Source organism: Podarcis pityusensis (assembly GCF_964106645.2).
Source record: "Podarcis pityusensis genome assembly, chromosome: 18".
NCBI lineage: Eukaryota > Metazoa > Chordata > Lepidosauria > Squamata > Lacertidae > Podarcis > Podarcis pityusensis.
The window spans coordinates 1276455-1415820 of NC_138043.1; the positions used below are offsets into that span (position 1 = coordinate 1276455).

At 48.6% G+C, this 139366-nt stretch overlaps 6 protein-coding genes and 1 long non-coding RNA gene across 9 annotated transcripts in view; 4 read left to right on the forward strand and 3 right to left on the reverse strand.

The window, feature by feature from the left end:
- Positions 1–2366: 2366 nt before the first annotated feature.
- Positions 2367–16582, forward strand: MISP (mitotic spindle positioning). 2 transcript variants are annotated; one of them, XM_080988895.1, is made up of 5 exons: positions 2367–2471; positions 8704–10714; positions 11701–11888; positions 14061–14099; positions 14743–16582. In XM_080988895.1, the coding sequence occupies exons 2-5, from the start codon at positions 8839–8841 to the stop codon at positions 14836–14838; spliced, it is 2199 nt and encodes a 732-aa protein (XP_080845021.1). In that variant the 5' UTR covers positions 2367–2471; positions 8704–8838; the 3' UTR covers positions 14839–16582. The 2 variants fall into 2 exon arrangements, with proteins under 2 accessions (XP_080845021.1, XP_080845020.1); XM_080988894.1 differs by lacking the exon at positions 2367–2471 and adding an exon at positions 3556–4210.
- Positions 16583–23822: 7240 nt separating this feature from the next.
- Positions 23823–25930, reverse strand: LOC308467573. Its single transcript, XR_013981229.1, has 2 exons — positions 25885–25930; positions 23823–24888 (listed from the first exon to the last, which is right to left on the reverse strand). It is a non-coding gene; the product is annotated as an uncharacterized lncRNA (long non-coding RNA).
- A 371-nt stretch (positions 25931–26301) lies between these two features.
- On the forward strand, positions 26302–66597 carry PTBP1 (polypyrimidine tract binding protein 1). 2 transcript variants are annotated; one of them, XM_080988975.1, is made up of 16 exons: positions 26302–26437; positions 33696–33726; positions 42949–43024; positions 43430–43501; positions 45032–45204; positions 46564–46710; positions 48113–48283; positions 49714–49824; positions 51499–51673; positions 52787–52864; positions 54728–54876; positions 59656–59689; positions 60242–60334; positions 61634–61850; positions 62426–62503; positions 63212–66597. In XM_080988975.1, the coding sequence occupies exons 1-16, from the start codon at positions 26430–26432 to the stop codon at positions 63342–63344; spliced, it is 1746 nt and encodes a 581-aa protein (XP_080845101.1). In that variant the 5' UTR covers positions 26302–26429; the 3' UTR covers positions 63345–66597. The 2 variants fall into 2 exon arrangements, with proteins under 2 accessions (XP_080845101.1, XP_080845102.1); XM_080988976.1 differs by lacking the exon at positions 43430–43501 and having other exon boundaries at positions 26303–26437.
- Positions 66598–76376: 9779 nt separating this feature from the next.
- Positions 76377–92477, reverse strand: PLPPR3 (phospholipid phosphatase related 3). The gene is made up of 8 exons (XM_080988916.1): positions 91863–92477; positions 87632–87771; positions 86547–86732; positions 85517–85646; positions 82556–82751; positions 81668–81725; positions 79468–79641; positions 76377–78394 (listed from the first exon to the last, which is right to left on the reverse strand). Exons 2-8 carry the CDS (start codon positions 87704–87706, stop codon positions 77102–77104), a joined length of 2112 nt encoding a protein of 703 aa, XP_080845042.1. The 5' UTR covers positions 87707–87771; positions 91863–92477; the 3' UTR covers positions 76377–77101.
- Positions 92478–94848: 2371 nt separating this feature from the next.
- CFD (complement factor D) lies at positions 94849–101868 on the forward strand. The gene is made up of 5 exons (XM_080989206.1): positions 94849–95040; positions 96827–96977; positions 97872–98016; positions 99894–100151; positions 101569–101868. Exons 1-5 carry the CDS (start codon positions 94986–94988, stop codon positions 101743–101745), a joined length of 786 nt encoding a protein of 261 aa, XP_080845332.1. The 5' UTR covers positions 94849–94985; the 3' UTR covers positions 101746–101868.
- Positions 101869–102377: 509 nt separating this feature from the next.
- Positions 102378–119457, reverse strand: MED16 (mediator complex subunit 16). Its single transcript, XM_080988841.1, has 15 exons — positions 119335–119457; positions 117742–117918; positions 117514–117621; positions 116403–116572; positions 115173–115604; positions 114231–114336; positions 113713–113868; positions 111568–111779; positions 109630–109836; positions 107655–107865; positions 107211–107344; positions 105736–105931; positions 103925–104144; positions 102857–102940; positions 102378–102603 (listed from the first exon to the last, which is right to left on the reverse strand). Exons 2-15 carry the CDS (start codon positions 117875–117877, stop codon positions 102477–102479), a joined length of 2499 nt encoding a protein of 832 aa, XP_080844967.1. The 5' UTR covers positions 117878–117918; positions 119335–119457; the 3' UTR covers positions 102378–102476.
- Positions 119458–124397: 4940 nt separating this feature from the next.
- Positions 124398–139366, forward strand: part of R3HDM4 (R3H domain containing 4) — a 15304-nt gene continuing 335 nt past the window's right edge. Inside the window, exons 1-8 of the mRNA XM_080989198.1 lie at positions 124398–124629; positions 128690–128844; positions 129925–130043; positions 132335–132458; positions 133437–133522; positions 133657–133742; positions 135014–135069; positions 136173–139366. The exon at positions 136173–139366 is cut by the window's right edge and continues 335 nt beyond it. Coding sequence (XP_080845324.1) covers positions 124541–124629; positions 128690–128844; positions 129925–130043; positions 132335–132458; positions 133437–133522; positions 133657–133742; positions 135014–135069; positions 136173–136276 — 819 coding nt within the window. The 5' untranslated portion in view covers positions 124398–124540 and the 3' untranslated portion in view covers positions 136277–139366. The remainder of the gene's footprint in view (positions 124630–128689; positions 128845–129924; positions 130044–132334; positions 132459–133436; positions 133523–133656; positions 133743–135013; positions 135070–136172) is intronic.

Consider the following 139366-nt stretch of genomic DNA (forward strand, 5'->3'; position numbering starts at 1 on the left):
TAAATTACTGGGGGTGTGGGTGTTTATAAAAAAAATAATAATAATTTATTATTTATACCCCGCCCATCTGGCTGGGCTTCTCCAGCCACTCTGGGCGGCTTCCCAAAAAAATATTAAAATACTCTAATACATCAAACATTAAAAGCTTCCCTGAACAGGGCTGCCTTCAGATGTCTTCTAAAAGTCTGGTAGTTGTTGTTCTCTTTGACATCTGGTGGGAGGGCATTCCACAGGGAGGGCGCCACCACCGAGAAGGCCCTCTGCTTGGTTCCCTGTAACTTGACTTCTCGCAGTGAGGGAACCGCCAGAAGACCCTCGGGAGATGGACCCCGGTGTCCAGGGTGGACTATGGTGGTGGAGATGCTCCTTCAGGGATACAGGGCCGTTTAGGGCTTTCAAGGTCAGCACCAACACTTTGAATTGTGCTCGGAAACGTCCTGGGAGCCAATGTAGGTCTTTCAGGACTGGTGTTATGTGGTCTCAGCGGCCACTCCCAGTTCCCAGTCTGGCTGCCGCGTTCTGGATTAGTTGTAGTTTCCAGGTCACCTTCAAAGGTAGCCCCACGGAGAGAGCATGGCAGTAGTCCCAAGCGGGAGATGATCAGAGCGTGCACCACTCTGGAGAGACAGTCTGCGGACAGGGAGGGTCTCAGCCTGCGTACTAGATGGAGCTGGTAAACAGCTGCCGTGGACACAGATTTGACCTGTGCCTCCATGGACAGCTGTGAGTCCAAAATGACTCCCAGGCTGCACACCTGGTCCTTTGGGGGCACAGTTACCCCATTCAGGACCAGCGAGTCCCCCACACCTGCCTGCCTCCTGTCCCCCAAGAACAGTACTTCTGTCTTGTCAGGATTCAACATCAATCTGTTTTTGTTTATTACGTGTGTGTGTGTGTGTGTGTAGCTAGCTAGAGGTGATAGGAGTTGTAGTTCAACAACATCTGGGGACCCACAGGTTGAGAGAGGCCGATTCTGGACACTAGACTCAAAAGTGTTGGCTGATAAAGTCAAAAATGTGTTGGGATGCAATTTGCGAGATTTCGACTGCCCAAGGGCCTCCGCAGGCGTTTAATCCAACAGAAGAACGGCTGGTTTGCTGCCGAACCAGCAAAGACAAGGAGATTGCAGGGCCGATTCTGCCCCCTCTCCCCAGCCTCCTTGAAAAATTTGTTTCCTCCACCTGAACCAACCTGTCTGACCAGCGACAAGCAGGTAACGAATACCGCCAGTGCTGGGAGAGAGCATCCTACTTTCCAAAAACTCTGCCCAGTATCCCTGAAGGAGCGTCTCCACTCTGGACACCGGGGTCCATCTCCCGAGGGCCTTCTGGCGGTTCCCTCCCTGCGAGAAGCCAAGTTACAGGGAACCAGGCAGAGGGCCTTCTCGGTGGTGGCACCCTCCCATCAGATGTCGAGGAAATAAACAAACTATCTGACTTTTAGAAGACATCTGAAGGCAGCCCTGTTTTGGGAAGTTTTTAATGACTGATTTTTTAAATGTATTTTTAATCTTTTGTTGGAAGCCACCCAGAGTGCCTGGGGAGACCCAGCCAGATGGGCGGGGTATAAATAATTAAATTAGAAATGTTGGAGGGGACGGAATAGGACATCCCTATTTTCAGGGGAGAAACGTTGGAGGGGATGGAGTAGGACGTCCCTCTTTTCACGGGAGAAACATTGGAGGCGATGGAGTAGGACGTCCCTATTTTCACGGGAAAAACGTTGGAGGGGATGGAATAGGACGTCCCTATTTTCAGGGGAGAAACGTTGGAGGCGATGGAATAGGACGTCCCTATTTTCACGGGAAAAACGTTGGAGGGGATGGAATAGGACGTCCCTATTTTCACGGGAGAAACGTTGGAGGCGATGGAATAGGACGTCCCTATTTTCACGGGAAAAACGTTGGAGGGGATGGAATAGGACGTCCCTATTTTCAGGGGAGAAACATTGGAGGGGATGGAATAGGACGTCCCTATTTTCAGGGGAGAAACGTTGGAGGGGATGGAATAGGACGTCCCTATTTTCAGGGGAGAAACGTTGGAGGGGATGACATTACCCCATCATCTTTCTCCATCATCCCATGGGCAAGATCAGGGAACGCTCCATGCCAGCTTCCCCAACACCCAGCTGCCATTGGAAGAGAAGAAGGGCAGGGAAACCAACTGGCAATAAACTGTCCTTGGGAAGGCTGGAGTTTGGCGCCCGTCCCGTGAGAATCCCCTTTCTTAATAGCCCATAATTGCTGGGATGCAAAGGGGAAAAACTCCAGTTTCTATTGCCCTGTGGGAATGTGGCCACGTCGAGGGTGTGGCTCTGGCGTCAGAAGCCATGGACTTTGTTATTTGGACCTGCTTTTAAGAGCGGTTTTTCGGGTCCCAACAGTCCTAGCTGAGTTGCCTCCGTCCTTGAGAGATCCTGTAGCCAGAGACCTTCCTGGATCGAGAACGAGGAGTCGGAACCGCACAGGAGTGGTAAGAAGACGCAAATTCTCCTTGCGGATCTATGATTCCCAGAGATCTTTGGGAAGAGGGATTAAATCGTTATTATTTAATGGAAATTGTGGCCATCGTGGCATACCTTCCGATGAAAATAGGGACACTGTATTCAATAATAATAATAATTTTATTTTTTATACCTGGCCCATCTGACTGGTGTGCCCCGGCCACTCTGGGGGGCTTCCAACACATATAAAAACAGAATAAAACATGAAACTTAAAAAAAAAAAATTCCTTCAGGGCTGCCTCCAGTTGTCTTCTAAAGGTTGTATAGTTACTTATCTCCTTGGCTGCATGGGCCACATAACTCCATCCTCTCCAACATTTCAATAAGGATGTTCAATTCCATCCCCTCCAACGTTTTTCTCCTGAAAATAGGGACGTCCTATTCCATCCCCTCCAACATTTCTCCCTATTAAAATAAGGACGTCCTATTTCGTATCTTCCAATGTTTCTCCGATGAAAATAGGGACGTCCTATTCCATAGAAGCCGATGGGGCCACTTTAATTTATCGTACAACTGGAGGAAATTAAACTGGTTGTATTATTATATTGTATCGTATCGCATTGTAGCATGGAGTGGGTGTGATATATAAACACGTGCTCACATGCAACGCAGGTAATCTAAGAACTTAGAATCTGGCTCAGTATGTAGCAGCTTCCTATGTTCCTGCGTATTCTCCTAAAATCTTGTGGCCGTGAGTTCCGCAGGCTAGCGGTGTGCGGTGCAAAGAACCCCTTTTTCTTTCGTCTGGTGGTACTGTGGTCTAAACCACTGAGCCTCTTGGGCTTGCTGATCGGAAGGTCAGCGGTTCGAATCCCCGCGACGGAGTGAGCTCCCGTTGCTCTGTCCCAGCTCCTGCCAACCTAGCAGTTCCAAAGCACGCCTGCGCAAGTAGATAAAGAGGTACCGCTGCGGTGGGAAGGTAAACGGTGTTTCCGTGCGCTCTGGTTTCCGCCATGCGCCAGAAGCGGTTAAGACCTGCCAGCCACACAACCTGGATCTACGGGCAAACGCCGGCTCCCTCGGCCTGAAAGCGAGATGAGTGCCGCAACCCCATAGTCGCCTTTGCCTGGACTTAACCTTTCAAGGGGCCCTTTTCCTTTCACCCTTTACCTAAAACCTTGTGGCCATGAGTTCCGCAGGCTAGCGTTGCGCAAAGAAAGCCCCTTTCTTTTGTCTGGTCCCAGATCTCCTCCTGATCGGTTCCGTTGGAGGTGACCTCCCCATATCTCCTGTCTCTGCCCCCAAACTTTAAAAGAAAAACACCAACTTTGCTCGCATGGTGCGCTAAGCCAGAGACCCTTGACTTCCAGGCCATTGATCCCAGATCTGTGGCTTTCTCTGAAGCTGGCAGGGGCAGAACCACCCGGAAAGGGCATTGAGCCATGAAACCGTTTTGAAAATTGACGTTTATTTTGCCCTCCGCTCGTTCCTAGAATTCCTCTGGGGAGGAGGTGAGTTTTGAGGTTCTTATCAGGCTGGCGCAGCCTGCACACTCCCAGTGTGTCTGCGCCTCGTTCGAAACCAGGCATTTGGGTGCCCCCTAACAGGCCTCTCTGTGGGGTGAGACGAGGGGAGAGACAGAGAGAGAGAGAAAAGGCCCCGTGTGGTTTCTGCCTGCTGCGGAAAACGCTCTTTGCTCCGGGTTCAGGAACAGAGGAACGTACTTTGCTCAGCCTGCAGCGGGAGGAATGGATTTCGGTTTCGGCAGGTTGGTTTCGGCGGTGGGCACTCGGATGGCGCAGGGTCCGTCCGTCCGCGGGACGGAGAGCTTTGGGTGGGATTTGACGGGAAGGCAGAGCTGCCTCTGGGAGGGTCAAGAGGGCAGCTGGCCTGACGAAAGCTCAATTAAAAATGCATTAATTAAAAAAGGGGTCTTGCAAGCAGGTTGTGCCCAGCCCTCTTGGAGAGAGCGTTGGGTGTGGGACTCAGAGAGGCCAAGGCCCACTTGCGAACACCTCCCCAGGCATGTTAGAGGATGGAAAGCACCCAAGGTTGCAGGTTTGATCCCCGTATGAGGGAGAGTGGACCGGCCGTGGCTGAAAAAGCTCGGTGACCCCTGCTTTAGGTAAAGGTAAAGGGACCCCTGACCATTAGGTCCAGTCGTGACCGACTCTGGGGTTGCGGCGCTCATCTCGCTTTACTGGCCGAGGGAGCCGGCGTACAGCTTTTGGGTCATGTGGCCAGCAGGACTAAGCCGCTTCTGGCGAACCAGAGCAGCGCACGGAAACGCCGTTTACCTTCCTGCCAGAACGGGATCTATTTATCTACTTGCACTGGTGTGCTTTTGAACTGCTAGGTTGGCAGGAGCAGGGACCGAGCAGATTCGAACCGCCGACCTTCTGATCAGCAAGTCCTAGGCTCTGTGGTTTAACCCACAGCGCCACCCGCGTCCCCGACCCCTGCTTTAAAGGTTTCCAATTCACCATTTCAGTCCCTCCTGCCAATCAGAGAGGTGCCATGCCAACTCAGGAATTCCTGACCTCACCCCGAACCTGTCCGTCTCTTTCCACTTCAGCCAAATTCTTTTAAGGTGTGCTCATTCCATCAGCGGTTTGCCCCTCCCCGAACTTTGCCCACCCCACAGATCTTATCTCAAGCCGAGAAGTCAAAAGTCCTTCTCGGGGCGGCAGCAGCAGGGCGTTGTGAGGCTGTGGAATGCCAGCCTCGCAGGTGACACCACTGTCAAAATCCACCCTGCCGAACTGACCGCGGTCCGGGATTTGGAGAGCTCTGTCAGGGCCAGGAATAAGGATTTGGAGCACGTGCGCGAGAGGCTTGGGATACAGAATGGTAGAGTTGCGAGGGACCCCCAGAGGTCATCCATCCCAACCCTCTTGCAGTGCAGAAACGGCCACCCGACCTCTGCTTAAAAACCTCCAAGGAAGGAGAGCCCGCTACCTTCCGTCCGTCGCACGGTCAAGCGGCTCTCAGTGCCAGAAGGTTTTTCCTGATGTTGAGCCGGGATCTCCTGTCTTGGAACTTGAAGCCAATAATTAATAATAATAATAATAATAATAATAATAATAATAATAATAATATATTATTTATACCCCGCCCATCTGGCTGGGCTTCCCCAGCCATCCTGGGCGGCTTTAAACAAAATATTAAAATACATTTTAGGGTTGGAATGCAGCCTAGAATAGCATTCGCCGCTGGTGGTGCTGTGGGTTAAACCACAGAGCCCAGGACTTGCCGTTCAGAAGGTCGGAGGTTCGAATCCCCGCAATGACGGGGTGAGCTCCCTTTGCTCGGTCCCTGCTCCTGCCAACCTAGCAGTTCAAAAGCATGTCAAAGTGCAAGTAGATAAATAGGTACCGCTCCGGCGGGAAGGTAAACGGCGTTTCCGTGCGCTGCTCTGGTTCGCCAGAAGCGGCTTCGTCCTGCTGGCCACATGACCTGGAAGCTGTACGCCGGCTCCCTCGGCCAGTAAAGCGAGATGAGCGCCGCAACCTCAGAGTCGGCCACGACTGGGCCTAATGGTCAGGGGTCCCTTTACCTTTAAATACCAGCAAGTTGGCATTCTCTACCATCAGACAGAGAAACCCTGGAAGTGCAAATTAATTCAGACACACAGTGAGAGGAGAAGGAAACAAGGGCTGCCTTGTTCTCCCCGGTGGGGGAAAACAGTGTTTCGCAGTAGGTAACTCTACCGTGTGGTTTAATTCTCAGATCTCCCTTCCTGGGCATGTTTCAGGCCCTGCTGGGCCCAGGTGGATGAAAGGAGCGAAGATGTCCTCCCTGGCAGGTGCCTCTGCCACCGAAATACCACCCTCCCCAATTGCCAAGTGACGCTTTAAGCTCCTGAATCTTCTCCCCTTCCACTGCCTGAATGTTTTGCGTTGTCCGCGAGCTGGGCTCCGGTTTCCTCGGCCCCTGGGGTCAATGTCTGCGGCCCTTTACAGCTTGCGAAACTCCCATTTATGACCTGCGGCTTTTTGTTAATTCTCTCTTCTGCAAAACAAGATAGGCAGGGAGTGAGTCCACTAAGGAGGTGGTTTATGGCTCTGCGAACAAAACTATGAGCGACCCAACCACCTTTGTCTCGTCTCCCTGGCATTGTTGTTGTTGTTTAGTGTCCGCCTCTTCTTGACCCCCTGGACCAGAGCACGCCAGGCCCTCCTGTCTTCCACTGCCTCCCCCAGTTTGGTCAAACTCATGCTGGTCGCTTCGAGAACACTGTCCCACCATCTCGTCCTCTGTCGTCCCCTTCTCCTTGTGCCCTCCATCTTTCCCAACATCAGGGTCTTTGAGTCTATTATTTCTGCCCTGCCCATCTGGCTGGGTTTCCCCAGCCACTCTGGGAGGCTTCCAGCAGGATATTAAAAACACAACAAAACATCAAATATTAAAAACTTCCCTAAACAGGGCTGCCTTCAGATGTCTTCTAAACATCAGAGAGTTGTTTATCTCCTTGACATCTGATGAGGGGCGTTCCACAGGGCGGGTGCCACCACCGAGAAGGCCCTCTGCCTGGTTCCCTGTAACCTCGCTTCCTGCACGGAGGGAACCACCAGAAGGCCCTTGGGAGAGGGACCCCGGTGTCCGGGGTGGATGATGGGGGTGGAGATGCTCCTTCAGGGATACTGAATGACAAACAATGACAAATACTGGGTGACAAACAGCAATGCAGAACCCGGTTGTTGTTGTTTAGTCGTTTCCGACTCTTCGTGACCCCATGGACCAGAGCACGCCAACATCAGGGTCTTTTCCAGGGAGTCTTCTCCTGAGGTGGCCAAAATCCTGGAGCCTCAGCTTCAGGATCTGTCCTTCCAGTGAGCACTCAGGGCTGATTTCCTTCAGAATGGAGAGGTTTGTTCTTCTTGCAGTCCATGGGACTCTCAAGAGTCTCCTCCAGCACCAGAATTCAAAAACATCCATTCTTCGGCGTCCTGAGTGATAAATTCTCCTTTCTCCCAGCAGAGGGCAATCGGTGCTTTGCTATTCTATTAGGGTGGCCTCTAATATAAGGCAGGTCTGCCTTAGAATAATAGAAGCAGAGAACTGCAGAGTCTGAAGGGACCGTGGGCGTAGACAGGGTTTTTTTCTTGTGGGGAGGGGCTCCAAACAGTTGTTGTGACTCCCCCCCCCAAAAAAAAAAACTTGCGAAGCATCGTTCGTTAAGGGTTCCTAGAGTTAGGAAATCCTGGTTTCCCTTGCAGAACAACAAGAGTTGATTTGATTGCTAAACCACTCTGGAAATCATATCTCTGCCTGGAACCCTGGAATAATAATCATATTTTAATATTTATACCCTGCCCATCCGGCTGGGTCTCCCCAGCCACTCTGGGCGGCTCCCAACAGAATATTAAAAACGTGATCAAACATTAAAAGCTTCCCTAAACAGGGCTGCTTTCAGATATCTTCTAAAAATCAGGTAGTTGTTTATTTCCCTGACATCTGATGGGAGAGCGTGCCACAGGGCGGGCGCCACCACCGAGAAGGCCCTCTGCCTGGTTCCCTGTAGCTTTACTTCTCGCAATGAGGGAACCGCCAGAAGGCCCTCGGGAGAGGGACCCCGGTGTCCAGGGTGGAGACGCTCCTTCAGGGATACTGGGCCATTTAGGGCTTTCAAGGTCAGCACCAACCCTTTGAATTGTGCTCGGAAACGTCCTGGGAGCCAATGTAGGTCTTTCAGGACGGGTGTTATGTGGTCTCAGTAGCCACTCCCAGTCCCCAGTCTGGCTGCCGCATTCTGGATTAGTTGTAGTTTCCGGGTCACCTTCCAAGGTAGCAGCCAGCCAGAGTGGACAATAATGGGCTATATCAGCAGCCAGTCTAACCCAGCAGAAGGCAGCTTACTATGTACTGAATGTATGAATAAAGGTAAAGGTAAAGGGACCCCTGACTATTAGATCCAGTCGTGGCCGACTCTGGGGTTGAAGCGCTCATCTCTCTTTACTGGCCGAGGGAGCCGGCGTACAGCTTCCGGGTCATGTGGCCAGCAGGACTAAGCCGCTTCTGGCGAACCAGAGCAGCGCACGGAAACGCCGTTTACCTTCCCGCCAGAGCGGTACCTACTTATCTACTTGCACTGGTGTGCTTTCGAACTGCTAGGTTGGCAAGAGCAGGGACCGAGCAACGGGAGCTCACCCCGTGGTGGGGATTCAAACCGCCGACCTTCTGATCGGCAAGTCCTAGGCTCTGTGGTTTAGCCCACAGCGCCACCCGCATCATATAATTTCTCCCCCTCTTGCTTCCCAGGGACCGCAAAGCCCTGTTCCTGATGTGAAGGCTGCGCAACACCACTGGAACACCCAACCTGTGAATAACATCTACAGAACATCTTCCCACCTCCTAAAAGAAAGTCTCTGAGGAACCCACTTTCAAAAACGAGAAATGTACATCCGTAGGCTTGTCTTCACCTCATCTCCAAGCACAGACCCCGAAGACGAAAAACCGAGCAGCCCCCGGTCCGGTTCACGAGGGGAGCTGAAGTTTGAAGAGGCGACGGGCGATGAGTATTTTGACTTGGGTCACCACCGCGAGGAGAGGGCTGGGAATGGGTGGGGAGTGGCCGAGCCCCCCGAAAACGGGTCAAAGTCCATCAATGGGAGGAAGGACCTTTGGACTTCACCGCCGGACAGAGAGTCCAAGCTGGAGGTGGTCAAATCCGGCTCGCTCTACGACATCCGGGCCTACAAAGGTGAGACGAAGCCTTCGAGGCTTTACGACGAGGACGAAGAGGAGCTGAGGTACAGGATCCGTCCCGAGGAGGCCTCGCCGGAGAAAGCCGAGGAGCTGGAGGAGGAACGGCGGGAGATCATCCGCAGCCAAGTGGTTAGGAAGAGCACCACCATGGCTGAAAAGTGGAGCTCCACGGAGGAGCTGGAGGCCATCAACGCTGGCCGAGAAGCCGCCCCGGGGACGAGGAGCTATTCCACCGGCTTCGCGGTCTGTTTCGACAACCCCTCTTCGCGCTGGGAGAGCAGCCCCGTCGACCCTCAAAACATAGACACGGAGAAGATCAACTTTGCCATGGCTAGGCAACAGTTTTTGGAATTGGAGAAGACCAACCCCAAGATGCTTCTGGGGCCGAGGAAACCGGCGCCGAGCTCGCGGACAGCGCAAAACGTTCAGGGGATGGAAGGGGAGAAGATTCCTGATGTCTACGGCCAGAGAAGAATTGGTTGGTCTACTGAGCGGGCAGATAGCCACGTTCTCCAAAGAACAGAACCCACATCTCCCAAGCAAGCCCCTATTTGTCAAAACTCGACTGGAGGCGGCTGGGATTACGGTCTGGAAGAAATGACCCAGAACTCAAGCGTCGTGGCACCTGATGGAAGAAGGGTCTACATCAAAGAGGAGGCGGGAGGACCCGTGGACTGGGAGACCGGTGGCCAAGGCCTTTCCGAAGGAGATCTGGGGTCCTCGGACGAGACACCCATCGAGCGGGAAATCCGTCTGTCGATGGAAAGGGAGGACGCCCACCGCAAAGAGAGAGGGATCCAGCGGGTCAACAGCCGGGACGAGCTGGTGGAAATCCAAACCAAGCCTCTGTTGCTGTCGGCCGACACGCCGCCGGTTTCCTCCCGGAAAGGAAAAGAGAAACACACGGTTTCCTTCTTCGTGCAGAGGGAAATTGAGCAGGAAACCAGGCGCGAGGAGGACCTGCAGAAGGAAGGCAGGCTGCTGTCCGGGACGTACGACAAGGGGGTCTGCCGGGAGTTATCGGAACGCCGGAAAGTGTTCGAAAGGGACGAGGCGGCCCCCATGACGGCAAGGATGCCGGGGGAGCCAGAGGAGGCCCAGAACGGCGAACCCAGGGAAAGGACGGCTGGCCAGGACGTGAAGTGGAGCTCAGAGGCCTACCAGCCTTCTTTGGCCAGCGGAAGTAAGCAAAGGGGTGACTTGCACCCTTTCGACCGGAACGACACCGGCCAGCGGGTGGATTCCTCTGTCTCTCGGGTACCGGAAGACTTGGGAGAGGAGCCTGCGGTTTTGCGGGAAGGACATTTCGCCATCCCGGTGAGGAAACTCAAGTTCTCGTCTGCCGGCGACCGGGAACCCCCGACCTCCCGGGGGAAAGAGGGCAGGCTGGAGGGGTCTGCTCCCCGGGAGGAGCTGTACACCGTGAAGACGCGGAGACCACGGATGTCGGCCCTGATTGACCAGGAGATCCAGGACGCTTTGCAAAGGGAAGTGGAGCTTCAGGAGCAGCGGAGGAGAACTGGGACGGCGGTGGGACCCTCTCGGACGTCGTCGCAGAGCTCGGGTGAGAGGGGCAGGGCGGGGGGGGGTCGATGACAGCTGGTTCACGTGCCATGGCGAATCGCATCATCGCAGCCGTCATTGCATTCACACAATGCCTTTCCGTAGCTAGAACCCCGCTCCAGGCGGCTGGCAGCATGGAAAGGTTTGCAGAATTGCAACCGTAAGGAAAGGCGGTCACAAGTTACTTATCTAGTTACTTATCTCCTTGACTTGGGGGTTCCATAATTCCACCCCCTCCAACGTTTCTCCCCTGAAAATAGGGACGTCCTATTCCATCCCCTCCAACGTGTCTCCCCTGAAAATAGGGACGTCCTATTCCATCACCTCCAACGTTTCTCCCATGAAAATAGGGACGTCCTATTCCATCCCCTCCAACATTTCTCAGATGAAAATAGGGACGTCTTATTCAGTAATAATAATAACCCATCTGACTGAGTTGTCAACTAATTAATAATAATAATAATTTATTATACCCCACCCATCTGGGCAGGTCTCCCAAGCGCCTCCCAACAGAATATTAAAAACACGACAAAACATCAAACATTAAAAGCTTCCCTAAACAGGGCTGCCTTCAGATGTCTTCTAAAAATCAGGTAGTTGTTTATTTCCCTGACATCTGATGGGAGAGCGTTCCACAGGGTGGGAGCTACCACCGAGAAGGCCCTCTGCCTGGTTCCCTGTAACCTCGCTTCTCGCAGGGAGGGAACCCTCAGAAGGCCCTCAGGAGATGGACCCCGGTGTCTAGGATGGATGATGGGGGTGGAGAGGCTTCTTCAGGTACACAATAGAACATTAAACATTACAAACTTCCCTATACAGGGCTGCTTTCAGATGTCTTCTAAAGGTTACATAGCTACTCATCTCCTTGACATCTGATGGGCAGGCATTGCATAGGGCGGGCGCCACCACCGAGAAGGCCCTGAGATATCCCTGCGCTTGGTTTCTTTCTTTTTAAATTTAACTCTCTCTTCTGATTCCCTCCACCAGCTGCTTCAGGAATTGCCGACAGCTACTGCGTATCGGCCGTGGCTGCTCCCGATTCCCCTGCGAGGTTGTCTCCCTTGCTGTCCCCGCGTCAAGCCTATGTCGGGAAACCATCCTCGGAACCAGACTGGAGAGCGCAGCGTCCGTCGGCGGAAGAGGAGAAGACAAAGAGGCACAGGGAGGGAGGAACGGTAGGGACTTGCCAGCAACCGCTGCAACAGGGTGTTGGGGGCGGAGGTTGCTGCCTTAGGTAGGAGAATCATAGAGTTGGAAGGGACCCTGTATTGTAATATTTAGTATTTTGATGTTTTGTTGGAAGCTGTCCAGAGTGGCTGGGGAAACCCAGCCAGAAGGGCGGGGTACATAGCTGTCAACCGTCCCTTATTTGGCGGGAAAATCCCTTATCCCAGCGCCGTGTCCCACTGCTGTCCCTTATGGATGATGTCCCTTAAACTTCCCGGGTTTCAAAGGAAGCAGCTCCTCTCCCTCCCTCCCAGCAGGAGTCTAAGAACGACTGGGGGGGTGGAGCTTGCATGTCTTGTGCCAATCAAATCGGCCGCGTTGCCTGGGGACTCGCCTTTGCTCAGCGCTTCCCAGCAGAGAGGTGACGGTGGTTTCCCTTGCTGCATCCCCTTTGCCGGGTTGCTGTGCTGTGGGAACCACCGCTTGAGGCTTCGTTTGGCTGCTGGCTGGGCTTTGGCTCGGAGGGGCTCAGAAGTTGAACATAACTGTGCTCTGAAAAACCCTTATTTTGGCTGCTGATCCCCTATTTCTGAGGCTGCTGGTCCCTTATTTTCAAATCTGTAAGTTGACAGCTATGGTGGGGTATAAATATATCATCACCATCATCATCATCATCTTTATTATTATTTAGTCCAACCCCTCTGCAACACAGGAATGAATAAGCAGCTGTCCCTTACGGGGATCAAACCTGCAACCTTGCTGTTATCAGCACCACGCTCTAACCAACGGAAGGGAAAGTGTCCACTTTGCATGCAGAAATTCCCCGGTTTTGATCGCTGGCATCTCCAGGGGGAAGCAACCCCAGTTTAATAATAATAATAATAATAATAATAATAATAATAATAATAATTTATTTATATCCCGCCCTCCCCAGCCGAAGCCGGGCTGAGAGCAGACATCCCCAAACACAGCCCTCCAGATGTTTTGGGACTACAATTCCCATCATCCCTGACCACTGGTCCTGCTAGCTGATGGGAGTCGTAGTCCCAAAACATCTGGAGGGCCGATTTAGGGGATGCCTAGAGTGCCACTTCTGCCCGTCAGTGCAGGCGGCGCTGAACTAGATGGAGCCCTGGCCCAGGCAGCTTCCGATTAAAATCCGGCCTTTGTTTAGAATCAAGAGGGCTAGAATCTTGCATTATCCTTTGGGGAAATGAATAGCAGAACAGCTGCGCAGGTGGCCGCCTGGTTCGATCCGCCCGGTGTCTCCAGTCGGAGATGGAAAAGTCTGAATTGGGGCGGACACCAAACTGAGAGCTGTGACTCAGCACGAGACACTTTTCCTGTGTTCCTAATTTGCAAAAGACTGGAGGGCGTACAGTCAGCCGTTCCTACTGTAGCAGGAACCCCCCCCCCCCATCATTCAGTTTGTACAAACTTCACACATACTCACACTACATAGGCTACGCTTCTGCTATAAATTCATAGAAAATCAACCATACATCGGATCTGCACCGTTCCACTTTTATTTTACTCCATGAAGGAAGGACTACAAAATGGGGAAGGTTTGATACAGGGCAGCTATAATCCCTTGAGCATACCAGCACATCCACAGGAGCCCTGCCCAGTTGCTACGCCAACCCTGATGGTCCCAGACAGAAGACCATCAAGGTCACAAAGGACTTGCATATGGGAGTGGATTCAGCACAGACTGGAACAAAGGACAATAATCAGTTCTTCCCTCTGGGGGCAGGAAACTGCAAACTCCCCTCTGTCACCTGGAAAGTACTCATGGGGAGGGGGAAAGGGGGAACCAGCCAGGTGACAGGACACTCAGGTTACCACCACAACTCCTCCCTCAACCCCTCCTTTCTGTGATGTATGTATGATGTTTCTGGGGGTGGGCTTGATCTACAGGGTGGCAATTTCAAAAGTCTTTATAAGACCTGGCACACCATTTTTTCTGGGTCCTTCCTCTCTCCTGCAAGTGAGGGGAGCACCCTGTTGCAACAGTTCAATAAAGGCCAAGCCTACAGGCTGCTGTTTTGCTCCAAGTTATCCTGGTTGGTGTCTTTGTTTTTGTCCAAGGGAGCCCTCGGATTTTTCCGTTAACACTACGGAATATCCCCTCCCTGCCAGATTTCCTGTTCTCTTATTTTCCTCCTCTTTCCCTCCCCCAGTATGCTGGCATCGATCTGCACGACGAAATCGACTCCGAGGTAAGACCGCGCCCTTGCCCTGTGGGGAGAAAGCCTTACGCTGTCTTACTCAGAAGTAAGCTCCTCTGCATTCAATGGTCCAGACTGTGCAGCCTTGCACTCCGATCCTAGGTGGTTCTTTTTTACTCAGAAGGAAGTCCCGCTGAGTTCAATAGGATTTACGCTCTGGTGCTCTCCCGATCATTCTCACAGTCCCTATTACACTGGGGCCTTGGTTGTCGAACGTAATCCATTCCAGAAGACCGTTTGACTTCTGAAACGCCGGAGCGGTAGCTATTGATCTACTTGCACTTTGACGTGCTTTCCAACTGCTAGGTTGGCAGGAGCAGGGACCGAGCCATGGGAGCTCACCCTGTCATTGCGGGGATTTGAACCGCCGACCTTCTGATCGGCAAGTCCTAGGCTTTGTGGTTTAACCCACAGCGCCACCCGCATCCCGTATTATTATTATTATTATTATTATTATTATTATTATTATTATATCCCGCCTTTTCCCCTGGCAGGGACTCAAGGTAGCCTACACCTAAATTTTATTTCAACACGGTCACATGGCCCCCGGGAGCTCATCTGCCAGGCAAGGCGGCCCCTGCTGGCTGCAAAAGAACCCTTGTTCTCTTAACTGAGCCGCTGATTCCTTTTGCAGGTTGTGAAATCCACCAAAGTCGTCTGCCAGAGGGGACTCCTGGCTCAGCTTTGGGAGACGGGCCAGATCCGCGGGGCCGTCGACGACAGCGACTGAACCTTGGAGAGGAACTGGAATTCCCAAAGCCGGCATCGGCGCCTGCCTGCGGGGCTTTTCTTTGGTGTTTAATTCTCTGGTCTCCCAAGTGTTTTTCCATTCGATCTCTTGCCGGATTCGGCCAGCGGTCGGATCCCGCCGACCCATCTATGTCCGATTAAAATTCTGCATCGCTTTGATTGCGAGAGAGACGGCCCAGAATTGATCCTGGCGATTTCGCGGGCTCTGGGCTGCCATGGTGAGGACTAGCTTCTTAACTTTCCTTTTAGGGGGAGGTCAGTGGCAGTGCCAAAGACCCCCGAAGTTCAGTCCCTGGCGCTGCCAGCCAGTATTCAGGCATATGGTCTCAGTGATGGGCAGCTTCCCACTTTCCCCTTCATATCAGTTGAAGAGGAATGGAATCTTCCTTTCCCCTTTTTAAAGGAAAGGAAAGCACTAGGGATTGGGGCAGAGGCACAGCTCTTGGACGCAGAAGGTCCCAGATTTTAAACCTTGACAGCTCAATGCAGGCCTGGGGGAGAGGCGCGCTGTCTGACAGAGCTGTTGCCAGCCCGTGTCGAGAAATGGTGAGCTGGGTGGAATCTTAATATAGTGTAGTTTCCTTCCTTCTCGGGCAGAGGCAGTGGGGCTGAGTGGTGGCAGCACCTTCTGCCGTTTTGTTGCCGGTGGGTCCCAATAATAATAATTTATTATTTATATCCGGCTGGGTTTCCCCAGCCACTCTGGGCGGCTCCCAACAGAATTAAAAGCGCAATAAAACATCAAACATTAAACAGCTTCCCTAAACAGGGCTGCCTTCAGATGTCTTCTAAAAGTCAGATAGTTGTTTATTTCCTTGACATTTGATGGGAGGGCGTTCCACAGGGATGGCGCCACCACCGAGAAGGCCTCTGCCTGGTTCCCTGTAAGCTCCCTTCTCGCAGGGAGGGAACCGCCAGAAGGCCCTCGAGAGATGGACCCCGGTGTCCGGGCTGAACGACAGGGGTGGAGACGCTCCTTCAGGGATACTGGGCCATTTAGGGCTTTCAAGGTCAGCACCAACACTTTGAATTGTGCTCGGAAACGTCCTGGGAGCCGATGCAGGTCTTTCAGGACTATATGGTCTCGGCGGCTGCTCCCAGTCCCCAGTCTGGCTGCCACATTCTGCATTAGTTGCCGTTTCCGGGTCACCTTCCAAGGTAGCCCCATGTAGAGCGCATGGCAGTAGTCCAAGCGGCAGATAACCAGAGCATGCACCACTCTGGCCAGACAGGGTACCCTTGATAGGGTAGGAACCCTCGCTGCCTCACCGGGACTTGAACCCAGAGCTCCAGCGTCCAAATCTTAACTTCCTTTCTGCTACATTTCCAGCGTCTTTGTACAGGGCGGGTTCTGTTGTTTCCCGGCTAAGGAGGTGGCCCTGATCCATGCGTGTAGCATCAGTCGGGGTGCCTCACCCTCACATCTCGAGAGACCCCTGGGACCCAGCGATCTCTCTCTCTCGTTTGGTTCCTGCATGGTCACAACGGGCTCATATATGTATATGTGTATAATTTATATACGATCCAGAAAGAGGAATAAATCGTTTCGTCTCCGTCCTTTTGCGAATGTTAAGTCCAGTGCTGGATTTACGTATAAGCTAAGCAATTCATAGCTTAGGGCCCCACTCTCTTGGGGGCCCCAAAAAAAATTTAAAGGGGGGGGGAACTGGATGTACATTTCCAAAATATAAGATAAAAAGCAAATAAAATAAAACCTACATAGAGCAAGAGTGTTTCGTGTTGTGTAGGCTCCTATGATGTAAGTCATGGGCCCCACCTGCTCCCTAAAATATCATTTCTGGTTTGCTCATTTCTATATACTAGAGTTCCCAGGATCCTTTGTGCTGGGCAGCCGTGCGTTTGAAATATATAGCGTGGATGTGAGCTCTGTCGTGCCAAGCAAAAAACCCACACAGGCTCAGATTATATTGTTGTTTAGTCGTTTAGTCGTGTCCGCCTCTTCGTGACCCCCTGGACCAGAGCACGCCAGGCCCTCCTGTCTTCCACTGCCTCCCGCAGTTTGGTCAAACTCATGCTGGCAGCTTCGAGAACACTGTCCCACCATCTCGTCCTCTGTCGTCCCCTTCTCCTTGTGCCCTCCATCTTTCCCAACATCAGGGTCTTTTCCAGGGAGTCTTCTCTTCTCATGAGGTGGCCAAAGTCTTGGAGCCTCAGCTTCAGGATCTGTCCTTCCAGTGAGCACTCAGGGCTGATTTCCTTCAGAATGGAGAGGTTGGATCTTCTTGCAGTCCATGGGACTCTCAAGAGTCTCCTCCAGCACCAGAATTCAAAAGCATCCATTCTTTGGCGATCATCCTTCTTTATGGTCCAGCTCTCACTTCCATACATCACTACTGGGAAAACCATGGCTTTAACTATACGGACCTTTGTTGGCAAGGTGATGTCTCTGCTTTTTAAGATGCTCAGATTATATATTTAAAAGTAAACTATAGTCCTTATGTGCTTGGAAACTCTCTTTTAAAGTAGATTGCCCTCTGTACCCCAACATGACCTTGAACTCCGTTAATTTTATCCCCCCCACTTTTCGGGGGTCCTCACTTTGTTGTTGTTGTTGTTGTCATTTTTAAAGAACGAATGCTAACTTGACTGGAAGCTGAACTAAGCTGCAACACCTCTCAGCTTCCACCAGAGGGCGGGAAGACACCGTTACAGATGTTACAGATGTCGCTTCAAATGCTGCTTGTTTCATTATAGCGTCTGTAAATCCGGGACTGGAAAATAGGGGAACTTGGAGGGTCTGCACTACTGAGCTTAATTTATTCATCCTGTAAGGTTATATGCAAGGTTATACAGTGGTAAAGGTAAAGGGACCCCTGACCATTAGGTCCAGTCATGGCCGACTCTGGGGTTTCGGCGCTCATCTCGCTTTACTGGCCAAGAGAGCCAGCGTCCAGCTTCCGGGTCGTGTGGCCAGCAGGACGGAGCCACTTCTGGCGAACCAGAGCAGCGCACGGAAACACCGTTTACCTTCCCGCCGGAGTGGTACCTATTTATCTACTTGCACTTGGACGTGCTTTCAAACTGCTAGGTGGGCAGGAGCAGGGACCGAGCAACGGGAGCTCACCCCGTCATTGCGGGGATTCGAACCACCGACCTTCTGATTGGCAAGTCCTAGGCTCTGTGGTTTAACCCACAGCGCCACCTGCGTCCCTATACGGTGGTACCTCGGGTTAAGTACTTAATTCATTCCGGAGGTCCGTTCTTAACGTGAAACTGTTCTTAACCTGAAGCACCACTTTAGCTAATGGGGCCTCCTGCTGCCACCGCACCGCCATTGCACGATTTCTGTTCTGATCCTGAAGCAAAGTTCTTAACTTGAAGTACTATTTCTGGGTTAGCAGAGTCTGTAACCTGAATCGTATGTAACCCGAGGTACCACTGTATATCATTCCGGCAAGGCTCTTGACCACCGAACAGAAGCAAGGGACATCTTAGACAGGAAGAATGGACTCTGAAGAGGCAGAGCAAGGTCAAGTCGCTCTTCCCAGATGCAACATGTTGTTTTCCTGCATGGCGTCATTTCTCATTGTTATTTCTGCAAGCCTTAAAGGAATGTGAACCGCTTATCTGGCTGCCTCCGCTCTGCTTCTGCAATATTTCCGCTGGACACGGCTTCCAGTTTTGCTCCTGCAAAAAACCCAGCTCCTTCCACCCAGCAAAGCTTTGTGCAAAAGCTCTTAGGTTCAGAGATATCACAGAAGGCCGATACAGTGGTACCTTGGTTCTGAAACTTAATCCGTTCTAAAACCAAAGTGTTCCAAAACCAAGGTGCGCTGCTTTCCCATAGAAAGTCATGCAAAACGGATGGATCCATTCCAGGCTTTTAAAAACACCCCCCAAAACAACAATTTAACATGAATTTTACCATCTAATGAGACCATTGATCCATAAAATGAAAGCAATAACCAATGTACTGCAGTCACACAATCAATCAATCAATCAGTCAGTAGCTGAGCTGGGTTCCACACAGTCACAAAAACTTTAAAAAAACCCCAACGCAAAATAAATAGCAAAAACACGACAGACCTCAGTGTAACACTCAAAACGGAAGTGTGGCACTCAAAACGGAACACGTTTGGCTTCTGAAAAACGTTCGCAAACTGGAACACTTACTTCTGGGTTTGCAGTGTTTGGGTTCCAAGTTGTTTGAGTACCAAGGCGTTTGAGAACCAAGGTACCACTGTAGTAGTAGTAGTAATAATAATTATTATAATAATTTATTATTTATACCCCGCCCATCTGCCTGGGTTTCCCCAGCCACTCTGGGCGGCTTCCAGCAAAATATTAAAATACAATAATTCATCAAATATTAAAAGCTTCCCTAAACAGGGCTGCCTTCATATGTCTTCTAAAAGTCAGAGAGTCATTTATCTCCTTGACATCTGATAGGAAGGCGTTCCACAGGGCGGGCGCCACCACCGAGAAGGCCCTCTGCCTGGTTCCCTGTAACCTCGCGTCTCGCAGGGAGGGAACGGCCAGAAGGCCCTCGGAGCTGGACCTCAGCGTCCAGGGTGAATGATGGGGGTGGAGGTGCTCCTTCAGGTCTGTGAGTATGGAGGCATCCGCTCCAAGTGCCCCGGTTGTCCAGGGACAATCCCAGAAGGACGCGGGAAGAGGGGAAATCCTGGGACAGCGTGTCAGAACTCAGGAGTGTGGGCGATCGATCGGGCAGATAAATTTCGGCCGCCGCAAAGAGATGGGCGCGTGTGTTTGTGCGATGCACAGAAAAGCAACAACAAGTTTGCATTTCTTGGAGAGGAGTCTTTCCTTTTGCACGAAGCAAAGGGGGCTGTTTGTCTAAATAAGACACGCAATTTCTCGACGGAGTGGAAGAATGCAAAGAATCCGTAGCTGTTCAGAGGAAAAACCAGTTAGAGGAGAAGAAACAGAGGCCAGAGAAAGGGGCCGTTGTTTTTTTTAACAGGGGGAAAGATACTTGCACCCGTTTCTAGCTATTAAAGGGGAGTTTTCTCAGGCGCGATCGTTTCCAAATCTTCGTGACCCCATGGACCAGAGCACGCCAACATCAGGGTCTTTTCCAGGGAGTCTTCTCTTCTCCTGAGGTGGCCAAAGTCTTGGAGCCTCAGCTTCAGGATCTGTCCTTCCAGTGAGCACTCAGGGCTGATTTCCTTCAGAATGGAGAGGTTGGATCTTCTTGCAGTCCATGGGACTCTCAAGAGTCTCCTCCAGCACCATAATTCAAAAGCATCCGTTCTTTGGCGATCAGCCTTCTTGATGGTCCAGCTCCCACTTCCATACATCACAACTGGGAAAACCAGAGCTTTAACTATATGCACCTTTGATGGCAAGGTGATGTCTCTGCTTTTTAAGATGCTGTCTAGGACTGTCATTGCTTTTCTCCCAAGAAGCAGGCGTCTCTTAATTTCGTGACTGCTGTCACCACGAAATGCCAAGTTCAAACAACGTGTTTCGTTCCGCACATCGTTTTGGGAATTAAGCAGGCCCGCGTTTAGATGCGAAATGGAGCCGATTTCCGCCCCTTCCCTGCTCCAGAGTAGGCCCACTAAAATTAACAGCCATCTCCATTAATTTCTACTTGTTTAAGGACCAACGACGGGTGCAAATTTGTGTGTGATTTTTCACGTTTGTTTGTTTAAAGTGTTGTTCAGATGCTGTGGACAAGTTGGAATTTAAGGATGCTTTCTGAAACCACTCTGGGTGGTTTCCATCTCTGTTTGCTCCGCCGTGAAGTTTCCATGACACTCAGATGAGATGAAAGGAGCTGGCGGGCATGAATAAACCATCGCTGCCCTGAATTATTTAGCGATGGACCTTGCGGCGTGCGAAGGGGGGGAAATGATCCCTTCGTCCCTCATTGATGTTTCTGCCACCTCTGTATATAATATATAAGCCAGCCAACGCTGAACTTTATAATGCAGGCACCAGAAGGAACCTCTTTTTAAAAACTAAAGGAAGGGAATCTTGGGCGTTTGATCGTTTCCAAACAACCTGCTCGCTCGTACACCGTTATTTCTTGAATTTACGCCTTGCCCGCCCTCCCCAAGGGGCCCAGGGCAGCAAGCAGAGGCATGGTTTCAAAGCAAAAAAAGCCATTTCTACAACAGTTGAAAACACCCTTAAAAACATCTCAGGAGGAACGGTTGAAGGAGCTGGGTATGTTTAGCCTGGAAAATATGAGACGTGAGAACCACCTGGATAGCCATGCGTATAGATGATACGCAGCCTTGGTACAAGCATGCAGAAAGCGAGCTGCTGGAATTCCTACCTTCTGCAAAAAAGCTTCATTACAGAGCCAAAGATAGCAGGTCCTTTTTGGTGGTGGCACCCCAGCTTTAGAATACCCTCCCAAAAGAAGGAAGGTGGTCTTCTACAAGGCATTATTTTCAGCCCTAGGTGTATTTACCTTTTTATACACACATATATAAAGCTAGGGGACGCGGGTGGCGCTGTGGGTTAAACCACATAGCCTAGGGTTTGCCGATCAGAAGGTCGGCGGTTCGAATCCCCGTAATGATGGGGTGAGCTCCCATTGCTCGGTCCCTGCTCCTGCCAACCTAGCAGTTCAAAAGCACGTCAAAGTGCAAGTAGATAAATAGGTACTGCTCCGGCAGGAAGGTAAACGGCGTTTCTGTGCGCTGCTCTGGTTCGCCAGAAGGGCTTAGTCCTGCTGGCCACATGACCCGGAAGCTGTACGCCGGATCCCTCGGCCAATAAAGCGAGATGAGCGCCGCAACCCCAGAGTCGGCCACAACTGGAATTAATGGTCAGGGGTCCCTTCATTTTACCTATATAAAGCTGGTGGAAAAGTTTCTGGTTTATTAACGTCGCATTGATATTTTGTTCTTACGATCGCAGCCCTGGAATGCATTTATATTTTATTTTTTTAGATTGAAGGAGTGGTGTGGAAACTGCCGAAATAAACTGACCGGTAACGGGGAGGATGCCCAGAACGTTGCCCTTTCTGCAAAAAAAAAAAAAAAAAAAAAAAAATGCTGTTCGAAACCATTTGCCGTGCTGGGGAGTCGGGGTTCTGGCATTTTGTACTATTGTAGCTTGTGGTTTCAACAAAATTCCGCACCACAATAGGCAGGAAATGGCGGGCGCAGTCCCCCCCCTCTCTTTTCATAGTGTATACGAGGAAATGAGTAATCAGAAAGGAGCAGCCCAAAGCAGGAAAGTGTCGAAATTATGTGAACAGCAAATGCCAAAACAAGACGCAGCCCCGTCCATTTGCAAAATTTTCAGATTTGGCAGGGTGCAGAATCTGCTGAAAATTGTTCCTTGCCTGTGGGGGTTTTTGATTTAGTTCTCGTTGCTTATTCAGAAGCACAGACATCAGAAAGGTTAGGAAAATCATATGCCCGGCCGACACACCATACCTTTAAAGGAATGTGGCTTCTTGGGAATTGTAGTTCGCCCCCCTCACAGAGCTACACTTCCCGGCACCCTTAAACTACAGTTCCCAGGATTTTATTTTATTTTTGAGGGAAGGGAGTCTTAAATGTGCTTCAAGTCCACGCTGTGTGTGCAGTCTTGTTGTTTAGTCATGTCCGACTCTTCGTGACCCCCTGGACCAGAGCACGCCAGGCCCTCCTGTCTTCCACTGCCTCCCGCAGTTTGGCCAAACTCATTCTGGTAGCTTCGAGAACACTGCCCCACCATCTCGTCCTCTGCCGTCCCCTTCTCCTTGCGCCCTCCATCTTTCCCAACATCAGGGTCTTCTCCAGGGAGTCTTCTTTTCTCATGAGGTGGCCAAAGTCTTGGAGCCTCAGCTTCAGGATCTGTCCTTCCAGTGAGCACTCAGGGCTGATTTACTTCAGAATGGAGAGGTTTGATCTTCTTGCAGTCCATGGGACTCTCAAGAGTCTCCTCCAGCACCAGAATTCAAAAGCATCCATTCTTCGGCGATCAGCCTTCTTTATGGTCCAGCTCTCACTTCCATACATCACTACTGGGAAATCCATAGCTTGAACTATACGGACCTTTGTTGGCAAGGTGATGTCTTTGCTTTTGAAGATGCTGTCTAGGTTTGTCATCGCTTTTCTCCCAAGAAGCAGGCGTCTTTTAATTTCGTGACTGCTGTCACCATCTGCAGTGATCATGGAGCCCAAGAATCTCTCACTGCCTCCATTTCTTCCCCTTCTATTTGCCAGGAGGTGATGGGCCCAGTGGCCATGATCTTCGTTTTTTTGTTGAGCTTCAGACCATATTTTGCACTCTCCTCTTTCACCCTCATTAAAAGGTTTTTTAATTCCTCCTCATTTTCTGCCATCAAGGTTGTGTCATCTGCATATCTGAAGTTGTTGATATTTCTTCCAGCAAATATAAACAAGAGTCTTGTGTGTGTGCAGTCTTAGATTATTTTAAAAGGGACAAATGCAAGGGAGAGAGGTGTACGAAAGCCACACAGCCATGCTTGCTAAATAGAAATAAACTCCCCGTTCCAAGGCAGTCTATCCCCGAATATCAACCGCAGGCGGTGGGACACAAGGAAGGGTTCATTCCTCACCATACATTTAAAGCACATTACATCGCCCATAAATCCTGGGAACTATGGTTTGTGAAGAATGCCGTGAATTGTGGCGCCCTGTAAGGGGGCAAACTATAGTTCCCAGGATCCTTTGAGGGGAGCCATGTGCTTTGAAGGTACGGCGTGGACTTTGTGGGTCTTCGTGGACTTTCTGGAGGGCATTTTTCTGGCAACAGAGGGATCAAATTGATCTTTGGGGCTACGGCAGAGGAATTCACCTACGTTTTACAAAGGAGACCTTTTAGGACAACTTATGATGGCTAACTCGGTTCCATTAAAATCACTGGGTCTGCTCTGAGGAAAAACTTGGTTGGCTATGTTGTAAACAAAAATTGCCCCTTTTCCCTTATGGGGTATCCAAGAGCCCATATAGAGTCCTTACATAGGTTCCCTATTGGTAGGAGAAAATAACAGAGGCCAAGCAGAGAATATTGAGAAGCAAAGCAGCTAGTAAGCCTGATCTTTATTGATCTGTTGCAACAAGGTGCTCCCCTCACACGCAGGAGAGACCCAGAAAAATGACGCACAAGGCCTTATAAAGACTTTTGAAATTGCCACCCTGTAGATCAAGACCACCCCCAGAAACATCATACATACATCACAGAAGGGGTGTAACCTAAGACCACCCCTCAGATACATCACACCTACATCACAGAAAAGGCAGTCTACAACAGAAATTTGAATGTTGTTTTTCTCCTGTCTGGTAGGTTCCTTGATTGGATTTCCTGGGGAGCCTGGCCAGTTTTTTTGTAATGATAAATACTTAGTTCCTGGGCCATGTCACAGGCTCACACCCTATTCATATCTTAAATGTGCCCTTAAGACAGGATTTGTGAGGAAAGAGACAATGGGGAGGTTTCCCACTTTGACCTTGCAGAGAAAACATTTGGTCAGTTTAGGAATCAAAATGGTTTCAGGTTGGTCTTCCTGTGCTGATCTATGTACGTGCTTGGTTGGTACACTTATGAACATTACAATATATCTAAGACCTCAAAATTCCTATCACAGCTACAACCCCTGATGTTCGCAACGAGATCCGAGTGAGAAACACATTTGGTTTTCCAGGATTCCTTTCGGTCACAGAACCCAGATTTCTGCCTCTTGCGGGCCCGTAAGTTCACAAGTCTCTCGGCTAAATGGGGGGTGGAGGGGAGGGCAAAGAAAGGCAACCTGGAATTGAAATTACATCCCTCCCGGCCGAAACCCAATACAGCCGTGTAACAGAATAAGCATTCGGCGCTGTTGCTGCCAAACAGCTGGTGAACTGGAGACGGGAGCCTGAAATGAAAGCAAAGAGAACTGAATTTAAAATGCCTTTCTTGCACTCCCATTCTTCATTCCCCACCCCCAGGTCTCCTTCCCCAACTACCATGTAGTCATTTCTCCCGGTTTCTGCGCCTTAAGTTCCCCTTCCACAGTTGACAAGAGCTATAGTTGCCATCGAAATTATTCAACCCCCATTGCAAACCGGGTTTGTTTTCGAAATTGACAGGCTTTCTGCTGTCTGCAATGAGCAAATCGAACAAAAGCAATTGAAATAGCTGAACGCAACGGTAGTCCCCCCAAATTCGGCTGGAAATTTCTCCAGGGCCCACCCGAGATGGGAGAAAATTACTGAGTCTCACTGGCCCCCAAAATGGTGGTGCAGGAGCAGTGCCAGCGCCAAAGAGGCAGCGCTTGGCATGTTGTTGTTGAGTCGTGTAGTCGTGTCCGCCTCTTGGTGACCCCCTGGACCAGAGCATGCCAGGCCCTCCTGTCTTCCACTGCCTCCTGCAGTTTGGTCAAACTCATGCTGGTAGCTTCGAGAACACTGTCCCACCATCTCGTCCTCTGTCGTCCCCTTCTCCTTGTGCCCTCCATCTTTCTCAGCATCAGGGTCTTTTCCAGGGAGTCTTCTCTTCTCATGAGGTGGCCAAAGTCTTGGAGCCTCAGCTTCAGGATCTGTCCTTCCAGTGAGCACTCAGGGCTGATTCCTTCAGAATGGAGAGGTTGGATCTTCTTGCAGTCCATGGGACTCTCCAGAGTCTCCTCCAGCACCAGAATTCAAAAGCATCCATTCTTCGGCGATCAGCCTTCTTTATGGTCCAGCTCTCACTTCCATACATCACTACTGGGAAAACCTATTATTATTATCATTAATATTATTATTATTATTATTATTATTATTATTATTATTATCACCCTATACCTTGCAGTTCTCACAGGATACAATATAAAAACACCAAATACATAATCAAAATAAAAACAACCCCCACACATTTTATGGAGCACATTTTCTATGGATATCTAGCCCCTCTTTGGGAATTGCTAAATCCTTTTACCACAACGACTTCCTTGTGGCAGGGAGTTCCATAGTTCTCCAAACCAAAGAATCCTTAACTGAATTTTTCCTACCCCCTTTTTAGGGGGACTCAAAAGAGACTATGCAATCCAGGTTCTAAAATTATCTAACCCCAGGACCGTGTGCTTGTTTTGTTGTTGAATTGTCAGCACCTGAACTCGGGATCCAGCTACAAAAATATTACAGCAGTGGAAACATGTATACTTCGATCTGCCCGTTCTCAAAATGGCCGCGGCATCCTCACGTGCCAGGCTTCCGCCGCCGGCCGCGTTCGCTTCCAAGACCCATCCACGCGCTCGCATTCCTTTGCCCATACTTAAGATGGCCGCCGACGGGCCGCCCACCCTGGAAGACCGAGCGGGCCGCGAGGGGAGCCCGCCCCCAAAATGGCCTCCCGCCCGACGCTCGAGGCGGCGTCGTCATCGCGCCAATCGCAACGCGCGCCGGAGCCGGAGCCCGCCCCCGTCGCCTAGTCGCATCCAATGGGAGCCACGGAGCGGGAGGAGCCCCGCCGCCCGCCTCGTCAAGGTGACAGCGCCGCCTAGCCAATGGGGCCCCGGCGCCTCAAAAGGCTCCGAGGGCGGGTCCCGCCCCGCGCCGCCATTTTGTGAGTCTATATAACACGTAGCCGTTGAGCCCGCTCCTGCTATTCCAGCGCGTCCAGCTCCGCTTCCCTTTCGGGTCGCCTTCGTGTGCCATGGACGGGTGAGCGGAAGGGAAGGGGGCGGTTTGTGAGGGAAAATCACCTCAGGGAAAGAGAGAAGGGGGAGGGGCGGTTGAAAAGGGGGCGAAAGCCAAGCGCGGAGCTCGCCTGAGGGGAATTCGAACCCGGTTCCGTGAGGGGGCGAAAACTAGGCCTCGCTTCCCCAGCCCTAAAAGTTGAGGCGAATGCCTTTTCTGAGGTAGAAAGTGAAATATATGAGGGGGAGAGAAGGGGAGCGGGCACGCGCGCGCGCGCCACCGTCCCCCCTCCTCTTTTGAAAGTTCCGTATGCGCGCGCATATGCACTCCCCCCCCGCCCCCCGCGAAAGTTCTAACCGGCGCGCGCCCGCAACCGCGTTCCCGATCTGTGAACGTTCTGAAGCGGCGAGGGGGGCGAGCGCGCTCCCGCGGCAACGTTCGGTGCGCGCGCGCGCGGCCCGCAACTCAAACGTTCTAAAGTTCTTCTCTGCTCCTCCGAATAAAGTGGGGGGGGGGGGCGGCCGGCGGAAGAAGGCGCATGCGCTTCAGCGCCCACCTAACCAGCTCCGTGGATGCTCGATCCGTCTGTGTTTCAAACCCACCCGTGAAACTTTGTTCCCAAGTGTCTTGTCTCTGCTGCCTCGAGCTAAGTCGCCTCTTAGCCACGCCCTCTTTTTTTCTTTCTCTTTCCTTCCTCTTTCTTACTCTGCCCCCCCCCCAGACTTCTTTTGGGGGGGGTTATATGTGCATCCCCTCCAACGTTTCTCCCCTGAAAATAGGGACGTCCTATTCCATCCCCTCCAACGTTTCTCCCCTGAAAATAGGGACGTCCTATTCCATCCCCTCCAACGTTTCTCCCCTGAAAAGAGGGACGTCCTATTCCATCCCCTCCAACATTTCTCCCCTGAAAAGAGGGACATCCTATTCCATCCCCTCCAATGTTTCTCCCCTGAAAATAGGGACGTCCTATTCCATCCCCTCCAACATTTCTCCCGTGAAAAGAGGTACGTCCTATTCCATCCCCTCCAACGTTTCTCCCCTGAAAAGAGGGACGTCCTATTCCATCCCCTCCAATGTTTCTCCCCTGAAAATAGGGACGTCCTATTCCATCCCCTCCAACGTTTCTCCCCTGAAAATAGGGACGTCCTATTCCATCCCCTCCAACGTTTCTCCCCTGAAAAGAGGGACGTCCTATTCCATCCCCTCCAACATTTCTCCCCTGAAAAGAGGGACATCCTATTCCATCCCCTCCAATGTTTCTCCCCTGAAAATAGGGACGTCCTATTCCATCCCCTCCAACGTTTCTCCCGTGAAAAGAGGTACGTCCTATTCCATCCCCTCCAACATTTCTCCCCTGAAAAGAGGGACATCCTATTCCATCCCCTCCAATGTTTCTCCCCTGAAAATAGGGACGTCCTATTCCATCCCCTCCAACATTTCTCCCCTGAAAATAGGGACGTCCTATTCCATCCCCTCCAACATTTCTCCCCTGAAAAGAGGGACATCCTATTCCATCCCCTCCAATGTTTCTCCCCTGAAAATAGGGACGTCCTATTCCATCCCCTCCAATGTTTCTCCCCTGAAAATAGGGACGTCCTATTCCATCCCCTCCAACGTTTCTCCCCTGAAAATAGGGACGTCCTATTCCATCCCCTCCAATGTTTCTCCCCTGAAAATAGGGACGTCCTATTCCATCCCCTCCAACGTTTCTCCCCTGAAAATAGGGACGTTCTATTCCATCCCCTCCAATGTTTCTCCCCTGAAAATAGGGACGTCCTGTTCCATCCCCTCCAACGTTTCTCTCTTGAAAATAGGGACGTCCTATTCCATCCCCTCCAACGTTTCTCCCTTGAAAATAGGGACGTCCTATTCCATCCCCTCCAACGTTTCTCCCCTGAAAATAGGGGCGTCCTAAGGAACAGCGGTACATTCCATAATTTCATCAGAAACCGGGAGGGCTTCTATGAATACAGTAGTGTCCCTGGAAAATAGGGGTACTTGTAGGGTCTGCTTATGCCTCTTAAAGATGCAAGGACCCTTAACTAGGGGGTATGTCCCACTGAACTTTGATGCACTCTGGGTTGGCCTTCTGTTGCAAGAATATGTGCCCTATCTCATGAATGAACCCAAAATCACATGAGACGGTTGTGAAAGGCCTTTGAGCGATCTGAAAGAAAAAGGGAAGTCCGTGTGTGCAGTGTTGCACGTGGGTTAAAAAGAGAAGTTGGGGAGTGTGGAGAAGCCACAAGTCTAGCAAAGGGCAGTGGGCGCTTGGGCAACAGATTTGAGCACTGTAGAGGGTTGGGCTGGATGACCCTCGTGGGATATTTTCAGCAACTACACGGAGATGTTTGGGATTGATCCTGGCACCTTCTGCATGTGAAGCAGCCGCTCTACTGTTGAGCAATGGCCTTTCCCAAAACCGGGAAGCAATGGCGGCTGGGAATAAAGCTGTGTGAACTGAGCGATGGGTGTGGAAGAAGAAACAAGGGTTTGCAAAACTGTGAAAGGATGAAGAGGGGAAATCTAGGGGGGTTGTCTCTTCAGACACCCTTTAATGTACTTAAGGAACAATTAGTGGTTTGGATTATCCTCATTAGCCTGATACAGAGTATACCTTTCACTCCCCATGCCCCCATGGTTCCCATATTCTCTGTACTCTCCCTTCTCTGAATTACAGCTTTGCAGGCTGCTGCCTTCCTTCGGTCGACTTGCTTCAAGCACCCCATTCTATGGGTCAGGGTAGCTGCCTCCTTCTTCCCACAACTTACATTTATGAAGCCTGTGTTGTGCTTCTCCCCCACTTCCTATCCTTATCTGAAAGCACATTTTCTCTCGCTTCTGAACCGCCCCTTCTCCAACGCCTTCTCCCTGGGTACCTGAAGTGTTTGGTTGTGACCCTCTTGCCTCAGTCTCTTAAGTGCGCCCTGGTGAAAGAATGTACTAAAAACACTGTTCACCTCTCCCTTACTGCCAGGATAGATGAGAACTTTAAACTCATTCCCTCGCAAAGGAGTTCCATTATCAGCATACTTTTCTGGAGATCATTGATTGACCTTGGGTCAACTTTGTAGATAGTTTTTCTCATTGCCTTGCTGGCAAGCACGTAACTGTCTAGGCAACCTGGATGCAGTACTTTGCAACACAGGCAGGCCAGCTTGCAAGATATCTCCCCCGCCCCCCGACTAGAACCCTGAAGTCTATCAAACAGGAGTAATATACTTCCAAAACATTCATCAATGGAGGCGCAGAGGGCGATTGGCAAAGTCAATGGAGAAAATTGAAAAAAGCGCAGTGGAAGCCATTCGACTTCCGAGGCGCATTCGAAAACTGAAACATTTACTTCCGGGTTTTTGGCATTCAAAAACCAAAATGTTCGGCTTCCAAGGTTCTCATAAACCGAGGTACCACTGTACTAATAATTAAGGAACAGGCCGTGTTCGAAATTCCCCAGGCATGTTTTGCTACTGACACGCGTCCAGTTGCAACAGCATGGAGATTTCTGGGTGTCACGTTGGTGACTGACATCTCCATTGAGCCACCTGACTCACGCACAGTCCTCCATCCACACATCAAGGAAAATTAAATGCAGGGCTGAGTACAGATAATTTGACTATGTTGCAGCCTTTCCACAAGCTACCCAAATGGAACTCCGACCACAGTTCAAAAACCTCTGCCTTAGTCATAAGTTAATGCCATTTCCATTTCCACTGTGTGAGTTACTCCTCCTTGCATACTGAGACACCCTTATGTACTCCTTTGCTTAGCTTTTGGGGGGAAAAGGATACTCCATTTTAACCCTTGCTTGTTTGCAAATGAAAGTTTTTGTGCAGTTTCATTGCTTCCCTGTCTGCTACTTAATTCTAGTTTTCTAGTTTATTCTTCATGTGGCTTTACCTTCTGTTGTGTGAGTGCCCATTCGATGTCCCAAAGGCTGTTCCCTCCAGCTTCCTCCCACTTTGAGAGTGTCAGGAAGTTTCCCCCTTGTTTTTCTCTGCATTGCAAAAAAAAGGCTTGCTGGGAAGGTCCTATTTCTGCCACACCCTTCCATTTACCTAGAAAATGCTTCCTTCTATAATTTGCATGCGAATCTAAGTTTCCCCTGCAGGCGTAGTTGGGTGGGGATGTGTTGCCTAGGTGTGGAGAGCAATGTATGCCTGGGACTTCTGCTTTTCTTTTGAGTCACCTTTTAAAGGTGACCTTGAGAACCACAATAAACTAGTCAGTATATTGTCCTGGCAGTTCCTGTCCTCCGAAACTGTTCTGTTATTCCGTTTTGGTTCAGAGGTTGAACAAGGGTAAGTTATAATTCTGAGCCAGAAATCAGACTTCTTGGGCGCCAGCCCTGTATAGAGCTGGAAGGAAGAAAATATCACATCCGAGTGCCACTTTAAAATTCCAGTGTGACTGGGTGCACGAAAGTATTTCAGCCCTGGTGCCATGTCGCAAAAAAAAATTCTGTCTCAGTTGTCAATCAGTTGATTTCAACTTCTGTTTCCTATTGATGGGGTGAATGTTTTTCCCCCACACACAGTCCTTGGTGAATGTGGAAGGAATATCCAATAAAAACAAGGAATATTTTCAGGTAAATGGGAATAGGTTCCTTAAACCCTTCTCTATCTTGAGCTCCTGTGACCAGTTCTGGTGGTCCCTTACTCAGCGGGAGAGCAACACCATTCAGCTGTACTCCCAAGCCTGGATCACATTGTCTGCTCTCCAATAGAGTCTCTTATCTTGTCAGGAATGAACCTCAACTTATTAGACCAAATCAAATACATGAGTGTATCTAGGCAAATCATTGAGGATTTCCACGGCTTCACTGTAGCACCACAAATAGAGCTGAGTATTGGCATAGTGATGGCATCCAGACACTCAGATGACCCAAAACTTGCATTCTGTTTGATGCAGTTCTCTGTCTTTAAGAAGTGATAAAGACCGGAAGAGCTGACTACCACTGATAGATGTAGTTTTGCAAAAAAATAGTTTCCTGGTGGGAGGCAAAATGTGGACTTCCTTTGCTAGGAAATCTGTCGGTTAAAATGTTGAGCTTCAGGAATTGGTCCTGATAACAAAGTTCTTTGGCTGGCAAAGTCCATATATTAAGTTTCCTGTAAGTATCTCCCACCATCCCACTCCCAGCCTTGACTCTTCCATGGGAAATAACTCCTTCAGTATGTTCTGATGGAGCTTGTCGATTTGCCTCGAAGATCACGCAAAAAGCTACATAAAATATTTTCTAAGTAGCTAATAACAATTTCTCATTAGGTATTACTGAACCTAATAGTTGCTCGGTTGTGATCAGTTTAAAACCATTGTCTCAACTTGCTGTGTAAAAAAAAAAATCATTGAATGAGCCTTTCCCCAGAGAAGCAGGAAATAAGAGTCATTGCTCTCAGAATAACTTTTGGGAGTTAGTCTTGTCTTGGGAATTTCCTCCTATAGATGAACAGAAGCAAAATGGCTTTTCAATAACCCTGTATTATTATTTTTTTGGCCTTATACAATTTGCATGATGACGAAGCAGTGAAAAGCATCTCTTTGGCTGGGCTTCTCTGCTGATTTCACAGATGGGTTTAATTAGTCCACTTGAACTAAGCATTCAAGATCTCAACAAAACCCATCTGTCTCCGCTGGCAATTCTAAACACCAGTGGGATTGTAAAAATTCTGTGTTCCCTCACTTGAGCTTTTTCTTTTCTTAAAAAAAAAAGTCATTGGTTCGCAGTGGCAATTGCTGCTAGCTTGTAGTACTCCTGGCAGCTAGTCCTGAATCAGACTTAACGCCAGCTGTGAACTGCTGGGGGTGAGGAGTCAAAAGTTGGCTTTTGAAGAAGAAATGCGCAGGCGGTTCGGGCAAGGGAGCCCAGTGGTTTGCTGGGATTAAACAGCCTGGCCTGGTTTCTTCGAAATTGCCAAATGAGATCAATTGAAGTGAGCAAGGGGAGTGGTGAAGTAAACCTTTTGTCTTAAAACTCTAGGTGTATGGCAATACGGCTGTCTGTCTGGCCCCCTTCACACATAAACGCTAAGCTAAACCATGGCTTGGTTTGAGCAAGCAGCCACTTGCTGCTGCGTTGAGCTAAGCCATGGTTTGGCTACTGCGTTGTCCGAACCCAGGCTTCTGGTTGAGCACTCTCCAGATGAACCCATGCACTGCAACCAAGATTTGTCCTGTGGTTTCCAGCTTGTGGTTTGGGTGGACTCGGCCAGGAGCCTGGATTTCTCTGGCATCCTGAGCCAGACGGTGGCCTAGTGCAACGGCAAAACAACCAGGGGATAGACCCATTTAAATTCATAGACTCATAGAGTTAGAAGGGATTCTGAGGATCACCTGGTCGAATCTGAATATGCAGCTGCCCCACATGGGAATCGAACCCACAACCTTGGCCTTGTCAGCACCACGCTCTTAACCAATGCAACCATGATTGCCATTCTGAGAGAACTAGCGGTTTGGGGTTGCCACCATGTACTCTCATTTTGTGATCATTCGTCTCGGAGGGACCTTACAACCTGCAGTGCGGCCCTGCTCATTTTCCTTCTGTCTCTTGTGACTAACACTAGGGCTACCAGCAGCACTGCAGTCTTGATATGCTGGGCTGGGGGGAAGGGGTGAGGGAACAGAAATAATCCGTTGGGACAAGTACGGACCCCATTGCTTAGGGAGCCCAAGCTCTATAGTCAGGGCTGGAACGTTTCTTGAGTTCAGTAGTTTTCCCCCTTTGATACAGTGGAAAAAGATGGACTCAATGAGATTAGAGGACCTGATTCTAGACAGGTATTTATATCAAGGGTGTCTGCAGAAAGGGATAAGATCTCAATGTCCCTTAAAGAGCAACTTACTATCGTATGCATCATTAAGTGCAAAAAACCTTGCTCCTCTAAGCTGGACAGAGCTGGGTGGAAGTACAATTTGAAACAGTTCTTGTTTTCTTCACAGTAATTAACGTAAACTAGCAATTCTCCTTTTTGGGGGTGAATTGCCACTATGACTTACAGACTGAGATGTGACTGCATGTAACACATCTGCCCTTTGACCTGGAAGTTGTGTTGTATTTTTAGAAACAGCAATCGCTTACCTTGTTACCCATGCGCTTTGCTGTTGGAAGAAATACAGTTTGCTGTCTCGTAAATTTCTGAATACCTTTGGCGCTTGGTTCCTCATCACTATTTTAAGCATACAGAGTTTCTTGCTAAGAGTTGCATAGTTGTTGTTGTTGTTTGTTTTTATACTTCCTGTATTTGAAAACCAATCTAATATTTTGTGTCTTGTCCTTCTCTTACAGCATTGTCCAAGATATAACAGTTGGTACAAAGGTAGGCCTTTTTCCTTTCTTTCATTGCTTCAGCAAATGTATGTTGTCCTGTAAACCACCGCATTCTTACAGAAACAAGCTGCTTTTAAAAGAATTGGTGTTTTGCGACTTGTGTTACCTGGTACGAGGCTTATATAGTCGTTCCTACTTGGCTGTTGTGTAGGAACTGGAACACACAACGGTAGGGAAACGTCTGGTGTGTTTTCAGGCACACATTTCAGTGTGTTGAGCAATTTGTGTTTTTGCTAGAACCCCAAGATCCATCAAAAGGTTCAAAAGACATACACTTAGAAATAAAGAATTCTGAGCACAGGAATTCGTTCAGAACAGCATAACATAATGGTACTCAGTCTTTCTACAGAAAAATGCACTTCTGGTTCACACACGCACACTCAGCTTCCTTAATTTCAGCTGTAGAATATGAGAGCAGGGGTGTTTTGTTGCTAGTGTTAAAAGTCAGCAATCCTTGCCAATTTCCTCCTAATCACAAGTCATGCATCCCCTTCGCCCACTCTGAGTGGTCCTTGAATGTTCTGTTGTATGCAGGATGTCCTTGGCAATTCATAGATAGCTTGGTGATTGAAAATATAAAACAACATTGCTATTAAAGAAGTGTGGTGAGAGATCTGGACATATTTCTGCCTGAGAAAGAATTGAGTCCGTAATTTTAGGGACAACTCCAGCTGTCTTGGTGCACACCCCAGGCCTGTATTGTAAAGTTGGTTTGCGATTAAACCATCACCTATACCCTGGGAGCACAATAACGCTTGGCCTTTTATCCTGCTAGTTTCGACCCAGCCTTGAAGTAAAACTTTTATCTACAGAAAATGGCAGTGGTAGGAACTGCAGTGGAGGCAGCATAAAAGCTGAGACAGCACACCTCAAGGAAAGTAAAGGATAGGATGTGCTGCCTGAAAGGGATGTAGTAAAAATACAAGACTTAGCTACTGGCAGGAGTGTAAAGATGTGTTCCTTACTTAGCTGAGAGGAGTGGCACCTAGTTTGCAACAGGCTCCTGTCTTTTAAGTTTGAAATCTAAAGAAAATTCTGCCCAGCGAGACCTCTGGTTTACTAAAGCTGGTTAAAATCACATCTGAAGGCAGGAGGGGGATGAATGTTCGGCTTGCTGTAATCACAACTTGGAAAGGAGATAGGAACCAGGAAGCACTGTTGACTTTAGATCATGGGATGGGAGCTGTGCAGGCCTGTTAAAATCCTAGGTGATCAAACACTGAAGGCTGCTGGTGCCTCCATTTTCTCAGTCCTGGCCCATCACTGAGTAATGGCTCAGTCATCGGCTGGTACCTAACATAGGGAATAGAAATAATTATTTTAATCGCTAGCTTGCTCTGAATCCAGGAAAGAGAACGTGAAATCATACCTCATGGCAGACCACCGAGCCTTGGGTTGGTGGATGGGGGGGGGGGGAACCCTGACGTTTTCCAAACCCCTCCCCCCTTGCCACGATGACTGAACTGCCTGTGTCCCACTATACAAACGCCACAGGCTCCATAACACATTTCATTGTCCCCTCCTTTGCGAGCCGCGCTTGAGAGCAATTAGCTCCGCCTGGCTGGATAGACCTGGTTTTGTAGGGAAGCCAGGATCTTTGCCATGGGAACAGCAATTACGGCTTCGGGCCACAGGCCAAGAATGCGCGCGGAGGAATTCTGGCCCCTCAATTTACGGCTTCAGTTCAAAGGCTGCAACAGGCTGCCTCTTGGTAGGCCTTGCTGGAGCGGGCTTGGCCGCAGATGGGAGCCACATGTGCTGACACAAAGGGATATTGACTCACGCAGACCTTTTCTTGGCAGTCTAAAAATATGGGAAACACGTAGGGTATGCAGTTAATGTTGCTGTATATGTGTGGAGGTGCCCATCTGCGCTGCAAATGGCGAAACTCCCGTTTCCTTGGTTCTGGCACAGCTTTTTCAGTGAAATCGTTGCTGGGAACAGATGACCCGAGTGACTGGGAAGAGGAGTTTCCCTAATTTACATCCGTGCTAGTATTTGGGAAACATTAAGGTAGACAAGGTCTTACCTCCACAAATTGCAAGGGTGTGTGTGTGTGTGTGTGTTTTGGATGCCCCATCTTGTGTAAAATGCATCACTCCCTGCAAGTGGAAAACTAGCCATATGCAGTCAGAAAGGTCTAGAAAGTTGTGTTTTGTAATGCAACAACAGCCTGGCTTTCCTTTTGCAGTACGTATGTCGCTGTAAAGGGAGCAATTCAAATTATAGCCCTCACCTTCAGCCTTGAAGTGGTTCATTTTGCTTTGGCATTTTGTTTTGTGTTTTTGGACCTTGCTCCAAGTCAGTGTAGCTTCCAGACAAATCCTGCCTATTGTGTACTTTAGCTTTTCACCCCACTTCAGCAAGCCGTGTGTGCTGTGGCCTTGTTTATCCTCTCAACCCAACAAAGCAGATTCTTATAGCTTTGTTGATTCCTTGAAGCAAATAGGTCTGTTTTGCGTTAAACTTATACACCAGAAGCCTTGTTTGGGAGTACAGTATAGCAATCAGAAGTAGCTTTTCCATGATCTTTCCGCTCTTATAAATATACAAAACATATTCATCGACAAATACATTATATTGCAACCCCTTATCCCTTATATACCCAGTATATACCTGCACTCTGCGGGAAAGTTTATCCTCCAAAATCGAAAGTTCTGAGGCCTGTTCCACAGTAATTTGGAGCAGTTTTGTGTGGCTGCCTCCCTGTTTTGTACACTCCCTGGAAACAACTGAAGACTCATTTGTTCAAACAGGATTTTCCAGCTGGATAAATGAACCTTTAATATGAGTGTTTTGTTTTGGTTTTGTTTTGGCTATTTTTCTTGTGCTTCACATTTAAACTATTGTGTAGAAGACAATAAATAAATTAATGATGATAACCAATAATAGAAAAGTTCACAGCAAGCAAGCGGTATACACTAATACCACTTGCATAAACTATCCTCACTGAACTTCCTCATAATAATCCTTGATACTCAGGTTATCACAATTCATAAGTCACGAGAGAACTCGGATCAAAATCCCTCTGCGCCGATAATGCAAATATATAAAGTGTGCCTGAGCGTAGATCCGCTTTCACTGTTTGCCTGTAATCTCTCGGCCTTCTAAAAGTTCTGATAGTAAAATTGCAAAGGGGTGGAATCAAATAATCGTAAGGGCCTCATCCTGTGGTGACGATCCCAATAGTATAGCCTACAGCAGCCAGCTGCCCTTCAGGTGTTTTGAGTCTGGCCGGCATGAGCTCCAGCTAGCATGGCTGTGTTTGCTGGGGTGGTTGGGAGTTGTAGTGCAAAACATCTGGAGGGTGCCGGGATGGCGGAAGCCACTTCAGAGCAAAGAAATGTGCTTCCATCTTACAGACTGCTAAGCTAATTGTAATCACAAACTGAATCTCAGATATAAAACACTGGGCTATGTTCGTGGCCTCTTACACTCAATTTCTTGCAGAGAAATGTGAGTACAAGTTAGTTCTGATTGCATTAGCTTGGTTGTACGTTCCTGTTTGCCTAATTAAAGTTATTAAAGTTTTTGCTTAGCCTCTTGAGGTTATTATCGAAGCCGGTAGTAACATAAAGCCTTACTGTTGGGAGGGGCGCCTCCTTCAAATGAGAAACTGACTTGGATGTTCCCTCCATGAAATAAACAGTGTTTCTATTCTGATTGAATCTGGCCCATACTAATAAAAAGACTACGGGAAAACTACCAAATTTGACATAAATGAAAAGCATTCTAATTTTGCAAAGCTTTGCCTTGGGTGATGCTGGAGCCATCAAGTCAGTACTGTACAGTTTTTCACTTCCCTGTAGAAAGGCCCCTTAAAATAGTGGCCTTTTAGCGTGTGGAAGAAATACCAGGTGACTTGGAATGCCCCCTTATACCGAGACAGACCATTGCTCTATCTATTGTCCTATTGCTTCTGAATAAACCTAGCGGTGGAGCAATAAAACTGCTAGGAAGTTTGCAAAGCCGAGCAGGGATTTGTATTGCAATTAAATGCACTGTGCAAGAGCTGAAGAACCCAAGTTGCCCTGGTTCTGCTAGGTGCTAATTTTGTTCACAAGTCCTGTTGGCATATGTTGAGGCGGGAAGCATCCTGACTCTGTGTATGCCATGTGCTTGGCACATGTTTTCTTCATTGCTAAACATGTCTTGAAAGCGTGTCCCAAGGTTCTCAAGCGACCCACTTCTCTGCCGTGACCTTGGCCTCAACTCTGCAAGCTTTATTTGGATTCCTGAGCTTTTATTGGGCTGTCGTCCTCTTTTGAAGACTGCCTGGGTTATTGGGAACAGAAGCTGACACAGGATTCTCCTGCGTTCGCCACAAAGCTTGGGTGCTGCACAGTTTGGGGCATGTTACCACTAGTTTTACATGTCAATCTTGGTTCAGAGGCAAAGGCTTCAAATCACTACAGTGTGCTGTGATAGTTCTAAAACATGATTCTGTTGCTCGGTTTCAAAACGGAGAGGTGTGTTTATAGCCCTCCTGTAACAGGTTGGCAGCTAGCTGTGTGGCAGGCCAACTGGGCCCGCCATAGATCCGAAGGGCCAAGTTGCTTCCTCCTTTGCCCTGTCAATCATACTCTTTTTCCATAACAAAGGTGCAGTTGTGGTCCGTGCCATTTAAATATCAGGCCCATCCCAATTCTTACATAACCTGGGCCCTAGAACAGGGGTCAGCAAACCTTTTCAGCTGGGGGCCAGTCCACTGTCCCCCAGACCTTGTGGGGGGCCGGACTATATTTTGAAAAGATAATAATGAACGAATTCCTATGCCCCACAAATAACCCAGAGATGCATTTTAAATAAAAGGACACATTCTACTCATGTAAAAATACACTGATTCCTGGACCATCTGCAGGCTGGATTGAGAAGGCGATTGGGCCGCATCCGGCCCACGGGCCTTAGGTTGCCTACCCCTGCCCTAGAATCATGTCTGATGCGAAGTTTCCCCTCTAGCTACTTTTTGGCAAGTTCACCTAATTGTGTGATTGCAAGGTGAGTTTGCGGGAAGTTTTCAACGTAACGCTAAAACCTTAATCATTTGGGTTGCAGCCAGTGTTAGTCACACTCAGAGTAAACTTGTTTAAATTGAAGGATGTGAGTACCTGAGGCCCATTCGTTTCCCTGGGTTTACTCTGAGTAGAACTTAGTTTGATGCAGCCCTTTGATGCAACAACCTCTCTAGAACTTCTGATTCCATCTTTCGGTGTGTAGCAGCTGAATTTTGCCAGCTTTTAAGAAGCGCTTTAAAATTTGGTTTAGGTCGGAACCATGGCTTGTCCTCATAATTGTAAATGCTGGAGGCAGCTCGCTTGGGTGTGGAGTGCCCTATCAGACAAGCATGACTGCATAACTTTGGTTACTCTGAGCTCAGGAATTCTGAGCGGTTAATAACAATAGCCACACCCCTCAGATTCGCTCAAAGGGCAGGTTTGTTTCATGGCGTGTCTCCATAGTAGCTGGAAGGAGTCTGGCTGGGGCATGGAGGGAGAGCAGATTAAGACTATTATTTTCCCTTTGCCTCTATGTAGTTGTGAACAGAACTTTTAAGAAAATAGGCATATGCCGGTTGCCTACTCTAGGATCTGGCACTAAAAATAAAACCATTATAGGCTTTCGTACCATTTGAAACAGCAATACAGTATCCCAGTACAGTGATTTACCGTATTTTTCGCCCTATAGGACACACTTTTCCCCCTCCAAAAATGAAGGGGAAATGTGTGTGCGTCCTATGGGGCGAATGCAGGCTTTCGCTGAAGCCTGGAGAGCGAGAGGGGTCGGTGTGCACTGACCCCTCTCGCTCTCCAGGCTTCAGGAAGCTATCCGCAAGCGACTTTGCGCAGCTCTCCCACAGCTTGGGGAGAGCTGCCTGCACCTGGAAGCCTGAGCTCAGCACGCCCCAAGCTTCGGGCTTTGCGCAGCTCTCCCACGGCTAGCGGATAGCAGCCTGTTCTGGGGGCTGGGGTCGGGGGAAGCTCGGGCTTGCGCCACACCCGGGGGAAAATTCCCCCCCCCTTTAATCCCCCCCCCCCAAAAAAAACTAGGTGCGTCCTATGGGGCAAAAAATACGGTATGTCTATAGTGGATGTGCAGTCTCATTGGTGGAGATCTGTGTTGCCCTCATGCTGAATGCAGAAGATTTTTTTATTTGGAATCGGTAAAGAAATTACAATGGATTCCGAAACTATACAAGGTTGTCTTAGTTCAGGCATTGTATTTAGCAATGGTTTGCTGTGATGCCTTCATTTGGTGAGCCATAATTGAGGCTATCGCTCTTCCTCTGGAGGCAGCTGCTGTGGGAATGGCCATAGGAGTGGCGTGGAGATGAAATATGAAAGTGGATGTGCAGGTCTAAATTGCGGGTTGCTGAGCGCACAGGGGAAAGCAGAGAAGCAGTTTTAAAACGTATGTTTGGCTGCATGTTTGGAAACACCTGCCTTCTAGCCCAGGGCCAAGGCAAGCCGTCGTTCAGGGTGATGTTTGACCCCTGCAGTTTGGCCACCCACGGGAAATATAGGAATCAACCTATCCTTGGTAGAGAGAGTGCAGCCTGCAACCATAGGGTCAAAATGGCAACCCCGAAGGGCCCACAGAGAATGTACATGCTCAGAACTTGAGCAGGGGCGTTGGCCAGGGCCCTGCTGTTTGCTTTGGGCAAACAAAAATCAAGGCGAAAGGCCCTTAAGTGTTTCACTTCCTCCAAGCTTGCATGGAGTGGCCTACTTTAACCAGTTTGAGGTGTAAAGTAATGATGAGAGGTGGGAGGTGGTGAATGGCGTGAAGTAGAGGTGGGAGGTGGTGAATGGCTTCTTACATAGCCGCAACTGCTGGGAATGTCAGCTGGGTTCTGCACCCTACCAGGTAGTGTTTCAGCTAACAGAAAGCTTTCTTCTCCTGCTGTATAGGAAAGGGGACACCCAGTCGGCTTCAGGAGAGTCTGAAAAGGAAGAGCAACCAAGCTTTGTTAACAAGGCCCCATTGTGTGGCCGGTTGAAAAATCTAGGACAAGATAATCGTAGAATTAGGGAGGCGAGGGGGCCCTTTTTAATTTAAAATGTGCTGCTATACCCAGGGCTGGGAGAGGTGGCTTCCCATTTCATTTACCCACACCAGTAGGAGTCTGGAGCTGGTAGAGACTTCAGATACGTGGGTGCCATCAAAATATGAAGCCTGTTAGTCTTGGGGTTCTTAGATCCAACGGCAATATCTGCGCTATTACGATCTCCGTGTTAGAAACCTCCCGGGGCTGCCGAGAACACCCCAGCAGGACTCCTGATGAATACACTCAAACAGCGGTTAAAAATCTGGCTTAAGGTTTATACAGTTGTACCTTGGAAGTCGGACAGAATCCGTTCCGGAAGTCCGTTTGACTTCCAAAATATTCGGGAACCAAAGGGCGGCTTCTGGTTTGCTGCAGGAAGCTCCTGCAGCCAATCAGAAGCTGTGCCGGATGTTCGGCTTCTGAAAATCGTTCGAAAACCAGAACACTCACTTCCAGGTTTCAAGATTTGTTCAGCAGCCAGGGCGTCTGAGATCCAAGGTACGACTGTAGTGCAGATTGTGGTTGCTATTCCAGCCACTTCCGAGGTTAAAAACCAGCTCTTCTTTAGCAGCTGGAGGATGTTGGGGGGTTGGAGCATTACTTAGCTGCTTCCTGCCACAGATTCCTGTATAATTTGCCCTGCACATTCTTAGTTGGGGGCAAATTACTTCAATGCCAGGTATCAAATCTTCAACTTTGTTATCTCCAGCAAAAACACTTAAGCAAAAAAAGGCAAAGGAACTCTGAGCAAGCTCCTAGTTGTGGTTTCATGAGATGTTTTCAGTTGGAGCTCGGAAGATAATAAATGCCATCAGTTAAGCATCAGGTGCTGAAAGGAGCTCTACTGTTGCCTCCTGGGTGTGCCTCCTGACTCACACGGAAATGTTAATAGGCATCATTCTCTTCCAAGTCTCTGCTCCAAGGTAGAACTGCCTAGTCACAAATTGCACCCCTGCTTCTGTCCTTGACTTTCTGCCTTCACATTTAAGTGTTTGCCTTGAGAGGATGGAAGGCTACAGGCTCTTAAACAGACTACAGTGGTACCTTGGTTGTCAAACTTAATCCGTTCGACTCCCGGAACGGCTCGAAAACCAAGGTGCAGCTTCCAATTGGCTGCAGGAGCTTCCTGCGCTCAGTCAGAAGCCGCGCCGGGCGTTCAGCTTCCAAAAAATGTTTGCAAACTGGAACACTCGCTTCCAGGTTTGCGGCGTTTGGGAGCCAAAACGTCTGAGTACCAAGGCATTCGACAACCAAGGTACAACTGTATTTGCTGGCTATGAACTGCTCTGGTCAAGAGTATCAGCGCTCTTCACTACTTTTCCCAACCTGGTGCCCTCCGTATTATTTGGACTACGACACAGCCATTTTAGCCGGGACTAATGGGGATTCATAATCTAAGCCATCCAGAGGCCACCAGATTGCAGAAGACTGCTCCAACTGCAGAGCCAATTTGCCCACGAACTGATTCATTGTCTCGTTGGGATCATTTCACAGTTGTGGAGAAGCAAACCCATGCCTTCCTGCCCTGTGAGTTTTTGCACGCTGTGAAGGGTGTGTCTGTAGCATTCATGCTTCTTGTTCTGAGGTATGTGCTTAGTTACCGTAAACATTGAATGTGTGACGGCCAACGGTAAGTTTTTGAGAAACACAAAAGTGCCAGCAAAAAGGGCTGTCTGCTTGAGGGGTAAGCTGTTTGCAGTGGCAAGTGCGTTCTCCATCTGGGTAGGTTGAGTGTTCTGGCCTCGCAACTTCATCCTGTTCAGCAGCGCATTAAAATGGTGCGGATAGGCTTTCAGGTCTGCCTTCATAGCCTTTCCTTGCCTTGACCGTGCCTGAGAAAGGTGTCCAACATATTATAATTCCAAGGATAGCACGCTGCCTGTGAGAAAATAAACTTTACCTTGGTTATGGGCACTACCAGGGTAGCTCTGCCCTTTTACTTACTAGGTTTCTTAACATCGACTTCTGCTGATTCCATTTCATGTGGCTGAAAGAAGGGGATGGGCTTGGAAATCCAGACTCCCCCCTTTCCCCGCCCTTCCGCTCAATTTCTCTCCCACTTCAATTCTGGATTGTCCTCCTGTTCTGGCGGTTCCTGTGTAGAATTTAGAAAAGTGCTGTCAACTCACCTTTATTTTTTTCTCTCCTTCTCTCTTTCTCTTCCAGCGGGGATCTGACGAACTTTTCTCTACTTGTGTCACTAACGGACCTTTTATCATGAGCAGCACCTCTGCTTCTGCAGGTAACATTGCCAGCCCAAGGAATTCAGCGCTTTCCTGAAGGGCCCAGTTGTCAGCCAAAGTTAGCCCTCTTCCTTATATTCCCCCTCCCAGCCACCACCACCCCCAGTATGCTTATTCCTCCATTAAAGGAACAGCCCTGCCCCCAAGGAAGGAGCCTCTGCTGCCATGTTAGATTTACAAGTTTCAACAGACTTGCAGCCCCCCCCAACCCCCAGAACGAATACCTTGAATTTAACCTGCCCCAGAGCATCTCATTAAAGATGTGTTTATACTAGCAAAGCGTCCCGCACAGGTAAGGGCAGAGGACAGTTACCAGCAGAAGATAAGATTGCAAGCATACATTTCGAACACCCTGATATTTTGGCGTTTAACGAGGGGTCTGTTTTTTGGGTCTGCTGTTTCAGGCATGCTGCTAGGATCACTACACAGGGTGCTTCTTGACAGCTGGGAACTGAATGATGCCTCTTTATTCGGGGGTGAGCTGGACTTTTGATCCTGGCCTTTTTCTGTTGGCCCCTCACTGTCGCGCCCACAGTCACCACTGACTCTGAGCCCCACCTCTTTTAACATTAAAACTTCCATGCAGTATTTGAATGTCAGATGAGTGTAGGAAGAGTGTTCGGTGACGTGTTGAACACTTGCCTGAGCATTTTGCAGAACCAGTCAATGCTGGTTGCGCTGGCGTTTGGCAACCCAGCCGGCAAACCACGAGGCCTTGGTTTTAAACAGAAGCTTCCTTTCCTTTTATTATTACTTTCCCACTGTCTGGCTCTGTATCCTAAGCCTTCCGGACAGGTAGCCTGTGAGTTTGAAAGCCTTAGCGAAGCGATTAGAAGTTTGTGGTTAGCCAGTCGGCATAGCGTTGCAAGGGCGCAACTCAGAACCCCATCTTGGCATTCCATGGGCCCAAATTTACCGCAGCAAATTTCAGGGTATCCTGAAGCGTGTTGCTTTAAAGTCCCATTTCGGTGACCGCATCACATTTGCGAGGGTGGGGATTTTAAAGGATTGGCCACAAGTTGCTGACAGCACAGGGCTGACTTTAAAAAAGGTTATCTTTCTCCCACACCGCTGCTGTGATGTGGAGAACCACACACCGTGTCGTTCATTCCTGACACTGGTGCAAACATTCTGTGCCATTTGCAAGAAGCACATCATGGCACTATGTTAGACGTCACAGCAGGGGCTTGGGGAAATATGCCATGCCCTAGGGATGCTAGCCACCAAGCTGGTCAGCCCGAGGAATTTACTAGTCCACCTAGCCTAATCTGGCATTTATCAAGCCTCTGGCAACTAATCTACACAGCAGGCAATTGAAATCTACATGAGCCACAGTCCATCCAGATCGTATCATCTCTGGAATGTGGTGTCCACCGCTGAGCAAGTGCCCCCTTCCCAGCTGCATTTGGAAGGGGTTGCAATGCCAGGCTAGCTGTGCGTCTAAGAACTCAAAAATACGAAAGGATTCATAAAGTTTTCCCTGGTTGTGTAACCAGCTGGCCTGCACGTTTCTCAGGCTGTGCACAGCCATCTTCAAAGGCACAACTGGCTGCACTGGTTATATCGCTTCTGCCACCCAGAAGCTACGCTCAACCCATGCGGTGGGTGGAGTTCTAGTGGCTGGTTTAAACTGGGGGTTGGGTGGGGCAGTTTTGCATGGCCATGGCATCAGTGTAAAAGCTCTGCAAGTCTCAGAGGTGTCTTCTGTGCTCAGTTGCCACCTTTTAGCCACAGAGGACGTTGGGCCTCCTTGGATTACTCTTGGTTTGCGTGCTAAACTTTATGAGTACCTTGCCCAGCCTTGCTGGAGTAGCTAGCCATACTAGACAGCCACTGGGGCAGTCTGGTTCTAATACAGACTGGTCTAAATGGTGACCAGAAAGGTCTTATAAACCGGCTAGGAAGTGACGTCATTTCCCGACTCCTCAATCTGACTGCCATGGGCGAAGAAATGGCCAGGGGTTGCCCCGGAGACCTCACCTGTCCCTGCCGGATCTCTCTTCCAGCCAACGGAAATGACAGCAAAAAGTTCAAAGGCGACAGCAGAACTGCAGGAATCCCCTCGCGAGTAATCCACATCCGCAAGCTGCCCAGTGACGTCACAGAAGCCGAAGTCATTTCCTTGGGGCTACCTTTTGGCAAGGTCACTAACCTGCTGATGTTGAAAGGGAAGAATCAGGTATGTATATGCACGTGGAGCCATTTAACTCTGGTAGAAGTGATTAGCTGTACCATAGGAGTCTTCACTTTCAGCTGCAGAAGCTTCAGCCTTCAAATCGATAGCTTGATTTGCAGCTGCTTGGAGAAGTGAAACCGTTTGCGTAGATGGCGGCGTTTTCCTTCCTGAGCAGGCATAGAAACTGGCTTATATCAGTTTTAGGGACCATATTCCATAAAGAAGCTAGTTTCAAACGCAAGCCACCAAGTTTCAAATTGGCTGTAAAGTGGAAGGCATAATAGCTTAGTTGAATGAGCAGACATGCAGCTTCGCAAAGCAGAAATAATAGGCTTGGCACTCTTTACTCCAGTCCTACTGTTTCTGTGCTCCCTGGGGCTAAGATATGGCGTAGCTTAACATGACGTCTGAACCCAGGCTCGCGGTCTTCTCTCCCCCCAGACAAACCATGCGTGGTAAACAATAACCTGATAATTTGAGATACTCAAGATAAGAGACTGTACTGACATCCTTGGGGCTGGAAGTCAGTGACGTCCCTTGCATGTATAAAGTTTTTTGCTTAGTTCTGTTGGCATCCCCAGTTTGAAGCTCTTGGGTAAAAATGTCTTGCCCAGGCTCACGTAAATGCTCTCGCCTACCTGGGTTGGTTCTGCAAGCTGCCCAGAAAATGGAAGTGCAGAATAGCAATCTATAAATAATGAAAGCTATGCATTTCTGGTTGTGGAAGAGGGCAGGTCAGGAAGGAGAGTGCTGAGGTGGAGGCTGGGTTTGGAGGCAGCAGCTGTGCAAGGCTACCTTGTGATGCCTGGATGCCCTTTTTGTTGTTGCTGTTGCTCAGGCTTAATTCAGACACAATTTGCAAAGGCAAACACTAGCTAATGGTAGCCACATGCAGCCTGTGTACCTCACATTTTATTTTTTTTGTTGAAGACTGACCTTCCACTATCCTCGCTTATTTAAAAAAATGGGTTAGGGATCTTTCTTGTCAGTTGATGGCAATTGGATCCTAATGGCTGCGGCTTGAAGTTTTGTTTGAATCAGAAATTAAGTCAGAAAGCGCTGCTGAAAGTAGGGCGGCTATGAGGCCTACCAGCTCCCCAACTTCCAAAGACTGAACCGTCGTGAAGTCAGTGACTCCAGCACCCTAAGAGCCCTGTTTCCTGTGTGGCATGTAGGCACCTTAAAAAAAAACACCTTTAATGTCCCTTTAAATATGCCCAAATTAGAGTAGATTGTGATTTGGTATTTAAGGGCTCTGTGTGTATGAAGAAATGACTTGTTCAGAAATTGAACTGCAGCCTTTGGGCTAAGATTACTTAAGGCTGATGCAGCACGTGTTTTACGTCCGTCTATCTCAATTAGGCTTTCATAGAAATGAACACTGAGGAAGCAGCTAACACCATGGTTAGCTACTACACCACGGTAACTCCTGTCCTTCGGAGCCAGGCCATTTACATCCAGTTCTCCAACCACAAAGAGCTGAAGACGGACAACTCTCCAAACCAGGCGGTGAGTCGGGATTTCAAGCAGCAGCAGCAGGGCTTTGGGGTAACGTTCTGTGTCCATGGCTGTATTTAAATTTGCCGAGGAAAGAGACGAGCGACGGCAACGTTGCTGAGAAGAGGTGTACATAATTTGTCTGTAGCCCAGTGAGGTAAAGTAAGGCAGGGAAGAGTGTACTAAGAATACTCATGCTGGATCAGATCAAAGTCCTTACTTATTTTCTTTTTACCTTACCTAGTATTTCATGGGGACGCGGGTGGCGCTGTGGGTTAAACCACAGAGCCTAGGACTTGCCGATCAGAAGGTTGGCGGTTCAAATCCCCGCAATGACGGGGTGAGCTCCCGTTGCTCGGTCCCTGCTCCTGCCAGCCTAGCAGTTTGAAAGCACAAAGTGCAAGTAGATAAATAGGTACCACTCCGGCGGGGAGGTAAACGGCGTTTCCGTGCGCTGCTCTGGTTCGCCAGAAGCGGCTTAGTCCTGCTGGCCACATGACCTGTAAAGCGAGATGAGCGCCGCAACCCCAGAGTCGTCCACGACTGGACCTAACGGTCAGGGGTCCCTTTACCTTTACCTTCGTATTTCATGATGCGCCTTCACATTTTCTAGTGCTGTAGGGTGCTCAAAACCCACCGCGTTGCGTTATCCTTACAAAAAACCCTGTAGGTTAGATCAACATTGCACTCCTACCTAAATACAGAAAGGGTATAATATAGCTGAAAGTAGCTTGCCCAGGGCAACCTAGTGAGTTTATAACGGAAACAAAGGATTCTGTCCAACAAACATTTACTCATTGAAATTAATGCACCTAAGTTAGTCACGGCCCTTAATTTCAGTGTGTCTGCTCTGGGTGAAACTTAGCCGGATCGAGCCCACACTTGACCTGAGGTCTTCCTTATTTTTCTGTGGCGCACAGCATAGTAACATGCATTAACTTGGCCTGAACAACGTGCATGTTCCATTCTGGTTGCTTCTAACTTACAGGCCATGGAAGCCATCGGTTTCAACGAATTACACATAGATGGTGTGTTAATGCCTTACCTGTGGCTGTTGGAAGAGTTCACACTCAATGTGCAGCAGGGCAGGGGAACCTGTGGCCCTATAGGTGTTGCTTGGACTTCAGCTGGCGTCAGCCTGACCATTGTCTGGCTCCTGGGAGTCTTAACAGCATCTCCAGGTCCGCAGGGTCCCTGTCCTTTTGTGTACAGGATGAAGAAAACATCTTGTCGTCCTCCCCGTTCATCTCTTAGGGCTAAAGGCCAGGTTCCCAAGGCCCCCCCTGCATGTCTGCCTGTCATTCAATGTCCTGTTCAACAGGGGGCAGCATGATTCTGAAGCCGAGTGAGCACTCGCATCTTTCTCTTTCCACCTCTCTGCTTATTAACGTACTGAAAACGTTTGGCTCCCCAGCGCGCTCAGGCAGCCCTGCAAGCGGTGAACTCCGTGCAGTCTGGGAACCTCGCGCTGTCTGCCACCGCTGCAGCTGTGGATGCTGGGATGGCCATGGCCGGGCAGAGCCCAGTCCTGAGGATCATTGTGGAAAACCTCTTCTACCCTGTCACCCTGGATGTCCTGCATCAGGTGAGAGAGGGTCCTCTGGCATGGGGAGCGGCCAGATTCCGGGGCTGTGTGTGATGTATCTTTTTAATTTAAAAAATTCCTCCCGGCAGCTCATATGAAATAGGCTTGGATGGCCAGAAAAGATCACCTGGTGTCCTGGCCATGTAAGGGCTTGCGAGGGAAGAGAATTAAAGAGAAAATGGGGCTGTGGGGCGAAGAAAGCTCTTTTTCCCTGCCTCCTTTTTGAGTTTTGTTTGTGGGCCTGTTTTCCTTGTCCTGCAAGTCTTGGTATCTGCATAGACGCCTGCGCACGGCCGCGTGAGCCTGGCACCCAACTAAATTTGTCTCCGACTAGGCCCGTCGACGTGGACGAGAGATGCCCTTTAATTTCAGCAGATTCTCTGCGACTTACGTTGGGTGCAAAGTTATTGAGTTCTGCTCTTTTCAGGACACAGAACAGAGGGAGTTGAGCTTGCATTTTCTGGCTGTGCCTTTTGGGGGGGTGGGGGGGAGCAAGGTGTAGGCTTCTGAAAGTGTGGTTCTAAAGGTCAAAACGCGTTTTCAAAAGTTAACTGTGCTTGAAGCTGCTTGTGACACATTAACTCCTTGCGCAAAGCTTGGCTTCTTCGCTCGGCTCTCCCAGATAAGGGTGCAAGGAGCTCCCATCTCAGCTGCACACACTTGACATTGCTTATATGCAACAAAAAAACTCGCTTTCCTGTCAGATGGGAAATGACCCCCTTTCCTTTGCCCGGCCCCATTTGCCATTAGGTCTCTTCCTGCTCTGGGTGGTCCTCTTGTTTCAAAAAGTCACAAAGCCTCTGTGGGCGACGTGCTCTTCACTTCCTGCCCTTGCAACAGAGCCCAGGCTTCAGCTGTTCACCGTAGACACTACGCTCCAGAAGCAGAAAGATTTGTGGGTTTCCTTACGCCTCTGCTGCCCTCTAGTGTTGCCAGGCTCAGTCTGGGGCTTTGGGGCCTCTGATCTGCCTGGTGAGGCAAGTTGGGAGAAGAGCCTTCCTTACCATTTTTTCTTTTCTGCTGTGAAACTTCATAAGCGCCTTGGGCAAATTGGCAGATCCATAGCAGCTGCAGTCTTCCTGCTGTGTTGCTTTCATGCTTTCAAAACGGAGAGTTTCAGTGTGGTGTAGTGGTTAAGAGTGGTGGACTCCTAATCTGGGGAACCGGGTTCGCGTCTCCGCTCCTCCACATGCAGCTGCTGGGTGACCTTGGGCCAGTCACACTTCTCTGAAGTCTCAGCCCCACTCACCTCACAGAGTGTTTGTTTTGGGGGAGGAAGGGAAAGGAGAATGTGAGCCGCTTTGAGACTCCTTCGGGAAGTGATAAAGCGGGATATCAAATCCAAACTCTTCTTCTTCTTCTTCTTCTTGGCCAAAAACGCAACTTCCAGAGTTTACTTCACGCGACTTTTCTGTTTTGTGCGCACGCAGATTTTCTCCAAGTTTGGCACCGTGCTGAAAATCATCACCTTCACAAAGAACAACCAGTTCCAGGCGCTGTTGCAGTATGCAGACCCGATGAGCGCCCAGCACGCCAAACTGGTGAGTCCTGCTTTGCGTGGTTCCTTCCGGTCTCGAATCTGCCGCAACACAAGGGGAAGCATGTTGCAAGAGGCAGCTGTTCAGGAGAAGCATGGTAAAGCATGCCTAAACACGGGTGCTCTCACCTCTGGCTCCTGGAAGCTGTTGGCATGCTACAGCGGCCACACCCAGGAAAAAGCATCAACTGGCCGGCTGAACCAGATGAGGGGAGCCGATGGGTCTTAAACCCTTGTTGAGTTAGGGGCGTCTCCTGCATGCTCTGGCGGAGTGAGCAGACAAGACCAAGAGTCAGTCAAGAAGGCGGTTTCTGCACATGCTGTAGAGCAGGCACGTCTAAAAAAAGCTCAGCTGAACCCCTAAAAAACGGGGCTATCCTCCTCCCTTAAAAAGCTCAACAACTTTGACCTGAACCCAAAAAAAGGGGGTAGATCACTGCCAGTCTTTAACCCCGAGAGTAGATCACAGTCTCTTGGGAGTTGGCCACCCTTGCTGTAAAGGGAAGTGAGGGGCAGGTGGGGCTTGTCAACCTGGGAAGGCGGACCATCTTCGTGGAGGAGAATGCTGGTCTTAAACCTCTGCTGCCTTTATGGGGTATCTTCGGGAGAAGGAAAGGTATGGGAGTAAACTCTACACAAATCGGGAGTGGAGTCCCTAAGGGGGTTGGATGGTGCCTTGTGCGCCGCCTTCAGGCTCCTTCTGCAGCCAAGCCAGTGACAAACGTCTTGCTCTGCTTTCCTTTGGACCACATCAGCAAGGCCGAGGGGGGGGTTGTTGTCTAGGCAGCCCACTACACTTGGGGAGGTCACTAGGTGGACTCCGTTGTCTCTTGAGATGCACAGATGTAACAGGCACAATCTTAGACCCTGCTGCGTCTCTTCAAAGAAGAGCTCTGAAGTTTGAATTGGCAGGCAGGCCTCGTCTCAGCCCAATCCAGGCATCCCGTTAAACAAGGGTTCGTGAAGCCAAGGAGTGCCCAAACTTCTTTCAAAGAGGGCCAGATTTGATGAAGTGAGCATGCGTGAGGGCCAACCAAAGCTTTTTTTAGGATTGAAGTTGCTGATTTTTGTCCCAGGACATGTACTGCCACGGGAACTGGAATTCATCGACCACCGGATTAGACCCCCAGAACAGACTTTGGACATGCCTGGTTTAGACCATTGCGAGGTCTGAATTGGCAGCTAAAACACACCGGATGTTTTTAATAGACCGCATGCAAATTCAGAAACTATAAATCACTTTTGTTTTTAGAATCAGCGTCATTTTACCTTAATAGCAAACTTGGGCGGTTGTGTTTCTGCCCCATCTGGAAGCAAACATGGGACCGGCCGAAAATTAAGGCATTGTTTTCTGCATATGTATATATGTTTGTGTGAACTGCAAGCTTGCAGGGTGCTGGTGGCGGTTAAGTTACCGGTAAGAGGCCTAAATTGCACAGGCGGGTTCATTCCTCATAAGGACAGGCGGGTTCATTCCACAAGGATCATTCCTCATAGGGGGGCGTACTCAAATACTGTTTTACAGAGAGTGCAAATGCGCTCGTTGGGCATTCGCTTTCGGTTATTTCCCCAAGCTACACGTCCTGGACAAGTAGCGAACTTTTCACTAAGCACCCTGGTTGGCTTGAACCTAACCCGTCCTTTTGCCTCTCTTCCTCTCGCCCCCCCCCCCCGGCAGTCTCTCGACGGACAAAACATCTACAACGCCTGCTGCACACTCCGCATCGACTTCTCCAAGCTCACCAGCCTCAACGTGAAATACAACAACGACAAGAGCAGGGACTATACCCGGCCAGATCTGCCTTCTGGAGACAGCCAGCCTTCCCTCGACCAGACCATGGCAGCTGCTTTTGGTGAGGGGCGGGTTGGGGTGTGTGATGGGGGTGAGGATTGGCTTTGGAAACATGCTATGAACTGGGAAGAGTTTTCCAAAGCTCCCCTTGGCTGTAGATTCAGAGGCTGGGCAAGCTGCTCTCAGCTTGAGCCCTTTTCTCCCTGCCTGTCATAGTAGCAGTAAATGGCTGCAAGTTCCCTTTCCGTGTCTGGCTTGGAAGAATCAAGTCCTGCTGGATTTGTCCAGTATCCTAATATCACGGTAGCCAGCAAAATAGATCTTAAAGGAAGCATGACCCTTTAATGCAAAACGTCCTTTAATTTTTGACACTAGGGTGGGCAGAATTCTAGAAATACAGTCGTACCTTGGTATTCAAACAGCTTAGTTCTCAAACGTTTTGACTCCCAAACGCCGCAGACCCGGAAGTGACTGTTCCGGTTTGCGAACTATTTTTGAAAGCCGAATGTCTGACGGGGCTTCCGATTGGCTGCAGGAGTTTCCTGCAGCCAATTGGAAGCCGCGCTTTGGTTTCCAAACGTTTTGGAAGTCGAACGGACTTCCGGAATGGATTCCGTTTGACTTCCAGGGTACGACTGTGATTAAAACTCCATGTTTGCTCAGAAATAAGATTGTTTGTTTAGTGAGGCAGATGCAAAATGTATCTGCCTTAGCTTTGTATAAGTAAAGTTGTGGGTACGCTCAGTGCGGGAGAGTGAGTTGCAAACTGTTGTTTCCTGTGCTACCTAAACACGTGTAGCTTAGCTTCTGCCATCTGAGAACTAGCAAAAAAATTAAGTGGTGAAAAGGCACCACTACTAGATGAAAGATCACCACCACAAGACAGCAAAGAAGCAACCCCTTTCTGTTCCCCCTCATGAAGATACCTTGAGTGTTTTACAGCAGGGGTGGCTAGCCTCTGGACCTCTTGAGACAAGGATCGTTTTGTTGGATCTCCAAGGAAGGCACCCAGAACTGATGGTGGGGGGCGCAGTTTCCCCCTTTAGCTTGCACGACGCTTACAGACTGCTGCTTTGTAAGGCTGTGACATCATTCTTGCTGCCCCTTTCTGATGTACGCATCCATACGAAATCTAAATAACAGGTCCCCTTGTTCCTTCTTTTTATTTTTGTAGGTGCTCCAGGGATCATTTCTGCCTCTCCTTACACAGGGGCCGGCTTCCCGCCCGCTTTTGCGATTCCTCAAGCTGCAGGTACTGCTCCTTTTTGAGGTTGCTGCCTTTTCCCAAACGTCACTCACACGGTTCTGCCGTACAGACGCCGGCAGCTCCTTCCCCTTCACCCTTACGGCCTGTAAGAGTCCAAAATGCAGCCAGCAGATCAGGGGCTGAGGAGCTGAGGAAAGGAAGAGATTACGAAGTCCTTGAGCATAATCTGCGTTAGGCAGACCTCGGGGTTTCGGCATTTGAGCCCATGGCTTTGTTTAAAAAAAAATTAGTTGTCATCCTTGAAGATCCCTGCGGGACAAATTTCCTCTTTGGTTATTAGGGCTGGTTTCCTCTCTTTTTAATGTCCCAACACTGATCTCACAAAGAGGAGGGAGGTAGGAACCGCACAGAAGTAATAATAATTATAGTATTTATTATTTATACCCTGCCCAACTGGCTGAGTTTCCCTAGCTACTCTGGGCGAATACTTAAGTGAATACTTAAGCCCAGTGAATACTTAAGCGAGCATCCAAAATGAGCAAGGAGAGATAGCTAGAATTACGCTCAAGGCAAAAGACTTTTGTATATAACTTGAAAAGCTGGGGAAGCCAGGGCAAAATGCTGTGGCGTGGAGTGTTCCTTTTTAGGGGTGCCAGCTAGCATTGGCCCCCCTTCCAGCATATTCTCCCCCCCCCAAAAAAAATTATATTTGTTTCCCCAACAGATGCCCAGCATTCCGTAGCCAGAGGCTCCACCTATTTCCCAAAAGTCCTTTTTGTACTACTTGCAAAATCTGGGAGATTTCCCCCAAGCGTGCCAACGTCCTCGTGGGTACGATCCTGCCCGTACTCTGCTGGCCACTAAGGGTTCAGCTTTTGTACAGTAGCACAGTTGCAGCAGCAAACAGATATTTGGCCGAAGGAAATTCACTTTGCACTTCACAGGGTTATCAAGGGGAGAATTTTGGAGGGTGGGACGGATCACAGACCGTCCTGAGATTTACTGCTGCTTTTGGGGTAAGGACCCTAGTAGCAGTTGGTCTAAGTGTCTAGGCAGGCCTCCCTATAGCAATCTTCGGTGAGATTCTTTGTTTCTGAAGCTTGCTGCGCATAACGGCAGTCCGGGGGGGGGGCGGTGTCTGTGTGACGGTGCGCATATATTGATAATGCTCGGCCCCTGTACATGTCTCTCCCTGCCCGTGGTGTAATCCCATGGGAAAACGGCAGAACCAGCCCCCCCCTTTATTTGTGTGCTGTGGCGTACAACAGGTAAAACGTGCCTTTCGAGCGAGGAATTTTGACGAGTGGTAACACGCAAGGGGGCTTTTCAAACAAGCTGGTGTTCGGACGCCTGCTTTTGAAAGGCCCCCTTCTGAAAACGAAACCCTTGTAGAATATATATGTGCATATATATATATATTTTTAAAGTGTCTGGAATGCACACAGCTGTGGTTTGGTATGTGCATGATCCGACTGAATGAGGCACTTCCAGGCATGTATTGGTGGAAAGACCCCTTAGGAATGCACCGCTTTTTGTGTGTGTCGCATCCCCCTTTCCCCTGCTTCTCTCCCCAGTGGTGGAATTTTTTGCTTTAGATAAGCCCGTGGAATGTTGCCGAATCCGGTTCGGAAACCAGACACACCTAGAGCTTGTCTGGTTGCCCCCCCCCCCCAGCACCCAAGGAGAGAGAAAAATGCCTTTCCCCACCCCCCAACTCTTGCCAGAAGCCCGAGAGCACAAACGCAGAACTGGAGAGGCTCTGTGGCCCTTTGCGTTGAGGGAGGATGGGGGCACCGAGACGCAAACTCCCTCTCTCCAAAGAAGCACCGTGGGTCAGCCCCACGGCGTGTCGGCCGAGGATGCGCTGTGGACTTCCATTCACTGGTTAATACGCTTTAATTTTTCCAGGCCTCTCAGTCCCCAATGTACACGGAGCTCTTGCTCCTTTGGGTATCCCTTCAGCAGCGGCCGCCGCAGCAGCCGCAGGGCGGATTGCAATTCCCGGCCTTTCCGGGGCTGGGAACTCCGTTCTGCTGGTTAGCAATTTGAACGCCGAGGTTAGTGGAAGCCTTGTAATAAATCTTCTTCTGTCCAACTTTAATATCTCATATATATATATATATATCTATATTATTTACTTTTGCTTCTTCCAGTTACTTTCTGCTCTCGCCTATCTCTCCAGTCGCTTCTCACGAAATACTTTAACGCTGAAGCGTCACAATGCCAAACACCTTTCCTTTCTCTGAACTGGAATGCGATAAAATGAGGGGGGAATGAATGGGCAGCCCGGTGTAATTCTTAAGTGGGTGACTTCAAGCAAGAAGGGGGGTGAAGCTGCCGCTCCCCAGACATTGCTGGACCCCCAGTTCCTATTGCCAGAGGTTTCCCATCCCTGACTTAAAAGAGACACAGGTGGAAGCCTTTATAAACCATTGCCCTCTTCCTTGCCTTACCAAGCGCAAAGGTTTAGCTGGTCTGCTCTCCCTCCCAACAGCGAAAAATTCAGAATGTGAAATCTCCCGCTAAGCTTTTGTCTCTACTTGGGTCGACCTCACAGTAGCCCAGATCCTCCCCTTTGGTTTCTCCCTTTGGCATGTCATGACTTTTTAAGAACTCTTCAGTTGGAGTGACGATGTTGCTTCTGTCCCCTTCATGGGTATCTTAATTCCTTGCCCTCCCCTCCCCTTGCCAGCTTTAGCTTCATTTTACCTTTTGCAAGTTATATATTTCCTTTGTCATGCATTGGTACATTCCCACCTTTGACCAAAATTCCTTTAAAGTTGTTGTTGGTGTTGTTGTGCCTTACTTAATTTTTGCTCCTTAACTTTTTAAAACATTTTTAAGTTCCATTTTAACATTCCCACCCCCTTTCCCCTTTTTTGAGTTGGAACATTTGGCTGCCTTGCAAACTGAGGCTCTCGAGGCAAACAAAAAACGAAGCCTGGTATTTTCTGTTTAAAAAAGGATGCAATTCAGCAGAGACCCACTTTGCCTTTGAAGTGGGTTTCTGTGAAATTGCATTCAGGTGTTATTGCAATGTGTTTGTGTCATTGCTTGAGCGCCCCCGGTGCTTGAAACTGACAAGGCTGTGGCCAGAATCTTGGATTTCTGCTTATCTTGGTTGTTTCAGAAGCTCCAAAGCAGAGACATGGATGAGAGAACCACTATAAAAATTTAAAAAAAGCTTAATAGGAAAATAACCAATCTCAATCTGTTTTGCTATGTCTTTTTCTGTCCACTATAACTGCTTTTTTCAGAGCATGAGGTGCTGCCAGCAATTCTCGCTCCCATGTTGGGGTTGTGCCCAATGAAGCTCTACTCTCTCAGTGTAGACCCATTTAAATTTTAGTTTATCTGTTTAACAAAATTAGTATTCTGCTGAACTGTAAATAAAACAAGCTGCTTACAAAGAGTATAAAACATTCACTAGAATTTTCAGTAAAAATCAACTTTGAAAACAGGTTCATGAAAAAGCAAACTGGATAAAATTCCTGCATTGCAAGGCGGGGTGGACCAGATGATCCAGAGTGTCTCTTCCAACTCTACAGTTCTATGAAAATCGACAGCTGAAAGTATTCTTTCCAAAGCGACACTACAGGTTAAAATGAGCATCAACTTAATGTGTAAGCTTTTGCCTAAACAAAAAACCATTTTAGGAGATGCCCAAAAGGGATTCAGGGAACTTGTAGTAGTGAGGGAGTTCCGGTTTCTTAACAGGTGCAAAGCAGACATTATCCTAGAATTGTAGAGTTGGAATTACGTGGCACTCGTAAACAGGCCTGCTTTTCCAAATGGACGTGAGTTAGTCGTGCCCCAGATTTCAGTGGGACGTGGGTGGCACTGTGGGTTAAACAACAGAGCCTAGGGCTTGCCGATCAGAAGGTCGGCGGTTCGAATCCCCGCAATGATGGGGTGAGCTCCCGTTGCTCGGTCCCTGCTCCTGTCAATCTAGCAGTTCGAAAGCACGTCAAAGTATATAAACTTTGATAAGATATCTTTGGGAAGGTAAACAGCGTTTCTGTGCGCTGCTCTGGTTTGCCAGAAGCGGCTTAGTCCTGCTGGCCACATGACCCAGAAGCTGTACGCCGGCTCCCTCGGCCAGTAAAGCGAGATGAGCGCCGCAACCCCAGAATCTGTCACGATTGGACCTAATGGTCAGGGGTCCCTTTACCTTTTTACGCAGATTGTCACAAAAACTGGAACTAAGCCTTAGTCTTCAGCCCGATGGGCCTTTGAGCCCTGGCAACCAGAAACCCCTCTCCTTATTGACTAGCAAAAGAAGGCATGGAGGGGGTGGTCTGCCTTGAGTAGCTCCCCTGAATTGACAGACCAGAGAGAGCACAGCGTTGAGCTCCCAGATAGATCCTTGAATTCTTGAGCCTGTTGGAAACAACATTGGCTAGGAGGAGCATGCAAGGGACTTAGCCGCATTCTTGCTGCTTGTAGCCAAAGGGCCGTTATAGTATAAATCACAGGGGAAAAAGCAGGGAGGTGGGTTAAAACATATCATTAAGCAGTTAGTGGGGTTCTGCCACAGAACGTAAAAATCAAATGTCCAATGAACAATAAGCTGGTTGTTCCGCCACTATCCACTTCCTTGAGAGAGAAACCATTTGGGGCATAGGGATGCTATGAGGCAGGATGGAGGTAACCCTGAACATTGCCCTCTTTTAGAGTGGAGGCGAGCAGCCTTTTTTTGGCACGGCAGGCCAGGTCTTTTAACCATCCCCTCAACCCTGCTGGCCGACTTTCGACAGGTGGGTAGGACCACCTGGTGGCAGAATGGCCTCAGGGCGATCGACACCTCTACCAGAAAACTGCATTATACGCTAGGAGTCTGAGAGTCTTTAGGGAGAGGAGAAGGAGTTACAGAATCTGAACGCACCTGCCCCTTTTTTGTGCCGCACTTGTTTCCCAGGAAGCCCATGCAAGCACAGCCGTCGGCTGTGTCGTTGCCTGCTAAACTCTGCACCTCCAATCTCAAAACTTGGCTGCCACGTTCTCTTGAAAAGCCCCGGTGGTTTTGTCTGTCCCTTAGGCGAATTGCTGAGCAGCTCCTCGCGCCTCTTGCGTGTATGTTCCTTTGACGCTCCCTCATCCATCCAGCTTCTCTCCTTTTGGGCTAAAAACCTCGATACCTGTAGTGAAGCTGTGAACTAACGTCTCCTCGACCTTTTTATTTTTTCCATTGCTTGTATAATCAGTGTTGTAGAAACTTAATCTGTGCATACTGTTTGGAGAGGCAGTGTTCTCCAGAGGGAATCCTCCCGTTCCCCACCACCACCACCACCACCACCACCACCAGGACCCACCAGTATCGATATGGCAGGTGGCTAGTCCGCAGACCCTTCTCCAAACCTTGATCAGTTCCTGCGCTGGAGTTTCCCGGCTTAGCAAGTTGGCGTCGAATCGGGGAACCTTTTTGTAAGCAGAAGGGGGGAAAGCTCAGTTGCGCTCAGGGGAAATGCGAGCTCCACCAGGCAACTCCCTGGCTTACAAAGAATGCTGAACTCAGGCCTTCTCCATCATCGCAGCCTGCCATACTGAAGGGGTTCAGTGGGGCAGGCCTTTTGTGGCGTCCCCCAGATGCTGTTGGTACGAGGGTCCTTCCATCGTCCCCAGTCAGTTTGGCCAAGTCTCCAGGGGTGGTTAGCGTTACAACCTGGCAACATCTGGGGAATAATAATAATAATTTATACCCCGCCCATCTGGCTGGGTTTCCCCAGCAACTCTGGGCAGCTTCCAACAGAATATTAAAACACAGTAACCTATTAAGCATTAAATGCTTCCCTAAACGGGGCTGCCTTCAGATGTCTTCTAAAAGTCCGGTAGTTGTTGTTCTCTTTGACATCTGGTGGCAGGGCATTCCACAGGCCGGGAGCCACCACAGAGAAGGCCCTCTGCCTGGTTCCCTGTAACCTCGCTTCTCGCAGGGAGGGAACCGCCAGAAGGCCCTTGGGAGATGGACCCTGGTGTCCGGGGTGGAGACGCTCCTTCAGGGATACTGGACCGAGGCCGTTTAGGGCTTTCAAGGTCAGCACCAACACTTTGAATTGTGCTTGGAAATGTACTTGTGTCCTGGAGGCTGACCCGGACCCTTTCAAACTCCTGCCTCCCTCGTCACCCCACGTGACTGTTATATGTGGTCACGATCCGGAGTTTGCCCTCTGGCCTGTGAATCCCTCTGTTGCAATACTGCCTCTCCTTCTTAGTTATACCTTACTTAAGTAAAGTGCTCTTCTTTTTACTGTTGTGTTCCACTAGGTTTAAACAAAAAAAAACCACAAAAAACCAACCAACCACAACCTATTAACTAGTTTTTCCTCTGTAAAACCGAAGTATTGTACGTTTTTAGAAATCTATAAATCTTTTACTGATGGAACACTACATATTTCTTTTATGTATTTACTGACCTATGTTTTTTGCTACTTTTTTTTCCTTTTCTCTCCACCCCCATCCCTCAATTATTATTATTTTTTCCCCCCCTTCTCCCCGATCCGGAATTTCTTTGCCAACTGACTGCACGGTACTTCTGCTTCCTGTTGTTGCTTGAAACAAATATATTTTTTATATATTATTTTTTTAATAAAACAAATACCCCCCTCAAACCAAAACCAAACAAAAAAAAAAAAATACCTTCCTGCTCTTCGGAAACCAACCTGCCCTTCAATATTAACCATCTTGAAAACTTCATCATCCATCAACCAATTTCGCCATTTCCTGCGGGGACTCTACCTTTCCTTCGTTGTCGACGATTTACGCAACCTCCGCTCTCCCCTCCGATTCCTTACCTCTTCCCTGTCTCTCCGCTGCCTTGCCTCTGCTGTTCTCTAAAGAGAGTTACACCCCAATGCCTCTTTATTCTTTTCGGTACGTTATCATTCACACTTTTTTTATTACCTTTTTTAAAATGTTATTATTTCACTTTGAGGTTTTGCTTTTCGGCGGAGGGTGGGGGTTGGGGAAGGGGCGGCGGGAGGGGTTTTGCCGCTTCGAACGGATGCTTTTTATTATTTGCGTTACCCTAGCTTTAGTCCCCCCCGTTTTTAAATCATTTTTTTTTTTTTTGTTTCGTCCATCATCGTGCATGGTTTTGATTGCTTTGCATGCCTGTTTTCGTTGGGTCAGGAAGAGAGAGCATGTGCAGATCGCCCCTCCAGGCCTCCACGGGTGACTTTTTGGGGGGCACAACCCCCACCCCCCCAAAGATAAAACATGTGTTTTATAGCTCCACCTAAAGATCGTTCCACCTTTTTTTCTGCTGCTGAGCAGAACAAAACCCAACTTTCAAGCGGGAGTGAGAGCAATGGTGGGGGGTTTGGAAGTGCCTTGATTGGATTTTGGGCTAGAGGCAAGCGGATTTCTTCCTTGATAACCTCCTTTTTTTCACCACCGCCCCCTCTTCCCTTGCTTCCTCCCAAGGCGTGTATGGTGATGTGCAGCGAGTGAAGATCTTGTTCAATAAGAAAGAAAACGCCTTGGTTCAAATGGCAGATGGCAATCAAGCCCAGCTGGGTAAATAATAAAATTATTATTAATTAATTAATCCCCTCTTCTCTGAGGGTTGGGGAATAGTAGTGGTGCTAACAAAGGGAGCTGCCTTCTGTGTTGTAGTTTATTAAATTTGTATACAGTGGTACCTTGGTCCTCGAACAGGCTTGACTCCCGTACAAATTGGCTCCCGAACGCTGCAGACCCGGAAGCAAGTGTTCCGGTTTGCAAATGTTTTTCGGAAGCCACACCTTGGTTTTCGAACAGTTTCGGGTGTGGAACGGATTAAGTTCAAGAACCAAGGTACCACTGTCCTCCCGTTCATCTGAGGATCGCGGGCGCTTCACAACGTAAGAATACAATTGTGAAACCACCAAATAGATAGCAAAACAATCGCCCCCATCCCCTGCAACAGATAGATCGGAAAAGGCCATAGAATCAGCCAAACGTCTGGTTGAGGAGAATCGTTTTTTCCCGGCTCCTATAAATGTATAATGAAGATTTAGGGGCCCGTGTGTAGGGTAAAATCGCTCCAGCCAACGCAAAGGGGTTAGATCCAGAGTTGCACTCCTGCAATTGGAAGGGCTCCTTCCATCCTCAGGAGGGACTGAGACGCAGCGGGGGGTTTTGCATTTGGGAAAGTCGGGAGGCGATTTCTGCCTTTTCCCACAGAGCCCCCAGCGCCACCTTCCCATTGGTTATGGGACACAGTGGAGTTTGGGTTGCAATGAGCTAACCATTGCTTGCAGCAGACCCACGGAGATTAACATTCCTAACCAGTTTTGGTCCATTTATCTCAGTGGGTCTGCTGTGAGTAAGAGTTAATGTATTTTTTTGCTCTATAAGACTCACTTTTCCCCTCCTAAAAAGTAAGGGGAAATGTGTGTGCGTCTTATGGAGCGAATGCAGGCTGCGCAGCTATCCCAGAAGCCAGAACAGCAAGAGGCATTGCTGCTTTCGCTGCACAGCGATCCCTCTTGCTGTTCTGGCTTCTGAGATTCAGAATATTTTTCTTCTTGTTTTCCTCCTCCAAAAACTAGGTGCGTCTTATGGTCTGTTGCGTCTTATAGAGCAAAAAATACAGTAGTTTGATGCAACCACCACCTTCTGTTCCTCTGCCCCTGGGCATTTCCGCAAAGCCAGACTGTTGGTTTCTGTAGCTTACAATCAGACCTGGAGTTGGGGGTGGGGTGTTTCTCCAGTGTTTCCTCTTGCCCCCCCCAAAAAAAAACCTTTCGTGGGGCACATCTGGGTCTGCTCTGCCATAGGAACTTAGATACAGCCCCATCGTTTCCTTAACACTCTCTCTTCCTCTCTCTCCAGCCATGAGCCACCTCAATGGTCAAAAGCTTCACGGAAAGCCCATCCGCATCACTCTGTCAAAGCACCAGACAGTACAATTGCCCCGCGAAGGGCAGGAAGACCAGGGGCTGACCAAGGACTACGGCAACTCTCCCCTCCACCGTTTCAAGAAGCCAGGCTCCAAGAACTTCCAAAACATTTTCCCCCCTTCTGCCACCCTCCATCTCTCCAATATTCCGTAAGTCGTTGCTTTGGCGATCCCTCGTAGCCGAGTAAGATTGCCTTCCATGAACACAGTTTTCAAAAGTGAGTCCATAAGGGGCTGTGGAGGCCACTTCTGGATCCACATGTCCTTCCACAGTGGGGACATAGGTTTCCAGGCAGCAGTTGATCATGGCGAGGGTTTGCTAAGTGCACCTTCCTCTTAGCACGTTTCTCCCTTGTGTCCTGAGTTCGAGTGTCTTCAAAGCCCATGACACCTTTGGTAAAGGCTGTTCTCCAACTGCAGCGCTCGCAGGCCAGAGTTTCCCAGTTGTTGGTGTTTATACTACATTTTTAAAGATTTGCCTTGAGAGAGTCTTTGAACCTCTTTTGTTGACCACCAGCATTACGCTTTTCATTTTTAAGTTCGGAATAGAGGAGTTACTTTGGGAGACTTTCTTTGATATATCAGGACCTAATATCTCAATGTGAAGCAAGCAGTGAATTTCATGTTGATTTTTCCAGAGGTTGTTGAATTGGGCCCTTTGAATGTGTGAAGCGACTCCAGAGCCTGGACCTTAGCATAATCATATTCCCCTTCTGTTCCCGCAGGCCTTCGATAATCGAAGACGACCTCAAGCTGCTGTTTTCCAGTAACGGCGGGGTGGTGAAAGGCTTCAAATTCTTCCAGTAAGTGTGGGTCCCTGTTGCCTTGCGGAAGCTGCTGTTGGGGAGGAAAGCGGGTAGCTAAAGGGGGCTCAGGGTCCCTGTTCACGGCTACTACTTTGCTGCATTAGGCGGATGAGCTCGGCATCAGAAATTTAAGATGCAGGCCGGGCCTCCAGGTTCCTGGAGCCCAGGCAGATTGCCCTCTAAGAGCAGGGCTCTGAAATGTCTTCCCTTTTCCTGGCATGAGGATCTGCACTGGGCCAGTTGCCTGCGGGTCTCTAGTTACAGCGTTATTCAGACTGCAGGCTCCTTCTTTCCCCCACACCTCAGAGGGAAGGAGCCGCAACACAGTGGCACGGAAGATACTTTTTGATGGGTCCCCCATACCTGATCACCAACATTCCCCTAGTTCATTGTTTCCCCGATCTGATTCGGGACACATTTCAAATTCAACCTTGGTTTTGATCCAGATCACAAACGCTGAAATGGAGTGGCTTGCCCCGTGGCGAGGCAGCCCGCTAAACGGCCAGCCTTCCCTCTCCGCTGTTTGCCGTAGGGCTGCAGAGTTGGAAAGGGACCCCCAAAGGTCATCCAGCCCCACCCCCGGGATTGCCAACTCCTGTCCTCTCTCTTCCTTGGCCTTGAACTTGGAACGGGTATCTCACGCGTGGTCTCTCTGTGTGCGCTCCCCCCTTCTCTGACCCAGAACGCTTTTGTTTCCCCGGGCAGGAAAGACCGCAAGATGGCTCTCATCCAAATGAGCTCCGTCGACGAGGCCATCCAATCGCTCATCGACCTCCACAACCACGACCTGGGCGAAAACCACCACTTGCGTGTCTCCTTCTCAAAGTCCACCATCTAGGCGGGGTTTTTCCGGAGGCGCCCGCGCGGCAGAATATGGACCCTGACTGAGAAACAAAACAAAACAAGCCAGCGCCAGCCCCACCCTTCCTGGTGGCCTCGACATCCTTTTTTCCCCAAGGGCTGGGCCACCGGCACGGGGGTGGGACAACTTCCGTCATTCCAGAAACAAAATAAGAAGCCACTTTAAAGAGAGAGAGATTGAGATTGCAGCAGAAGTGACCTTAAAAAAGACAACAGATTTTATTTTTTTAAAGATGAAACAGTTTACCGGGTGTTCCTTTTTATAAAAAGAGAAATGCAAGTTCTTAATTCATGTCGCTATAACCTTTCTTGCAGTGAGTGGGGTTGACTATAATAGATTTGACCAAGAAAAAAACAAACCATAAACTTAGAAGTTTGCAGTTCTTGGTTAGAAGCCTCTCCGGGAGTTTCTCCCGCCTCTTAAGAAAATAGCAAAAACCCACCCATTCCCAGAAAGCTTACCAGCTTCGCAGCAATGCCTTTTATCCTCGAGTCTGACCCTTTCCTAGAATACATTTTTTTCCTGAACACAGATGCCTTCCTTTGTTGGGGGGGGGGGAGCCCTTTCCCCTAAGCCTTGCATCAAGCATCCTGTGCCTTAGAAGCTTTTTCTGTAAAAATAGGGGGGGGGGGGGGACAGCAGCCATTGGAAAAATTCTTAAAAGTTACGAAGAGGGGGGTGGGTGGTGGAGAAAGCCTTACCTTCCTCTAATATATCTCTGCGTAAAACGTTTCTTAACTTGCAGACGGAGTTGGGTTCCCTCCAGCCCGCAAAGTTTGCAAAATCGGGCCGATAATGTATTTGTGCTTGAATGGGGGGGGGGGCGTCCTTTGCCCCATCAGTCAGCATTTCAGTGAAAAGGGGGTTCCCCTTTTCGCATTAAGTATTCCCCAAAGCTGCGGAAACTGTAAATTAGTTAAACCGGAGCAGCCAGCTTCTCCAAATCTGTGTTCAGAATCTTAATTTGGGGCTCATCCTATAAAAGGGTTGGTTTAAGATTCCTTTGTAACCTCGATTTCACTCTTTAACCACCAGCATATATCTCCGATCTCAAACTATTAGTAGTTTCAGCTTCTTGTTTTAACCCCTTTCCTACTATAATTTTGTTCTACAATGCAGTCTTATCTTTGCCTAGCAATATTTCCAGTTGACCAAATATTCTAATTAATTCATACGTATATATCTATATATGCAAAATGCAATAGCGTAACTTTTTTTTATATATAGATGGTATAAATATATCTAAACCTGCTCTTTCTATTACCCATGTATCCTGTACTCTTGTAATTTTTTTTTTCTTCGTTCGTAAGCTGGAAAAAAAAACCCCAACTAGCACATAATTTTAGTTTTATCGAGATGACGTCGTTTCCGAACATTAACGTTGTACTTTGAAGAAGTATTTAAAGTAGCGAATTCCAGTTGTTTTGAGAGGAGGAAAGGACCCACATTTAAAAGAAGTCATCTTACTGTAATAATCCAAGCTTATCTATATTATTTAAAGAAATGCAAATTTTCTTCCTCTCCACCAAGATAGTACCTAAAAACACAATTCTTCTGTGACCTCCAACTTTCCCGGGTTGATATATTGCCTTCTTTATATTCCGATGTTGCCTTACATTTCCCTCTCGGCTCGTGTGAGATTTTAAGATAACCAGAATCTTTGTACTTAATATCAGGGTTATAGTTCCTCAAATTGTGGACCAAAGTTGTTGTTCGTTTTTTTTTTCTTTTTTCTTTTTTCTTTCTCTTCGACGTATGTGGTGTTGTCTCTCAAGTTGCCCACATTCCCTGCTTCGCGGGATCTGTTGGACGACTTGCTTTTTTCCCCTTTTGTCACTGTGGGTTTTGGAAAGGAAAGAAAAAAGTCTTAAATCTTTTTTTTTTTTAGAATAATCTATATATCCATCCCAGTATCACGGGGATGCAATCTATGCTGGAGGTGTGTATGGATGTCTTTTTGAGTCAGGATTTGTCCTTGGGCCGCCCGCGTAAAGGGGGAGGGGAGAGCCTCTCAGCCGGCAGCCCTCCCTGGGCCTCGCAATAATGCCATCCGCGGAAAAGAATCTCGCGCCAGTGGCGAGGGCCGATCCGAAGCCATCGGGCGGCCCTCGCTTTCTCGGCTGACCCTGTGCACATCGCCTTTTGTGCATGTTTTCTTGGGGGAAGAGGCAGGGGGCCATTTGATTTGGCGGGTGGCCGTCTCCCCTGCCTGCTTGCCCCCCCGATCCATAGCTGGCGTCGAGGGCACGGGTCGGCCTTCCCAGCAAGTCAGCGCCACTTTCCGGGTTGAGAAACGTAGCACCACCACCCCTTCCTTCGCCCGGCTCCAAAGGCAACGGGCTCCGGAGGGGGAAGAGGGGTCTGGGGTGGGGCGTCTCGTTCAGCGCGGCGTGGAGGTCCGTAGCCGCGTGCCCCCCACGCCGGTTGATTTAGGAAGAAGGGGGCCACCGTTGGACCACGCGGCGAGGCAGCCCCCCCCCAGCGGCACCCAGCAAAAGTACCACTTTAAATGCTAACCTTTGTTAAGAACGATCTCGAGCGTCGTTTTAATGTTTTAAAAAGCGTGCTTTGCGTCTTGGGGGAGCTGCTCGGACATCGCAACCCCTCTCCCTGCTGACGTGTTTTTTTTCTTTTTAAGAAATAGCTTGAGAATCTGTCAGCAAACCTTTGAGGGCTTCTATATCCGTGTGTGTTGAGTTGCTATGTTTTCAGACGCACACAGGCGTATAGCAGTTTAACTGGGTTGCAGTGGGGGGGAGAGAAGGGGGTTTCATCTTTCCTTTTTCCCCCCTGGTTCCCCCCCCTTCTCCTTTTCGATCCTGTGGTTTTTTTTTGCATGTAAATGTGAGTAATGAGGAAAAAAAGGTGTAAATATTTATAATTTTTTATACCTGTTGTAAGACATGAGGGGGCAGCAGAACCCACGTTTTTTGGTAAAACAGATGTATTGTATATTTTGATAACCAGCTTATTACAAGGTTCAGTATTGGGGGCTGGGCAGGGCTTACGATTCGTGTCAGAAATTCCATCGCCTGGCTCACGAGGGAAAAAAATGTAATGCAAAAAAAGAAAAGAAAAAAGAAATTAAAACTATTCTATACTGAACGTAGTACTTTTTCTTCTGTAGCCCATTACTTATTTTTCTTGTTTGGATTGTAGAAAGCAGTCGATTGGCTTATCTGTACTTCTTTTTATTTTGGCTCTCAATAAATGTCTTCTGTATTCTTTGCTTCTGTTTCTTTCCTACTTTTTATTATTGTGCCTTTTTTTGTTTTGTTCTCTTTTGTTTTATGCTCAACTCCCCTTCCTCCTAATATAATTCCATCTGCCTCCCATTTTATGCACCTATTATTATTATTATTATTATTATTATTATTATTATTATTAATTTCCATGCTTCCTTGGGGATGTGGGAACTCTGCAAGTCTTAAACACATCTCTCTTTTTTTAAGTTTCTGGTGGTGAAGAGGGAAAGGTGCTATATTATAGTGAGACGACTTTCAATGGGGAAAAGTTGGCTGTAGCACATCAGTATTAACCCTGTCCATCAATTTGCCTTATACTACATTTTTTAAAATTTGCCTTGAGACAGTCTTTATACCTCTTTTGTTGACCACCAGCATTACGCTTTCCATTTTTAAGTTCGGAATAGAGGAGTCGCTTTGGAAGACGATAATCAGGCATCCACACAACATGACCAGTTCAACGAAGTTGATGTTGAAGAATCATCGCTTCGACACTGGAGATCTTTATACACTGGCATTAGTTCGCAAGTGATGTGTAAAATATTTCGGAGGCACCATTGATGGAACCTTTCAAGGAGTTGGAGATGGCGTTTATAAGTGGTCCATGTTTCACAAGCATACAGTAAGGTTGGTTTAAAGACAGTCTCAAGGCAGATCTTTAAAAATGTAGTATAAACACCGGCAACTGGGAAACACTGGCCTGTGAGCGCTCCAGTTGGAGAACAAACTTTACCAAAAGCTTTGATGACACTCGAACTCAGGACGCGAGGGAGAAATGTGCCAAGAGGAAGGCACACTTGGCAAATCCTCACCAGGATCAACTTCTGCCTGGAAACCAATGTCCCCACTGTGGAAGGACGTGGGGATCCAGAATTGGCCTCCACAGTCACGGACTCACTGCTAAAACCGTGTTCATGGAAGACAATCTTACTCGGCTGCGAGGGATCGAAGAAGTAGTTTGGAATGCAGCCCATGGTTCTCCACTGCATGCAAAATGTATTCTTGCAAACAAGCAAAATTCCCCAAACAAAAAAATAAAAATGAGTGTCCTGCATTTTAAAGATTTTTTTAAACTGCATGACAATGAAATGTTAATTATCTGATGTCTGGAGTGATTGTGCCTTTGGCCACATTGCAGGGGTCACTATAGCAACCCCAGTGGGAAAAAGCACAAAGGGAGTGGGGGGGGGGAGGGAGTGCTATTGTATTCCTGTCTTTGTTTTTCTCTCTCTCCCAGCAAGCTCTTTCCCGGGACAGCAAAGTCCTCTGTTGCCATAGAAAGTGCATCAAATGTTTTTTGGGGGAGCTATAAACGAGCTTTTGCAAAAAGATGCTCTCGCTGGATTGGGGAGGGGGATCTCCAGCAAGGAACATAAGCTGCCTTTATGTCAAAAAAGTCACAAACCACATATTTTGGTGTCTGCAGAAAGGGCCTGGAGGGGGGTCTTTTTTAGCTACCTGGGGGGCACATGCCAGCAATGGACAGAGAGAGGGGAGACATAACGCTTGGGCTCAGAAATCTATATTGGTTGCCACTGGCCCAAGTATTCTAAAGCCAACAACAATAATGTATTTTATCCCCCAGCCACTCTGAGCATCTTCCAACACACGAAAACCTAATAACACGTCGAACACTTAATAGTAGCAATTGGATCCAGTATAAGAAGTCGCTATAACTTTACGATAAGCAGCCAATATGAAATGAAGCCATATTCAATAGCCTATTAGAATCGAATAGTAAACAGTAAAATCAAACTTGGAACCTGTGTGTCTTGCCCTGCATATGCAATTTTTTTTTGGTGGTGGGGATATTTTAATTGAAAATTAACACAAAATACCAAAAGGATCAGACTGGTCTACGGAGCAAGAATAGTTAAGGAAACCAAAGGGGAGGGGGAGAGAAAATGAGGCCCTTTTGTTGCATTTAGTATATCCTAACATTTACCTGCATCTTAAAAAGCAGAGACTTCACCTTGCCAACAAAGGTCCGTATAGTTCAAGCTCTGGTTTTCCCAGTAGTGATGTATGGAAGTGAGAGCTGGACCATCAAGAAGGATGATCACTGAAGAATTGATGCTTTTGAATTCTGGTGCTGGAGGAGACTCTTGAGCGTCCCATGGACTGCAAGAAGATCAAACCTATCCATTCTGAAGGAAATCAGCCCCAAGTGCTCACTGGAAGGACAGATCCTGAAGCTGAGGCTCCAAGACTTTGGCTACCTCATGAGAAGAGAAGACTCCCTGGAAAAGACCCTGATGCTGGGAAAGATGGAGGGCGCAAGGAGAAGGGGACGACGGAGGGCGAGATGGTGGGACAGTGTTCTCGAAGCCACCAGCATGAATTTGACCAAACTGAGGGAGGCAGTGGAAGACAGGAGAGCCTGGCGTGCTCTGGTCCAGGGGGTCAGAGAGTCGGACACCACTAAACGACAACAACATTTGCCTGGGAACTTCTCCCTCTCAAGACCCTTTCCACCATGCTTTTTCATGCAAGGACACCCCCCCCTTCCTCTGGGGTGCAGAACAAGTAGAACATTGGTAATAAATTGATCTTTTGGCATAGTGCATCAAAAGCTTTCGATGAAGGACACTTCCTGCCATCTAGTAAGCCTGAGGATGGGAGAAATGTCCTTTTTTCTTTATTTTGCAGGCTGGCAGGGTCACCCATGTTCTCCCCACACACAGTCCCTGATTGACCCTCAGAGCGACCCTGCAAGGTAGGCAGGCAGGGCCAGATTTAGGTTGGATGAGGCCCTAAGCTCCTAAATCGCCACAGAACGGGAAGTCGAAAACAAAACTTAAAGGTAAAGGGACCCCTGACCATTGGGTCCAGTCGTGGCCAACTCTGTGGTTGCGGCGCTCATCTCGCTTTATTGGCCGAGGGAGCCGGCGTACAGCTTCCGGGTCATGTGGCCAGCAGGACTAAGCTGCTTCTGGTGAACCAGAGCAGCACACGGAAACTCCGTTTACCTTCCCGCTGGAGTGGTACCTATTTATCTACCTGCACTTTGACGTGCTTTCGAACTGCTAGGTTGGCAGGAGCAGGGACTGAGCAATGGGAGCTCACCCCGTCACGGGGATTCGAACCGCCAACCTTCTGATCAGCAAGTCCTAGGCTCTGTGGTTTAACCCACAGCACCACTCGTTTCCCAAAAAACCCAAAATTTACTGGAGCGTATATGTGGAATACTTCTTTCTTGAAATTTAATTTTTAAACTTTTTGTTTTTTTAAAAGAAAAGATCTGCGGATTGTTCCTGGCAGAGTTTGACGACCTGTTTGGAAACTGAATTATATGTCAAAATGGAAATGAAATTTCATTAAATTTCTAGCTTGGCTCCCCAACCCGAGCTGCTTGGGGTGTCCTGGTAGCACCCAATCTCTTGGAAGGGGAGACAGAAAAGCCTGATGTTTGCAGCAATAGTGATGATGGCGAGGGGTGAGATGCTTGGAGGAGCGGTACCCGTTGCCGCAGCAACGGCGAGGCCAGCCACCGAGGGAGCGCATCTGTCTTCATCGCAAGGGAGTTGCTGTGAGAACGGCATGCATGCGATGTGGGAAAAGCGAGGCGGGGGGACGTTGCTGGGGGGGACACCTCTTCCCCCCCCCAAAAAAACCCTGCTTTTCATCTATTCCGCCCCCTCCCCTATTAGAAGACCTCAGCGGGCGTTGTGGGCCCCATGACCTCAGAGCTATTCGCTTTCCACCCCCCTCTGCTTTCAAAATCCCTCTTTTTCTCCCACACTCTCTCTTGTTTGCCATGGCAACCCCATCCGTCCGCCCCCCACCCCTCTCTGGGTGCCCGCATTTAGCATTTAGTGTGGGTGATACACGCTCCCTCCTTCCCTAACCTCTTCCATCTCCGTGTCAGATCAGGAGGAGACTGGCGCATTAGTCACTCTTGCACATAGAATTTGTTCATCCTGGATAAAGGGAGTGATTATTATTATTATTACGTTATGGGGGGAAAACCTGCTCCTTTTCCCTTATGGTGTATCCAAGAGCCCATCTAGAGTTCCTCCTATCGGTAGGAGGAAACGACTGAGGCCAAGCAGACGACACAAGAGGAAAGAGGGACAAGGAGGGAAGAGGAAACCGAGCGAGCTCAGGCTCCAACTCTTCAACTTGTCGTTTTTGCAATCTCCAGATGTAATATCTGGTTATGCAATGTGAGAAACGTGAGGCTGGACTAGGGAGATCTTTCTGACGAGTTATTTAGGAAATAGAGGACATCTTTGCATGTGCTTGTTATAAGAAAAAATCTGCTCCTTTTCCCTTATGGGGTATCTGAGCGCGTCTAGAGTCCTTAAGTGGGTTCCCTATTGGTAGGAGAAAATAACAGAGGCCAAGCAGAGAATATTGAAAAGCAAAGCAGCGAGTAAGTCTGATCTTTATTGAACTGTTGCACGCTGATTCCAGGATCGTCCGTGGGCTGTATTTAGAAGGCGATTGGGCTGGATCTGGCCCCCGGGCCTTAGTTTGCCTACTCATGCCTTAGGTTATCTCCCGCTTGGACTACTGCCATGTGCTCTCCGTGGGGCTACCTTTGAAGATGACCCAAAACCTGCAACTAATCCAGAACGCGGTGGCCAGACTGGGGACTGGGAGCGGCTGCCAAGACCACATAACACCGGTCCTGAAAGACCTCCATTGGCTCCCAGGACGTTTCCGAGCACAATTCAAAGTGTTGTTGCTGACCTTTGAAGCCCTAAATGGCCTCAGCCCAGTATACCTGAAGCAGCGTCTCCACCCCGGACACCTGGGTCCATCTCCCAAGGGTCTTCTGGCGGTTCCCTCCCTGCGAGAAGCTAGGTTACAGGGAACCAGGCAGAGGGCCTTCTCGGTGGTGGCACCCGCCCTGTGGAACGCCCTCTCACCAGATGTCAAGGAAATAAACAATTATCCGACTTTAGAAAACATCTGCAGGCAGCCCTGTTTTGGGAAGTTTTTTAACATTTGATGTTTTACTGTGTTTTTAATCTGTTGGGAGCCGCCCAGAGAGGCTGAGGAAAGCCAGCCAGGTGGGCGGGGTATGAATAATAAATTATTATTGTTATAAGTTATTATTTTATTATCCTCCACCTAAGTAGCAAGAGGCACTGTGCCATCAGCCAGACAAAAGCGCCCCCTCTTCCTTATTTTCCTGGAGTTACTTGGCTACGTCTTACAGTGGTGCCCGATTAAGACCTGGAAACAAAGGCATGCTCCGATTCCGATCTGTCCATTTCAGCAGGTCTACTCTGAGTAGGGCTTAGCGGCATAGCAACCCCTCCGCCTTCTGCAGCGGTTGTGGAGTTTATTTCTGCGGGGATGATATTGTGCATTGCTGAATTATTACTATTTTTTGCATGAACACTAGGCGATGTGTTGACACTTATGCCGGTGGCGCCCTTCACCGTCAACTGCCCTGTGTCCTTTTTTAACACCGGGCGGTATACAAAATGTGAAAAATAATGGCATCTTTGGCGGCAGAGGGCCTGAATCGAGAGGAACAGAGGCAGGTGGCTGAAGCTATTCGTAGTTAATCCCAACACACACCCTGGCCAGATGTTGACTTGCTAAATATATAAGTTGATCCTTCTCAGCTCCTGACACCAAATACTCTGGAAGGTTTGAAGGGAAACCTGGAAATTGTAGCTCTACAAAGAGGAATGAGGAGTTCTCTTAGCAACTCCCAGCGGACAACGAAATTAAGGAAGATTTTGTGTGTGTCCCCCTGAAAGTCCTGTTGTGGATTTGCAGAATCCCAACTCCTTTTGGTTCTGAATTTCTACGAGTTGTTTCTGTGTGCGTGGGGTGTGTGAGGGAAATCCCCTTCTCAGAATATCCAGCCGGATATTGCAGATTTGGCCATTTCCTCTGCACAGAAGCGAGAAGGAAGGCATTATCGTTTCTGGAAAAAAGAGGATTCTGGTGTTTTTTTCCTCGCCGCCAAGCTGAGCTCTAATTAGCTTTGTGCGCCCAGATAAAAAGAGAGAGCTTCAACGAGGAGATATTAAAGGCTTAGCTGCTTTGGAAGGAGTAAATCGCAAAGGGCGAAAGTGTTTTTTCTTGCCAACCTCCCAGGAGACAGCAAAACAGAGAGAGAGATGGTTGCAGAATGGCCTGGGATTCCCCACTGTGATGATGCAACCTGGCTTTCAGATTGCTCTGTGTAGCTGTGCATAAGTGACATTTGCAGGGAAACCAAAATGCTCCTTTAGGAAGCTATTGTACTACCAACTTTACTGCATGCTTGTGAAACGTGGACCGCTTATAAACACCATCTGCAACTCTTCGAAAGATTCCATCAACGGTGTCTCCGAAATATTTTACACACCACTTGGGAAGACAGGCGAACTAATGTCAGTGTACTGGAAGAAGCAAAGATCTCCAGTGTCGAAGTGATGATTCTTCAACATCAACTTCGTTGGACCGGTCATGTTGTGCGGATGCCTGATGATCGTCTTCCAAAGCAACTGCTCTATTCCGAACTTAAAAATGGAAAGCGTAATGCTGGTGGTCAACAAAAGAGGTTCAAAGACTCTCTCAAGGCAAGTCTTTAAAAATATAGTATAAACATTGACAACTGGGAAACACTGGCCTGCAAGCGCTCCAGTTGGAGAACAGCCTTTACCAAAGGTGTCATGGGCTTTGAAGACACTCGAACTCAGGACACAAGGGAGAAACGTGCTAAGAGGAAGGCATGCTTGGCAAACCCTCACCGGGATCAACTCCCGCCTGGAAACCAATGTCCCCATTGTGGAAGGACGTGTGGATCCAGAATTGGCCTCCACAGTCGCTTACGGACTCACTGCTAAAACCGTGTTTATGGAAGACAATCTTACTCGGCTATGAGGGATCGCCGAAGAAGATGAAGAGATGTGTGCCAAGTGTGGATTGTGACTTGGGGTGCTGCCTCGATCTGGAAAGACGCCAGGCCCTTAGCTCATGAATTATTATTAACACACACCGCCTGTTCTTCGCGAGCGGTTGATTTGCAGCCTCTGTAAAGCACTCTGGCTGCAGCAGCAGCTATACCCAAGCAGGCTCTGATTGGGGAAGTGAGAAAGAACAGTTCCCACCCCCAGACCCCGCCATGCTCTCAAAACCACACACTTGGAAATCGGTCCATGATTAATTTTTATTTCTCGGTGACAGAGCAAGGTAACCACCCACCTGACGACTGAATTGCAGGGGTCGTTCTTAAGGGGTGGGCTCCAAGTCTCCTGTTTCTGCCCCCCATTTACCGTATTTTTCGCTCTATAAGACGCACCAGACTACAAGACGCACCTAGTTTTTGGAGGAGGAAAACAAGAAAAAAATATTCTGAATCCCAGACGCCAGAACAGCAAGAGGGATCGCTGCGCAGCGAAAGCAGCGATCCCTCTTGCTGTTCTGGCTTCTGGGATAGCTGCGCAGCCTGCATTCGCTCCCTAAGACGCACACACATTTCCCCTTACTTTTTAGGAGGGAAAAAGTGAGTCTTATAGGGCAAAAAATACGGTATATATATATTAAAAATTGTTCACAGGACTGGTGGATGCATTGCATTGCACCGGCGGGACCATGGAGGTTTGCAGCAGCGCATTTAAATTGGCACGTGCCAATTAAACTCAAATCTGCATCTTCTTGCTCCTTGAAAGTACCAGGAAGAGAGGAACCTTATAAATGCCTTTAATGCCCACCTTGTGCCCATTTCTCCCCCCATGCTTCCCCATTCAAAAAAGGACCCCCCTTTCCTACCTAACCACTTCCCCATGCCATTTGTTGGGGGGCCCTATTAAAACAACAGCCCCCCTATCATCTTCCCATAAGGTTATACATTCCTTCCTCGCAGACATAAACGCTTCTATCCATGCCAACATTCCCCTTAAGACGGCGGATCCTGCACACAGGGCTCGGGTACCCAGCCGGCGTCGCTATGGAAACAGAGGCCCAGAATTCCCGGAGTCCTTTTGGGGAGCCCTCCACAATACTAGGTAGTCTTCCCCTCCACCTACCCCAAACTATCTATCTATATATATATATATATCTATATATATATATATATATATATATATGAGATTCATCACAGACTAAGTCCTACTGAGACCCATTGAAATGAATGGGCAGGACTAAAAGGCCAACTCATTTCAATGCTTGAGTCTCAGTATAGCTTAGCTGGGTATAGCTCCTAAGTTACATCGCCTCCAACGTTTCTTCCGTGAAAAGAGGGACGTCCTATTCCATCCCCTCCAACGTTTCTCCCCTGAAAATAGGGACGTCCTATTCCATCCCCTCCAACGTTTCTCCCCTGAAAATAGGGACGTCCTATTCCATCCCCTCCAACGTTACTCCCGTGAAAATAGGAACGTCCTATTCCATCCCCTCCAACGTTTCTCCCCTGAAAATAGGGACGTCCTATTCCATCCCCTCCAACGTTACTCCCGTGAAAATAGGAACGTCCTATTCCATCCCCTCCAACGTTTCTCCTCTGAAAATACAGATGTCCTATTCCATCCCCTCCAACGTTTCTCCTCTGAAAATACAGATGTCCTATTCCATCCCCTCCAATGTTTCTCCCTTGAAAATAGGAACGTCCTAAGCAAAAGGAGGACATTATGGGATCAAATCAGAAACTAAGACCTCTTTTGTATGTCCAGGACTTTCCCTGGAAAATAGGGACCCTTGCGGGGGTCTGCCCAGAAGCTTTCCTAACAACAAAGTCCAAAGAAAGGGCAGCCTTTTCCGTTAGGAACGATTAGGCGCTTGCTTAAAAATGCAATTCCGTCAAATTGGCAGAAACCATGGCTACTTCCTCTTTCAGGAAACTCCCTTTTCGTGAGCAGGAAGAGGATAAATAACGTGTAATCATGAAAGGGGTATTCAATTTTCGGCAGCGAGGGCATTCCTGGTTTACTTAAACTTCCTAAACCAGCCTTCTTAACCTGACGCCCTTTTGGATATTGCCGGACTCCGAATCCCATCGGCTCCTACCGATGGGAGTTGGAGTGTAAGAACATCTGGAACCTAGTTAAGGAAACATCTGCTTGTCCATAGCAGGCTTCGTCAAACTCAGCCCTCCAGATGTTTTGGAACTACAACTCCCATGATCCCTAGCTAGCAGGACTGGTTGTCAGGGATGATGGGAATTGTAGTCCAAAACATCTGGAGGGCTGAGTTTGAGGAAACCTGGTCTATAGCAATACTGGATCTTATGGTAGCAACTTCCAATTTTGACGTCTCGGTAACGTTGCATCTTGAAATCGAGCCCCATTCCTCCCTCCCCATCCCGCCCCCCAAGTTAATAAACCCATCTCATGCGAAGAGGGAGTGCCACCCCCTCTACAACCCCAAAGGCCCCCCCCCCATATGGCTATACATTTTACATTCCTTCCCTACTCCAACCACTGAGCCATGCCACGCTATAAACCCTCATAATACGCATATCTCCCCAGCACATCCTTAGGGGCACAACGGAATATGTTCCAGAAGCCTTGTGACTAATAAAGGCCGCCGTTTTTCTCCAGACAGGGCAACCAGGGTCTCCCCAATCCCACTAGTTCTGCCTTCGCTTTGTGCCAATTTGGGGGGGGGGCAGAATCCAGCACCCCAAGAATGCCCCCTTCGCCTGCCCCAAACAAAACGTATCGGCCTGATAACTTCTGATGCTCGCTGGGGGGCCTGCCAACAGCCAGAGCCCCCAAGGACAGGGGCAGTCTATCTCCAGAGACTAAGTGCTTCGGGTAAACCACATTTGTCGCCTCCTGGTATAATCTGGAGAAACCCAGCCAGATGGGCGGGGTACAAATAATAAATTATTATTATAATCTCCTTGGCCGCTGCAGGGAAGAACGGACACGACAGACTCTTCTGTTCCCCCGGCACCCTAGCCGGACATCCTATCTTTTTCCAAGACTTTTATCATCTCCTCCTCTTCTGTCTCCTTTGGGCACCCCAGGTATTTACAGATTCCCTCCCTGCTTGCATTGGAGACAAAGAAAACGTCTCCGAATCATCCGAGGCGTCATCTTGCAAGCTAAATTACCCGCCCACCTTTACTTTCCAAATATGACACACCCTCCCATTTTGCAAAAACGCACAGGCTCCAGGGCGATGGGAGATCGTACCAAGGGGTACAGTTCTGTGTCCCTTCCATAATGTTTAAACCACCCCATGCCAGCCTCCCCGCTTTGACCAGCTTTACAATCAGTAGTTACGAATAAATTACACTTGTCCTGAAAATCAACAGCACCGGTAATTTGTTGGGTATTTAAAAAACAATCCCTTCAGCGGTCCCTCAATGTCCCCGCGATAATCCAGAAGAGGGACAGGCAATTCCTTGGCTAAAAAACAGCAGAGAATCCCCAAAATTTGGTCCACAGAGCTTCCCTAAAGTAGACACCGGATCCCCGCTGTTCGATGCTCGGTAAACGGAGATCTTTGCCACGGAGACGGCGACCGAAATCAATTTTATTTTTGGAAACGGGAGGAATCGTCCCCATCCTGTTTCGGCCCCGCAGGTCGGACCTAGTCTTTGAACCGCCGGTTAACTTGCATCTTCTTGTAGAAGTTTTCTGTCTCCTCCGCCTGGCCGTCCTTCTCTCCAACCGTCAGGCTCGTTGGCTTGCGGCGCAGCGTTGACTCGCGGCTGGGCCCCCCCAGCATGTTTTCTGCCGGGCTGGTCTCGCCGCCCCCCACTCCTGCCGCCACGTTGATGGTGGCCACGCTGCCGTACCGCGGCTCGTCTTGTTCGATGTCGCTGACCGACGACCCCGGGGAGACGCCGGCGCTCTTGGCCGGCCGGAAGCCACGGAAATCCTTGGCCATGTCGTTCAGCTCGTAAGCGTCTGTCCCGTCCGGCACTTTCTGCGTGGCTTTCCATTCCCACGGCCCGTTCCCGGACGACAGGTGCACGACCGGATGGTGCGGGGCGTGGGCATCGATGGTGACGACGCTGGAGCTGTCCCGTTCCGATGGCGACCGGTACTGCGAGGAATCGGAGCTGGTGGACGACGAAGACGTCTCCGAATGTTTGGGCGTCACCGAAACCATCCCTGGCTGCTTGGACATGGCGATGACCTGCATCAGGCGCGGCGGGTTGGCCACTCTCTGTGACGCTGACCCTTTCTCGGCCATCATCATCCATTTCGCCCGCACGGCCGAGCTGCTCTTGGGCGAAATGTTGGCCCCCGCGTTCGCCTGGCTTTCCTCGGGGATGTGGACCAGCTGGGTCGCTCCGGGTCTCGGCTGGATGAGGACCCGGGGCCCCATGGCGGCGCGCTCGGCCGTCCGGGCCTGGACAGTGGGGTACAGCGACGGCGGGATATGTTCGTCGTCCTCTCCGACCAAGCAATCAGAGCCGACCCGCCGGGCCACTTCCTCGGCCAAGGTCATCCCCCGGCCTTCGACGGACTTTTGCTTCCATTCGGTGATCAGCTGCTTGGACCGCGAGGCGTCCACAGGGACGTGGATGGTCATGTGGCGACGAGCGGGGTCGTCCATCGAGGGCGTGTTGACCCTCGGCAGCGTATTGCTGAAAGTGACCATGTTCTCCTTGCCCATGGGGCTGCGGGGGGCCAGGAGGTCCACGTCGACGCTGGCTCGCTTCAGGCTGCCCAGGGAGTTCTTCTCGCGCTGGACCTGACGGTTGATGCCCTCCAGCCGTGTCTGCGGGTTCAGCTCATCGGTGCTGACCGACTTGTTCTGGTGGTAGACCGAGTCGTGGCCCCGCTGGGTCAGGGCCCGCAAAGCGTCCTTGGCGGGGGGGTTGGACGGGGCCTTCTCGGCCGGAGCGCGGAAGTTGCCCACGGCGTGGTAGGCCTGTTTGGGGGCAGGAGACGGCAGGTGTTAAAGACCGGTGCTGGATTTACGTCTAAGCTAAACAAGCTACAGCTTAGGGCGCCACTCTCTTGGGGGCTCCCCAAAAAATTTAAAGGGGGGGGGGAAACTGGATGTACATTTCCAAAACACTATCTATCTATCTATCTAAATTTTTGGTGTCTGGGCATGTGCAGAAGCGATTTCCAGTGCCGCGAACATAAAGATCAGGCTTACTAGCTGCTTTGCTTTTCAATAGTCTCTGCTTGGCCTCTATTATTTCCTCCTACCAATAGGGAAGCCACTTAAGGACTCTAGACGGGCTCTTGGGTACCCCATAAAGGAAAAGGAGCAGGTTTTTTCTTATAACAAGAGCATGTAAAGATGTCCTCTATTTCCTAAATAACTCCTAGGGAAGATCTGCCTGGTCCAGCCTCACGTTTCTCACATTGTTTAACCAGATATTACATCTGGAGGTTGTAGAAACAACAAGTTGAAGAGTTGGAGCCTGAGCTCGCTCGGTTCCCTCATCCCACCTCATCCCTCTTTCCTTTTGTGTCGTCTGCGTGGCCTCTGTTGTTTCCTCCTACCGATAGGGAAGCCACTTAAGGACTCTATAGGGCATGGGTAGGCAACCTAAGACCCGGGGGCCGGATCCAGCGCAATCGCCTTCTCATTCTGGCCCGCGGACGGTCCAGGAATCAGTGTGGTTTTTACATGAGAAGAATGTGTCCCTTTATTTAAAATGCATCTCTGGGTTATTTGTGGGGCATAGGAATTTGTTCATTATTATTATTATTTTTCAAAATATAGTCCAGCCCCCCACAAGGTCGGAGGGACGGTGGACCGGCCCCCTGCTGAAACAGTTTGCCGGCCCCTGTAATATAGAACTTGCCAGCGCAAATTAGAAAGGATAATAATAAACAATATATCCTCTCCTGTCTCCCTGAACATTCCCACGTGTTCGCCCACCCGGGCCCCGACTCGCCACGGACCTCTTGAGCTTCAGCGAGGTGCCCCCAACCCCCGTGTCCCCCCCAAAGTCCAGGAAAGGGGTATTAGGAGAAGAGACTTGCCAGGTATGCTGCGATGCCGGACCCGATCAGGAAACCCACGTAGACGTCGATGGGGTGGCTGCGGTACTGTGTGATCTGCGTCAGGCCGCAGATTCCGGCCGCGATGGCGAAGGCGAAGACCAAGATGGGTTTGAGGAGTTTGGTGCTGTCGGAGATTATTGAGTTGAAGTACATCTGCAAAGAGTGACGGCGGGGGTCGTGAAGGCGCTCTTTGAAACGTAATAAAACATCACATTTAAATAAAAAAAACCTTCTGATGCCTTCTAAAAGTCAGGTAGCTCACCCAGCTCTACCTCTCCTTTAAATCAGAACCAGTGAAGGCGGTGAAGGTCTTTTGTGAGTGCCTGGAGGCGGTTGGAGGATGGATGGCGGCTAACGGATTGAGGTTGAATCCTGACAAGACAGAAGGACTGTTTTTGGGGGACAGGGGGCTGGCAGGTGTGGGGGACTCCCTGGTCCTGAATGGGGCAATTGTGCCCCTGAAGGACCAGGTGCGCAGCCTGGGAGTCATTCTGGACTCACAGCTGGCCATGGAGGCGCAGGTCAATTCTGTGTCCAGGGCAGCTGTCTGTCAGCTCCATCTGGTACACAGGATGAGACCCTCCCTGCCCACGGTCTGTCTGGCCAGAGTGGTGCATGCTCTGGTTATCTCCTGCTTGGACTACTGCAATGCGCTCTATGTGGGGCTACCTGTGAAGGTGACCCAGAAACTGCAATTAATCCAGAATGCGGCAGCCAGACTGGGGACTGGGAGGGGCCGCCGGGACCACATAACACCGGTCCTGAGAGATCTGCATTGGCTCCCAGGACGTTTCCGAGCACAATTCAAAGTGTTGGTGCTGACCTTGAAAGCCCTAAACGGCCCAGTATCCCTGAAGGAGCGTCTCCATCCCCATCATTCTGCCCGGACACTGAGGTCCATCTCCAAGGGCCTTCTGGTGGTTCCCTCCCTGCGAGAAGTGAGATGACAGGGAACCAGGCAGAGGGCCTTCTCGGTGGTGGTGCCCGCCCTGTGGAACACCCTCCCTATTGTGAAGGAAATAAGCAGCTATCCTATCTTTAAAAGACATCTGAAGGCAGCCCTGTTCAGGGAAGTTTTTAATATTTAATGCTGTGCTGTTTTTAACATTTGATTGGGAGCCGCCCAGAGTGGCTGGGGAAACTCAGCCAGATAGGTGGGGTATAAATAATAAATTATTATTATTATAGGTAGTTATTTATCTCCTTGATGCCTTGATGCACAGGGCGGGTGCCACCATCAAGAAGGCCCTGTGCCTGGTTCCCTGTAACTTAACTTCTGCCAGAAGACCCTGGGAGCTGGACCCCGGCGTCTGGGATGAAAGATGGGGGGCGGAGATGCTATGGACTCATTGGGGGCATGGCTGTGGGCTCCCGTTGGGGGAGCACAGCTAAGGGGAAACCCCAACAAAAGAACAGTGGCAAGATAAATGGATGAACTACGCAGAACTGGCTAATTTGACATACAAACTGCGGGACAAGGACAACTGTGACTTTAAAGAAGAATGGGAACTTTTCACAAATTACTTAGAAAGACAACAAAATGAATTGGCAGGTTTTGAATAAGCATGCACAGGTTTATTGACTGATGACACGGTAGACAGATAATGTAAGGATTTGTCTAATTTTATAACATGCAGAGAATAAGATGTGCTGAGAAATCAGAGAGAGAAACTGAGGGAAGTCTCTGGGGGAGGGTTTGAGGGGGGTGATGAAAAAAGGGGGAAAATAATGAATATGATATGTTATGTTGAAATTGCTAATAAAAACATTTTAAAAAACAAGAACGCAATTTTAAAGATTGCAAAATTCGCCACCCTTGCTGCGAAGGCTTGAAACCGAAGCAGATTGGGGTGGGGGCCTTGTTGTAGCCCAATACAGTGGTACCTCGGGTTAAGTACTTAATTTGTTCCGGAGGTCCGTTCTTAACCTGAAACTATTCTTAACCTGAAGCACCACTTTAGCTGATGGGGCCTCCTGCTGCCGCCGCGCCGCCGGAGCACGATTTCTGTTCTCATCCTGAAGCAAAGTTCTTAACCTGAAGCACCATTTCTGGGCTAGCGGAGTCTGTAAGCTGAAGCGTATGTAACCTGAGGTACCACTGTACTCAACCCCACCCAGGAATCAGCAGCCAGTTCTGATCATCCAGCCAGCGGATCGCGGACGGGGACCGGGGACTCACCGACACGTAGACGGCGGCAAACGCGGAGAGCGTGGCGTGCTGGGAGGGGAAGGTTTTCCTGGGGAAAGGAAAAGAAAAAAAGGAAATGTCATACAGGAACAATTGCTGCAAACTGGGGTGCAGAGTGGGGGCGATTCGGGGGCCCCCGCTTAGCTCCAGCGGGCGGCGGTCACCACCGAATTTTTTAAAAAATACTTTTTATTGTCATTTCCCAAAAAAAACACACACAAAAAACCAATCTTTACATTCATTCTTAATGTCATCTTATTTACATTGCGCTAAATCGCGCCTCGACTTCCTTCCCTCCCAGTTGCGGTTTTCATAACGCACATCTCCTCTTACAGTTTATTTTGCTTTTCTACACACGTCACAGGAATTATCCTAGTCCTGCTGTTGTTCTTAAATTTCTACAGTTCAATGCTATATATGTCACAAATTTACTCCATTCTTCTGTGAACTTTGACCCTTTTTGGTGTCGAATTTTATTTGTCATTATTGCTAATTCAGCATATTCAAAAAGTTCTGCCCGCCATTCCATGACTGTTGGAATCTCTGATGACTTCCATTTTTGTGCTACAAGCAGCCTAGCTGCCACCATTGCATATTGAAATAACTTATGGTCTTCTTTTTTTATTTCATCCCCTATTATCCCTAATAGGAATGCCTCCGTTTTTTTTTTGGAAGGTGTATCTAAAAAGTTTCCTTAATTCATTATATATCAGGTTCCAAAATCTTTTCATTTTCTCGCATAGCCACCACATATGATAAAGGTCCCCATCTTTATTTTTACATTTCCAACAAACTTTGTTTCCCGTTTTGTACATTTTCGCCATTATTAATATATTACCCCGGTCACCACCAAATTTTGGAACAGCGTCCCGGCCTCACCTGGCCGAAAGGATGGCGTGCTGGTCTTGCCCCGAACAGATATCCTGCGTGATGTACGGATTGGCGTCGCAGGAGATTCCCAGAAGGGTGTAGTTGGGCTTGCAGACCGTCAGGAAGAACGGGGCGTGGTATCCCGTGGCCAGCTGGATCACGTCCGTCACGAGGGCCGTGGCGCAGAGACCGAAAACATGCACACCTGCCGGGATATTAGAGATTTGTTTCCCGCTGGGATGGAGCCCAGGGGCAGAGAAACCGCCGGCCTGGGGTTAGGGTCCTTACCCAGCTCTCCTGACCCGTTTCTAGTGCCAAGCAAGGACCGCAGACAGGGCCAAATTTAGGTGTGATGCGGACCTCAGCCCCTGAAGGGAATGGGGCCCTTTCTGTGTCCAGCTGTCCTTTGTCCACAACAAATGGTCACTGTTTTGTGTGTGTTGAATATATGGTATATGGTATATGGTCACTGATGGACTGAATAGGTATCTCGAGACATTTGAACATCACAAAAGATGTGTTTTGTCAAAGTCATTGTGGGATTAAAATGCCATTAAGAAGAAGTATATTAATAAAGGTAAAGGGACGCCTGACCATTAGGTCCAGTCGTGGCCGACTCTGGGGTTGCGGCGCTCATCTCGCTTTATTGGCCGAGGGAGCGGCGTACAGCTTCCGGGTCATGTGGCCAGCAGGACTAAGCCGCTTCTGGCGAACCAGAGCAGCGCATGGAAAAGCCGTTTACCTTCCCGCTGGAGCGGTACCTATTTATCTACTTGCATTTTGATGTGCTTTCGAACTGCTAGGTGAGCAGGAGCTGGGACGGAGCAACGGGAGCTCACCCCGTCATTGCGGGGATTCGAACCGCTGACCTTCTGATCGGCAAGTCCTAGGCTCTGTGGTTTAACCCACAGCGCCACCCACGTCCGTAAGTATATTAATAGTGAAATACAATCAAGAAGAAGTATATTAATAGTGAAATGATTATGACACTCCAACTCAAAATGGTTTTTGATTCATAACAAACTGAATAATGCAAACATATTTCTAAAGTTCCTTTAGGAACACGGTTTACAAAGACTCATCATCTGGTCTCTAGAAACTTGCTATATCATGGAATAGGTGCAAACGTATGATGCAAACTGCTAAGAATGATAAATAGCAGAATGTAAGGTAAAGGTAAAGGGACCCCTGACCATTAGGTCCAGTTGTGGCCGACTCTGGGGTTGCGGTGCTCATCTCGCTTTACTGGCCGAGGGAGCCGACGTTCAGCTTCCGGGTCATGTGGCCAGCAGGACTAAGCCGCTTCTGGCGAACCAGAGCAGTGCACGGAAATGCCGTTTACCTTCCCGCCAGAGCGGTACCTATTTATCTACTTGCACTTTGTGCTTTCAAACTGCTAGGTTGGCAGGAGCAGGGACCGAGCAACGGGAGCTCACCCCGTCTTGCGGGGATTCGAACCGCCGACCTTCTGATCGGCAAGCCCTAGGCTCTGTGGTTTAACCCACAGCCCCACCCACGCCACCTGCACCCATATAGGGTGCAGAATGTAGGCACCCTATATATAGAAAGGAGCAAACCAGACATATTTTAGGGAGCAGTCAGGGCCCATGACTTACACCCGAGGAGCCTACACAACACAAAACACTGTTGCTGTATGTAGGTTTTATTTTATTTGTTTATTATATTTTGGAAATGTACATCCAGGTGTTTTTTTCCTTTAATTTTTTTGGGGGCCCCCAAGAGAGTGGGGCCCTAAGCGAGAGCTTGTTTAGCTGAGACATAAATCAGCTCTCTGTGTTCTTATTGCCCCAGCCCTCCACTCTCAGCCATGCTCATCGGGGATCAAAACCTGGTATCTCCTGCGTGCAAAGCCGGTGCTACAATAAGGTGGATGTCATTAAAATTCCTGTTTTGAAATGGACAATAGACCATGAGAGGAGGAAGGAGATAAATGGACTGGAAATTAGAGTGGATTTGGGCCGGAAGAATCTTGGACAAAGCGGACCGTGCTTAATTAAGAAGCAAAGGGAGACCATCTAATGAATGCAAACTATTAGGTTCTCGTGCACGCAGAAGGAAGGGGGTTTATTTTAGGAATAATAATTATCGACCAACTGCAATTTCACGCGCAACCACAGCTTTCGGAAGTGTTAAAATATAGCACATGCAGGAACTGGCAAACAGATAGCAGATGGGTAAGGATAATAGGTTAAAAATAACAAACCAAAATCCCCGCTAAGAATAACGATGGAGAATGAAACGTGAATTAGAAATAACTCCGGCAGCAAGAGGCACAAAAAGAGGAAATTTTGGACTGAGTGTGGGAATGTTGAAAAACTGTATTGAATTGGTTTTGGTTGATTGGTTAAGATTTGGAAAATCAATCAAAATGATTTGGCAAAGGGGGGGGAGGAAGCAGATGGTTTGCCATTGAGCTACGGAATTTTCTGCTTTTGGGGTATCAGGAGGATGCTAAGAATCTTGTGCTTTTCTTTTTCGCAAGGCTGAATGAGAAGGGACTGCCGGACAGTCTCTGCCCTGTGTATGCCCTGAAAAGTGGGGTTCGGGGGGGGGCTCAGAGGATGGGGAGAGGGACGCGGGTGGCGCTGTGGGTTAAACCACAGAGCCTAGGAGTTGCCGATCGGAAGGTCAGCGGTTCGAATCCCTGCAACGACGGGGTGAGCTCCCGTTGCTCGGTCCCTGCTCCTGCCAACCTAGCAGTTCGAAAGCACGTCAAAGTGCAAATACATAAATAGGTACCACTCCGTCGGGAAGGTAAATGGCGTTTCCATGCGCTGCTCTGGTTCGCCAGAAGCGGCTTAGTCCTGCTGGCCACATGACCCGGAAGCTGTACGCCGGCTCCCTCGGCCAATAAAACAAGATGAGCGCCGCAACCCCAGAGTCGGCCACGACTGGACCTAACGGTCAGGGGTCCCTTTACCTTTTAACAGAGGATGGGGACGAACTTACCCACGAACCGGACCGTCCTGCGGAGGAAGGAGTTGAAATTGCAGCCGCCGGCGTTGATGCTGCCCTCAGAGCTGGAGCGGCCTTTGACGTTGGATTGCAAGCAGTAGATGATGCCTTCGCCCACCATGATCTGAGAGGGAGGGAGGGAAGAGGGCGGGGTCAGAGCAAGCCCCTCCCCTCCCGGTGACTTCTCCGTCCAGGTGGGCGGGGCTTGTTGACAAGGGATGGGAGGGGGTGGAATAGGACGTCCCTATTTTCAGGGGAGAAACGTTGGAGGGGGTGGAATAGGACGCCCCTCTTTTCAGGGGAGAAACGTTGGAGGGGATGGAATGGGACGTCCCTATTTTCAGGGGAGAAACATTGGAGGGGATGGAATAGGATGTCCCTATTTTCAGGGGAGAAACGTTGGAGGGGATGGAATAGGACGTCCCTATTTTCATTGGAGAAATGTTGGAGGGGGTGGAATAGGACGTCCCTATTTTCAGGGGAGAAACGTTGGAGGGGATGGAATAGGACGTCCCTATTTTCAGGGGAGAAACGTTGGAGGGGATGGAATAGGACGTCCCTATTTTCAGGGGAGAAACGTTGGAGGGGATGGAATAGGACGTCCCTATTTTCAGGGGAGAAACGTTGGAGGGGATGGAATAGGACGTCCCTATTTTCACAAGAGAAACGTTGGAGGGGAAGGAATAGGACGTCCCTATTTTCAGGGGAGGAACGTTGGAGGGGAAGGACTAGGACGTCCCTCTTTTCACTGGGGAAATATTGGAGGGGATGGAATAGGACGTCCCTATTTTCAGGGGAGGAACGTTGGAGGGAATGGAATAGGGCGTCCCTATTTTCAGGGGAGAAATGTTGGAGGGGATGCAATTATAGGACGTCCCTATTTTCGCAGGAGCTGGAGAAAGCAGGAATCTTTTGTCCAGTGTGGGACCCGTACCCACGACCCGCAGATTAAGAGCCGCCTCCTGTACCGACTATAGCTATAATAAAAACCCAAGAGGGAAGGAGGGGCCGGAACGCTACTTACAGAGGCCGCGGGGGCCGCAAAAGCCAAGCTGAGCAGCATGAGCAATGGGATCATCTCTTCGTTGGTCTCCACGTAGGGCATGGAAAGGGCCCGGTCGTAACACTGGAAGCCCACCTTGGCCGGCTTGAAGAGGTCCGTCAGCTCCAAGAAGTAGAGCGTCACAATCGAGGAAGCCACAATGGGCAGCTGGGATACAAAAGGGAGAGATGGGGAAGAAGAAGGTGCTATCTTTTGGGTAAAGGGACCCCTGACCATTAGGTCCAGTCGTGGCCGACTCTGGGGTCGGATGTCCGGCTTCCAAAAAACATTTGAAAACCAGAACACTCACCTCTGGGCTTTCAGCATTTGGGAACCAAGGTCCCACTGTAAACCTGATGGAATAATTTCGATGGCACCAAATACAGCGGTACCTTGGTTCTCAAACTTTATCCGTTCCGGAAGTCCGTTTGACTTCCGAAATGTTCAGAAACCAAGGCGTGGCTTCTGATTGGCGCAGGCGCACTGGAAACAATAGCCAACAGTTGTGTCGGACGTTCGGCTTCTGAAAAATGTTTGAAAATCGGAACACCCACTTCCGGGTTTTTGGTGATAGGGAACCAGGGCATTTGGGAACCAAAGTGCCACTGTATATATCATTCCCCAGAATGCTTTGGTCATCTTGCATGTCCACGAAATAAAGTTCTCCTAAACAAAAGATATAGGGACGCGGATGGCGCTGTGGGTTAAACACAGAGCCTAGGACTTGCCGATCAGAAGGTCGGCGGTTCGAATCCCTGCAATGATGGGGTGAGCTCCCGTTGCTCGGTCCCTGCTCCTGCCAACCTAACAGTTTGAAGGCACGTCAAAGTGCAAGTAGATAAATAGGTACCACTCCGGTGGGAAGGTAAACGGCGTTTCCGTGCGCTGCTCTGGTTCGCCAGAAGTGGCTCCGTCCTGCTGGCCACATGACCCGGAAGCTGTACGCCGGCTCCCTCGGCCAGTAAAGTGAGATGAGCGCCGCAACCCCAGAGTCGGTCACGACTGGACCTAACAGTCAGGAGTCCCTTTACCTTTACCTGTATAGATGATGGAAAAGTTCTGCTTACCTCGACAAAGTAAAAGCAGGGAAGAAGAGTCATGCTGTCTTTCGGAGCCTTGGCCTTGTCCTTTGCCGAGATCATGGTGTCAGCGGTGGGATTCAGAGGAATCTGGTGGGTAGGGGTCTCAGCCTAGGTCCTGCTCATCGCTGCCACGAGACATCACAGAACCAAAACCAGCAGGAGTTAAAACCACAGAATTGTAGAGCTGGAAGGGAACCCTAGGGGTCATCTAGCTCAACCCCCTTTGCCCCGTGCGGAACTCAAACCCACAACGCTGAGCTTAAAAGTCTCATGCTGACCTATCCCGGTCGGAGCCAATTGAGCCCTACTCAGAGGAGACCCGCTGAAACCAATGAGACCAATAATAATAATAATAATAATAATAATACTATTTATACCCCGCCCATCTGGCTGGGTTTCCCAAGCCACTCTGGGCGGCTCCCAATAGAATATTAAAAACACCAAACATTAAAAGCTTCCCTAAACAGGGCTGCCTTCAGATGTCTTCTAAAAGTCAGGTGGTTGTTTATTTCCTTGACATCTGATGGGAGGGCGTTCCACAGGGAGGGCGCCACCACCAAGAAGGCCCTCTGCCTGGTTCCCTGTAACCTCACTTCTCGCAGGGAGGGAACCACCAGAAGACCCTTGGGAGATGGATCCAGGTGTCCGGGGTGGATACACTCCTTCAGGGATACTGGGCTGAGGCTGTTTAGGGCTTTAAACCTCAGCACCAACACTTTGAATTGTGCTTGGAAACGTCCTGGGAGCCAATGCAGGTCTTTCAAGACCAGTGTTATGTGGTCTTGGCAGCCGCTCCCAGTCACCAGTCTAGCTGCCGCATTCTGGATTAGTTGCAGTTTCCGGGTCAGCTTCCAAGGTAGCCCCACGTAAAGCACGTGGCAGTAGTCCAAGCGGGATATAACCATGATAATAATAATATAGATTAGAGAGAGGTGTGCGTCAAAATTATCCCTGTCTGAAGGGAGGGTGCCACTACTGAGAAGGCCCTCTGCCTGGTTCCCTGTAACCTCACTTCTCACAGCAAAGGAACCCCCAGAAGGCCCTCGGGAGATGGACCCAGGTGTCTGGGGTGGAGATGCTCCTTCAGGTCTACTGGGCCATTTAGGGCTTTCAAGTTCAGCACCAACACTACGAATTGTGCTCGGAAACGTACTGCGAGCCAATGCAGATCTCTCAGGACTGTTAGCCGTCGATTCCGACGGGTCTACTCTGAACTTGACTAGCAATGGATCCAACCAGTTAAAATCCACAGGCGTGGGCAGGCCATAGGCATATTGATTTTGACAGGTCTACTCTGAGCGGGACTGACATTGGATCCGACCCTATTTAGAGGCACGTCCGTCTCCCCGCCCCCTCCCCAGGCCCTATAGATCCGCTGTCTGTCAAAATGACCCATTTAATGCCCAAATCGATACCCGGAGTCCCAGCGGTCATAGCAGCGATCACAGACCCTTAGTAAAAAGCGTGGGGGCTTATTGCAATCCTATTTTTGGGGGGGGGTGTTGTTGGCAGCATGCCACCAAGGGAAACTATTGCTTTCGGTACATACGGACATCCAAAAATTTGGCACCCGATTTAACAGACCACAAGATAACATTATATATTTGGTGCCCCAGCACCTGGTGTAAACGCAAACTCACCCCTTTTATCTCCCTTATTAATACTTGACGTTGCCTTTTTTTAGCGTTTTAATATCATTATTTTATATCTCTCACAGTCTTTAAAAAAAAATTATTGTTTTCGATTCTATATTTAATAGCGTACATAATATATTATAATTTGCCATCTATTGCCATTACTAGGTCCCTATATGTAAGTCATATCGCCTCCCTTTTATTTTTTTGATTGCCATTACCTCTGTTGGAGACAACCACCTGGAGTCTTTTGTTCCAATAGGTCTTTATATTATTCCCACACTTTTGAAAGTGATCTCCTAATTATATGGTTGCAAAATCCTTTATGTACTTTCTTGTGCCATAAATACGCATGCCATCCGAATCGATTATCATGCCCTTCCAGATCTAACGTATCTGTATTTTCTTATTTAATCCACTCCCGCACCCAAGTAACGCAAGAGGCTTCATAATACAGTTTAAAAAATGGAAAGGAGAAAACCTCCTTTTTCTTTCTTTCTTTCTTTCTTTCTCTCTCTCTCTCTCTCTCTCTCTCTCTCTCTCTCTCTCTGAAACATCTCTTGCCCAACATCTGTCTCGAAAGCCACAGCAGACAGAGTTCGAAATTAGCCAGGCATATTTTGCACTTGGCTTTTGGCCGTTTGCCACCGAGTGAAGATTCTTGGGCGCCAGGATGACACCTGACGCCTCCGCCATCTGGGGATCCTTGAACCTGGACCGTTTTCACACACTTCAGGAACCGAAATTCTACTTCTGTGCAGCCTGAGCAGGAGGAACGAACGGCGTTTTAGCGATTTGTTGCTGATTGCCTTCGCTTCCCCCCCCTGCTCCACATTGGGAAGAATATTCCCGTGTTGCTGTTAAGAAAAAGAGGTCGAATAGGCCAGAATATATGTGCACTGTCTCCCGAAGACCAGGATGGATTGGAACAAAACGGGGGGAAATAATATTTGATGGATGTGAAAGCGGAAAAACGATTTGAACGGTCATAGCGAAAGATGGAGAGATGTGTGAAATGTAAAACGAACCATGGAAAGAGAAGAATGGAAGTCGTTGGGTATTTTAAAGTTTGTAAAATGTTGATTTGAAATTGTAAAATTGGAAATTTAATAAAAGATATCTTTTAAAAAAAATAGAACAAAACAAGAAAAACAAGGTTTAAACGTGAATTACAGGGTTTTTGTTGTTGTTAAAAAAATGATTAAGCCCATGTTGTCCATTGGAATGAATGAATTTAAATAACTCACCCAGCAGTTATTTCACAGGTTCTGGGATTTTCCCAGATTAAGGCATCCTTCATTATGAAATCCAGTCCCCTCCCCAGATCCCAAACAAATCCGTTTTCTGGATTTACTTAGGGAGGCGTGTGCACTCTGCACATGCTCCGAGCCGCTGCGTTCTTCATTATTTGTTTCGTGCCTCTCCAGCTCAGATCCAAACCTGAGGTTTCGCTGCGTTTGTGCCAAGCCTCTAGCCCCTGTTGAGGCTCTGTTGGCTACTTCTGTAACATGGGATAACAGGAAAGGAGGAATATCAGTATCAACCCATTTTACAGAGGTGGCCAACCGAGGCTCAGAAACCGCCAGCTTCTGACTCCAGGGCTCTTGTTGTGGAGACAAAGAAAACATTGAAAGAGGATGCATCAAATGGCCATAGAAATCTATTATTATTTTTTAAGTCAACCCGGTAAGGGAAGTGTTTCAGGGTCCGTTTCCATCCAGCAATCCCAGTTTGAGAAATCCTACAGCACCCCCTTGTACCAGCCCCTGGTACTCGCAGATAGACTTCATATCCACATAGAGGTTTCATTTGGCGGCCAACACCAATAACCAGCGTCTAAACTGCCCACTCCCTTTTGAAAAAAGGCGTAGAGCTCTCTGGTCAGCGACCGAAATAAACCGATTCGTTCCGAAGGCGGGCAAGGAACCACCAACACCAGCATCTTGTGGCGGTGAGTTCCGAAGGAACCCGCAACCCAAGGTGTGTGTGTCCCCCCCCCCCCCGAGCTAATGGATGCTTTCAGAAGTTACAAGTGGCCAAACAGCCTCATCCATCCTTTTTAAAAGAAAAAATCCCTTTTCCATTTCAAGGACCGAGAGGTTATAAGCGATCGATCAATTGATCAATAAAAATACTCATCGCAGCATAAAATAGGGGGGTCTTGTTGGGTCTCAGACCATTCCCACCCCAAAACCCCAAGTGATGTGTGGCTGGGAATAATCGCCCTAATAATAATGGACTATTCTGCGATTTATTTTCTCCTTTTATTTTTGGGGGGTTGGATATTTTGCGGCTATTGTTCGGGGATGGGTTCTCAGAGGACAATGCAAATGTCAGAGAATGAGCTGGGGGGGGGGAGAGCCTCCTGCTTGCTTTTTTTGGGGGGGGGGTCTCATTGCAGTCAGCGTGACACAGAGTCCAAACCATCCCTTTGTCTGGAGACGCAAAATGGGGTGGATGTAGAGACGCCGGGTTTTGCGTGCGAGAGAGAGAGAGAGAGAGGGATGATGGTGGCAGAAGAAAAGAAAGAAAACGAGGGGAGGGGAGGAAAAACAGTTTTTAAAAAATAAAATCAAACTTACCTGCCCGGCATCTGCGAGGCACCCCCCGATTTGCAGCTGGAAACGGGGCGGGGGCGCGCGCGCATCTAGGGAGGAGGCAACCCTCTCCAAAATAATATAAAAATCTTATCTCGACCCTTTTTGCCGCTCCGGGATGCAAAAGGACATTTCCATCGCCTCCTCTTGCTGGGATTAGTGGCGAAGGGGATGCATGCTTTTTTAAAAGGGGGGGGGGTCTCCTTCCAGCTTTAGATTCCGCCCACCACCATCGGGGGTTTTTGGAGAAGAGCGAAAAAATAATCAATTCTCCTTTATCCTTGGTTAAAAAGGGTCTGAAATTAGAGAGGTTTTCAAAATCCGGGTGGGGGTGCGCGTGGGTTGGCACTGGAAGAATGACCACCTGCACCCCACCAAGGGGAGGGAGGGGCTCAGGAACTGGGGGGTGGGGGGGTTCAGACCGCCTCTCTTTCCCTGCGCTCTGCGCTAGCCAAAAATGGATAGCATGGTTTTCTCTCTTTCTTTCTCTCTAGCCCCAGCTCCTGCAAGCCTGAGCACAAAGGGGCGAAAAAGAGGAGGGGGGCCCCGCTGGTTTGATTTGTGGGTGGGGGGGGAGAGGCGGGGGAGGCGGTGGGTGGCGGCTCCTCCGCGCGCGCGTCTCTATCTAACCTCCGGTTTCCATAGAGAGCGCGGTGATGCCCGTGTTTGGCGCAAAAAGCGCATCTCCAAATGCCAAAATTTGGGGTTGCGCGTTATTTTGAGAGCGGGGAGGGTCCGCGGGGGGGGGGTTATGGGGGGGAGAGAGAGCAGGGCTCGTGAGCCACACCCTCCATCACTGACTGCGCAGGGGGGGCTCTCTCTGTGCAGAGACTCAACGACAGAAACCGCCCCTCCAGGTCCCCCATCCGATTCTTTCTCGGTGAAAAAAACAGGTCCGGGGGCTTCAAACCCCCCCAGGCAGTTTTTTTCCTAGCCTTCTCTTTTAGTTTCCCTTAGAACAGGGCCAAATTTATTATCATTATTATTAGTATTAGGGAGGAAACGGTTCCCCAGTCCTCGGGGAGGAAAGGGTGGGGTTTGCCCCTGAGCATAAGCAGAGTGCATCCCACCTACTATAAAAAAACACCCACCCACCCAGGCAATTATCAGTTTGATAACCCTTGGGGAGGAAGGTGGGTAGCCCCTGAGCATACACAGAGTGCGTCCCACCCAGTTTCCAAAAAAAACCCTGGCAATTATCAATTTCATAACCCTTGGGGAGGAAGGTGGGGTAGCGCTTGAGCATAAGCAGAGTTCATCTCACCCACTTTCCCCAAAACCCTGGCAATTATCAATTTCATAACCCTTGGGGAGGAGGGTGGGGTAGCCCCTGAGCATAAACAGAGTGCATCTCACCCACTTTCCCAAAAAACAGGCAAGAATCCATTTCATAACCTTTGGGGAGGAGGGTGTGGTAGCCTTTTAAACCCACTTTTAAAAATATATTCAGGCAAGAATCCGTTTCTCCATCCTGGGGAAGAGTGGGCGGAAGTCGTCTCTGAGCACAGTCAGAGTAGTTCCAGCACAGAGAGAAATAAATCCTTTGGGAGCTGGTTTCTTTGCACCTGTTCCCGTCTTCATGCTACCTGTACCTTGGGGGAACGGGAAGAAAAGGAGGGGTTGGGGCTGTGTCCACTACGAAGGGCTCGGAGGTAGCTTCCTCTGAGCTCGTGCAGAGTGGCTGTCCCTTATTCCTGAGCCCCCTGCCCAGGCTATGAATTAGGAGGAAACTTGAGCCCCTGCACTTATTGGGAGCGGAGAGGCTTAGGTTAAACCACTCGGATAATCCCACAGCTGTTGGGGGCAGCTGGGGACAGATCCTGTTTCCCTTTGACCATCATGATCTCAATACAGCGGCACCTCGGTCCTCAAACTTAATCCGTTCCGGAAATTCCGTTCCAAAACCAAAGCGTTCCAAAACCAAGGCGCTCTTTCCCATAGAAAGCAATGCAAAACGGATCAATCCGTTCCGGACTTTTAAAAACAACCCCTGAAACAGCAACTTAATGTGAATTTTACTATCTAACCACACCATCGACTCATAAAATGAAAGCAATAATCAATGTACTGCAGTCGCACAATCGATCCATCAGTTCCAGAGTCGCAAAAACAGAAAAAGAGCCACAAAAACGCAAAATAAATAGGAAAAACAGACAGAAATTGGTGTAACACTCAAATCGGAAGTGTTGGCACTCAAACTGGAGCACGTTCGGCTTCCGAAAAATGTTCGCAAACTGGAACATTTACTTCCAGGTTTGCAGTGTTTGGGTTCCAAGTTGTTTGAGTACCAAGGCGTTTGGGAACCAAGGTACCACTGTATGGGTCTGAATGAATCCCCCCGCCCCGATTTCCAATATATCCCAGCAATCCTTGCCCAATATTCACCCAAAATAGTCTGTTTAAAAGTCTGGTTTTCATGCCCAGGTGGCGTTTGTGGACTTTGATAGGTGACATGCAACGGCAGCATCGACGGGGCCTGACATGCAACGGCAGGCAGGATTCATTGGTGACATACTTTATTTATTTAGAAGCCTTGGTTGGGGGGGGGATCTCCAAGCGGTATGCAACGTAAAAGAAAAACCGAAAGGATCGTTGCGACAAAAATATAAAGCAGTGGTTGGAAAACATTTAGAAGCAGAAAAAACTCAAATACAACCTACTGGCTCCATTTGTCCTGGATCTTATTATTATTGCATTTGAGTTGTTTTTTTCCCAGGGAAACCCCCAAAATTGTTGAGTCCCCCCCCCCCCAGGGAAACCCAAAAGAGCTTTTCTTTGTTTAACACCCCAAAGGAATGTGACTTATCGATTGACAGACATACGACATAGGCCTGTCCCAAGGACTCCGTTACGGGGGATTTCGAAATCCACGCAACTTGCAGAGCTCTGGCAAACAGTTTTTATCAGATTTCGTGTGTCAAAGGAGGAAACTGCCAGATTGCCAATGCAAACAGGCTGCTTCCTCTTCTGTGTTTGTGCAGAGAAGGGAAAAAATAAAATCCCACGCTTCGGAGCCGATAAAATACTTCCTGGAAATCACATGCAAACACACAAATATATATCTTTCCTAAGTTCAGCAGAACTTATTCCTGACGGCCTGACACGAAGATGGCTTTTTCTTCCATCTGGCTACCAGTTGTTTTGGGCCTCTTCGCTGCAGATGGTGAGTCGGTTGCAAAATCCTGCTTTCTCTCATTTATAAATATATCTTATTTAGGTATTTATTATGTTGTTGTTTAGTTGTTTAGTCGTGTCCGCCTCTTGGTGACCCCCTGGACCAGAGCACGCCAGGCCCTCCTGTCTTCCACTGCCTCCCGCAGTTTGGTCAAACTCATGCTGGTAGCTTCGAGAACACTGTCCCACCATCTCGTCCTCCGTCGTCCCCTTCTCCTTGTGCCCTCCATCTTTCCCAACATCAGGGTCTTTTCCAGGGAGTCTTCTCTTCTCCTGAGGTGGCCAAAGTCTTGGAGCCTCAGCTTCAGGATCTGTCCTTCCAGGGAGCACTCAGGGCTGACTTCCTTAAGAATGGAGAGGTTTGGTCTTATTGCAGTCCATGGGACTCTCAAGAGTCTCCTCCAGCACCAGAATTCAAAAGCATCAATTCTTTGGCCATCAGCCTTCTTGATGGTCCAGCTCTCACTTCCATACATCACTACTGGGAAAACCAGAGCTTGAACTATATGGACCTTTGTTGGCAAGGTGATGTCTCTGCTTTTTAAGACGCTGTCTAGGTTTGCCATCGCCTTTCTCCCAAGGAGCAGGCGTCTTTTAATTTCGTGACTGCTGTCACCATCTGCAGTGATCATGGAGCCCAAGAAAGTAAAATCTCTCACTGCCTCCATTTCTTCCCCTTCTATTTGCCAGGAGGTGATGGGACCAGTGGCCATGATCTTCAATTTTTTTGATGTTGAGCTTCAGACCATATTTTGCGCTCTCCTCTTTCACCCTCATTAAAAGGTTCTTTAATTCCTCCTCGCTTTCTGCCATCAAGGTTGTGTCATCTGCATATCTGAGGTTGTTGATATTTCTTCCGGCAATCTTAATTCCGGCTTGGGATTCATCCAGCCCAGCCTTTCGCATGATGAATTCTGCATATAAGTTAAATAAGCAGGGAGACAATATACAGCCTTGCCGTACTCCTTTCCCAATTTTGAACCAATCAGTTGTTCCATATCCAGTTCTAACTGTACCTTCTTGTCCCACATAGAGATAGCCTGCCTTGTCCTGTCCAGGGAGTGAGACATTTCCCTTTCCCCCCCTCTGTTTTAACTTCACAACAACACTGAGAGAGAGGGAGATGGACGCAAAGAGACTTTCGAACCCAGAACCTTGTCCAGCGCTCTAACCGCTATGCTGCTTCGTGGTCCGACGCTGTTTCAGCATCTTCCAAGGGACTTCACAGAAAACACAGGCTCTGGGATGCGGATTTTACATAACATCTGCATATGCTAATCGATGCAAATATAGGCCGACTTTCAGAGGTTGCTGGGTGACTCTTGCAAATTAGGGTTCACCCTGAGAATACAGCATTTTCTGGGCTCCCAATCGGGGCAGATCCATCCAAACTGTGCCGCCATTCATTTCAACAGGTCTACACCTAGTAGATTGTGCAAAAGCGCAATTGCGTCTCAATATGCTTCCCTATAAGCAAGTTTGTTCAAAAAGTGTGCATGTTGGTTTTTTTGGGGGGGCAGATCTGGGGCTTGTCGGACCCCTGTGCTACACCCCAAAAAACAACACCGGAACCTAGAAACTGCTTTATTCTGGCTTGCGTTCCCTTTCCTCTGCCCTCCTCCTCCCTCTTTCCTTTGATGCTGTGCCTTTTTAATATTTTTTTAATTTTAAAAATATTTTCTTTCCCGTTTTTCTAATAGCAACAGTTTTTACATGCATACAGATCATTAGGCTGCCTACCCATGATCTAACCCTCTGTGCTCTTGCCTTCTCAGCAAGCCGCCCCAGAGGCCGTATCCTGGGGGGCCGGGACGCCCCCCGGCGCCCGTACATGGCCTCCCTCCAACTGAATGGGCAGCACCTCTGCGGCGGCTTCCTCATTGCTGATGAATGGGTGCTGAGCGCGGCCCATTGCCTGGAGGATGCGTAAGTATTCCAATTGTAGAATTGTCAAGTCGGGAAGGGGACCCCGGGGGGTCATCTAGCCTGACCCGCTGCAATTCGGATGCACCGTACGGGATTTGAACCTGCAACCTTGGCGTGATCCCCGCACCGGGCTCTAAACCAACAGAGCTGTCCCCTTGGATCTCCCCGTTGGGTTTCGCTGCTCTGCCGAGCCAATCCTTTCTGTCGCTTGGCGGAAGCAATAGATCCTGCGTGAGATCATTCCAAATAAGTTAATCGAATGAAAAAAATCAGGAGAGAATAATTATACGATTCATATAAATTATACGAAGAAGGTAGCTTCCTCAAATTGTGACCTGCGTAGTCTAGATCGAAAACTCCGCAGGTGAACAAATTTATCTCTCCACAAAGTTTAAAACGATTACAGACAACCAAGATATGAGATTCTAGGAACCGTATTGTAGTCGAAGGAAGTCAATCTTTTTTCCCTTTTATGCATTTAGATAAATGTTTTTCGTTTCGGACACAAAAGATATCTGATATCCAGCATTGCATTTCTCTTTATAAACCCCAAAAAAATTTATTCAGGAATTATTCCGACTGTTCCCGAGGGACCCTGGACCTAAGTTGTTCAGGGCCTTGTAAATAAAGTTTCCCAGATTTTTCCCCAATGAATTTGGGGACACTTTTCAACTTCAATAGGAATGATAGGGTTTTTCATGGGGCCTGATTTGTAAATGAGTACCAACACCTCGAACCCGGCTCAATAGTAAGGGAACAACCGGTGGGGCTTTTTCCGCAATGGTGTCGGCGATCTGGCCCCCCCGAACCCGGCCCCAAGGGCAGCCCCACAAAGACCCCATTGCAGAAGTCTAGCATTTTGGCCCAGTAATCTAATGGTGGTTTTCCACGCAGGGGCAACGGGACTTTTGCAGTTCTCCTAGGGGCACGATCGCTCTCTCTCCCTGAACCCCACAAGCGCCTATACGGGGTCCGCCAGCTGATCGCCCACCCCGGAAGCCACCGAGACACCAACCACGATGACCTCTTGCTGGTACAGGTGAGTGATGCTAGATAAGGCTGCCCTTCAGATGTCTTCTAAAAGTCAGAAAGTTGTCTATTTCCTTGACATCTGGCAGGAGGGCACCACCACCGAGAAGGCCCTCTGCCTGGTTCCCTGTAACCTCACTAGGTCAGGCAGAGAGGCAGCGACTGGCCCAAAGTCACAGCCAGTGAGCTTCAGGGCCAAGGGGAGATTTGAACCCGGGTCTCTCAGTTCCCAGTAAGTCACCCTAATCCCTAAACAATACTGGCTCTCTGATTTTCCCATCAGCCGCTTTGGGCGGCTTCCAGTTCATATAAAAACAGAATAAAACTTCAAACATTACAAGCTTCCCTAAACAGGGCTGCCTGCAGATGTCTTCTAAAAGTCAGATAGTTGTTTATTTCCTTGACATCTGACGGAAGGGGGCCACCACCGAGAAGGCCCTCTGCCTGGTTCCCTGTAACCTTACTTCTTGCAGGGAGGGAACCACCAGAAGGCCCTCGGGAGAGGGACCCCGGTGTCTGGGGTGGAGATGCTCCTTCAGGTCTACTGGGCCGTTTAGGGCTTTCAAGGTCAGCACCAACACTTTGAATTGTGTTCGGAAACGTCCTGGGAGCCAATGTAGGTCTTTCAGGACCAGTGTGATGTGGTCTCTATGCTTGTTTATGTTCTATTTAACTGCATTTTGCATTTGTAAAAACCAGTAAAAAGGATTTAAATTGAAAATAAAATAGGAGGCAAAGCCAGGCTGGTTAGGGTAGCCCTAGCTGGATCGCCTTGCCATTTTGACTGCCCTTTCCCCGAAAAATATCTCTGTGACAAGGAAGCACGAAGTGCTGATCTCCGAAATCGAGAAGTTTGGAGGAGGGCAGTTTCAGGGAATTCCCCCAAAGAGGTGGAAAAACGTTGAGCAACTGGTTCTCCAGAAAACATGACGTTTCCATTACGGGAAATCCCTTCTGCAAATAAGACGCAGGGTATTCTGGCAAACGCCAGAAGTTTTGGACTAATTGTGAGAGCGTGGCGCTGAAAATGCCAAGGTTGGAGGATGGATGGCGGCTAACGGATTGAGGTTGAATCCTGACAAGACAGAAGGACTGTTTTGGGGGGACAGGGGGCGGGTGGGTGTGGGGACTCCCTGGTCCTGAATGGGGTCACTGTGCCCCCGAAGGACCAGGTGCGCAGCCTGGGAGTCATTTTGGACTCACGGCTGTCCATGGAGGCGCAGGTCAGTTCTGTATCCAGGGCAGCTCCATCTGGTCCGCAGGATGAGACCCTCCCTGCCCGCAGACTGTCTGGCCAGAGTGGTGCATGCTCTGGTTATCTCCCACTTCAACTACTGCCATGCGCTCTCCGTGGGTCTGCCTTGGAAGCTGATCCGGAAACTGCAATTAATCCAGAATGCGGCAGCCAGACTGGGGACTGGGAGCGGCCGCTGGGACCACATAACACCGGTCCTGAAAGACCTACATTTGCTCCCAATACGTTTCCGAGCACAATTCAAAGTGTTGGTGCTGATCTTGAAAGCCCTAAATGGCCCAGTAGACCTGAAGGAGCGTCTCCACCCCCATCGTCCATCTCCCAAGGGCCTTCTGGCGGTTCCCTCCCTGTGAGAAGTGAGGCTACAGGGAACCAGGCAGAGGGCCTTCTCGGTGGTGGCGCCCTCCCATCAGATATCAAGGAAATAGACAACTGTCTGACTTTTAAAAGGCATCTGAAGGCAGCCCTGTTTAGGGAAGCTTTTTAATGTTTGACGTTTTATCGTGTTTTTAATATTCGATTGGGAGCCGCCCAGAGAGGCTGGGGAAACCCAGCCGGATGGGCGGCGTATAAATAATAAATTATTATTATTATGAAAACCTCCTCTGTTTTCAACCCTCTCTGCCAACCAGCTGGAAGAGGCGGCCTCCCTCAACCCGGACGTGCAAAAGCTGGCTTTCCAACGGCAAGGGAGGGACGTCCCCGAAGGGACCCTGTGCGAGGTGGCTGGCTGGGGCATCACCCGCAACACGGGCAAGAGGCCGGACGTATTGCAGTATGTGGAGCTGGGGGTCATCGGCCGAGCCAAATGCAACCAGCGGATTCACCACGACGGGGAGGTGACCGAGAAAATGATGTGTGCCGACTCCAAGAAAAAAGACTCCTGCAAGGTACTTTTTTGCACAAGAGTTCCTCCTCTTCGCACGGGGCGCGAGAAGGATTCGCATGTACGCAACTTGCCTCGCCGCATTGCAGGGTTTCCCCCCACTAAATGACCCTCTGCAAAATTATTTACCGTATTTTTCGCTCTATAAGACGCACCAGACCACGAGACGCACCTAGTTTTTGGAGGAGGAAAACAAGGAAAAAAATTATTCTGAATCTCAGAAGCCAGAACAGCAAGAGGGATCGCTGCGCAGTGAAAGCAGCAATCCCTCTTGCTGTTCTGGCTTCTGGGATAGCTGTGCAGTCTGCATTCGCTCCATAAGACGCACACACATTTCCCCTTACTTTTTAGGAGGGGAAAAGTGAGTCTTATAGAGCAAAAAATACAGTATTTATTTTTTTGAATGAATGACCGCTTTTTCTTTGATAGTTTTAGTTACGCCAACTTTTCGCTTTTATCGTTGTTTATTTTCCTTTTCCTTTCTTTCTCTCTTTTTATTTCCATTATATAGCACACTCTATTCTAGATATCTTGACAATTGGATTACGTATACTGTGATAACGATCTCTTAAGTCTAGAAGTATCTAATGCAAGATTGGTTTGGTTTTTTTTTGTATGTCATGTCTGTTTAATAAAATGTTAATGAGAAATCACCATCATCATTGAGAATCCTGGGAGTGCAGGCATAATTCGAACACAGGACTTGGCTTATTAGCATGGGTAGGCAAACTAAGACCCAGGGGCCGGATCGGGCCCAATCCCCTTCTCAATGCAGCCCGCGGACGGTCCGGGAATCAGTGTGTTTTTACATGAGTAGAATGTGTCCTTTTATTTCAAATGCATCTCTGAGTTATTTGTGGGGCATAGGAATTCATTCATTTATTTATTTTCAAAATATAGTCCGGCCCCCCCACAAGGTCTGAGGGACAGGGGACCGGCCCCCTGCTGGAAAAGTTTGCTGACCCCTGTATTAGAACCTCTCTATCTTATCCGGATTGAACTTCAGTTCAGGCAAGCAAGTCTGGGGAACTACCTGCCACTAGAACATGGGTAGGCAAACTTAGTCCTGGGGGCCGGATCCGGCCCAATCGCTTTCTCAATCCGGCCCCCGGACGGTCCAGGAATCAGCATGTTTTTACATGAGTAGAATGTGTGCTTTTATTTCAAATGCATCTCTGGGTTATTTGTGGGGCCTGCCTGGTGTTTTTACATGAGTAGAATGTGTCCTTTTATTTACAATGCATCTCTGGGTTATTTGTGGGGCATAGGAATTGGTTCATATATATTTTTTTGTCCGGCCCCCCACAAGGTCCGAGGGACAGTGGACCGGCCCCCTGCTGAAAAAGTTTGCTGACCCCAGGCTCATAGAGTAGTGGCAAAAATCCGACGTTCTTGCTTTTTTTCTCACCCCTTTTTCCCAGGGAGATTCGGGGGGGCCCCTCGTCTGCAACGGCGTCGCCGAAGCCGTCGTGTCCACCGGCTCACGAGTTTGCGGCAACTGGAAGAAACCCGGGATTTACACCCGAACCGCTCCGTACGCCGGATGGATCGACAGTGTCTTGGCCAACGCAACCAGCGGATCCCTCGCGGCCATTTAAGCGCCAATAGCTAGAGGATCTCTCCTTGCCCCGCAAATTTAAGATGCAAATATTAGAAGAGTTTCTTCCAAATTTATTCTACAAATATCTCAATAATAAAATGTCATTGATTGACTCTTCCAACTTTTCTTCCTTTTTCCTTTCTTGTTCTTTTTTATATACGTGTGCTTATCTGAAATATGTATGTATGTATTTGCAATATTTTGTAATAATGATGCTAAATAAAATCAATTTTAAAAAATAATAAGATGCAAAAATTAGATTTTGCATGTCTTTCCTGCGCATTCCAGGCTTCAAGTTCTCCAAATCTGCAAAAAAAATCCTTCGGCGTTTCAGCACAATTTTCTCTGGTTTTTTGTGCAATCCCTGCTGTTTCCCGCAAGCAAAAATTTCTCCTGGCGCAAGGCGTTTTTGCACATCGTTTCCACGGATGTGCTCGTCGTTACCCCGAGGTTTTCTGCGTTTTTTGCAAAAGCGCACCACGAAATTCAGATCGGAAAAAACGATTTTTACAAACATAAATGAAAAGGTGCAAACCTGTTGCAAACCGATGAGAGGTGGCCGTTTCAATCTTCGAAAAAGCAAAGACGCTGCAGGAGAGGGAATGCCAAGAAACACAAAAACGAACGGCCTTTTTGCAAAACTCAGAACCTTTATATTTACAAAATCGCCTTATTTTTTCCCGGTCCGGCCTCCCTGCAGTCCTTCCTCCCGGCCTGGCGGGGGCGCCGTCACGAGTAGCCCAGCGGCATCCTCCTCCACAGCCCGCCGCAGAGGCAATTCTTGATCCAGCGCTGTTCCCATTGTTTGACGGCGGTCGTCTTGTTGGGCGAATGCAACATGGTGACGCAGCCGCACCTGCGGAGTCAAGACCGGAAGTTGCGTCTTAGCTCCATATGGCCGGCACGGGTCGGCAGCAGCTTCCTGCAGGTCTAAACCACGTGGGTATTTTCCCCTCTTCTCCTTCCCTAGCCCTACCGGCGTTCGAACCCGAGGCTGACTGGCCGCCGCTCTCCCGCCAGGAGACGGGGAAGACCGGACCGGTGATGCTGTAACCGCTGGGCGACGCTGCCTCCCGTTGCCGGGGTTTTGTTTTTTCCCTGGCACTCACCTGGTGCATGATTTGCACTCCTCCGTGGGGTACGCTCCGAGGTGGAGCCGCCGCAAGTGGTCGATCTTCGGCTGCCCGGGGGCCCTGAAATAAGGAGGCAAAACATCGGCGTTTGGGAAGCAATAATAATAATACTAATAATATTAATATTTATACCCCGCCCATCTGGCTGGGTTTCCACTCTGGGTGGAAAATATTAAAATACAGTAATCCATCAAACATTAAAAGCTTCCCTAAACAGAGCTGCCTTCAGATGTCTTCTAAAAGTCAGATGGTTGTTTATTTCCTTGACATCTGATGGGCGGTAGCCACCACCGAGAAGGCCCTCTGCCTGGTTCCCTGTAACCTCACTTCTCGCAGGGAGGGAACTGCCAGAAGGCCTTCGGGAGAGGGACCCCGGTGTCCGGGGTGGAGACGCTCCTTCAGGTCTACTGGGCCGTTTTGGGCTTTCAAGGTCAGCACCAATACTTTGAATTGTGCTTGGAAACGTACTGGGAGCCAATTTCAAGACCGGTGTTATGTGGTCTCCACTCCCAGTCCCCAGTCTAGCCGCCGCATTCCGGATTAGTTGTAGTTTCCGGGTCACCTTCAAAGGCAGCCCCAAGCAGAGCGCATGGCAGTAGTCCAAGCGGGAGAGAACCAGAGCATGCACCACTCTGGCCAGACAGTCCGTGGGCAGGGAGGGTCTCATCCTGCGTACCAGATGGAGCCGCCCTGGACATAGAACTGACCTGCGCCTCCATGGACAGCTGTGAGTCCAAAATGACCCCCAGGCTGCGCACCTGGTCCTTCAGGGGCACAGTGACCCCATTCAGGACCAGGGAGTCCCCCACACCCGCCTGCCCCCTGCCCCCCAAAACAGTCCTTCTGTCTTGTCAGGATTCAACCTCAATCCGTTAGCCGCCATCCATCCTCCAACCTCCTCCAGACACTCACACAGGACCTTCACTGGTTCTGATTTGAGAGGTGCCACTGTATGCCCAGTCCTCTTTTAAATAAGCCATGACAGCTGGAGGTGGCATTCCTGTGGCAGAGAGTTCCGCTGTCTCCCCATCACCCGACACCTACCTGACGAAGGCGTCGAACTGCAGGGAGGCGGGGTGGCCCTGCCCCTGCCCCGGGGGCTTCCCAAACTGCATCCGGACGGGCTGCTTGCTCTGAAGCTTGTGGATGATGGCGTCGTTGACGGGCAACCAGTCGAGGTTCGGAATGAGCAGCTGGCTGGGCAGGAGGCAGCACTCGTCAATCAAAGCGTCGTCCGGCTCGCTGGGGTGGCTTTCGTCCCGACCTGCAAGGGGCAATGGGGGGCCGTCAGGCTCAGAGGACACACCTGGCTTTGTTGCTGTTGTTTTAAATTAATTTTTATTGAATGATTTTATGTTATACAGCCCTACTGCCACTAAATATAATTAAGAAAAAAAATTACATACATCGATATTTAGTTTATTTGTTATTTACCACCTTATTTCCTCCCAAACATTGCATACAACACACCTATGTGCAGACACCCACACACCTACACTCGCACACAAAATGATAATAATGAAAGTAAATTATTTCCCCCCCTTTTATCTCCCAAAATCTTTTCTTCATCTTTGACTTCCTGTCAAGTCCCTTTGCGTATCTTTTATCTTACATTTGAATGCACACAAACCAATAAACCTTTCTATATAATTTTTCCAATACATTCTGAAAACATAATAGATCCTTAATTGTTGTCCACCTCTTTTAGTTCCTTTGTCACTCGAATGCTAGCACCGAGTCAAAACTATTATTATAGTTATTATTATTATTGTTATTATATTATTAAAGAATATCTAGAACAGAACGGTCTTCTGAAACTTACTAAAGAACAAAAAGAACTGTTGGATGCCCCTATTACATTGTACGAAATTCAAAGAGCAATTAAGGAAATTCACCAGGGCCAGATATATTATATAATATATTATAAAATATATTATATATTATACAATACATTATAAAAAATTTGAGGACATACTGTCTGACCCACTAAGAAGTATCATGAACAACATGGAAAGACAGCTTTATTGAATTAATTCCAAAACGGAATAGACAATCTACTTATTAACAACTATAGGCCTATCGCACTCCTAAATAACGATTATAAATTATATGCAAATATTTTAGCCAAAAGATCAAAAAAAGTCTTCCAGATGATTATACACAACGACCAAGCTGGAAGCTCCTGGCTTTGGATCAGGGTGCTTCGGGGGGAAAAAACTGCCCTGCATCTAGAAAGCTAGCGCATCAGGGAGCAAGGTTTTACTTGCAGGTTTTTGTAAAAAAAACCACGCTTTTGCATGCAAAGCACAGCAGAAAGCCGCGTCTCCATTCCTGCGGGGTTTTCCTCTTAAACACACCAAGCTGCCCCCTGAAATTTGCCTTCAGACTCCCTGCACCTAGAAAGCTAGCAGACCAGGGAGGAAGGTTTTACTCAGACTGAGTTTTAGCACACATGAAAAACTCAAATCCTTATTTCCTGATTAACAGCCTTTGGGCTATAATGTAACTTAAAGATAATTTTTACCCCTCTAAAAGCATTTTATTTTAAAAATCCAATTGAAATTAAAAAATGATAACTTATAGCATACGTATCCATGTTTGTTAACTGTTGTGGTTAAACCATATCTATATCTATATCTATATCTATATAGATATGCTTAGCACTTTATTTTAAAAATCTGATTTAAATAAAAAACAAATCTGATTTAAATAATTAAAAAAAATCTGGTTTGCATTGGTTTTTATCCACCCTGGTCTGAATTACACGAATAAAGGCTGAATGAACCGATTCCGCTTTAATGTGATTTCTATATTGCTCTATCTGCAGTTGCATCGAGCCTCGATCCCCTACTCACAGCACAGCCAAAGTTTGGTCAGGAGCCGGAAGAGGAGGGACATGCTGTCCTGCGTATCCGAAGTTGCCGTGTAAATGGGGAGGCAGCTGGGCTTCAAAAGGCCCCAGATGCGAATCACGACCATCAGTTCCCGCAGCATGGCCAGGGAGGAGCCGTCGCGGAGGAAACTGTGTCCTGGGCGGACGGGACCCGAGCCCTGGGGGAAAAGGGGGCAGGTTAGGAAGGTCAAAACTCTCGACGTTCGATTTATATCTCAAATTACTACCAGACTTTTGGAAGACATCTAAAGGCAGCCCTGTTTAGGGAAGCTTTTAATGTTTAATAGATTATTGTATTTTAGTGTGTTGTTGGAAGGCGCCCAGAGGGGCTGGGGAAAGCCAGCCCGATGGGCGGGGTATAAATAATAAATTATTATTATTATTATTATTATTATTATTATTATTATTATTATTATTATTGAAGGAATGGGTTTCCCAAACCCAAAACTGAGTGTGCAGGCAGTTTGAAACTGCACCAAAATCCCTATTTTTCCTTAGCTAAAATCCATTAACTTGAGCTCTGAGTCAATGTATAAACAAAAACCTGGCTGTGCTCAAAGCTCTCTCCTTTATCAGTTTGTGACGGCAAGGATGGCCTTCACTGTACCAGTAGAACAGAGAAGACACGCCTGTGCCTTATCTTATGTGCTGAACACAAAAGACGCACAGACCTAAGTCTGGAACAAGGCTAAAAGCGTGTTCTCGGAGATGACACCTCTTCCTCCAAGATAAAGAGTAGGAAGAAAAAGATCCTTTTATGGTCAGAAGGACAGGAAGGAATTCCCTTTTATGGTTAAGAATACCAGAGCAAGAACATATGTGATGTCAACCTGCGTGTATAGGATGACGTGGATGGATTTATATGGGGAGGAGGGAGAGGGTGCCTGGAGGATATATATACTGCATGAAATTTCTCATTTCTTTGGACTTGCTGTGAACTGACCACACAAGTGCCTTCTGCTATCCGGAGAGAATAAACTCTTTCTCTGAATCAACCTCAGTGTCATTTGACTTCCTTTCTCCCTCCCGGGAGCAACGCAGACCCCACCAGTTGGTAAAGTCCAATAAGGCTACAATCCTTATTTCAGACATCGAGATATATATCAAGATATCGCGATGTTTAGCCGGTGACCTATCGCAAAGTCGAAAACCAGATATCAGCCCTAACTGTTCGCCTACACGTAGTTCCAGCCTTATTCCGGACATCGCGATATATATCAGAATATCGCGATGTTCAGCCGGCGATATATTGCAATATTGAGTACCACTGTCCATCTTACCTGCCGTCGAGCTCACCTGCGGGGAGCATTCGGAGCCACAGGTGTTTTGGGTTTTCACGCGCCATCCCCGGAAAGTAGGTGGAGAGTCGGATTGTCGGTCAACCCGGAAGGCAATTTGGGAAAGCGTTGGCGCAATGGGGGACTCAGGGGGTCTCACCTGGTTCGGAAGGCTGGCCAACAGGTAGAGGACAAAGTCGCCAACCCACTGAATCAGCTGTTGAAGAGACTGCAAAGTGGTCATTTCCAAGACAAACTCCTCCGTCTTCAAGTTGATCATCACTTTGTCGATATCTGGAAAGGGAGTTCTTGTTATTACCGTATTTTTTGCTCTATAAGACGCACCAGACCACAAGACGCACCTAGTTTTTGGAGGAGGAAAACAAGAAAAAAAATATTCTGAATCTCAGAAGCCAGAACAGCAAGAGGGATCGCTGCGCAGCGAAAGCAGCAATGCCTCTTGCTGTTCTGGCTTCTGGGATAGCTGCGCAGCCTGCATTCGCTCCATAAGACGCACACACATTTCCCCTTACTTTTTAGGAGGGGAAAAGTGAGTCTTATAGAGCAAAAAATACGGTATGTCACTGCGGAGATTGTCACGCACCCACGTCGGTGATCTTGGAGCAGATCTCCGTGAGACGGTCGCCGGGGCTTTTGTCCGGGGTATTCAAGACCGGGGGACGGAGGAGCGATTTGAGGGTGCAGCTGATGGCGATCAGGAACAGCTTGGCGTGATAGTCGCAGACCCGAGACACCGTGGTGGAGGAGAGCTTGCACAGCGACGCCTTCATGGAAATAATCCGGGTCGAGAGCACCTGCCAAAGCAAAAAAAAGGGTCACCCTGTTGTGAAATTCCACGCAATATTGACCCAGAGCAGATTCCGACGTGTTAGTCAGCGCAGTAAAAATTTAAAACACGTTGCAGGATCCCCCCAGAATAGACCAGAGGCAATGAACATTTCATCCAACAGAGCTTCAGTGCGACTGAAGGCAAATAAGCATAATGGTCACGTTCAGGATTGGCCCTGTCCCTAAGAAATCCAGTCGTCTGGTTGTAAATATTAAGACGATACCAGCAAGAATGAGTCTGTCTGCAAAATAATAATTATTTAAATCAAGTCTTACTGGCTAGCGATTGAAATCGTGATTGAAATCTTGATTGAAATCAATTTGATTTCAATCAAGTCCACCCTGTCTAAGGGGACGTGGGTGGCGCTGTGGGTTAAACCACAGAGTCTAGGGCTTGCCGATCAGAAGGTCAGTGGTTCGAATCCCCGCAATGACGGGGTGAGCTCCCGTTGCTCTGTCCCTGCTCCTGCCCACCTAGCAGTTCAAAAGCACACCAGTGCAAGTAGATAAATAGGTACCACTCCAGCGGAAAGGTAAACGGCGTTTCCGTGCGCTGCTCTGGTTCGCCAGAAGCGGCTTAGTCCTGCTGGCCACATGACCGGAAGCTGTACGCCGGCTCCCTTGGCCAATAAAGAGAGATGAGTGCCGCAAATCCAGAGCCGGCCACGACTGGACCTAATGGTCAGGAGTCCCTTTACCTTTACCACCCTCTCTAAGGTATATAACCCAAACATCAGGCACCTTCTGCTTGCTTCTTTCACGCAAAGAAGCTCCCAGAACCCTCCTGAATTGCACCCTTGTGCAAATTAATTAAAATAAAGCATGGTTTTTTTTTATTATACTCGTAATCCTGTACTCAAAACAAACACGAAAAGTCAGTTGAACATTATGGTGTCTGAAGCCTGCAGCCGATAGAGGGAACGACGCGCTCGCTGCAATATAATGAGGTTCTACAAAAAACTGATTCAAGTGTGGTACACGGATCCAAAAATCAACAGAGACTGTTCAAAACTAGTAGACTCCATGCCAAACCGTGTTCAAATGCTGCTTAAAAATAGCGGAGGTCATATCCGTGACTAATGTACGCTAATAATAATAATTATTATTATTATTATTTATTATTTATACCCCGCCCATCTGGCTGGGTTTCCCCAGCCACTCTGGGCGGCTTCCGACAAAATATTAAAACACAATAGCCTATTAAACATTAAAAGCTTCCCTAAACTCACAACGAAAAGTGTCCTTTCATACTGCATCACAGTGCACAAGTGACAATAAAGTATTTCACTTCCAAAATAATAATATGTGCGTTTTGTCCATGCATATGTGAGTTTCGTACAATAAACGACACGGTTCGTTTCAATTAATAAAGTAATAAAGTATTGCAATTAAAAAAATAATAACAATATGTGAGTTTTGTCCATGCATATGCGAGCTTCGTACAATAAATGAAACGGTTTGTTTCAATTAATTTGCACAAGGGTGTAAGCGAAGCAGGAAAGATGTCAACACATCAGAGCCACACTTTCCAAGCTGGGAAATGCAAACTGACGTATGCGCCCATTGCAAAGGAACCCTTTCCTATCCCCGAGAGTTCGAGATGGCTAGCGCCACCTGCTGGCGAGTTGTGAAACGACACCTCCATGCATGCCAGCGTCCTTTGGCGGCGTCCACTCAACTCCAACGCACTCGGGGCGAAGGAGCTTCCTCCCTTCCCCTTCCCGCCTCACCTGCTGCAGGGCCGCATTCTGGCGCATGTATTCTTCGTGAAGCTTCTCCACCAGGTTTTGCACCATGCTGGGCTGGACGTGAAGCAGTATGTCCCACCAGTCGTATCCAGTCACCATGCAATACTCCAGGAGGAATAGCAAGTGGCGGAGGGAGATGTTCATGTCCAGCATATGGCCCATCGAGGGGGAGATCCGAAGCATGCTGAGCTGGTGTGGCGAGAGGTCGGAAGGGACGATAGCCGTTTAACCACCAAATAAGCGTTGGAAATGTAATCATACTCAAGATGAAGAGGTTAAAGGGGTGACGATACAATGGGCTAAAGCAGGAGTAGGCAAACTAAGGCCCGGGGGCCGGATCTGGCCCAATCGCCTTCTCAGTCCGGCCCCTGGACGGTCCAGGAATCAGCGAGTTTTTACATGAGTAGAATGTGTGCTTTTATTTAAAATGCATCTCTGGGTTATTTGTGGGGTATAGGAATTCATTCATATATTGTTTTCAAAATATAGTCCGGCCCCCCACAAGGTCTGAGGGACAGGGGACTGGCCCCCTGCTGAAAAAGTTTGCTGACCCCGGACTAGAACCTCTCTATCTTATCCGTAATGAACTTCAGTTCAGGGAAGCAAGTCTGGGGAACCACCTGCTACTAGAACATGGGTAGGAAAGCTAAGGCCCGTGGGCCGGATCCGGCCCAATCGCCTTCTCAATCTGGCCCGCGGACGATCCAGGAATCAGTGTGTTTTTACATGATCAGAATGTGTGCTTTTCTTTAAAATGCATCTCTGGGTTATTTGCGGGGCATAGGAATTCAGGCATTTCCCCCCCCAAATATAGTCTGGCCCCCCACAAGGTCTGAGGGACGGTGGACCGGCCCCCTGCTGAAAAAGTTTGCTGACCCCTGGGCTAAAGATTTTGGATATAATGTTCAGTTAGGATCTTGGGGAAGGTTGTGGAAGGAAGGCATTAATTTAACTGCATGCAGTACACTTAAATAAAATGATGTACAGATGGCATTTAATGCCAGTTAAACTTGCTAAAATGTCTAAGGCAAGATTTAGCGAGTGCTGAAAATGTAAAGAATAGGAAGGTTTATTCTACCACATGTGGCGGACTTGCAAAGAGGTAAAGGCTTTCTGGGAAATGATATATAACGAGTTAAAGAAAATGTTTAAAAAGGCTTTTGTTAAAATACCACAAGCCTTTTTCCTGGGTATTAGTAGAGATACGGAGAAAAGATAAAAAAATTGTTCTTATGTGCAACGACAGCGGAAAGAATTCTTTTAGCCCAAAGATGGTGATGGGCTTTGCAGAACTGGCGAAGCTGACGGGAAAAATCCGAAACCAGCAAATCAAGTATTCCAAAAGGACTGGAGTAAATTTATACAATATTTGAAAGATCGTTGTAAGCAGTGAACAACACTAGTAGGGTTATCCAAAGACTTGCAAAGGAGGAATTTTTGACCCTTCTACGTTGATTTAAACTTGGAGGCATTTTGTAACGAGTTATATTAGAATTGGGACGCGGGTGGCGCTGTGGGTTAAACCACAGAGCCTAGGACTTGCTGATCAGAAGGTCGGTGGTTCGAATCCCCGCGACGGGGTGAGCTCCCATTGCTCGGTCCCTGCTCCTGCCCACCTAGCAGTTCGAAAGCACACCAGTGCAAGTAGATAAATAGGTACCACTCTGGCGGAAAGGTAAACGGCGTTTCCGTGCGCTGCTCTGGTTCGCCAGAAGCGGCTTAGTCCTGCTGGCCACATGACCCGGAAGCTGTACGCCGTCTCCCTCAGCCAATAAAGCAAGATGAGCGCCGCAACCCCAGAGTTGGCCACGACTGGACCTAATGGTCAGGGGTCCCTTTACCTTTTATATTAGAATTGGAAAATATATAAAGTGCTGTGATATAAAGATTAGTCGTTGTTGTTGTTAGTTTTCCATTTACCTTCCCGTGGCTATCGACGCCGACCAAAGCCAGCGACGTCCAGGACATCTGCATGGCTTTGAAGTGGACCAGGGGCCCGGCCGTCCGCTGCCTCTTGATGGCCTGTTCCTCTGCCGGACGCTGGGATGTCGATCCGTAGAAGACCGCCATGGTCTGCAGGGAGACGCGGTGGATGATGTGGACGCTGCCATCGTGGAAGGCGAGTGCGAGTCCTGGGGCGGCGGAGGAGGGGGGGAACAGCATGAGGTGGGGGACAGTTCAGAGGGAAACTGGAACTCAAGACCCACACACTCAACACAATGCGTTCCCCGGAAGTCACTCGCAAAATGATCGATAATAATAATATAATAATAATTTATTATTTATACCCCGCCCATCTGGCTGGGCTTCCCCAGCCACTCTGGGCGGCTTCCAAAAAAAATTAAAATACTGTAACACATCAAACATTAAAAGCTTCCCTAAACAGGGCTGCCTTCAGAGGTCTTCTAAAAGTCTGGTAGTTGTTGTTCTCTTTCACATCTGGTGGGAGGGCGTTCCACAGGGCAGGCGCCACCACTGAGAAGGCCCTCTGCCTGGTTCCCTGTAACTTGGCTTCTCGCAGTGAGGGAACTGCCAGAAGGCCCTCGGAGCTGGACCTCAGCGTCCGGGCAGAACGATGGAGGTGGAGACGCTCCTTCAGGTATACTGGGCCTTTGAGGCCATTTAGGGCTTTAAAGGTCAGCACCAACACTTTGAATTGTGCTCGGAAACATACTGGGAGCCAATGTAGGTCTTTCACGACCAGTGTTATATGGTCGCAGTGGCCGCTCCCAGTCCCCAGTCTGGATGCCGTGTTCTGGATTAGTTGTAGTTTCCGGGTCACCTTCAAAGGTAGCCCCACGTAAAGCGCATTGCAGTAGTCCAAGCGGGAGATAACCAGAGCATGCACCACTCTGGCAAGACAGTCTGCTGACAGGGAGGGTCTCATCCTGCGTACCAGATGGAGCTGCCCTGGACACAGAACTGACCTGCGCCTCCATGGACAGCTGTGAGTCCAAAATGACTCCCAGGCTGCGCACCTGGTCCTTCAGGGGCACAGTGACCCCATTCAGGACCAGGGAGTCCCCCACACCCACCCGCCTCCTATCCCCCCAAAACAATACTTCTGTCTTGTCAGGATTCAATCTCAATCTGTTAGCCGCCATCCTACTGATCAATCGGTTTGTTTGTATAACAAGTCCCCAATTTCCATTGATCCCTATGAGGAAATCTCTAATGCGTTCCCAGCCACAAAATTTGGACACCCCAATCAAATTTGTGCGCCGCTTCAGGTGGGAAGCTCCCTAGAGCGCGGGCTGCCAACTATCCGTGTATAGGACGACCTTTTTTTGGCATGATTTTTGAGTCAAAAAACCTCGTCCTATACACGGAAAAATACGGTACCATATGGGTAAATGGACAGCTGTCAGCTAGGTTTTCTATGTTAAATGCATAAAATGGCAACGTTGCAATAAGAAGATTACCAGGAAATGGGTTTTTAAAAAGGAACTAACTATGGACTACAATGTGGTTAAATGTCAAGGAAAGAGTTTACTGGAAGTCTACTTTTGAAGTGAAAAAAATGTATTAATTTGGTGACGTTTTGTTAAAAGGGAAAACTGATAAAAAGATTGGCAAAAGGAAAAAAAGACGAATGATGAAGTATTGAGCAGCAGAGGGGGGAAATTAAAATGCCACGGGGGGGGGAGGGGGAAGGGGCAGGAAGTTGAGAAACGATAAACTTAACGAGGTATACTGAAGGATAAAAGTCAACCGTTTGAAAATTATATATATATATATATATACCGTATTATTGGCTCTATAAGACTGACTTTTTCCCTCCTAAAAAGTAAGGGGAAATGTGCGTGCGTCTTATGGAGCGAATGCAGGCTGCGCAGCTATCCCAGAAGCCAGAACAGCAAGAGGGATCACTGCTTTCACTGCACAGCGATCCCTCTTGCTGTTCTGGCTTCTGAGATTCAGAATATTTTTTTTCTTGTCTTCCTCCTCCAAAAACTAGGTGCGTCTTGTGGTCTGGTGCGTCTTATAGAGCGAAAAATACGGGTATATCGCGAAGTAAGAATAATAATGACAACATTTCCAGGGGACAGGGAGAGGTTTCCTCACCTAAGCCAGGGTAGAATTTGGTGTCGTTGGCGACTTTCAAATCTGTGCTGGTCAAGGAGATGGGGAGTTTCGGGAGAGCCACGGCCGAAACGCGGTCGAGGTCGTTGGCGGCCGAGAGTATCCGCCACTTCAAAATCATGGGCGGCTTGTCGCCGACTGAGAAATAAGAAGAAGGTAGGAGAATAAGAAGTGCAGTGTAGTGGTTAAGAGAGTCGGACAGGGTCCTGAGTTCGAATTCCCCCACTCGGCCGCGGAGCTCTCTGGGCGACGCCTCAGGGGGCCGGCCACTTGTGCCTCTGGCCCAACTGACCTCGCAGGCTTGTTGTCGGAGGAAAGGAGAGATAGAGATGGAAAAGTGAGTCGGAAGGAAGGAAAGGAGAGAAAGAGAGATGGAAAAGAGAGACAGAAGGAAGGAAAGGAGAGATAGAGAGATGGGGAAATCAACGGCTAGGGCAATCCAGTCAGGTGGGCAGCGTTTATAACTGCAGGGAAGCATCGCCTGACCTCCAGAAACTCACCTGTGGGGGAGATCTGCTGGAAGATATTGTTGACTGGTAAGCCCTCTTTCCGGAGAGACCAGCACTCCACGTTGCTGTTGTTTTGGTTGGAGGCACAGAGCAACATCTGGGGGGTGAGCAGAGAAAAACGCCGTACAGTGGTACCTCGGGTTAAGTACTTTATTCGTTCCGGAGGTCCGTTCTTAACCTGAAACTGTTCTTAACCTGAAGCACCACTTTAGCTAATGGGGCCTCCTGCTGCCACCGTGCCACCGGAGCACAATTTCTGTTCTCATCCTGAAACAAAGTTGTTAACCCGAAGTACTATTTCTGGGTTAGTGGAGTCTGTAACCTGAAGCGTATGTAACCCGAGGTACCACTGTATAAGGTAAAGGTAAAGGGACCCCTGACCGTTAGGTCCAGTCGTGGCCGACTGGGTTTGCGGCACTCACCTCACTTTACTGGCCGAGGGAGCCGGCGTACAGCTTCTGGGTCATGTGGCCAGCATGACTAAGCCGCTTCTGGCGAACCAGAGCAGCGCACGGAAACGCCGTTTACCTTCCTGCCGGAGCGGGACCTATTTATCTACTTGCACTTTGACGTGCTTTCGAACTGCTAGGTTGGCAGGAGCAGGGACCGAGCAACAGGAGCTCACCCCGTCATTGCGGGGATTCGAACCGCCGACCTTCTGACCGGCAAGTCCTAGGCTCTGTGGTTTAACCCACAGTGCCACCCGCGTCCCTTGTACCACTGTATACCAAACCACATTAGGGCAGCAAGTCAGGCCGGCAGGGAGGGAGGGAGAGGAGCTGCTTCCTTTGAAACCCGGGAAATTTAAGGGACATCATCAATAAGGGACAGTGGCGGGACACGGCGCTGGGATAAGGGACTGTCCCGCCAAATAAGGGACGGTGACAGCTACAGCGAGGGGGGATTCGAACTCGCCACCCGGGAAGGCCTCACCTGCTCCGACATGTCCCGGGTGAGGAATTTCAAGTGGGTGATGGCCGGGTACTTGTCCTTGCGGGCGAGATCCGTGGTGCATCGCATGAAGAGCGACGGCAGGATTTCCGTGTCGATCTTGCACTTCTCGTTCACCACGCTGACGCAGACCTTGTAGAACTGGACGGGCGAGGCGCTGCTGCCGTCCGAGGTGGCCACCACGATGTTGCCCCCGCCCGTGAAGGCGATGTCGGCCAGCGCCACGCGGCACCGCAGGCGGCAGAGGCTCTCTGTCGAGGTCAGCACCTGCCCGTTGGGCTTCAGCAGAGAGACCGTCACCAGGCCGCTGATGGTGACCGCGATCCAGCCTTCCATCGGTTTGCCCCCGAAGAGCGTCAGTGATGGGGAGAACTTAACCCGTGAGAACTTCTCGCCAAAGTTTGACGCTCCCGACTGCGGGATAAAAAAATCGAGACATCAATAAATACCATTCGATCTTTTTTATTTTAGTTTTTTTTATTTTTCTAATTATGACTGGACATTTAATTGGAAGGTTTTTATTGGAAAACCAATAAAACTGATTTTAAAAAGGGGGTAGATAAAAATCAAGGGTTGCATTGAGGTTTGATGTGGCCCTCAGCTCCTAAAGGTCATGGGGCCCTTTCTATGTTCAGCTGTCCTTTGTCAACAAATTGTCACTGTTTTTTGTGTGTTGAATCTATGCTATAGGGTAATTTATGGACCTGATAGGTATCTCAAGCCCTTTGCACATAACAAAATATGTATTTTATCATTGTTGAACTGAAATACAATTAAGAAGAGGTATATTAATAGTGAAATATGTATTAAGCTCTAACTTAAAATGATTTTTTATTCATAACAAACTTAATAACGCAAACACGTTGGCATTTGGCAATAGCAAACCATTAGGTCCAGTCATGGACGACTCTGGGGTTGCGGCGCTCATCTCGCTTTACTGGCCGAGGGAGCTGGCATACAGCTTCCGGGTCATGTAGCCAGCATGACTAAGCCGCTTCTGGCGAACCAGAGCAGCGCACGGAAACGCCGTTTACCTTCCTGCTGGAGCAGTACCTATTTATCTACTTGCGCTGGTGTGCTTTTGAACTGCAAAGTTGGCAGGAGCAGGGACCAAGCAACGGGAGCTCACCCCGTCATTGCGGGGATTCGAACCGCCAACCTTCTGATCGGCAAGCCCTAGACAACAAAACCCTCCCGCCCGGCCTCGCTCACCTTCTCCACGTGCAAAGCCAGCTTCACACCGTTGTGAAGCCACGAGAGCGCCACGATGGGGTCGCCTTCGACCACGCTGCCCACGGCGCTCTCCCAGCTGTTGGCCAAGTGCTCCACCATGCTCCAACATTTGATGCGTCCGTCGGCGTCGGCAGACAGCAGCCGGGATCCTGCGGCGGGAGAGAGTCGAAAAAGCTCGGAGCAGCCCGGTTGTGGCAGTTCCCCCGTCTGGAAGAAGCGCCAGAAAAAACCTCCCCACAGATTTGGACAAGCTCTCGCCTTGGATCTACGAAAGCTTTCCAATCGAAGTTCTTCAGGCCAATTTTCTCTGCCCCGCCCCGCGTCCCAAACGCATCATTGCGCCTGGAGGCTAATCTTAAATCCATGTTAAATTGCTGTTTTAGGGGTTGTTTTTAAAAGCCTGGGACGGATGAATCCGTTTTGCATGACTTTCTACGGGAAAGAAGCGTGGCTTGGTTTCGGAACGGGCTTCCGGAACGGATTAAGTTTGAGAACCAAGGTACCACTGCACTTTAAATTGTAAAACAGTGTGTGTGTGTGTGTGTGTGTGTACACACCCAGAGAACAATGAGATTATCCATACACACACACACCACACACACAGAGCAATGAGATTATCCATACACACACACACACACCACACAGAGATTATCCATAGACACACACACATATATATCACATATATATATACACACACACACACCCCACACACACAGCGCAATGAGATTATCCATACACCCACACACACAGAGAGCAATGAGATTATCCACACACACACACACCACACCCACAATGAGATTATCCATAGACACACACACACATATATACACACACACCACACACATACAGAGCAATGAGATTATCTATACACACACACAAACACACACACACACGACACAGAGCAATGAGATTACATACATACACACACATATAGATACACACACACACACACACACACACACACACTACACACAGAGCAATGAGATTATCCATACATACACACACAGACAGACAGACAGACACATAATTGCTACGCTTATATATTTCATTGCTAAGTTCATTTTGCAAGCCGCATTGAGGGTTTCCTTACCGGACTGATCCCATTCCAAGCAAGTAATGATTTCCACGTGTCCGGAATTGATGGAGCAGACGTCCCAGGGATGCTCCATGTCCAGGATGTGAATCATGTGGGTGAGGTCTAAGGAAGAAGGCAAAAAGAAAGGAGGAGATCCAGCCTTAGACTTACGAGTGATGCTCAGCTGGAGAACAGAAGCCGCTCTGGGTTTTCTCTACAGGCTTTTCCCTGCAAAGAAATTACCTTTCTCCTCTTCATTCTTGAGGTCCGTCGTGAACGCGATCAGGTTGCGGCAGGACCAGGCGCAGACCAGAGGGATGGAGGGGCAGTGGTTGCTTTTGGGGCGCTTCTCCCACTCGCAGACGTACGCCAGGTCCATCTCGCTCCGAGATCGGCGGCGCGGGTGCAGGAGTTGACAATCTATGTTGGAAATGCAAAGAAAAAGAGGGTACCTTTCATCATATGTGGTGGACTTGCCCCAAGGTGAAAGACTTCTGGGTGATATATAATGAATTGGAAAAAAGGTTGAAATATACATTTATTAAGATACCAGAGGCCTTTCTTCTTGGAATAATAGGTTCGGAATTGCCCCAAAAAGATGTTTTTGTGTGCCACAACTGCAGCTAGAATTTTGTTGGCCAAAAATGGGAAATTACAAGAAGTCCCAACAGTGGAGGAATGGCAGATGAAGACGATGGACTTTTCGGAAGAGTCCGCGACCAGGAGGAGGAGGAGTACCAGAAGGAATGGATGAAATTCAAAGACTATTTAGTTAAATATGCTAAGATACCTTAATTGGAAAAATTTGCAAATACCAGATAGGCTTAGGATTTAAATATGTGACGTTAGAGAATAATATGTTTAAAGTCAAAATGGAAACAAAGAAAGATGTTAAGTGATTAAGCTAATTTTATGAGAAAATTGGTTTTGGAAAACCGTTACAATGATATACATTGAAACTAAGCCAGGGGGATTTGAGGAAGTCACTTAACAATGTTACTAAAATTGGATCAAGTACAGTTAAGATGTATGTTTGTTTGTTTAAAATTTTGGAAAACCAATAAACCAAGGTACCCATGTATTTTGTTACACGGTTGCATGGGAAAAGCCCCAAACTGAAATCATTCCCCAACACCCCTGCTGCTAAACCAAAACCCTATTTATTTTAAGTTTTCGGTGAAAGTCACTTATAGCATGCTGTCACCGTCGATTTCATTTTGTGGAAAGAAGGGAGTAAAAAGAAATATTTTTGCACCTGCCATTATTTCGAATGCGCTCAATGACCCGCTATCGTTTATTTGCAAATCCAGGAAGCTTTTAAAAATAAAAGAAAGCAACAAATGGGAGGACTCTTAATTTTGCAATTTTAATTCCTAGTGTTTCGTTCAGTTAAGACCACCCCTTTCTTGCTGGCTCCCAAGAACTTTGCTTTGCAAGAAAGGGAAAATTGAATTTCACTAGCAATGACAGCTAACATGGTGAGTTCATTTTCTTTGCAGGACAATGGAGCACTTTTCCAAATCGGGTTTTTAAAATTAATTTTTTAGGAGAAATCATTGCACTCTTAATTTTGCAAATCCAGCTGCTAGGGCATGCATTTAAATCTGCAAAATCAAGAGTGCAAGGAATTGCAACAGCAGGTTTAATTCAATTGCACCGCAAAGATTAATTGCCCCAGCAAGAAAAAGGGGAGAAATTCCCCTGGAGTTGGAAATTGCCCTGAAAATCACCTATTGGGGTGATTACCCAGCACTTAAAATGGTTATATTGCTAGTTTTGGGGATATTTTCCCCCCCGGGGTAACAAATGAACTCTTCCATTCCCCCCCCTACTCACCAACGCTCTATCCAGGCTGCCCAGCTGCTCTGCGCCTGCGCCAACTCCTGCTGCCCTAGTTAAGGACCCCTTCCTCTCAGCTGTCTTCATGAGTGCCTGAAAAAAACCCATAAACAGCCGGAATAAAATAATTTTAAAAACCGCACGGCAACCACACGCATCCCTTCCCTCTTCTGTCAAAACGGGCTCGTTTCAGTGGGGCGAGTCAAATCCCCCCTTTTCTTTTCAGGCAGTTCAATAGACAAAGCGAGGGCCTGTCCCTCAACCCGCCTCTCGCCTGTTCAATAGGAAAAGGCTGAGGGGACAAATTTGCATAGGCGGCCTCCCAGCATGCATCGGGGTGGGGAAATTAAAAGAAATAGGATGGATTAATTTGAGAATGCGAGGAGACTAATGGGTAGCTTAGTGGGGGGTTTAGAAAAGGACAGGAGGAACAAACACAGGAAAGAAAGAAGCTAACATTTTCCTACCATGACTGGGAAGTATTTTGAAATCAGAGGTTTATATACGGCTGCGGTACAGCATGAGTTTGTGCTCGCTTCGGCAGCACATATACTAAAATTGGAACGATACAGAGAAGATTAGCATGGCCCCTGCGCAAGGATGACACGCAAATTCGTGAAGCGTTCCATATTTTGATGCACCCCTGCATTGCTTTTCTTGCACCGCATCCTCAGGCCAAAGACACGCCTTTTTTCCTTCCTCTCCCCCCTCATTCTTCACTTTGCAAACTCCACATTATTTGCAACCCCTTTTGCGTCCCTCTTTACCCACAACCACCCCCCCAAAAACCCTCTTTCCAAAAATGCCAGCTGATTGCAAGGTGGCTATTGCACCCCAATAATGTTATACTGGTGCATGCATGCAGTAATTGATGCAATATGCATGCATATTCAAGACCAGCAAAACAGACCGCGCTGCTATTTATTGTTTCCTCCTTTTTTTGCCTTTTCTCTCTCCACTAATTTGCAAATCCCACACCGCTCCCCAAAAAACAGAACATTTTAATGGGTCGTGCATCTTTGCTTTCCAGCAATGCAGAACCGTGTGGTCTGGGCGCAAGCTCAGAGGAGAGCTGTTGAAACCTCTGGAGGTTCCCCCCCCCCAAAACCCTCTTTCCAAAAATGCCAGCTGATTGCAACGTGGCTATTGCACCCTAATTATGTTTTTTATTTTAAGATTTTCTTGTTTTACAGAAGTATGTGTAATGTCTCTCGTGTAACATTTTTACAAATCAGTTTCATTTGTTGAGACATTGGGGGGGATGGGGGGGGGGAAGATGGGACTTCTACAAAAATAACAAACCTTTGTCAACACAAGAAATACAAGACAAACTAGAAGACGCCCAAAGGCCCTGGTTAACACGCTGCCAATTACACGCCCTCTTAATCCAGTAGTAAAATCAGCAGCAACTAGGCCCTTGGCAACCTTCGAAAACCTCCTCTTAACAACAATGGGACACAGCAAAGGGATGGTGTTTGCAATATACAAAATACTACTCCAAAATCCCCCAAACCCCCTAGATGCAATCAAAAAATAATGGGAGAATGACATAGGCTATGAGATTAACCCCACTCAATGGACCAGAATGTGGTCTAAACCCCCCTTTAAATCCATATCAACAAAAAGAAAAGAACTCACTCTGAAACTCACCTACAGGTGGTACCTAAGACCAAGAAAACTAGCGCTAATACGCCCAGGAACCTCACCAAAATGCTGGAGAGGGTGTGCCTCCACAGGCACATACCTCCACATGTGGTGGGAGTGCCCCCAAATTCAACTATTCGGGACAACAGCCCTGTGAGAAATATGTAAAATAACTAAGCAAGTATTAGAAATCACCCCAGAACTGGGCCTACTATACATCTTCCAAGACAACAGTGCCGACTTACACCACAAAGAACTCATAACCCACCTACTTTCAGCAGCCAGAAGCATCATAGCCAGACACTGGAGAGACCTGTCAGGAGTAAGCATGGACCAATGGTACCAAATAGTATGGGAAACAGCCCTACTAGAAAAATTAAGCAATAAACTGAAGCACCCTAATAATGTTATAGTGGTGGATGGATGCATCAATTGATGCAATAATATGCCTGCATGGTTCAAGACCAGCAAAACAGACCGTGCTGTTATTTATTGTTTACTCCTCCTTTTTTTGCCTTTTGTCTCCCTTCCAGTTTGCAAATCCCACACCTATCCCCCCCAAAAACAGAATATTTTAATGGGACATGCATGCTCCTATCTTTGCTTTCCAGCAATGCAGAACCGTGTGGCCTGGGTGCAAGCTCAGAGGAGAGCTGTTGAAACCTCCGGAGGTGTTTTTTTTTGCAAGCTCTCCAACTCATCCTCCAGTTTGCAAACCTCCTAATGATTCACCACCGTTTGCATTTTCATGCATCGTCCAAAGGCTCTTTTTAAATATTTGCCATTAGGATGACAATTGCGACTTGACTATGCATGGGGCTGTATTAAGACCAGCAAAACATACTATTATTTATGGTTTGATTGCAACGTGCACCCCATAATCTGACATTTTGGGAAATTAGGATGCCCCGGAAGGGTTTTGAACAAAGGATGAAGCAATAAATAATAGTATGTTTTGCTGGTCTTAACACAGCCCCATGCATAGTCAAGTCGCAATTGTCACCCCTTAAATGGCTAAGGCTGGCAAAAATTTAAAAAGAGCCTTTGGACGATGCAAAAAAAGGAGGAGGAAATAATAAATAACAGCACGGTCTGTTTTGCTGGTCTTGAATATGCATGCATATTATTGCATCAATTGATGCATGCATGCACCAGTATAACATTATTCGGGTGCAATAGCCACCTTGCAATCAGCTGGCATTTTTGGAATTTTTGGGGGGGGGGTTGGGGGTAAAGAGGGACGCAAAAGGGGTTGCAAGTAACGTGGAGTTTGCAAAGTGAAGAATGAGGGGGGAGAGGAAGGGAAAAAGGCGTGTCTTTGGCCTGAGGATGCGGTGCAAGAAAAGCAATGCAGGGGTGCATCAAAATATGGAACGCTTCACGAATTTGCGTGTCATCCTTGCGCAGGGGCCATGCTAATCTTCTCTGTATCGTTCCAATTTTAGTATATGTGCTGCCGAAGCGAGCACAAAGCTGCCTCTGCTCCGTCTGGTATTTAAAAGCTTCCTTGAAGAGGATTTCAACGTTATGGTGAACGAAAATGAATTGCCCTTGTATTTATTTACCAAATCTTTTGCTTATTTTATTATTATTTTGTAAATCATCTTCTCGCTTCTGAAAGATAACTTGGCGCTTTGTTTCCAACTCATATGTGAAGCATGGTACATTCCTAATGGTGTCCAACCGCATTGAATTGTGGGTAGGGCAGTATGCAAATGAAGGCTGCTGTCGTCACCTCTCCTATGGGAACGCCCATTGGCTGGAGCTGAGAGGAATCCCTGGAGTCCTGCAATGTCTGAAAGGGGCTTCTGGTTGGGGCTGTCAATCCTAATGCAAGACAGAGCAGGGACTCAGGCAGAGGGGCAACAAGGAGTCTCCTTTGCAGGTGGAGCAACCGGGGTGCAGGGATGGGGAAGCAGGGGTCTTGCAAGAGGTTGCTGGACTCCCCTCGAGCCCTGATCTTTGTGCATGCTGGCGGTAGGGAGACCCAACAGGGCTGAATTATAACTCCCCTCGCCCCTGACCATTGGGCATGCTGGCTAAGGGGCTGGGGATTGGGAGCTAGGAGGTCAGCTGCAACTGGATGTCCTCGCAGCAGCCACAACTGGAGTTCTATTGCAGTGTGTCCAGCACAGAAGCACACACAACTTGCAGTGGAATGCAAAAAAAGCCCTTTGCAATGCAATGCGAACACACACACACTCCGTGCAATGCGCACTCCGTGCAAGGCACACACTCCGTGCAAGGCACACACTCTGTGCAATGCGCACTCCGTGCAAGGCACACACTCTGTGCAATGCGCACTCCGTGCAAGGCACACACTCCGTGCAAGGCACACTGTGCAATGCGCACTCCGTGCAAGGCACACACTCTGTGCAATGCGCACTCCGTGCAAGGCACACACTCCGTGCAAGGCACACACTCTGTGCAATGCGCACTCCGTGCAAGGCACACACTCTGTGCAATGCGCACTCCGTGCAAGGCACACACTCCGTGCAAGGCACACACTCTGTGCAATGCGCACTCCGTGCAAGGCACACACTCTGTGCAATGCGCACTCCGTGCAAGGCACACACTCCGTGCAAGGCACACACTCTGTGCAATGCGCACTCCGTGCAAGGCACACACTCTGTGCAATGCGCACTCCGTGCAAGGCACACACTCCGTGCAAGGCACACTGTGCAATGCGCACTCCGTGCAAGGCACACACTCTGTGCAATGCGCACTCCGTGCAAGGCACACACTCCGTGCAAGGCACACACTCTGTGCAATGCGCACTCCGTGCAAGGCACACACTCTGTGCAATGCGCACTCCGTGCAAGGCACACACTCCGTGCAAGGCACACACTCTGTGCAATGCGCACTCCGTGCAAGGCACACACTCTGTGCAATGCGCACTCTGTGCAAGGCATACACTCCGTGCAATGTGCACTCGTGAAAGGCACACACACTCCGTGCAATGCACACACTCCGTGCAATGCAACCATACAGTTCGTGCAACACAAACACACACTCGGTGCAAGGCACACACACTCGGTGCAAGACACACACACACACACACACACACACTGTTCAATGCAAACACACACACACTCCATGCAATGCACACACACTCTGTGCAAGGCACACTCCGTGCAATGCAACCATACAGTCCGTGCAATGCAAACACACACTCGGTGCAAGGCACACACACGCTCCATGCAATGCAAACACACACCCTCCGTCCAATGCAAATGCAAAACTCTCACGCGCTGCAATGCAACGCAGCGCCGCGCCCTGCAAAGCCCGGAGCAAACTGCATATTGCAAACGCGGCAGCGCCCCTTGCATCAGCTTTTGCTTTTTTGCAAGGGAGGCTGAACTCCCTCCCGGCCCGTAGCGCCGCCTCTTCCTCCTCCTCCAGCCCTTTGCTCCCTTCCTCCCCCCGGAGCTGACGCGTCTTCCTGGGGCGGTGCAGCCGGGGAGGCGGCTGGGCCGGGTGCCTTTCCAAAAACCTGGGGTGGTATCCGGGTCCCAGACCTCAGGATCTTGCTGGGTTGGGGTTGCAATCCGGGCGAGCCATGGTGGTGCTGAACGGGACAGATCCTGGAGCAGCAAGAGGAGGCGGCCACGAGGAGCAACCGGGAGCCCCCCTAAACCAGCCCTATGGGTGAGTAAGGGGAGCAGCCTTGCCACTGAATATCTGTGGCTATTATTTGGGGGGGGGGAGGAGATTTCAATTGATTTCTTTAATATAATAAAAGCATGGTGGGTTCAGCAACTTTTGCAAGAAGGGAATGCAACAGCTGTTTCCTTCCGGGAGCAAGCAAGCTGATCCATCTCCTAAGATAGACTTCTCCTGTAACAGGAGGTTCCATTGCGGAGGCACAACTCAGGAAATCGGGGTGCGGAGAGCCCTGCCGGATCAGACCCCGTTTGGGGGTTCCTGATTTGGAGAAGGGTATCCCATCACCTCCTGGCAAATAGAAGGGGAAGAAATGGAGGCAGGGAGAGATTTTACTTTCTTGGGCTACATGATCACTGCAGATGGTGACAAATTAAAAGACGCCTGCTTCTTGGGAGAAAAGCAATGACAAACCTAGACAGCATCTTAAAAAGCAGAGACATCACCTTGCCAACAAAGGTCCGTATAGTTCAAGCTCTGGTTTTCCCAGTAGTGATGTATGGAAGTGAGAGCTGGACCATAAATAAGGCTGATCACCAAAGAATGGATGCTTTTGAATTCTGGTGCTGGAGGAGACTCTTGAGAGTCCCATGGACTGCAAGAAGATCAAACTTCTCCATTCGGAAGGAAATCAGCCCCAAGTGCTCACTGGAAGGACAGATCCTGAAGCTGAGGCTCCAAGACTTTGGCCACCTCAGGAGAAGAGAAGACTCCCTGGAAAAGACCCTGATGTTGGGAAAGATGGAGGGCGCAAGGAGAAGGGGACGACGGAGGACGAGATGGTGGGACAGTGTTCTCAAAGCTGCTAACATGAGTTTGACCAAACTGCGGGAGGCAGTGGAAGACAGGAGGGCCTGGCGTGCTCTGGTCCAGGGGGTCACGAAGAGGCGGACACCACTAAATGACTCAACAACAACAGCAGCAGCCCCTGGGGAGACCGTGAGCTTGGTGTGCGGGACGCAACGTGCAAACACACACAAACACACACCCGGCCGGTTTGGCTTACCAGACGTTTTGACGGCGCCTCAGAGCTGGAGGTTCAGCTTGGCAGAAGAAGCCCTTCCTCATTGCCTGGCCTGAAAGGTACTGAAACCGTCTCTTGTGGCGGGTAGTTCCGCCGGGAAGACGGTACGTTGCAGGCAGCCTTTTGCCGTGGTTTCACCAGAGATGATTTGGGTTGTTAGGTAACACAAACACAAACACACATACACAATGTATCTGGGAAAACATGACCTGCCTCGCTTACTCATCTCTGAATAAACTTCCTTGAATGACGTCAACTGCCAGAATCTGTAAAATACCCGCAAATGCCAGTTTTGGGGGAGAGCTTTGCGGCATCTATTGGACCGCCACGAGAGCTGTAAATTCTGCAAACCTGATTTTTATCCATAGAAATTGCAGAGTTGGTTGTTGTTGTTTAGTCGTTTTGTCGTGTCCGCCTCTTGGTGACCCCCTGGACCAGAGCACGCCAGGCCCTCCTGTCTTCCACTGCCTCCCACAGTTTGGTCAAACTCATGCTGGTAGCTTCGAGAGCACTGTCCCACCATCTCGTCCTCCGTCGTCCCCTTCTCCTTGCGCCCTCCATCTTTCCCAACATCAGGGTCTTTTCCAGGGAGTCTTCTCTTCTCCTGAGGTGGCCAAAGTCTTGGAGCCTCAGCTTCAGGATCTGTCCTTCCAGTGAGCACTCAGGGCTGATTTCCTTCCGAATGGAGATTTTTGATCTTCTTGCAGTCCATGGGACTCTCAAGAGTCTCCTCCAGCACCAGAATTCAAAAGCATCCATTCTTCGGCGATCAGCCTTCTTGATGGTCCAGCTCTCACTTCCACACATCACTACTGGGAAAACCAGAGCTTGAACTAGACGGACCTTTGTTGGCAAGGTGATGTCTCTGCTTTTTAAGATGCTGTCTAGGTTTGCAGAGTTGGAAGGGACCCCAAATTTCAGCTCGAAGCATCCGTGAGGCTGGGTACGGCTGCCCTTCCTTTGACGAGGTTCCTGCTTAAGGCCGGTAGTCAAACCGGTTGCACTTCTTATTTGCAAAGTTGTTTGTTTGTGTTCCTAAAAAAGGCTGAATCACCTGAGCTCAAGTGCGTTTGGCAAGGTGGAACGGAGTTCGCTCCTAGAATACAATGCTTGTTCTGGAAATGTAAAGAAAAAGAAGGTACTTTTTATCATGTGTGGTGGACCTGTCCCAAGGTAAAAGACTTCCGGGAAAAGATTTATAATAAATTTTTTAAAAATGATGAAATATACATTTATAAAGAAACCAGAGGCCTTTCTCCTTGGAATATTAGGTTCTGAACTGCCCAAGAAAGATGCAAAGGTATTTTTGTATGCCACAACCGCTGCACGAATCTTAATAGCCCAAAAATGGAAAACACAAGAATTACCAACTGTGGAAGAATGGCAGATGAAGATGATGGACTTTATGGAGCTGGCTGATCTCACTGGGAGAATCCGTGACCAGAAAAAAGAAGAATATCAAGAAGACTGGAAGAAATTTAAAGAATATTTGAATAAATATTGTAACATTAAAGATTAGTAATTACTTGAAAGCACCAAATAGGCCTAGGATTAAATAAATAAATGAGAAATAGAATGTTAAGAAAAGTTAAGAAATTTGATTATAATTGGAATATTGTTTTTTGAATAATGAATTGGAAAACTGCTACATTCAATTACAGGGAAATTCAGATGGAAAAGATTAGAGGAAGTCAAGTAATACGTTTAAGCAGTTGGATTTTTAATTGATTAATTAATTTTTATTGTCTATATGTTTGTGCTTGTATTTTTGTTAGCATTTGCTATATTTGTTTTATTTCCTTTTCCTTTTTGTTTCATTGATTATATTGTATGTGTGTTATTTGTATGAAACTTAATAAATATTATTGGGGGGAAAATAAATGAAAAAAGGCTGAATCACTTGAGCTCAGTGTGTTTGGCAAGGTGGAACGGCGCTCGCTCCTAGAATACTACACTTGTTTGCAATAAATCAGATTATTTCTGCTCTTTGGGTTGATAAAAATGGATCGATGCAGGTCTCTTGAAATTGGGGGTCTCTTTTATTTTATGTGGGTCACGGCTGCAGAGAGCCTGCTGGTTTTTAAAACCAGTGAATTTTTAGAACCAGTGAAGGCGGTGAAGGTCCTGTGTGAGTGCCTGGAGGCGGTTGGAGAATGGATGGCGGCTAATGGATTGAAGTTGAATCCTGACAAGACAGAAGGACTGTTTTGGGGGGACAGGGAGCGGGCGGGTGTGGGGGACCCCCTGGTCCTGAATGGGGTCACTGTGCCCCCAAAGGACCAGGTGCGCAGCCTGGGAGTCATTTTGGACTCACAGCTGTCCATGGAGGAGCAGGTCAATTCTGTGTCCAGGGCAGCTCCATCTGGTACGCAGGATGAAATCCTACCTGCCTGCGGACTGTCTGGCCAGAGTGGTGCATGCTCTGGTTATCTCTCACTTGGACTACTGCCATGCGCTTCTACCTTTGAAGGTGACCCGGAAACCGCAACTAATCCAGAATGCGGCAGCCAGACTGGGGACTGGGAGCGGCCGCTGGGACCACATAACACCGGTCCTGAAAGACCTACATTGACTCCCAATACGTTTCCGAGCACAATTCAAAGTGTTGGGGCTGACCTTGAAAGCCCTAAACGGCCCTGTGTCCCTGAAGGAGCGTCTCCACCCCCATCGTTCTACCCTGACACTGAGGTCCAACTCCGAGGGCCTTCTGGCGGTTCCCTCACTGCGAGAGGGCAAGTTACAGGGAACCAGGCAGAGGGCCTTCTCGGTGGTGGCGCCTGCCTGCCCTGTGGAACACCCTCCCATCAGATGTCAAAGCGATAAACAACTACCTGACATTCAGAAGACATCTTAAGGCAGCCCTGTTCAGGGAGGTTTTTAATGTGTGACATTTTAGTGTATTTTTGGTCTCTGTGGAAGCTGCCCAGAGTGGCTGGGGAAACCCAGCCAGATGGGCGGGGTACAAATAATAAATTATTATTATTATTATTATTAAAAACGCTTCGCTTCCCCTTTTTGCAGAAGGATCGAGGATTGTCTGCCGCCGCTGGCCAGCCCCGCTGCAAAGAGGTTTTCCCCGGCGAAGCGAAAGCAGTATTATATCAACCAAGCCATACGCAACTCGGATCTCATCCCCCGGGCCAAAGGGCGCAAGAGCTTGCAGCGCCTCGAGAACAGTTGAGTTCCGGGTTGGGGGCGCCTCTCTCTGCCCAGCGGGATCGCAGAAGAGTCACGAGGGACCAGGGGTCATCTAGTCCAACCCGCGGGGCTCGAACCCACAACCAAGCTGCTCTGAGCCGGGGAGAGCTCAGTCCGTGGAATGGGAGGCTCTTATAAACACCGGGTTGTGCGTTCGAGCCCCCCTTGAGCTAAAAAGCCCCAGGCCGCTGCAATCGCTTGAGCCTGAGACTCCGGGTTGCGAGTTCGAGGTTCACCTTGGGCAAAAGATTCTCAAGGTTGCGAGTTCGAGGTTCACCTAGGGCAAAAGATTCCTGCATTCCACGGCGTTGGGCTACAGGACCCCCAGGGTGGGGTCTCTTCCCCTCTCCTTGCAGTTCCCCTTAAGCTAAAAGTACCCAGACTGCTGCAATCGCTTGAGCCTGAGATTCCTAATCTCAGGGCTGCGGGTTCGATTCCTGAATTGCACAGGTTTGGAACCTCTGCAATTCTGTGATTCTGCCAACTGTGCCATGTTGCATAATGATAGTAAAGGTAAAGGGACCCCTGACCATTAGGTCCAGTCGTGGCCGACTCTGGGGTTGCGGCGCTCATCTCGCTTTACTGGCCGAGGGAGCCGGCGTACAGCTTCCGGGTCATGTGGCCAGCAGGACTAAGCCGCTTCTGGCGAGCCAGCGCAGCGCACGGAAACGCCGTTTACCTTCCCGCCGGAGCGGTACCTATTTATCTACTTGCACCTTGACGTGCTTTTGAACTGCTAGGTTGGCAGGAGCAGGGACCGAGCAACGGGAGCTCACCCCGTCATTGCGGGGATTCGAACCGCCGACCTTCTGATCGGCAAGTCCTAGGCTCTGTGGTTTAACCTACAGCGCCACCCGCGTCCCAGTGCATAATGATAGGGGAAGCATTTTCCGGCCGGGGGGCCGAATTCTGTTCTGGGGGCGAGGCACCGGCCAGTGGAGGCGGGGCCAGCTGCAAAAGTGGGAGGAGCAATATATGCAGATTTCGGCTTTGTACTGTCGTTTGGACCCATTGCTAACCTGCAGAGGTGTATCGTGAATTCTGTTTTCCCCCTCCAGCACGTTATCTGATGACTCTCCTGGAGCAAGACGAATGCACAGGGGAAGATGGGGAAATCGTGCATCCGGCCAATCCGAGCATCTTCACCGAAGCCTGCAACAACGAGACGTACGTCAAGGTACGCGTTGTGGTCTCTTTTCGTTAAATTCCAGCTCTCTTCCTTGAGAGGCTCAGCTCAAGACAGAAGGACTGTTTTTGGGAGACAGGGGGCAGGCAGGTGTGGAGGACTCCCTGGTCCTGAATGGGGTCACTGTGCCCCTGAAGGACCAGTTGCGCAGCCTGGGGGTCATTTTGCACTCACAGCTGTCCATGGAGGAGCAGGTCAATTCTGTGTCCAGGGCTGCTCCATCTGGGAAGCAGGATGAGACCCTCCCTGCCCGCAGAGTGTCTGGCCAGAGTGGTGCATGCTCTGGTTATCTCCCGCTTGGACTACTGCCATGTGCTCTCCTTGGAAGGCTACCTTTGAAGGTGACCCGGAAACTGCAACTAATCCAGAATGAGGCAGCCAGACTGGGGACTGGGAGTGGAGACCATATAACACCGGTCTTGAAAGACCTACATTGGCTCCCAGGACGTTTCCGAGCACAATTCAAAGTGTGGGTGCTGACCTTGAAAGCCCTAAATGGCCCAGTAGACCTGAAGGAGCGTCTCCACCCCCATCGTCCAACCCGGACACCAGGGTCCAGCTCCCGAGGGTCTTCTGGCGGTTCCCTCCCTGCGAGAAGCCAAGTTACAGGGAACCAGGCACAGGGCCTTCTCAGTGGTGGCGCCCGCCCTGTGGAACGCACTCCCACCAGATGTCAAAGAGAACAACAACTACCAGACTTTTAGAAGACATCTGAAGGCAGCCCTCTTTAGGGGAGCTTTTAATGTTTGATGTTTCACAATATTTTAATTTTTTTTGGAAGTCGCCCAGAGAGGGGGGGGAAGCCCAGCCAGATGGGCGGGGTATAAATAATAAATTATTATTATTATTTTGCAAATTGCATCTTTTCTGTATTCAGACGAATCAACAATTCAACAACATTTCAAATTTGCATTTTGTAGCTGGAATTTCAGCAATATTTCAAATTTGCATTTCGTAGCTGGGAATCGCATCTCGCCCAAATTCGGTTTTGATTCATTCGGTCAAATTGGGTGTGAGGTGAAAGCAAATCGTTTTGCAAGACCTCAGCTGCGACGGGAAAGGAACTTTGCCGGACCTGAGCTGCCAGATGGGAAGAGAGCGTTGCTAAACCTCAGCCGCTTTTGCATGTTTTTAATTCTGAAAGCTTTGTGGACTTTGAAGCGGCCCCTTCTTGTCGTTTTCGGTCCTATGCAGGGATTGGGATCTGAACGAGTCTGCGTTCTGAATTCCGAAGCCTTTTTTCCGTACCTGGGTCGGGAATTCGTCTTTCGAACTCGGGTTCCAGTTGGGAGTGACGGTGCGAGATAAAGGAGGCGTTGTTGTTGTTTTAATAGCATGTATCAGATTTAAGACCTTTTTTTTTACATATTGCAGCTTGTTTCTGCAAAACTTCAAAACGTTTTTGCGTACAAAAGCGATCTTTTAATTGTTTCGCTTTATGTATCAAATCGTGTGAGCTGTTTTTATTGCACGTGTCTTTTTAATTGCAAAATTATTTCGAGTTACCTTACGTGGAGCGATTGCCGAAAAGACTTAAATTGCACAATTGCAACCCCTACTTAAAAACCACCCACAGTCGAACAATGCTTACTTTCAGAAAGTTCTTCCTGATGTGCAGTTTGCCGTAACTCGGCCAACCTAAATAAATACATAAACCCTATTTTAAAATAAATACACAAACTCAGTTTTAAAAACAGTGGTACCTTGGTTCTCAGACTTAATCCGTTCCGGAAGTCCGTTCCAAAAATCCAATTTAAATCAAAAACAGTAACATTGCAGCATACGTATCTGTGTTTGTTAAAAGCATTAAATAAAACAACTTAGACTGAGTTTTAGCACACATGAAAAACTTAAAACAAATCCTTATAGGCCTTTGGACTTTAACTTAAATAGAAAACTACGTTTAGAAAGATTTTTTTCTCCAGAAGCATTTTTAAAATATATATATATATCAATTTAAAAAAAAAAAAATCGGTTTAAATTTTTTAAAAATCACTGATTTTTATGCGCACTCTGGATAAAACCCACAACCCTGATATTCAGAGTCTCAAGTTCCACTTGGAATCTGCACAAACCACACTTTGGGTTCTCCGGCTTTCTGCCCACTTAATCAACTCGAAAGTGGATTGATCTTCCGACGGGAAAATAAAATAAAATTACCGGCCCTGCGCAACGCAGCTCTTTTTCCCGCTCCAGTGGCTGGGTTTTTGACTCAGGATGGGCAGAGAGGGTTGTGCGTTAATGGGATTCTCTCGTTTTTGTGTGTGTGTGTCTTGGCTAAGATTTGGAACGACTTCATGAACCGCTCCGGCGAGGAGCAAGAGAGGGTCCTCTTGTACCTGGAAGAGGAGGCGAAGAAGAAGCAGAAGGGCAAACTGGCCGAAAAAGCAGGTGTCAAGTGGAACGGTATGGAGGGTTTGGCCTGGACTGCCTTGTAGGGTTGGTTTGCATTTCTGGGGCAAAAAATCCCTCCCTTCTCTCTCTCTTCCTTCCCCTTCATTCCTTCTCAGTTTCTTTTTCCTTCCTTCCTTCCTTCCTTCCTTCCTTCCTTCCTTCTCCCTTCCTTCCTTCCTTCCTTCCTTCCTTCCTTCCTTCCTTCCTTCCCTCCCTCTCTCCCTTCCTTCCTTCCTTCTCTCTCTCTCCTTCCTTCTCTCTCAGTTTCTTCTTCCTTCCTTCTCTCTCTCTCTCTCTCTCTCTCTCTCTCTCCCTTCCTTCCTTCCTTCCTTCCTTCCTTCTCCCTTCCTTCCTTCCTTCTCTCTCTCTCTCTCTCTCTCTCTCTCTCTCTCTCTTTTTCTCTTCCTCCCTCCCTTCCTCCCTTCCTTCCTTCCTTCCTTCCTTCTCTCTCTCTCTCTCCTTCCTTCTCTCTCAGTTTCTTCTTCCTTCCTTCCTTCCCTCCCTCCCTCCCTCTCTCTCCCTTCCTTCCTTCCTTCCTTCCTTCCTTCCTTCCTTCTCTCTCTCTCTCTCTCTCTCTCTCTCTCTCTCTCCTTCCTTCTCTCTCAGTTTCTTCTTCCTTCCTTCCTTCCTTCCCTCTCTCTCTCTCCCTTCCTTCCTTCCTTCCTTCCAGTCAAGTGGGGATCTGTCTTCCCCACTCAAGTTTCCAGACCATCTTTGCTCTTAGAGGGAGGAAGAGAGAATTCTGCTTTCAGCCGAACCTCCATATGCAAGAGCAGTCTACCCTCGAACGCTCCCTGTTCAGGAGACTCCTTACCCTTCCTGGCAGTGCCGGTTTTCCGTATAATCTAAACAAGGTAGAAGCCCCTGGTCCCTGTTCTTCCCCTTAGAACCACAAAAGTGCAGAACTGGAAGGGACACCGCAGGGTCATCCATCTCAACCCCGTGCGATGCAGAAACCGCAAACCTGTTTTCCTCCTCTTTCCGTTGCAGAACACACCGCTTACACCCCGCAGGAATGCTTCCAGCGCATCAGCCGGCGCCTGAGGACCACGCTGAAGCGGAGCCGTATCCCCATGGTAGGTTTCGAACGCGGGGCCGAAGAAGAAACCAGCGCCTGGGAACCTTTGCTGTTGCAGCTTTGCCTGGGCATGGGGTACAAATAATAAAATGGCTTTGTTGTTATTTGCCGCTGCTTCTATTTCCCCCCCAGGGGACCCTGGAGTGCTTCGAAGATGAGCTATTGGCCTTTTTCTCGACCAGCCCTCGTTCCGTCTACACGGCAATGATGGACAACAGGTGACAAAACGGTTCTCGCGCCGGGCGCCGCGGCCGGATGGGAATGCACAACATGGTTTTTGGGGTTTTTTTTCGGTACTGATAAAGCCAACAGCTGTTGGGAACCGGACGTATCCAGAGTAAAGGATCTATAAAGGATGGAAAATAGGAAGTTAATTTCCTATTAATTATTTCCTATTAATAATTTCCTGTTGTATTATTTTATTGTTGTTAGCCGCCCTGAGCCCAGCTTCGACTGGGGAGGCGGGATATAAATTAATATTATTATTATTATTATTATTATTATTAATTTCCTGGCTTTCAATTGGAACTTAGCCTGATCTCTTGTTCCCCTTCCTTCCCTTTTTATGAAGATTCCCCACTCTGGGATCCCACAGCTAATTCTCCCCTGGTCTCCTCGCTGGCCCAAACAGGACTAATTTAGCCAGCTAGCCCTAATGTTTATCGAATTGGTTTTCCCCCTAAATTGATTTTTGAATTCTGAATTTATCGTTATTCACGTTTTATACTGTATTTCATGCTGTTTTTTGTTGCAGCAATTAAGTATTTTAAATTTGTTGGTAGCCCGGTTTTCTGAACCGGGAAGGGCGGGATATAAATAAAAATTTATTATTATTATTGTTACATAGGATGGAGAGTAGAAAGTTAATTTTCTGGGGGGGGGGGGAGTTGCCCAACGCAAGATGATAAGAAAGAGAAATCAATATAGAAATAAGTAATGGTTTAAAACAGACGGGGGGGGGGGGAGGTGAAGCTGCAAATTCTTCCGTTCCGCGAAGGTACCGTATTTTTTGCACCATAACACTCACTTTTTTCCTCCTAGAAAGTAAGGGGAAATGTCTGTGCGTGTTATGGAGGAAATGCCTACGGGTGGCATGCCTACAGATTTTCCTCCTCTAAAAACTACGTGCGTGTTATGGTCGGGTGCGTGTTATAGAGCGAAAAATACGGTATATTTAATATCGTTTTGTAAACGTACGGCCGGAATCAATCAATTGACGTAACGGGAATTGAACGTAAGGGAAGAATTGGGAACCTCAGGAAATAATTGGGAACCAGAATTGTGAATTGGAACATAAGGAAAGTATTGGGAACCTAAGGAAAGAATTGGGAACCAGAACTGTGAATTGGAACATAAGGAAAGAATTGGGAATATAAGGAAAGAACTGGGAATATAAGGAAAGAATTGGGAACCAGAATTGTGAATTGAACCTAAGGAAAGAACTTGCAGAAAGTTATAAAAACGTGTTTTTCGATCTCTTTTCTTACAGCTTCGAAAGGCTTCTTCTTCATGCCGTCTGCCAATACATGGACCTCGCTTCTGCCAGTAAGGGCTCCTTTCTGATATTATTTCGTATTTATTTTGGGAGGAAACTTGCTTGCCCGTGTCGAACGGGGCTATCTCTCCGTTGCAGAGAGGGCGAGTCCTTTCTGATCCGCCTTTGCCTTCCATTCCGGCCTCCGTGGCTGAGTGATAAGTGGAAAATAACTTTTTTTATTTAAAAAATTGCAATTGGAAAGCCCTTCAGTTCACTCCAGTTCAAGGTAAGGACACATGAAAACCCCCAAAAAATCTCCTAAGGTTTTCATTCTACAGTGGTCCCTTGGTTCTCAAACTTAATCCGTTCTGGAAGTCCATTCCGAAACCAAAGCGTTCCAAAACCAAGGCAGCGCTTTCCCATAGAAAGGAATGCAAAACGGATTAATCTGTTCCAGACTTGTAAAAACAGCCCCTAGAACAGCGATTTAACATGGATTTTGCCATCTAACGAGACCATTGATCCATAAAACGAAAGCAAGAATCAATGTGCTGTACTATAAAATAAATAAGGCAGGATTGTAGATGATAAAAATAATAATAATAAAAATTTCTTGCCTGCACTGATGATAGTTCATTGCTTGGATGGGGGGGCTTTTATCCATTTCCGCGGTCGCACAATCCATCCATCAGTAGCTGAACTGGGTTCTGCACAGTCACAAAAGCAAATGAACCCGAAAAAGCCTCAAAAACAAAAACGCAAAATAAATAGCAAAAACAAAAGCGCCAAACTTAATCCGTTCCAGATGTCTGTTTGACTTCCGAAATGTTCGGAAACCGAGGCGCGGCTTCTGATTGGTGCAGGCGCCCTGGAAACAATAGCCGACAGCCCTGTCGAACGTCCGGCTTCCGAAAAACATTAGAAAACCAGAACACTCACCTCTGGGTTTGCGGCGTTTGGGAACCAAGGTACAACTGTATTTGCTTGTTTCCTTTTGGAAAAGAACACCTGTTTTTCGAGGTGTTTAAATAAGCCAAAATTATTATTATCATTATCATTATTACTACCAAACAAGCAAACAAAAATTTCCTTCCAGTAGCACCTTAGAGACCAACTAAGTTTGTTATTGGTATTATTATGATGATTATTATTATGATATCGTCCGTCTTAGGTTCTGACTACGAAGGGAAACGCCAAATGAAAGTTAGCAACAAACACACCATCTTCCTGCCTCCGGATCCGCTTCTTTCGACTTACCTGGAGCAAATGAGCTGATGGCGGTTCCGGGTCGTCTTCCGGGGGTCCGTCCCACCCCACCCCCTTCGAAATTTCTGCTTCCGTTGGCTTTTTAAAAAAGTATTTAAAGGCAAATGAGTTTTGGCAGGGAGGGACTCGGCTAGGGATGTTGTCTGTGGTTGCCTAGCAACTGCCTCCCATCTCGGGTACCCGGAAGATGCAGGATGTTGTCTGTGGTTGCCTAGCAACCGCCTCCCATCTCGGGTACCCAAAAGATGCAGGCCAGACGATGCTTTTGTTACCAGCCCCTCCCTCAGAGTAGGAGCCCTCTGGTCCATTTTGGAGGCCCCGATTCTGCCTGGGAAGTCCTGGATGTGGGGTCCCCCCCACCTCCATCACCCCCAAACCATGCTGAGCTTCGTTCACGGCGAACCCCCAAAATTAGAATCCCCTCAAAACTGGTGTAAAAGTTTTGCAGTCGGTTTTTGTGGGGTTTTTTGCAGAGAAACCCTCCCCTTTTTGCTGCGCCCCACAAACAGCCATAGACCCACAAACCAGGGACGGGGGTGTCACGGGGTCACCCCCAAACCCAATGTCATCCGATTCGCTCCCAATCGTAGCCGGGCAAACGTTTCGCAGCGAAAACACCCCGCGTTTTGCAGCGCCCCAAAAACGGAGCCATAGACCCTTAAACTCAATGGGGGTTTTTTTGGGGGGTGACCCCCGGGTTTGAGGGTCTATCTATTGCTCTGTTTTTTTGGGGTGCCGCAAAACGCAGGGTGTTTCTTCACCGCGAAAAAAGGACCGCAAAACTTTGGCACCAGTTTTGAGGGGGGGTCCTGGATTTTGGGGTTCGTAGTGAACGAAGCCGCTTGGGGCTGGTGGGAGAGGGAGACCACAAAGTTTGTGGGGGGCCTGGTTGAAAACTCGTCCCTTTTTTAAGGCCGCGCACCCCAAAAGTAGGGTTGTGTTGCGTCGTTCGACTCAGTTGACCCAGGCCGCTTGATTTTTAAAACAATCCTTTGATTTTAAAATGCCGCCCGTAATTTAGTCTGCAGGCAATTTATAAAAATGCGTATATTTTTAATAGGTCCCTCCTTTTTTGAAAAAACTGGGATTTATAAATGGCTCAGTGCGAATGGGCTACAGCTCCTTTTCCCCCCTGGAAATAAAAGCATCGCATCTCAGATTTGGAGAATTTGAAAAGGGGCGACTTCTCCAACCCAATTTGACACAGTTGTTTTTTTATTTTGCGTTTTTGCAATACGAAAAAAGGGAAATCCTTCGCTTTTTGCTTTTTCAGGAAAAGCTTTCCTCTCCCCTGCAAGCTTTCTGGAAAGAACTACCAACGCCTCTCCTATCGGTCGTTTTTGCAGTCGCCGTTCTGACCTCCTGGAGATGTTTTTCTGTTTATATATATCCCTGGTTTTAGAAAAGCAAATGTTAGAGAGCTGACGTTATAATGGCTGGCTTCAGCTTCGGCTCGGCTCGATTTTAAAGCGGCAAAATTTGGGTTTTCCCACAAGCGCCTTGAATTCTGAATAATTTTTTGGGGGGGCTGCGCAAGACCCTTTTTTTCAAGTTCGGCAGAGGATCGGGTCCGCCTCGCAGGGGGGGTCGTGCCAGGAAATGGCCGCCAATCCGATCCGGCTTCTGGGCAGAGGTAGACTGCTCTTGGGACTGGAGGTTCTCTCTCTTAGTTTCAATGGGCTTCGTTAGTGTCTGTCTCAACGCTCTTTTATTATGGGATGGCGGGGACACAATGCCTCTTGGAAATTGGGGTCCCTCCTGCAAACACCTTCAGGAGGAAAAAGTGTTCTAACTGGCCTTAATGGTGCTTCCATTCATAATCCGAATTTCTCTGAATTTTGGGGGTCGGGTCGTATTGTGTCTGTAGCGAAACCACCACCCCCAAAAAAACCACACACAGCAGCCATCCGTTCTCAGCCGAACTGCCTCATTTTCTAAACGTATGAATGACAATTGCAGGTTCCCCCTTTATTTTGCCAACCGCCTCCCAAGTTTTCAGAAGCCAGCCCGCGTTTTGTAAAATGTAATATAGTGTATTTTTAAAGATAATAGGTGTGTATCCGTACGTTTTATGGCCAATGGATTCGGATTTTGTTTTTGGTTTCCCCCCAAATTGCTATCTACTGATGAAATGACCCTGGCGAAAAAATAATAATTAATTATCCCATCTTCTTTGCCGCTGGTTCTTTCATTCGTTTGGTTTTCCCCAATTTGCTCTGTCGTGCCATAAAGCGAGTTTTTAAAAATATTAAATTAAATTGAAACGTGCATCGCCGCCGGTTCCAAAGAAGTCTACGCAAGTTACTAGACCTCAAAAAGGAATTTAGCCGAGCCCGCTCCTCGGGAACGGATTCCTTTCCCTCCGTAGGGCAGGGCAGGGAAATCTGTGGTCTTTATGTTGTTAGAATCGTAGAATTGTAGAGTTGGAAGGGACCTGGAAGGTCACCATTAATTGAATAAATGAATAAAATTAAGAATAATTCAGGCAGGGGGGCGACAGGGAACCTCCTCCCGGGATATCAGGCCCGAGGGTCGTCAATAATTGAATAAATGAATAAAATTATAAAAAATGCAGGGGGGCGACAGGGAACCTCCTCCCAGGATATCAGCCTCCAGGGTCATCATTAATTGAATAAATGAATAAAATTAAGAATGATTCAGGCAGGGGGGCGACAGGGAACCTCCTCCCGGGATATCAGCCCGGAGGGTCATCATTAATTGAATAAATTAATAAAAATAATTCAGACAGGGGGGCGACAGGGAACCTCCTCCCAGGATATCAGCCCCCAGGGTCATTAATTGAATAAATTAATAAAAATAATTCAGGCAGGGGGGCGACCGGGAACCTCCTCCCAGGATATCAGCCCCGAGGGTCATAATTAATTGAATAAATTAATAAAATAAAAATAATTCAGGCAGGGGGGCGACAGGGAACCTCCCAGGATATCAGCCCCGAAGGTCATCATTAATTGAAAAAATTAATAAAAATAATTCAGGCAGGGGGGCGACAGGGAGCCTCCTCCCAGGATATCAGCCCTGAAGCATCTTTGTCAAAGGCTCTTCGCATTGGATGCGATTGGATCCTTTAAAGAGGGCGAA

What these genes read in the sequence shown, in the direction of transcription:
- PLPPR3 (XM_080988916.1), bottom strand. Translation starts at nt 87,706, where the DNA reads ATGATCTCGGCAAAGGACAAGGCCAAGGCTCCGAAAGACAGCATGACT. An exon ending in TTGCGGCCCCCGCGGCCTCT is followed by an intron (nt 85,647 to 86,546) that starts GTAAGTAGCGTT and finishes CCTCCCTCTCAG; the next exon opens with ATCATGGTGGGCGAAGGCAT. An exon ending in CAGGACGGTCCGGTTCGTGG is followed by an intron (nt 82,752 to 85,516) that starts GTAAGTTCGTCC and finishes ATATCCCGGCAG; the next exon opens with GTGTGCATGTTTTCGGTCTC.
- PTBP1 (XM_080988975.1), top strand. An exon ending in ATATAACAGTTGGTACAAAG is followed by an intron (nt 33,727 to 42,948) that starts GTAGGCCTTTTT and finishes TTTCTCTTCCAG; the next exon opens with CGGGGATCTGACGAACTTTT. An exon ending in TGCGATTCCTCAAGCTGCAG is followed by an intron (nt 52,865 to 54,727) that starts GTACTGCTCCTT and finishes TAATTTTTCCAG; the next exon opens with GCCTCTCAGTCCCCAATGTA.
- CFD (XM_080989206.1), top strand. Translation starts at nt 94,986, where the DNA reads ATGGCTTTTTCTTCCATCTGGCTACCAGTTGTTTTGGGCCTCTTCGCT. An exon ending in ATGACCTCTTGCTGGTACAG is followed by an intron (nt 98,017 to 99,893) that starts GTGAGTGATGCT and finishes TCTGCCAACCAG; the next exon opens with CTGGAAGAGGCGGCCTCCCT. An exon ending in AGAAAAAAGACTCCTGCAAG is followed by an intron (nt 100,152 to 101,568) that starts GTACTTTTTTGC and finishes CCTTTTTCCCAG; the next exon opens with GGAGATTCGGGGGGGCCCCT.
- MISP (XM_080988895.1), top strand. Translation starts at nt 8,839, where the DNA reads ATGTACATCCGTAGGCTTGTCTTCACCTCATCTCCAAGCACAGACCCC. An exon ending in GACGTCGTCGCAGAGCTCGG is followed by an intron (nt 10,715 to 11,700) that starts GTGAGAGGGGCA and finishes TCCCTCCACCAG; the next exon opens with CTGCTTCAGGAATTGCCGAC. An exon ending in ACGACGAAATCGACTCCGAG is followed by an intron (nt 14,100 to 14,742) that starts GTAAGACCGCGC and finishes TTCCTTTTGCAG; the next exon opens with GTTGTGAAATCCACCAAAGT.
- MED16 (XM_080988841.1), bottom strand. Translation starts at nt 117,877, where the DNA reads ATGGACCTGGCGTACGTCTGCGAGTGGGAGAAGCGCCCCAAAAGCAAC. An exon ending in CTTGGAATGGGATCAGTCCG is followed by an intron (nt 116,573 to 117,513) that starts GTAAGGAAACCC and finishes CTCCCGCCGCAG; the next exon opens with GATCCCGGCTGCTGTCTGCC. An exon ending in TGGCTTTGCACGTGGAGAAG is followed by an intron (nt 115,605 to 116,402) that starts GTGAGCGAGGCC and finishes TTTATCCCGCAG; the next exon opens with TCGGGAGCGTCAAACTTTGG.